The following is a 144179-nucleotide window of genomic DNA, read 5'->3' as shown; positions in this document are numbered from 1 at the left end:
CGTATGACTTGCTCAAATGCTTTTTAGAAAAGCGGAGCACGCAGCTTATAGACTGCAAAAAGAATTTACCAGGATTATTAGCATATGGGGTAGCTAAGTGTTGTTTTATCAATCCTGATACAGTTTTTGAACAAACAGAGTGGCGTAAATTTGGGGACAAATTGTTTGATGAAAATAAGGCTGCTAAAAAATTATTGAAGCCTTGGAGAGCAGTCACTAACGCCTTAGTTATACATCAGGCTGAGCAGAGAGTTGCTGCTACCGCTACAGAGCGACTGGGATTGCCGGGAAGTGCTGGAGCTGGGGATTGCCCACTGCTGCCTTCAGTGAGAACGATAACGCTGCCTCAGGGGGCTACGGGGCAATGGGAGCCTCCCCCTCCTCAGTCACCGCCACGAGCAGCGCTGCACTCGGAGTTCCACGGAATCGAACGGCAGCCGACCCTCACCGTGTGGCGAGTCGGCACAGAGAAGAGGGACGGACATCAGGACCCTGCAGCCTGTCTGACGTAACCATGGAAGCAGCGGTAGCTGTGCTGCTTCTCTCTGGCATTCTTTTTATAAGAGGTTTACCTTGCAATGCAAAAGGGATACTAACTGGAGTGTTAATAATTGTATGTGTTATTCTTAAATGTCCAGGTATTTTGTGTTGAAAGTATTTGTGTAAGGGTAAAGTTTTAAAACAAAGTGTTGCAAGTCACTTCAGGAGGAACACAATGAGAGGCAATACTTGTTTGTTTGCTTATCATTCTAAATTATATTCTTGTGGTATGATTGAGGTTGTGGTATGATTGAGAGTGAGATGTGCCAGAGGCCTCTGAGTGTACAGTTGTGCTCTGAGTGTACAGTTGTGCTCTGGGTGTGCAAGTGTGCTCTGGGTGTGCAAGTGTGCTGTGTACTGTGTTAGTGAGAGCCCATTTATTGCCATAGTACAGGCTGAAATCATAGGAAATTAGTACTGGTCGAGCAAAATCATGTTTCACAAGTATGGAGTCATTGTGTGAAGTAGCCACTTGGAGAAACTTAAGGGAACGTACTGTTTAAAACTTTTTGATCATAATGAGTCAATTCACAAATCCATTACTTTCCTGAAAGAGCACATGAGAAAGAGTCAATATGGTATCAATCCTTTCAATCAATGGTTCACTGATTTGTTTGAAACAATGCATAGATGGTTACTGGGATTAGTCAAAGGGGGATTAAAGATTCTGTTCGCTGTGGTGTCAATCATCATTGCATGTAGTACTGTGATAAATGTGGTTAAAGGGTTACTTGCAAAAATGCTATAAAATGTTATAGAGATTTTGAAGTGGTGCCGGAAACAGGTACCCAGTGGATCACTGCAAAGTGGACTGAAGCAGCTTTAGAATCTGCACACACCGAAGACGACCAGGAAGAGGTTCCTGATAATTATTCTGACAATGACGTGGGTTGTGACACCTCGACAACTGTCACGAACAGCCTTCGATCACCATCAAGTGATTAGGTTTAAGTGTGTTACTATTAAGTTGTGTTACTTACTATTAATTGTGTTACCATTAAGTGCTTACAGTAATTGTAGTGTTATTAGGGTTAAGTTGTATAGTTGTGTTATGTTATGTATCCTTTCAGAACATGCTTGTTTGGGGTCCCAATAGGGGAACCAAAGGAACTGAGTGAAATGTTAGCACCATATTCTGCCAGTATTACTCTGCTTAATGGATCTTTTTCTGACTGTAGGAACTGCACATGCTTTGACTAACATTAATAAGCTTGCTTGTTGGGCTGTTAAACAATCAAATGTAACAACACAAGTTCTTTCTGAAATGTCGCAAGATATGGAGAGCATAAGACATGCTGTATTACAAAATAGGGCTGCTATTGATTTCTTGTTATTAGCTCAAGGACATGGGTGTGAAGATGTAGAAGGAATGTGTTGCTTTAATCTCTCTGATCATAGGCAATCAATTCACAATCAATTGAAATGGTTAAGGGATCATACACAAAAAATTACGATACAGAATAATTGGTTTGATGATTGGCTTAAATCTGTCTTTGGAAATGTAGGGGGATGGGTTTTTTACTTAATCAAAGAGGGACTTCGCCTTTTGCTTATAATTGTATTGATTATAATTGCTGCACGAGTAGTCTTTAGCTGCTTATCTAGGAAACTACAACAACTCACAGAGAAGGTGTTTGTAGCCCAAAATAAAAACGGGGGAATTGTGGAGGAATGGTTAAGTGAAGTAGGTCATGTGAATGTTGAGCAACTAGGAGGTCGCGAGCTAACAAAGTATCGAACGCAGCTCATATGAGTCTGAGAAAGTACGTAAGTGAGTCTGAGAAAGTACGTAAGATTTGGGAGGTTTCAGGTACAAGAACATGGTATCTGTTGGTGGTCTGGGAAAGTACTAACTGTGTTATTTCGATTGATGGGAGTGAGAAACTAGCTGATAAAATAAAGAAATGCACTAACCAATCATGAGCTTAGCTTTTGCAATATGTATGAGCTAATTATATTGAATTAGATAAAAGATGACTGAGCTATCCAATAAATCGAAGTTCACTGATCACTCATATTGAGCGTCTGTGTCTTCCTTCCGTCGACAACAAATGTCCTCGCAACAGGGTACAGCCTTTCCAATCCATCTACTGCAAAAGATTGTGCAAACTTTCATCTCACTTTCCAGCTATTGAAACACCCTCTTATTTGCTTCTAACAGTGCAATCTTACCTAGCTAACATCCTTTTAAAAGACTGCTTCCTTCTTCTGCCATTAGCATCAATAACTACCACTCGATAATGAAAAGTCAGTTTTTGCCCCTGGTCGATACATGACACAAACATCCATTACGTTTTTGTTGATGTTCAAACAAGAACTGCTCATACTGCCCTAGGACTAGCAGAAGTGCTTTACAAACATCTGAAAAAGTACTTAATTGTTCTCTTTTAAATCATCCCTCAAAGACTTTTGTTTGTTTGTTTGTTTATATTGCTTGGGCATGGTTCTAAATATTGTCACACTGTCCACTGCTTTTTTGTTGTCTACTTTTGTTATCCTTGCTGTTTAGCGTTTAACACCTCTGTGAAAAATCCACCCTTTTTCTTCTGTGTCTACAGCCCGTAACACAAAAGATACCTGGTCCATGATAAGTGCTACTAAACACTACAATAACCAAAACGACTATGTTCCTTTTTCAAAACAGGTGAGCAGCATAACGATGTATTTCCTGGATGTTTTCTCTGTCCGAAGCCCTTCCTTGCTTCCATCACTGCAGATAAAGCTAGCTCCTCTATGATATATGACCACAGTATACCCAGCTCCTATAATATATATATACATATATATATATATGCACACATATGCCTGCCTGCCATACATTCTCATCTCCGCAAAGCCTAATCCCCTCCCCATGTCACTACACGTGTCCCCTGTAGTCTTATTCTAGAAGTGACATGACATATCCTTGGAAATACAAATACTAATGGTCTAGCCAGACAACGAACTATGAACTTCTGTTGTTCTCTCTGTGGAGGCATCAAAAAACAGCCATTCTCCTCTACTATCCATCAATCTCTATACAACTCAACTTGCACATGCCATTTCAAAAAGGCAGCACAATTGCCAAAAAAATGTGCAGCAACAACAGGAACAATACTACCAGAAAATTAATTTCTTATGTTATGCTTTAAAGATGGTTACAATGCAAAATTGTGGTTTTAACTCTACGATAGCCTAAAGAATATACACTTACATAAAAGCATATGCGTCAAAAATTGACAAATCATTTATAAAAAGTTGTTCTCAGTCAAACTTCAGGATTCTATCCATCATTTTTGCTAAGGAGAAATTAACATCTTTCTGTAAATTCAGTAATACTACAAACACTTAGGATTGAAAGAAACCACTTACTCATCTCCATCTGGGCAGATTCCTGTAGTCTCATCATATTTTGTACAATAAACATCTGGACTGTAGTTAAAAGTCCCATCACGCCTTCGTATAGGTCTACGACGACGCTGATTTAGGAAATGCCAATGAAAACAGGTAAATGGTCTGTGCTGGGTACACTTGTGCTGCAAAAATAGGGGGCACTGCTCTGTCCTAAATTCCTTTAGATACCTAAAAAAATTAAACTGTGTTACAAGTTTATCTTATTGGAGGCACATTTTTACAGTATTAACAGGGCACTTGACAATTGCGTGCATTTAGCCCATGAAAAAATTTACTGATGTACCTGCATACAGTTTTAGCTCCTATGCATGATTTACTGTTTAGTGGCTGAATACAAGTGACTTCATTCTTTCATGACAGATGCATTGTGAATAAAATACTGTGGAATGCCTGGCAAATTATACTATGTTATGTAACTGAATTAAAAACAAATAAACAAACTTTAAAACCACAGTAGTCAGAATTTTGCCCTAAATAACCACCAAGCAGAGATTATAAATCTGTCAAGGTACTTGAATGAGCATTCATATAGGTTGCTGCCACACAAAACAGTCCAACAATGGCTACTCTAGCTAAATACCACATCTAACTTAAATACTGGTGCTTAATCACAGTAACCCCATAACATGGACATGCTATATCAAAAGCTAGAGGATTAAAAGTAGTTTAAGAAAGTTATCAGAGTCTACGAGAAGACTTCGGCAAACTTAGAGACTGTTAGGTTTGTTTTGAGACAAACTGAAAGTTTTTTTGAAGGTTCCTTAGGTGTTAGTAAGACAGTCCTTCATTGGCATCTCAAGCATTGAAGGTATTTAGGAAGTCTGAGCCTTTCCATACAGTATCATTCCAGACTCAGCATGACTATAGCATTTGTCAAAGGATATAAGACATCACTTCTTCCTGTTTATGTATCTATTAGCCAATTTAACAAGCTCATTAGATCCCTAAAGTTCTAAGTACTTGCATTGGAAAGAGTACCTGGGGACTCTATAGAAGAACCTTGGATTTCCCAGAGGTCTCAAAAAGGGTGCAGCATGTGTAACGGGCTACAGGGGGGATTGAAGATTCTGGGCGAGGGAAGGATTACAGATAATCAAGAGCATCATTTAGTTTTTAACTACTCAATATGCATACAAGGAATTTGATGACATGCAGTTACAAAGCATGCCTTCAAGTTTAATTTCTAAACTATTCAGGACTGTGGGGAAAAAAATGGGGAATAGACTTTTTGGATGTTCAAATCCGTAGAAAGGACTGTAGCAGCATCTAGTAAGTGGCTATGTTCTTGTGGTCCTTCAGAGAGTGCTGGAAACAGGGCACAATAAAAGTGATGATATGGGGGATGGGATGAAAGGAATGCAAAAATTAAGCAATAAATTATTCTGCATTTGTGGGGAGCATGTGCTCGTATGCAAGAGGGGCTGTCAGTAGTGCTAGGAGGCTGCAGGAACTTTAACAGACTGCATCTGAGGAAAGCTGTCGTTTCCAGGGAGAACACCGAAGCTGTCTTTCAGCATGTGAAGGTCTGCAGGAATCATCAGAGAAGCGTTCCACGAGCTCGCGCTGAGACTGGCTAGGCAACGCTCAAGAGAAGCGGGAGGACAGCTTTCTTAGCTTCTTGAGAACAGTCCTGGAATGCTAAAGCGTGCTGGGAAGCTCAGGCTGCCGGAGGATGCCAGCTGCTCACAGGACGGACTGGACAGTGCCGACCGCGGGAGCAGACGCACAGCGCGAACAGCCGCTAGCGCTCCGCGGTCAGCCGTGCCTGGGCCGCCTGCGTTCGGCCTACACATAACCGGGCTTCCGCCCCGCGGCGTCCGGAGCCGAGAAGGAAGGACGGCAGAGGCCGGCCAGGCGACCTCCTCAGACCCGCCGCCAGACCAGGAGGCCGCGCGGGGCAGGCCTGGCACACGACCGGGGCCCGCCGCCTCGGGGCCTGAGGCCCTCCCCGCGGCACCCCCCGGGGCCCAGGAAGTGGGGCGTCTCTCGGGCGCGGTACCTACGTATAATGCGTCGGCTGCTCAGTCTGTGGAGACCCACCGGACCCTGCGCCCCGCGACACCGCTTTCGAAACCGACGGCATCGTCCCCCGCGGCCAACAGGGCGCAGGCGCGGCCCCGTCCTGCCGGCCCCGCCCCCCGGCGGGCGACAGCGCCCCCCCCCGCCCGCCTGCCTTACCGCAACCCGACCCCGGCGGCCACGCCCCGCCCCGCCCCTCGCGGCAAGGCCTAGCGCGAGCCCCAGCGCCGCCCGGCCCCGGTAATGCGTGCCCGCAAGAAGCCTCCGGCCGCCACCAGCCAGAGCCCGCAACTGCCTGGGGAAGGCGCGTTCGAGACCAAGCACGAGCAGCTTCTTCAGCGAGCTTCATCCGACAGCCTCAAACTCTCTGCTTTTAACAGCAGAATGCGGCAGGCAACGTTTAAGTTCTCCAACACCTGAAAAATAAGAAACTGAAAGGAGTTTTACGGGTGGAGCGGGGTCTTTGTCAGGACGCCTATCACATCACCTGAAAACATCGCACACACTAAACGGGAACCCTCTGTTTCCTTCAGCAAAGCAGTACTTTTCTAAGTTCACTGTTGCAACAGAATAGAGAAGAAGGCGGCTAGTCAAAATAGCAGGCGCTGCACTTTAAGTCAGCATCCGGAAGTCAGGATCGCTATTTTATTTGCTATGATGCTCCCCTGCATATATTTCACCTGCACCATTCCCTTGTGGTAGAAGTCGAATCCCAAGACAATTTAAACCTTAAGACAGTGCCAAAACATTGATGCCTTTTAGAAGGCATCAATCCACAGCAAAATCAACATCCACTTCGCTGTCCTTAGATCCTAATCGGCAGCATTAGAGAAGCATGTAAATAAGCCATTTTTCTCTCTAGCTCCAGCCTTACTATCTGCTGCTATGTTGTTTTGTTTGTTTGATTTTATTTACAGACATCAGTAGCACAGAAGACATTTGCATTTTTACAGTTGAAAGCTTATAAAATGACTCTAAAAAGAACTCATATTAGTAGCTTTATACTTCCTCTCCCAAGAAAGTCTCTAGAATGTGCAAGTTTTAAGTATCTGCAAATCTGAAGGAATAACTAGATACTACATTGTTCAAGGAAACAATGGGTTCTCCCCTTCCCCTCAAATGTAGGTTAATCACTTATGATTTCCTGCAAAAATCTCAATAACTACTTACATTACTTAGGCATGCCTAAGATGTTATAGCGCAGAAAGCAAGCACTGACTATGCATTAAACATTTTAAAAAGTAAATTCTGAATTATTTAGTAAATTGCAAAAAATCAATATAAGAATAATGTATTAATGAATCATACACTAACACAGTTGTCATCAATATAATTTGAATATACTTCATGACTAGTAGAGTCAACTGAAAGTCACCTTCGGCAATGATTTTATAGGCATACACCTTTGATATTTTAATATGTTGTGCATCTCAGAAAAAGAAATAATCCATGGAAAAGAAATGAGTTGTATACAGCATATCTACAAATACAAGTTGATGTGCAGTACATCCTGTTCATCCCTGCTGTGCAATGCAGGGAGAAAAAAACACATTCCTTCCACTATCCCTGTAAATTACTAAGCTAAGACAAACAAAGAAAGCGGCACGATAAATAAGAGAATCGTTTGCAAGATAAGGCTGGTGATAGGCTGGAAAAACAAGTTTTCCCATTAAAGTGTCAGAGCAGCCTTCAGCCAGGTGAACGCCAGTAAACTTTTGGCAGCTCCTTCACCGCAGCCGCGCCGCAGTCACCTCTCCTTGTGCGGCTGCAAGGGAGAACGGCTTTTTTGTGCCGCATCTAAAGAGTCCACGATCTGACCAGAGAACACAGCTTCCAACCGCTCGTCAATCTCCGTTTTTTCCCTGAACACGCACCAGAGCAGCAGCCCGCCGCACAGCAAACTGAGAGGCAGCACCTTCACCCACGGCCTCTGGTGGTCGCTCCCCATAGACCGGCTGACGCTCCACAGCCGCGGAGTGGCCTTGCTGGCGGAGAAGGGGATGGCCCCCCCGCCGTCCGCGTCCGCGTCCGCGCTCGCCGCGCCCTCGGGGCCCCGCCGCCTCGCGAGGCACCTCTGGGGGCCCAGCAGGCGCGCGGGACGCCGCGCCCTGCAAAGACACGCGAGTCAGGGGCGCGGAGCGGAGCGGGCGACCGCCGCCCCCTGCGCCGCGCCCGCTGCCTCACCGCCAGCCGCCCAGGACCCAGCTCATCCCGCCGCGCTCCTCCCCGCGCCGCCCGGAAGCGGAAGCGCGGGCGCGCCGCGGCGGACGTCCCCGGCGGAAGCAGGTCGGCCTGCGGGGTCTCGCCAAGCGGACGGCGGCAGGAGGCCGAACGGCAGAAGGGGGCTTGCCGGGCATCCACCGGCTTCTGCAGGAACGTTTCCACAGGCCGTGTTAGCGCAGTACTTTTTATTGTTACGTTCGGAGAACTGCCACGTGTTCGCTTAACGCGACTATCCCGCAACAACTTGGTGTTCTCAGAGCAGCTTTCCTTGAGATCCTGAACAGTGTACCCTTTATGCACCCGCTATCCATGATTACATCAGCCTCTAAGCTGAGGTGGATGGAGTTGCTTCCTATGCACCGCTGCAGCAGGAAACTTTTTTTTTTTTTTCTAGAGGCGGCACAGAAAACACTTCTTTTAGTGTACAGGTGAAGTAACGTGTTCTAAGTATTGTCCCTTAGTGCCTTTCATACAACACTTTAGAGCCCTGGTATGGTTCTATTTTGTAGTTACACCACTTGCTACCGTGCTTGATCAAAGAAAATAACAAAGCTGAACCTGGAGACACAGAATCTGTAAGCCTACACCCAATACCAGCCCGAGTATAGAAGTTTTTACAAATGTTGTCAGGAACTGGCCTCCTGATCTTAGTAACAGCAAGACTTCATTCCATTATGTTCCTTTTACTTTAGGGCAGAAATTCCGAAAGTCAAGAATGCTCGCAAAAGGCAAATCATCATAGTGTCATGATACACACATGCAACCAGCTTGACGTTTCACATGAAGTTGCTATTTATCACTCAAGTTTCTTCATGCACAGTGTCATGCTAAATTCCTGTATCTCCGTGCAGGTGTTCATCATTCTTTGACCTGTTAAGAACAGTTGTCTCTGCAGTTGCCCCTTCATGATTTACATGTTCAATACTGGTATTTTCAGCTGTAATATTCAGTATAAAACATCAGTTACTTCACAGAACACAGAAACATTTTTCTCACAAAATTCATTAAATAGTTTAGAATTAAGTAGAGTAAACTATGAATCCTGCTTTTGATTAACGTTCTACTCTGCAATAAGTAAGTAAGCTACCATGCAAGCAAGTGGAAATACTGTGCAAGTTACATAATTAAAGCACACAAATACGTTTTATAAAAATTCTAATGATTAAGTTACTCTAGAAAAGAAAGACAACAGTTTAAAAAAAGTTTCTCAAAACAAGAAGAACCATGGCAATCACTGACAACAGCAGTCAGCTCTTCAGAAAAAAAGAAAAGCTGAAATTTCAAGTCATCAAAAAACTTTTTTAGGACCAAAAGTCCTGTGCAGGTATCAAGATCTAGGTACTGTTTAAAAGCTGCGTTTAATTTTCTCCATATGTATGACAGATTATTTAATCCTTGCTGCAACCAAAACCAACAATTAGGTACATGCATTCTAAATAGAAATCAATGAAAAAGAATCATACAAAAACTCACCAGAATTTGCTTTGTATGCAATATTGTGCTGACTTAATAGATCATGAAGGTTTTTTATTTCTTTAGAAAGTTGCTCGTATTCCTAGGAAAGGAAATATTAAAAGGTTCTCTCACTCCCCAAACATATAAAATATAACATGGAAGTTTATCAAACAATCTCTCTGTGCAGAGCTATTACAGCTTTTGACCTAATGATCTTAATCTGCTTATTCTAAGAACAAGGTACAAAATTATTCTTTTATATATATATATATATATATATATATATATATACATACACACACACATACACACACGTTTTTTTCTCCCCTTGTCAAAAAAGGGGCCAGCTTTTCTGAATCTGAGAGTAAATCTAGGAATGCTTTCTGTAACTAACACAGATCTATCCCTCCTCAAATTAGCATTTTATCATATCACAAAATTACCTTTGTATGTTTGCTACAGCACCAGCCTTATTTAAGTTTATATTACAATGTCAGTCTGGAAATTTGTCACCTCAACTTTTGACCTACCAACTTCATCTTCTTACTTTCAGCAGTTTCTTTTAAATTACAGAGCCAGGGATGGCTTAGCACTTTTCAGACTCAAACCACTTATCTGGTTTGAAGTGTATTTTTTCCTTTTTTTACCTGACTCAAGAAAGAGCAAAGGATGAACTATTTAAGATTCTATGGCTAGCAGAACAGCTAAGTTTATGTCAATTAAGATTTGCTAACAATTAGTACTTCCTTTTTGGCACCAATTAAGTAAGTATTGAAAAAAAAATACTTGAATTTTCCAGCTCCTAACAGTACAACATCAAAATGGTTATCTTTATAAAGGTATATATAGCTTAGCCACAGTTTAGTTCGCTGCATTCAGGAACTCACAGAATCATACAATTACAGAATGGTTCAATTAGGAAGAGACCTCTGGAGGTCATTTGCTCATCAAGCAGGGCCACCTAGAGCAGGGTGGCCCAGAGCAGTTGTGGAGTCTCCCACCTTGGAGATAATGAAAAGCCATCTGGACATACCTTAGGCAATCTGTGCCAGTGCTCAGTCACCTGCACAGTACGTAAGTGTTTCCTGATGTTCAGATTGGAACTTCTCACGTTTAAGTTCTTGTCTTGCATCTCTTGTCCTGTCACTGTATGCCACTGAGAAGAGCCTGGCTCCCTCCTCTTTCCACTCTCCCTTCAGGTATTGAGAAAACTCACACCTGAGCCTTCCCTTTTCCCCCTCAGCCTTTCCTGTTAGAAGAGGTATGAGGTACGCCTGTCCCTTCAGCATCTCTGCGGCTCTGACACTCTCTCCAGCATTCCAACATCTCTCTTGTACTTGGGGGCCCATAACTGGACACCATACTCCAGGTGTGGACTCACCATTGCTGAGTAGTGGAAGTATCACCTCCTTCGACCTGCTGGCAGTACTTTTCCTGATTTAGTCCAGGATACCATTCGCTACCTTTCTGGCAAGGACACATTGCTGGCCTGTGTTCAATTACTAGGTGGTGTTTCATCTTTGCCACATTTTCAAATAAAACGACAACAACGGCTTCCCTGCATTATGATTAATTGCCCTTCATGCTCTTTTTCTCATGTTCAACATGTGCTCTTTTAGGCTGAGCACACTTTCTTCCTCTATATTCCCATTTTAATTCTATTGCAAAAAGGCTATTCTCATATATCAAAGTCATTCAGAAATAGAAACACCATATATCATTCTACCTTTGAATGCAGCAACAACAACCACATGCTGGCACAAGTCTGGGTAACAATCTGCACAGAAAAGCATCAGCATTTCCAAGGCTGACTGCACATTTATAATGTCTGTATCTCCAGACTAATATTCCCTGTGAAGAACACTTGTAAGGTGTTCATAAGTCATGTACCTTTACTAATTCCTACATACCCCTTCCATTTTCCTAATGGCCATTCAGTTGTACTGGTTTGTTTTTGACTGGAGGGCGAGAATAAAGATATCAGATTACTCTATTTGTAAGCAGACCATTACATAAAGAAACCAAAATAGACAGCCCCTTTAAAAGATTTCAGTTAAATCTTGAGTATATACACAATGCTGTCACACTGAATCATACAGTAAAAAGGTGGCAATTTCACATTGTAAATATTATGCTCTATACCTTATTACACTTCTCCACTGTTTCAAATCGCAGACTTATTTTCTTATTCTTTTTCTCAACTTCCTTTTCTTCAGTTGCTTTTAGAAGTCCTGCTTCCTCAAATATTTCTTTCAGTATTTTTTTGTATCCCTACAAAAGAAAGTTTCCATAAGACAATAAATAAGTCCACCTGACACACACCTCTGCTTGCAACTTGCAGTGGCTGTTCCAATTCCTAAAGCTTCACTGTACAAAATATTGAAATTATCAATTAACGTAGCAGTTACAGAGTACAGAAAGTACTATTAGTCAACTGCAAAATAAATGCAACCATTCCAAGAGGAGAAACTGCAGAAGCCAGGTTTAACTATTTGACAGTAACTATTCTTTAACAAATAGAGCTTGAAGATATTAACAAACCTGTTCAGTTATTAGTTGATCATACAGAAACTGCTCTGCTTCATCCCACTTCCTTTGCAGTACTTCAGTCAGAGTTGGATAAACTGAAAAATTGAAAGCAAACCATGTCCTTCATCAGTTAAGTGCTTCTCTAGTATCAGGCGTGGGGCTTTCAAGAGTTGGCGTTAAATTTAAATTCCACTTCACAGATTTAAAATTTCTGGAGAATGCCACTGACCAAGTTTTTCTCTCATTTTCAGCTATAAGGTTATATTTTATTCTTTGTTGAAAATAATTCTAACTGGGCTCTCCCTTTTTGTGATGTAAGTAAATGTGCTGATACTACATTGATTCCTATGACCAGTTCAAAAAAACAGCAGCTATCAGACTGGTTGAATATTACCAATAACTTCTTTTTTTGAAATATCTATGTATTATATTGATTGAGATTTAAAATGCACAGCATTACATATTGCATGTAATTCTCATTGTTATGAAATTACAAACTCAGAGATCCTAAAAATTTACACTCTGAAGTTGGTGTAATAAGCCTTTTGTTCCACACCCAAATGATTTTTTAAATCTTACCTAAAAGGGAGTGAGGATGGCACACAAGAGGAGTTTCAAATGTCAAGGAGTAAACACAAGTACTTGGCTCAGACACATAAGCCAATTTGTTGCTCTTTCCACAAACAAGATGAACCTAAATACCAGTAAAAACAAAGACGAGTAAAACACCTCCACATTGAACAGGTCCAGCACCAATGATCAATTTATTGTCTTCCAACGTTAACAGATGCATTTCTGTATATACCATTGTTGCAAAGCTTAGAGTGCTGTCACCCATAGAAATAAAAGCAGAGAGAGCATATCTTACAAATTAAGTTACTTTCTCAAACGTGACAATTCTTTCCTCTAATGGGGAAAAGATCCCCACCTATCACTGTTCTTTAGACTCCCAAGCACCATAGTTCCAGCAAGAATGAGGGTAAAAAAGGAAGATAAACAGGACACCCTTTAGAACTTCCTCTGACTTAAGCAAAATTCATTCTATAAAATTTAGTTATGACCACTCTGCTAGATAACAGCCTCTTTTTACTGTTCAAGACAACAATACTTATCTGGACATTAGAAATTTGTTGTAATCTTTAGAATTTGGCACCAGTATTTCACATCTGTTCAAAACTAAATACCAGTGAAAAATCTGAATACCAGTACCAAGGGTCATGCAAGAGTAGTAACTCCTTCTGTAGATTTATTTTTTTCCCTATGGAAATAAAGATGTTGGCAAGGCATCACCACATACAAAACATTTTAAGCTTGGCCAAGATATACTGTCCCTTATCTCTTCCCCTTAGTTTTTATTCCAGTTATATATTCCTCTGTCTAGTACTGTATTGCCAATCATCGTTGTAATACCTAAGTATCTTCTACAAGAAAATAAGCGTTGTGAACTGTATGGTATCTTTAGCTCTCCATGATAGTCATCAGGGAATATGAGGTTTAATTCATTGTATCTATAGATCTGTATAACACTGAAATGGAAGGTAGAAAAGAAAAAAAAAACATTAATGAATAAATTGAGAAAAGACACATGCAAATCACGTGTCACACTTTGAGCAAGTCTCAGACACCCTTCCTAACCCTTCTAGTTGACCAGTTACTTAGCACAGACAGTCTGAATGTGAAAAGGAACACTTTAACTACTTAACAAAATAGGATTTTTTTTTCCTTTAAATTGTACTCATACCACAATCTGTTACTAATGAGTAGGTTCCTCTACCACTTCCCTATCTTTCTTTCCTTAACTCTTCCTGCATGCCCTCTCAACTTTTTTTTAATACCTGGCTTTAATACATAGTTTCTTGGCATACTGTTGTTTCTGTTCCCTCCTTTTTTCTGGATGTTCTTAAGCACAATAGACTAGCAGCCTGAATCCAACAAATAACACTTCTTGTTTATTTTTCCTGACACAAATTATAAAGCACTGTATGTTTCTGACAGCGGTGATGATACCACAGTATTCCATGCTACCAAGGAAAAGAGTTAAAAGTCACCAGTGATAATACACAATGAAATTTAGTCAGAACTTTATCCTGATCTCAGATTCTATCCCCTACCCATTAATGTAGTTGCTACTGAAATCCATCCTTACATTTTGTACTGTATCTTAAACCATGAACTCTTTCACATAGGAATGCTTCAGTTTGTAGAGTATGTAGCATGCTGTCTGAACTAGCATAATTTAAGTATTTCATTATTATACCTTTGTCTGTCTGCTCTTGGTTTCACACGAGTCTCCTTCCCTCATCCACATTCCAACAAATGTGTTGTTGTCGATTTCCCATTCATGCCAGATTCTGGAGAAATAGAGCCTCATTTTACTTCATGTTAATAGGAAGAAAACTTTGAAAACTCACGAAGAAATATAGGAATAGCCTTACAGAATTTCAAATTAATTGTATGCACTTCATTTTTTCATTTTTTTGTTTGTTTCAGTATTTCACAGGTTGGAAAGGACCTACAAGAGATCATCTAGTCCACCCATCCTCCCATCACCAATACTACCCACTAAGCTACTAAATCTTATCTTTTATTTCAATTTCTTATAGCCAAGACTTTACAACCACTTAAGTTTGTTAGCCAGATTGCTATATAGACCGTATCATTATTTTGAGAGTGGTTTTGGATCTTTTTTCTTTTTTTTAAGATTATGTTTAAGGTCCCTTCCAACCCAAGCCATTCCATGATTCTATGAAAATAAAAGTAACAAGTTCTTCATTCAAACTCTACAAACATCAATATACAAAATATTTTGAAAGGCAGTAACTATAAAGCAGTGCTCTGGCTTACTGTAAAATCTTTTGGGTACTCTGTGGTCTTTGGATACCTTGGGATACTTTTGAGGATCTACATCAAGTCTTTTCCTACCTTTTATTAAATACGTTTAACACAACCACTAGGCATAAGTCTGTCTTTTTATTCTGTACAGTTATACATAACGTAAAAGTGAAAATAGTTAAAAGACATGAAAACCTTGTTAATATGAGTTATACATTAATGGATTTCTCATATGAACATATCATACTTTCAGTTGGCCCTGGTTATTAATAAGCTTCCAGTTAAAACAGGAGGTTGGTGTTAATCTACAAAAAAACCTGAGTATTTCAAGATGAAGTTATTTTATGCATAACACCTTGTGACCTTCAAAGTCCTAATACGACCCATAAAAGAATATTAAAGTTGCCTTCTCTTTGACAACACATAAAATGGTCTCCTAACAGCACAGATAAAACATACAGGTCTAAATGCCTCACCCTAAAATCCCGCTATAGGCATTCCATCGAAAAGTCTGTTCATGCTGAGTGACATTATGGAAAGGACAAAACTCATACTTATACCTTTAAAAAAAAAGAAGAAGAAAAAAAAAAGAAGAAGAAATATTTTAGATGGGAATTAAGAACTGGTTTGTTCCTAATAAAAATATATAGTCAAATATTCAAATTCATTACTCACGTGGATTCCACAAAACTGAAACACTTGCCAGCGAGCCTAAAGAGATGCACAGGGCCTAAAAACACCACAAAATGTTATCAAAGAAGAGTTTGTTTCAGGTAGATTCAAACAAGTTATTGTGATGACAAAACTGTAAGGAATAGAATAAATTTAGTTTTCTGCTGTACATAAGGAAATCCTTACGGACAACATATCTTCTACATGGATTAACTCCCCACTAGTACTACATTGGTCTGTTTCATAATCTTTAACATATTTCATCTTCAACACTCAATGAAATAGTTTAGCCTCCTTCTGCAGCAGAAACAAGAAACCTGTATACAAATATCTGGAGGCCGGATGCATAAAAGGGATCATCAATGCAGATATTGTCAAAGTCTAACATTGAAATCAATAAAACTCTTGCTTGACAGCTGTCTGTCCTGAGTCATACAAACTCCTCATATTTACGCCCATAAAACCCTTTTGCTCAGAACAGTGATAGCGTTGCATATCCAAATTTTGCTGAGATTCTCAAACCAGACACTTCTTTTTCACAGTTGGCCTTCACAGCCTGATCCAAATAATATTCAACAAGATGATTTTTTTCTGTCCAACAGGTCAGCAGCTACAACACTCCTCTATAACTGACCATTCCAATGTTGCTGTCAAAAAAAAAAATCAATACAAGTAACTTGTTATTCAAAAAAAAAAGGCCAAAAGTTCTGAACTATGTGCTACAGAACTTATTTCAGTGACAGTTATTTAAATTCATTTTGCATGGAGTTTTTTTGTTTGTTTGTTTGTTTGTTTTTGTGGAAAGGAGAAAAAAAATCGATTACAAAACAAAATAAGATAAAATAAAATGAAAACACCCTGGACTCTAACCCTCCACTGTCAGGACTAGATTACCTAAATTTTTCCAAAGATACAGAGAAGCATTCCTAGAAGCAAAGAACAGAACACTAGAATCTTACCCTGCAGAAGCCCTAACCACTGGAGCATTGGTAGATTTTCTTTTCCACGTTATTTTGCATTTATTCTACAGGTTATCACAGTCTTAGACAAAGGATTTGCCCCTCTACAAAATGCAGTCTGTATCCTAATGAGTAGGATGCTCCCCACATATCAAGAGAATCAGATTTTAATGTCTCTGAGGAACATATTAAATTTGCACCTCCATTTCCTGGGCAGACATTCTAAAAGCATAATCATAGGAGGTATTACATCAACTGTCTTGTAAAAGAAAGGACTAGGTCAGTTTTCCATACTAAAGAAGTAATTGTGCAAGGCAAGGTTCAACGCCCTAGATTGCAGTTCCATAGTCATTCCCAATTTTTGGCCACATTTAAGTTCCTGTGTCCAGGAAGGAAGGATTTTTTACGCATTGTTTCTTTAACTTTTTTTCCTGATCGTTTTGGCATGTTTCCATTTAGCTTTCTCACCGTTATTGAACCCCTTTCTAACTAATTCACTTTTCACATGCAGTATATTAAAAACACATGTATTTGGTTTTATAAAACATTTCACATGGAAATAAGGATAACCATGTTCAGTGTCACCATATGAAAATGCCTTTAGTGAATCTGAACCTGTAAGGTTTAGGTCTGTACCTAAGATTAGGAGGCAACAATTTATGACATAATCCATTTACTGCCCTTTCATATTGCTTAGTGTTTGTAATCGGTGGGCGTTTTATTTACTCTCCCCCAAGAGAGTCTAGAAATTTTTAAATTCTTGTTTATTTTGCTATAGCGTTGGATTTTTATTACAGCTTTGTGTTGGAAATTGAGCTTCTGTGAATTCTTCCAAGACTAGTCTTAGAATCATTTTAAAAACAATTGCTTTGAGTATTAAGTACCCAAATCAGATGCCAAGCTACCTTACATGTGTCCATCTCAAAGATGCTAGAGATTATGTCAAGAAGAAGGCATGAATAAGGATTAGAGGGATCTGTGGCTGCCTCAGACAATAAAAAATAAAACATATGGATAGCACTTTGACAAGAGCAGTCTGAACAACTCTGGGACATGGAACACCAAAGAACTCAAGCGAGGTTTTGACCCTTCAGAAGGACAATGAAGTTTATTTGGTCACGTTTATTTTCCATAACTCCCAACATGAGAAGTAAAACTAGTCTTTGCCTGCATATATTTGAAGCAAACTATTGTACGAATGATTGTCACAAAACGATGAAAATTGTACGGAAAAAGCAATGCTCGCATATACCTGATACTGCAGAAGGGGGCACCTTTGGCTGCAGCCGATTTGTCTGAGGCAAGAACGGGTTATTCAACCTTTCAAAAGAACGACAGTTACAAGCTTAAGACTGCGTTACGCTCCCGGCTGTTGCTTCACCCGCACCGCGCACGGCGGTCCCTCCTCGCGGCCCCCGGGCGGGTCGGCAGAGCGGCCCCGGCCCGCCTGGTGCTCCGCCGGGGCAGGGCGCGGGCTGCCGTACAGCGAGCGGCAGAAGGACCCGAGCCCACCAGGTCCAGGTGGGCCGCGGCGAGCGACGGGCACGCACCCGAATGTATTTGGCTCCTCCACGACCTTCATCTTGCCCGCCGCGGCGAGGAGACCTGCCGAGCAGAGAACGGTTAGCGGGCGGGGGAGGGGCGGAGGGGCCGACCGGCGGACCGCCCGCGCCCTCACCCAGCGCCGCGCCCACCACCGCCCGCAGCAGCCGAGCGGCCGCCATCGTCGCCTCCGCCGGAAAGGGAAGCGGCCGCTCCGCCCAGCCGCGGCAGCATGAGGCGCGGCAGGCGTCCGCCGCGGCCCGCCGGTGCAGCTGCCCCGCCGCGGGGCGCGCGGCGCGGCCCTCGCAGCCTCGACACCTTCGCTGCGGAAGCGGAGGCCGCGCTGAGAGGTGCGGGAGCGTGCCGCGGGCTCCGTGCCGAGCGGCGGCCTAGCAGAGGCGGGCCGCCGAGCGGGACGGCTGGCCGCCCCCGACTAACGCGCGGTGCCGTTTTCAGCTTGCCTGGAGGGAGAGCGAGGGGCTGAGGGGGAAACCCGGGAGGCGAAGTTCCCGTGCCCGCTTGCCATGTGGGAGCTCGGACATTGCGATCCCAAGAAATGCACCGGGAGGAAATTGGCCCGAAAAGGGCTGCTCCGAACCCTGCGCCTCAGCCAGAGATTCCCAGGCCTCGTTCTCAGCCCTCTAGCTACCGTATATGTTTCTCCAGCCGACAGGTAAGTCGCTGATGAGGCCTATGTTCAAATGATCTCACCGCCTGTTTGCGATGCAGATGAAAGCGCAGGCCGTGTGGAAGAACATTTGGCTCAAACGCTATTGTGATGCTCAGAGACTGCATGTTGGTACATTAGGGGAACGTTTTAATCACTGATTCATGGCCAGAACCGTGCAATGGGATACATTTGGTCTTCTGTTGCATTATATTAATAATTATTAGAAGAGAATGAGAAATACAGCCTTTTTACTAAGTCCAGTTACGATTTCTACACAGCTGGAGTTAGGTGAGAAAAACATGTGTGATCAAAGTACGTGGTTTGTAGGTTAGTATGTTCAGAATCACGTGGGCCTATAGCTACTACATTCAAGTTCTTAGACTTTGGCAACACAAGGCATTAACTATAACTTCTTTTGGAAGAACTTTGAGAATGGTCTTCAAATGTGTCTGCAGAATTTTTATAAAGATGTATTCAGAGATATTAATCTTTAGAAGCTAGTTGAGAACTTAAATCTGAACTTTGATGTTCTCCTAAGAATGCCAACATTACTTATAACTACACTTTTCTGTTATGTTTTAATCCTTCAATTTTGCATTTTTAGTTTGAAACCTTACTTGCTGTACGCAGCTTCTGAAGGAAAACATACTGTCCTGTTTATTACATCTGTATTTTAATCACTGTAAAATATATACTTTTTATTGACAAAGGGGGAGGTATGCAAATTGGTCACCAGCATTAAGTGGCAATTGGAATTCTAACTTTAATTTACTTTATCAATACAATTACAAATATTTTTTCAAATACAGCGATGTTTCTCTTTCCAGGCATGTCATTGCTCAGAATGGAATTGCAGTCATAGATTGCTCATGGGCTAAATTAGAAGAAACTCCCTTTAAGAGAATGAGAGGAAGTCATCTACGGCTGCTGCCTTACCTGGTGGCTGCAAATCCTGTAAATTATGGCCGGCCGTGCAAGCTATCTTGTGTGGAAGCTTTTGCTGCAGCTTTTTGCATTGCTGGTAGGCTACTTGGTGTTAAATGCAAAATACGTACCAGAAATTCTCATGTCCTTCATATAATGAGGAGATAATCTTCGACAGAATAAACTGTAATGCTGACCCGGTGATCATCAGTTTGATCTTGAATTTATAATGAGATAAATTCTCTAGTTTTCTTCCTAGTGCTTGTACTTGGTAGCCATTGAGGTATCTCTGGGGAGAAGTTTGTCATTTACTAAAGAGGATACGTGAACTGATGATCCAGGTTTTGTCAAGGTGATACGTAGTGTTAGAAAAATTCTTGTATAAAAAAAAAAAAAAAAACGCTAGAGAAAACAGCATGATTCCTTGGTCACCTCTGTCTTCATGAGAGGTTAAAAGCTGTTAACTGGGTGCATTCTGATTAAGAACAATAAAAGAAATTGCCCACTCTGCAGTTGTTTTGCAAACTCATCACAGAACTTTCCTGACAACTGAACAGTCTTCCTCTACTACACTGCAGACAGATCTTACCTTCTGAAAATATGGTACGTACAACTGCTCTTTTACTGAAGAACTACGGGGGCTATAGCCTGAAACGTTACCTGTACAAAATATTTTTATATAAGATTTACAAAACAGCTATTAACTTTTCTTTAATTAAATATTTCAAGTTAAACTGAAATTTAAAAAAATAATAATATTTTTAAAAATTGGAATCCCTGAATACTGAAAAAATGCTGGCAAACATCTCATTCCTGTAGCGATACGTAGGTAGGTGCTAAACTTAGAAACCAATAAGCTGAGTGAAATCTCACACTGAAGTACACTGATAATTTATTTTCTGTTAAAGGATTTCCAGACCTAGCCACCCTTCTTCTAAGGAAATTTAAATGGGGGAAGGCATTTCTTGACTTGAACAAAAATCTCTTGGAAAAATATGCAGCTTGTCATTGCCAGGAAGAAGTGCTTGGGGTTGAAAAGGATTTTTTAACCAGTGTCCAAGAAACAAGAGAAGAAATAGGTAAGGGAAAAAAAAAAAAAAAGCAGAACCCTTTTCCCTCCTCTTTTTCTTCAAGAGTCTTCTTGCAATTTTTTCCTTCAAACTCATCAAATACTGGCAAAGAAGAGCTTTGTTGACATACGTCATTGTCTTTATAATATGTATTCTCTTATAAGCAAGTTTATTTTTTTCCAACCCAAAAAGATAAAAGACTGTAGCAATTTAACACCTATAGTAGTATATTTAAATATTTAGCTGAACCATGAAACAGGTACCTCAATTAAATTAAGGATATTAGAGGACTAAGGAGTAAAAATATATGCATCTTCCTCCTTGTATCTACAAAAACTAAAAGCAGAGTATGAGTAAAGAGGACTAGTAATTCAGCAGGCCTGTAAGAGAAATACAGGCATGCAGTCTAACAGCAAGTTAGAAAAGGAAAAACCTTTAATTGATATATTTATATAGTCAATAACAGATATTTAAAAGCAAATCTGTATAGATAATGAAAGTACCTTATAAGTGGAGAGTAACTTACCGGTGTCTCGGTATTTTAGGTTGTATTCACAGACAAATGCTTGGTCTTATTCAAGGCAGCACAGAAAAGACTGTATCAAAGCCAATATGAGAGCCTATGAAGACAATTTCTGTTTCAGAGGTATTATGTCCAATAAAAATAGGACAGTGGACCTTACTGTAAGGGCATGGCAGACAGGCTCTAGTTTCTCTCAACTTCAGTCTCTTATGACAAACTAGGTTGAATAAAGTAGTCCTGTTTGCTGGAAGCCTAACTACAGTTACATTAAACTGAAGACAGATGTTAAGGGGCAACATCACGATGATGAATAAGGCAGACTTCCACAAAGTCCTGTGTATTTCTGGATGTAGTATCAAAGCTGCCATGCCTTGTAACAGTTCTCCCCAGCTGAGCAGACCAAAGTAAGTCTAGCATTACTTTTACTCAGCAGTAAGAGCTAGACCTCACCTTTCAGTAGCCATGAACTAACTAGATAACCTTTTTAGAATTAAACAATTACAAGAACATGCATGTTTTCTTACCAAAAGTCTTAAAAACCTATGTGCACAGTCTGACTGTCCCTCAAGAGCTACTACAACTCCTTGGGAAGGGGAACTCTTAGCAGTAAGAAGACTGGAATGTGGAACAGGTTTTGGCCAGGCTGCATGTCTGCCCCTCCCTGTCAATGTTTTGTTTTAGCACACACAAAAATAAATAAAAAGCCTGCTTTATCAATACATCTTTTCTTTTTTCAGATCCATTTGATGTTGACTCAGGAAAAGAATTTTCTAATCCCAATAGACCAATCAGTTCCCCAGGGTAATAAAGTTTAATTTAAGCATTAATTTTCTTATCAGAAATTGTTGTACTTTTATAATCCTGAAAAACATTTCCAGAATAGAAGAAAGTGATGAAGAATCTGAGGACGACATTGTGAGCACTCCAGATGACGTCAGTGAGAGCAGTAATGAGAACAGTCCCGAAGAAGATAGCACTGGAAAGTTTCTGCAACAGTAGCCAGTAAAACTATTTGAGAAGTTAATATATTAATACTAAGAATAAGAACACCCCAACAGTCCCAAAGAGGTGTAATATCTTACATAAATAAATTTTCTTGTTAACACTGTGACTTCTTTGCGGGAGTGTGGCCATGGGGGTCGACAAGCCCTATGGTTGGTGGTAACATCGGGCTTTTAACGATGAGGCCATCAGGAATGTAAAGAGTTTAGAGGGAACAAAGAAGGGTGATTCAGGAGATGCCTTGCCGTTCTGGTTTGCTTATTCTCCAGCCATTAAGGCATGGAACTTGCTGGCTGGGTGTTTGCCGAGCTGCATTGTTGACTCAACTAGTGGAAAAGGGCTGCTGTGGGGCAAATAATCTAAGAAGGGAGCCTGTCCTCAGTATGGGCAGGCAACATGGATAATGAAGCTATGTATAATAAAGTAGCAGCAGTTACTGATCATTAAAGAACCCTGGTGTCCTAACGCCACACTTTTTCATCTGTAAGTAGGTACTTAGCAAACACATTTGTTTAGGTGAGCCTCTAATCTCAGGTTACATGTAGGTTTATAAATCGAATAATGCACGTAAAGCTTTTAGGTTATTTAACTTTTAGGTAATTGTTTATGGAATGATTACATTAAGGTTGCAAAGCTTAGTTACGTAAGTAAAAACTCATAACGAATGGTTCTGGTGAGTGATTTAGAGGGATTACTTCTAGCTACTCACAGATTGTAGAAAACAGTTCTAATTTCTGAAGTGTATCTCAGCTGGAAAACACAACTAAGTTATTGCCCTGTTCTGAGCATCTACCACTTAAGAAACCTTACTTGTTTTTGCAGGCTTAAGCCTGCCATATACATTTCAACTACTTCATCTAGGATATTTAGGATAAACAAAACGCCTAAAAGGAAAAATGCTTCCTCAAATAGTTTTAAAACCTCAGTATGTCTTTTCAGTAACATTGTTAGTTTTTAATTTACTCAGCTATAAGCAGTCCCAAGCAACATACACTTGAACATTTCATATTCGCAAATTTGCCATAAAATTTCAGATAGCATTGTTGAACATGCCATCTGACTGCATTTGCATTACTTGAAATAGCTCTTAGTCACAAGTGTACATTGACCCTTAAAGATCTGAGTACGAGACTCAAATTAGCACTGGTATCTTTGTTCACTTCTCCATATGCTTGTTTATTTATATAGTGAAAGTGGAGCTGTTAGCAGATATATCCTGGTTTCTGTACATTTAAATAGAATACTCTGAGTATCCAGAACCCAAGTGGAACTTAATCTTAGGTTTAAGATTTTAAACCTAAACTCCATAAATGCTTCAGCAGAATTGAATATATTAAGGACAGTCCATATTACCTTTGCATATGCAACTTCTTCAAGCCACAGCAAGATTTTCACTTGTTACTACAGATGAAATTCTAGCTCTCCTGGACAATACAATTCAGAGTTACATCAGCAGTTTTAATAGTACAAATATTGTTCCCCTTTCAAAAAGAAGTTCAAGTCAATAAATCTAACTCAGAATCTTTTCCTTTAGCAGTTCCTCAACTCTCCCACCCCAGTTTCCCAAATGAGATGTTGCAACAAGGACTTCTAGACAGCAAAAAGGAAGCAATCACTTTTTTTTTTTTAAAGGACCAGGAATAATGCGAATGTGCTAACTACTCTCATTTGAGGGAGCGCTGTCATTTTACAGAGCTCTCACAATCAGATGCAGACAAATACAGCAGATCTAAAAGAAGGGCTGTATCACACTTAAGGTAACTCGAGTCTCTAGTAGTAACCAGTTTTTAATAAAAGAAGCACTGAAAAAGCTACAGCTCAGATGGAACAAAGCTCTTCATACTTCATTTTTTTTTTCCAGAATTATTCCGACTAAAAATACAATAAAAAAAAGAGTCAAGTTTAATAGAGGGCATATCAACTTAACATACATGAAAAATAACTTACATAATTTAACTGATTTTCTTTACAGAAGGAAACTAATTGCATAGAGCACATCCTTTTCCTAAAACCTATATACATTGACATATGGAAGAAGGCACAGAGGTATTTCTGATGATTAAGTATTTAAAATCCCCAGATGCTATTTGTCCCCTTACGTTCCCTGGACAGTTCCTATTATTGTTCATGTTAAAATATGCTCGTGATATTTTATATTAAAGCGGTCATACCAGTATGCCAATCCCATCATGTATAGTAAGCAATTGGTGTCTAGCAAGTCACACAATTCTATATGCTGTTTAAGGAACTGTTAGTGTGTGGAATAGCTGTGAATAATCATGATTTAGGGCCCAAAGAAAAGACCATACTTGTGTCAGGGGTAGGGAGGCAGAAAATAAATGAGGGCAACATCTGAGAAGTACAGCATCACAGACCTTAAAAACTGATTTGTGTTCACAGCCATTTAAATGGCAGTCTTAATTTTAATGAAGATAATGAAACAAAGCCCTTTATATAAACAGTTTATTTACTCTAAACAGCAACACAGACAGAACGCCATATAAACACAAAGGAAGTGATGCAGAATAAGGATGCTGGCTGACTTTGGATCTCAGAGGCTCTTAAGCAATAACAACCTAGTTTCTGAAAGATAGAAAAACAAATTCAGGGAGGGAAGGGGGTGGAGGGCATGATTTTTTTCTCATACAGCCAGCTAAAGGCTAAATATAGTTCTAACATTTTAAAGCATGCCTGCATCAGATAGCAAAGTAACTAAAGATACTAGTGAATTTATAGAAGTATAAAAGTTTATAATTTTACAGCAGTTGAAATACTGACATCAATATTAAAATAAAAGCAAGTTTTACATAACAATCAAAAATACAAAAGACTGAAGGAAGAGACCCTGTATGAAAAAACTGGGGGCAATTCAGCAAATTTAGAACTGTATACAAGTGGCGAATATGGAAAATGGCACACATACAACCCCCTCCCTTAAGTGGATATTAATTGTACATAGCAACATTAGATTTTGCAAAAGTTTTGTAAACAAGTTCTTGCCAAACCAATCCCTTCCTTTTTAAGATGCTGCATGACAGATGCTTATGATGGTGCAAACTTCTTGGCTTGTGCTCGAACCCTCTTTTCATATTCCACTCTGTTTTGGCTGAATAGAAGAAAGAGAAAGGGCAATTAAAGCTTGAGAAATCAGAGACTGTATTGCAAAGTTACTTTTCTTCCATTTCATTTCAATGTGAAATGAAGCCATTGCTGAAGACAAAAGCATTAAATAGGAATTCACTGAAGACCACAATATATACAATAAAGACTTTCCTGGAACATTACTCCAACAATTTCATTTGAAGGGAAGTCGGGTTCTGTTTAACTAGTTACTGCACAAACTTCATGCCATACCAATCATTTGGCAACAGATGAAATACAGATTGAACTATCTGTATGCATCAGGTTTGTGCATGCTTTCTCTCATGGTCAGCAATACCTTACCTGCATTCTTACTCATCAACATAGTTTCCACCTGTGGTCATTAACAAATTCCAGTTTTCCAAGAGGATAAACTGGTTGATGAGATCAATTTAATAACAGCTGATGGAATATGATTTTGAACTTTATCTCACCTATCTTGAGAGAAGGGAAGCGCTGCTCTTTAAGAAATTTAAGAAAGGGGAAAATGATAATGGCAGTTTCAGCCTTTATCTCTGCAGACTCCAACTCAGAGGGTTAAGTTTTTCCTAACCTTTGCGGGGGGGGGGAGAGGGAATCCACATTTTGAAAAAAAGCACCACAGATCACTACAGGTAGCATAATTGCTATAGATTGATTGAACAAGCAGTTACTACTTCAAGGCACTATGTACAATAAAGCCTCATTGTGTTCACAGAAAAAAAGGCAAACTTTGTTGTTTTCCATACTTAAGCCAACACAGGATAACAACTTAATAGATCATTCACTTGCATTTAACACCTAATACTGACAGCTATGCGTTAGCTGTCAAAATACTTTGTATTAGCTGTCCAAAGCATCAACCAAGAGCTAAACAAAAAATTGTTATCATTACTTTTTTGCCAAAGTTAGTTCAGAGCAACTAGATTTTTCAGGCAGCCTTTCAGCGAAAGCTTAACCTGCTTTCAGCTACAAAGGCTTGCCAATGTCTGAAAATACAGCATCTTCTTTTTATACACAAATTTACAAGCTTCATTCTACTTTTTTTTTCTTTACGTTATACTGCACTGTCAGATGAAAACACAGCCTAGATCTTAAGTCTCCCACTCAGAGTATCCAAACAAAACAATGCCTTCCATAGTAGACTGCATGCCTACTGGCGAGGAGGAGGTAGCTTAGCTCATTAAGAGTGTTGAAGTTACAGCACAACAGCACCAAAGCAATCCTGAGGAGAACAAGTCCTATTTTGTATACAGTTTATTCTTGAAGTTCAACAACTTGACTAAAAGACATACTTGAACACACTGCACCTTCCCCAGTATTTAACCATTCCAAATTACAGATGTGTAAACAATTTTGCTTTGTTAACAAATTTCTTTTAACAAAAAGAAATTGCTTTTAACAATTTCTCATTAAGTCGCAATGAGTCACACTATGGGCTGCAGAAATACAGCAACCTGCTGAAATGCTATGCATGTCCAATGACAAAAAAAGATAAACCAGAGAGTACACGTCTGAAATAAACTGCAAAGCATGCATAAGAATTTATTCTCAATAGATGTAATTTTTTTTTTCCCTAGAAGCACTTACAGAATTAAAAGTTTTAAAATTGGATTATTTTTATTTTATCACATCCAGCAGATCTTGCTTTTGGAGAGTGGCTTGTATAGAAACAGGTTGAGAAGCACAATGCTTGACTACTATCTGGAGAGCCTTAGTGCAACAACAAACAGCAGCTTATACATGACCTTTCCACCCGCCCCAATCTTTTTTTCCCCCCTACTTAAAGCAAAGTCAGCTTAAAGCTTATGCACACGGGAACTGGTCTTTATTTCCTATGAACTACCGCACACCTAAAACAGTACTGATTAGCACTAACTAGTCATCAAGGTAAAAATCAAGAGCCTGTCTCTGCAGTCTCTGTAATAAAGCAAAGCAAGACTAGCAGAGATTGCTTCACATATATACATGAAGGAAAGTATAAAGATGAGACATAGCCTATACATAGTTTTATGGAAGCGTACTTATTCCTGCACCAGATTTCCTCAGACTATTCTGTCTTTTCCTAGAGGGGAAAAAAAAGTGGTGGGGCTGCCTCATCATTACTTGCTCCCAAAGGAGCCTTCCATCCATCCTTCATCTGCATGCAGTCCCATCCAGTCTTCAGTAGATACTGAAGAATAACCTTGAGTGAAGTCTGTAATTAACTGCAGACACTATCCACCCCTATGCTTCCTTTTCACTAGGGTCCTGTAACAGAAGATTTTGACATGATATTTTATGAGACTTCACATATGCAAGCTGTTTTTCCAAACTTGGCACTCTCCTAAAGATTTGTTCTTCTGTCCAGAACGGTAATCATGCATTCCCATCTTGGTCATTATTTCAGTAGCTGTCAGTACCAAAAGCATTTGTTTAGAGTTTGTTGCTCTTTTAAAGATTATGAGTCAGTCATCCATTTTTAATGGTAGGAAAATTTTAAGATTAGTCTAAAAAGAGTAGGTTTTAGTTCACAAATTTTTATTCTAAGGCTACAAGCTTTCTGTACTTTTTGAAACTATTCTTTTTGAACATTCATTTTCACAAAATGCCACAAGTTCCTTACAGCAATCACAGTAGCTCTTCTTCATCCTTCAGGCACAAGTGCTTATAGGTACACATTGCTGGATAGGCATGAATTATTTCTGTACTGATCAATGGAACTTGTCAGCTAATCCACTCTCAACCTTCTCTCTATCACTGGTCTCACTACATCATCATGTTTCACCACTACTCGTCAGTTAGCCTTTAATGTAAAGGAATTAATGTTGGGCTAGAACCAAGATGAAAGCCATGGTCCAGCTGAATGTCTTCATGCTTTTGTGCTGTTGTCATACTATTAAAAGGCCTGTTAGCCTATTAACTGCGAAGCTACTGCTTTGCTTAAGCTTAGCATAAGCTAGGCATCTCCGCAGGATACACTCATGCAGGCAAGAAAAATCCCTCAATCATTCCTGTAAACATCTGCACGTTATACTATTAGCAATAGACAGCTATAGGTAACATGGCAGCTTTCAAGCTGACACACAAAGATACTTACCAGTAAATTGTGTAAGCCTCTGCTTGAGCTGGGTCTTGAATATTTGGTTCATTTAGAAGTTCTTGTATGCCTAACAAGATCTGTGGAAGAAGGTATAGATATAACGCAGGCACAGACATTATAAGAGATGTACCACATAGGAAAAAAACCACTCTTGGAAGAAACCAACTACAGACTTACTAGTTACTTTCTACAGTTACAAACTTACTAAGTTTCTACTAAGTTAGAAAGTAACTAACTACAGAAACAAACAGTGAACATTTTACATTCATGTAAGATAAGCAGGAAAAGCAAGTAAGAAGGTTAAGTATACACATATGTACAATTAATGACCTGTTTAATTGTGATTGCTGGCCTCCAGTCCTTGTCCTCCTCTAAGATGGAGAGACACACTGTGCCTGAAGGATACACGTTTGGGTGGAATAACGGTGGCTCAAATTTACCTGAAGAAAAAAAGAGTTACTTGCATGCAGAGCTAAGGTTATTATCAGACAGTTGGTTTAAACCATCAGTGTAAAGAACTGGCCAAAGAAACACACTTCTCTCTGACCCTGTTCCCCTTCTATACCCCCCAACCCACCCACCCGCCCACCACCCAAAAAGCCTGACATTTCTGGAGCTATTGATACAGTTTGCCTCTTGGCTCACTTGTACCTAAAGCAAGTACTCTATCATGACTGTGTTATCAGTCCAGAAACTTTAACTGTATCACTGTGACCAGTAATATCTTCATTTAGAAATGAAAATTGACAGTCTGTAGTAGCTTCACAAATTGCTTGTTAAACCTTTCCTATATTTATAGCTACACATATTGTTGTATAAAGAAAAGATAATGCTGTTCACTCACCTACTTCCCCCTCACTTTAGGATACTGTGTTCCATACAAAGAAGAACAAATTTCTAGCATATTTTTCCCCAGTTTCACTTTACGTATAACCAACATGCACTGAACAAGAAGAACCAAGTCTAAGTTGCAAGACCAACTGAGGAGGTGCAGTTTTCCTTCTGACAATCTCTAATCTGTCATTTCTTCAATCTATGCATAACTTAAATGCAACAGCTAACATTTTATGTACTGCTAAGCAAGTGTTCATTACATTATTTTAGTGCAATTTTCTAATCCAACTTATATCACAAATATGTTTTGCTTATCAGCTGCTCAATGAAGTTCAGTAGGAATGCATAAGCAGCATTAGTAATGAGTCCTACCAGTCATAAATACGTATTATTTTAAGTCATGACAATTCATTTAACACTTCCAGAGCATGCTAGTTGCAAACAAATTAAATATTTTCTAGTTGAAAGGTGTATTTCCTCTTTTGTCCACTTGTATTTAGGTGGCAACAAACCCAAGTAGCCAAAACGACTGATAGAGCGGAAACACTAACGAAGGACAGTCAAAAAGAGATGTTTAAGCATTTCCATTGATTTAAGAGGGTAGCCAAATCAAGAACCAAAAAACTGGACAAGGCAAGAAATGTTTTCATATTTCTGAAATGGGCAAGTTTGAGGTAAGTTTTAGAAGGTTCCTTATCCTAACAGGAAAAACATCTGAGTATCCACTGTACGTCAGCTTAAAAAAATAACAGATCTGTTTGCTCTATATTTAGACCAAATGGATGAAAAGGTTATAGTTCATGGAAGTATTTTTTCCCTGAGTTCTCAGCTTAGAAGACTAACTTTACAGCAAGAAAGTGCCTAAACACCCCCCCAAAGGATTTAGACTAACCATGCCTACTTATTACTTTCTAAAATGTTGATCTAGTGAACACTTCAAGTGGTGCTTTTGTCAAACTTTGAAACCCAAACAGTAGTTCCCCCCTCTCTTCTTGATGGTGTTATATCAAGCACTTGGCTCAGTTGGTCACAGTTTTCTAAATGCAAAGTAGAGAATAAGGGGGGAAAAATAACAAAAAATTGTCAGTAAGAAAAAAAAAAATCAAAAGAAATCACAACCATTCGTACAACTTCATGGACTAGCTTAATATGGTTCTACTTGGTATACAATTGTCATTTTTCTTACATTTTGGGGGTGAAGAAGGGTAGTCATCCTTGAAAAGCATCCGTAGTTTAAATAAGCCTCCTTCCCATGGTGTCTATAAAAGAAGTTAAGGTAGAGTTTTGATTACTGCAAAGAAAAGTCAAACAGTTTCTGAGACACTTTCTTCTACACTGGAGAAAAACAACTGTCCTATATGATAGTATGCTGCCTACACTGAAATGAGTTATCCCACTGACACAGCAAGTTGAAGTTAAAAAAAAATAAAAAAAAAAGCTTTTCCACTTCTTCACAGCCTCGAAGTGGTACTAAGACACCAATAGATTTGATAAAAAAAAAAAAACATGAATTCCATATACAAGTATAAAGCATATAAGAAACAGAATATTTAAAAGTTCTAAATTATATGCATGTAACAAGGGAGACATTATATGCCCACTTAAACCAAGTCTGAGAAGATAGGATACATATATACCCCTTAAGCAGCTGAATAAAAATGGCTTCTATTTTGCCATTTGCTCAACAAAATGTGGCCAAAAAAATAGAGCACTGTAGTATTGCTACAATTAATGTGAGATTTACTAGTCTAAATTAATCTGCTTGCATTTGGTAGCATGTAGCTTTGTAGATTACATTTTTCTGAAGTTCCAAGAAGTTATCAGAAATCAAGAGCTTTGAAAAAAGCAATTCCTGTGCTACACAGATGACTAGGTAAAACAGCACTACTCAGAAGGGTCATCTAAGAAACTAAAAACACCTAGGAAAAGACAAAAAGCACATCTCAAATATATCATTACTTGGAAAAAAAAAAAAAAAAAAAAAAAAGGAGAAAAGCCCTTTACTGACAAACTGATTTCTGGTAAGAAGTGTAGATACACAGAAAGTTCTTTATAGATGTAAAATTCAGACAATTTCTCCATAAACTGCCCTTGCTATCGGATTACTGAAAGGGAAGTACATGCTGGGTTGTTCTTAACAGGCAAACTGGAGTCGAGATGGTCTTGTATCTTATCAGTGTAAATGATTAAATCTCAGCCTCAGGTACAGACAGGTATGACTGAAGACCACCTTAGGAGGAAATACCTAATTCTTCCCTACCTGAATTAAATGTTTTTTCCTGGAGAAGAAAAAAGGAGAGCTCTGCACAGTAAGTAACAACAAAAATGTAAAGATTTGAGTTAGAATGCAAAAAAAAATTGTGTTAGAGAATACTAAGGAAGCTGTTTTTAGAAGTGAATGGGTTCGATTACATTTGATGTATTTAAAGAAATGGTTCTGAACAGTCAGTTGTCATCAACTGGTAATATCTAGTCTCTGTAACTTCTCAGAAGAGACTAACCTGTCAGTTTTTTAGAAGACTAGAAAGGATAAACTTTTATTTTGTTTGCTTTCAGTCTTACAACAGACAAGTTCAGTTGGAAGAGACCTACAAAGGTCAAATCCATCTGCATGACCATTTCAGGGCTAAACTAAAGTTAAAGCACATTGAGGGCACTGTCCAAATGCCTCCTGAATGCTGACAAGCATGAGGCAACAACCACCCCTCCAGGAAACCTGTTGCACAGTTTGACCACCCTCATGACAAAGAAATTTTTTTTAATGTCTGATGCTCCCCTGGCACAGCTCTGTGCCGTTCCCATGTGTCCTTGTCAGTTCCCAGGGAGAAGAGATCTGTACCTCCCCTCCGCAGGAAGCTGCAGAGAGCAACAAGGTTGTCTCTAAACCTCCTTTTCTCCAGACTAGACAACCAAGTGTTCTCAAACTCTCCTCGCAGCCCTTTTAACAGCTTTGTTGCCCTCCTCTGGATGCTTTCAAGTATCTCAGTATCATTTTTATACTGTGGACCCCAAAATTGTACGCAATATCCAAGGTGAAGCCATACCAACACTAAACATAGGAGAATCAGCTCTTCTGACCACCAGGCTATGCTGTGCTTAACGCACCCCAACATACAGTTTGCCCTCTTGGCTGCTGGGGCATGCTGCTGATTCATGTGGAGCCTGCTGTCATCAGCACCCCCAGATCCCTTTTCTGCATAGCTGCTCTTCACTCATCTCCCAGCTTGTACCCGTGTCCAGCATTACTCCATCTCAAGTGCAGAACCCAGCATTTACTTTTAACCTCTTCTTGCTGTTGACATACTCGAGAGCTTTTTTTTTTTTTGTGGTATGACACCACACTGGCTAGCACTGAGGTTTAGCTTTTCTTGTTTTCTCCCTGCAGATGTGAACTGCAGCTCTGTGTTCTCCCTGTGAAGCCAGACCTTGTTTCCAAGTCACATTTTCCTTTTTAGCCCAAGATCCCGGAAGAGTTCCCTGTTCAGCCAGGCTTGTCTTCTGACCCATTTACTCATCTTGTGGCACAGTGGGACTGCCCATTCCGGAGTCTATAAAATGTAGTTCTTGAAAAGCAACCAGCTCTCGTGGACCCCTGAATTCTAGAGCCAATTCCAAAGGGACACTGTTAAATTAGTTCCCTGACAAGCTTAAAGTTTCCTTTCTTAGAGTCCAGGGTGGCAACTCTTCAGACCTTTTTTCTTCTTGTACCAAAATTTTCAATTCAACTATTTCACAATCATCGTGAACAAGCGAGCCATCTACCACACATTTCCTACAAGGCCTTTCCTATTCTTAAACAACAGATCCGGGAAGGCTAGTTGGCTCCCTCACTACTTGTGACAGGAAGTCATCTTTAGCATACTTCAGGAATTTTCCAGACTTATTTGTCATGGTAATATGACATTCCCAGTTTACGTATTGGAAGTTGAAGTGTCCCATAAGGATGAGGGCAACCAATCCAGATGTTCCTCTAACTGCCTAAAAAATAGCTTATCTGTGCCATCATCCTTGGTAAACAGACACCCATGACAATATCTGCTTTGCTGTAAGTCCTCTTAATAATCACCCAGAGCCTCTCTATGGAATCATCTCTAAAGACAAAGGGCCTAATCTCTCCCCTATAACAAACGCAACACACCCACCTTGCCTGCCCTGCCTATCCGTCCATAACAACCAATAGCTCTCCATTCCAGCACACCAGTCATGGGACACATCCCATCAAGTCCCACTAATACCAACAATATACTCCAGAAAAAGACCTAAGCTTCCAGTTCATCCTGTTTGTTCCTCATATTGATGTGTTGGTATAAAAGCATTTCAGGTGTGCTCCTGAACCTGTAGTGCTCCCCAGAGCAGCACAGATACTCCCATCAGCCATGCCACCCTCAGACAGTGCTTTATCCCTTCACTTAATCTCAGTGGTATCTCCCTCAGGTGTATCCCCCTCCCCCACTGATCCTAGTTTAAAGCCCTCTCAATCAGTCTTGAGAAAAGGTAAGTGGCTTTTAACAAACAGTTCAACTAGAACACAAGAACAGACAGTCAACAAACAAGTTGACTGCGTTTCTGATAGAGCAACACACCTGACAACTGTAAGATAACAGATACTTAAAGGCCATACTAAAATAACAACAGTAGGCATGCAGTATCATCTAGATCTTCCTGCATTACTGGACCAGTTACAGATATAATTTTCAAGTCAGATTCTAGGTAGAAGTGATTTGCTGTCAGAAAAGAGAGTGAATGGAGATCTCCAACCTAGCACTAATACCACTACAATTTTTTGAAGGGATGCAAGACATGCACTCCTGATGGCTCTTGTACAGGAGACATTTCTTGCCCTTTTTCACTACTACATATACTTTCCTCGTAGCCCCACACACTGTCCGTGTGCCCAAATCTGTCATACAATTGGTTAGGGACCCTCAGACGCGCATCCAGCCAGCCAGCAACTGGCCACTGCCCAAAGCTCATCTTTAACACTGTAGGAAATTTATCTCAACCTTGCTCAAGTTTTTGTTTCTACCACTTGTTTCCTCATTATCTCTAATTCAGGGCCGTGTGAAACAGCACGAAGCCACCTGCAAATTCCTTTCCCACAATTTTTCATCTGGCTGATGAGAAAGCATAATGGTGGTTTCATCCATTCTATTGTCTGAGGGGAAACAGCTGCAGTACAGTGTGCCTCCAAACAGAAAGGCGATATATAGCAACTGTTTTTTTCCTGGTAGAGATGAGCAGTGTATACTGCTTCTTGCTGAAGAAATGACATTTTCACTTGAGTAAAAGACCCATTTTTTAAAATTAGATCCCTATCAGAAATTACATGAATCTAACTGATACATTCCTAAGGAAAGCATTTCCTAGGAGGCAAGAAGTTGGTTTTAAGGGTTTTGTTTACTTTTTTGCAGTTTACGAAGCTTCAAAACATTAGTATGTAAAATTCTCATGCCATAAGCTTTCATAAGTATTTAAAGGTGACATAAGGTACGTAACTATCCACTATGAGGAATGCTCTTGTTTTAGCAGAACGTAATGGAATGATGTTTTCCTTATATTGCTAAGTTTTATTTATTTATTTATTTATTTAGGTACTTCAAGAACTACCTTGAGGTGGGCATTTTTCGAGAGTCAAACAAAAAAGCAGATATCTGTTATGCAGACATCTATCAACTTACTGAGCTAAGTTATATCCTTAGCAGTAATATCATGTTCAGCATTAAACTAACTGAGGCAATAGTATGGAATCTGCATGTTTTGGTAAGGAAGAAAGGAGATCTTAAGGGAACATAAGCAAGCCAGCAGGAAGTAGCAGTAGACCAGGCAAAGCAATAGTCCTCATACATCCAATGCAAGACATCAAAGACGTAAAAGAATGAAAAGAAAGTAATTAAAAGCATTATCCCAGAAGATCAAAATGCATCCAGTGAATTCAAGAATAATGTCTCCTTGCTAAATAACTTGGAAAAAAAAAAAAAGAAAAAAAAATCCTGCTCAGACTAAGTTATACTGGTACTATACAAATCAAAAAAGCCTCAAGCATTAATAATCATCTCCACATAAAGGTTTGTGTTAGTCTCATCTGCTAGAACCAGACCAAACTGATTAAAATAACAAGGTCAAAGAAAAAAGTCCAGGACTATTTATTTTTTAGGAGAAACACAACTGAAATCAGATCAAAAGAAACTATTTTAGAAAATTCTATTCTTATTTCCCTAATATAAAATGGGAAGACTACATAGAACCGAAGACATTTAGTTTTCACGCTAGCAACTATTATTTTCCATGAAATTCAAAAAGTTGAAAACTGCTACTGTGCAGCACTTCTGTAGGATTGAAGAATCTCACTATTTATCAGGCGAAAAAGGTACTGGCTGTTAACCAGCAGAAGCAATCATTGCTTTAGGGTTCACACCATTGTTTATCTCAAGTGTGTTCCACTCAAATTCTTGAGAGGAACGTGTAAGAATCCTGTTTCTTAAGGTGAACAGTGCCAACAGCTGAACAGGCTCATGGTGTATTTTGTCCTACAGCATGATCCAAGCATTTACATTAAACTATGTTTAAGTTATATTCCTATAGTCCTCAGCATAATATACCAGCAGGCTTATGAGAGTTTTCAGCATAAGCGAAATATTAGGACAACAGTAAGTCTTACCCCTTTCTTTCCTGGAATAGCACACTCCCAGTTCATTAGATTCATTGTGCCATCTGGATTTTTTGTAGGTACTGCTACAAATCCCTGAAAAAAGGCAAAGGAAAAAAAAAAAAAAAAAAAAAAAGAATTTCAGAAGAAACTTACAATACTTTATGACACATTTGCTCTTTACACAAAGTTATTCCTTTGTGCACAACGTAGTTTTAAGGAGCTTATTTAAAAAATAAAGTAACAAGTCAGGGAAAGAAATCATCATAACATGAAAACAGCAGCAATAGTCAGAAAGTTAACAGAATTTATATATACTTACAAATGGATGATCTTTTCTCCAGGCTTTTCTCTCCTGTGCAAGTCTACTGAGAGCTATGCCAGACATATTTAGAGTCCCTCTAAAACAAAAATGATTGCTTTTAGTATAACCTTTTATTTACAATGTAAATAACATATTATGTTCTCTTTAAAAGCTCTGATCACTCAGGAATTCCTTTGGCCTTCAATTCTCAGTACTGTAGCAGAGACATTTTTGCACATTCTGCAGATATTAACATTGGGAATAATATTGACACCACCACCCCCATCCCCCCAACAACCTCTTAGTTACTGGACCTGACAGAGCTTAAAATACAAGGTAGGCATAATATTTGAACCATGTTTTCAAGATGACTTTGACAGTAGCTTGACAACAGTAACATTATTATTAATGGGAAAAGGGCTCACGTTTCCTACGTGTGACTAACAAACACGTAACTACCTCCTTACTATATCACAAAGTTATGGCTTTCTTCTGTAGACAAACGCCTGCACTGTTCCTAATTCTCACAAATAGGAGAATAAGAAATGTCAATTTTAGACCAAGCTCCTGCTAAAAGCCAGAGTTCTACACAAAGGCAACATAGGCACAGTATTTATTAACATCATCTCGGTTTTACTGTTGTGTCATACATGTTGTATGACTTGTAAAAAGCAGCAGCAATAGACAGCAATACAGAAATCAACTGGGGAAGAATCAGTGGCTCACTGATTCCTCAAGACAGGTCCTTAACTCCTGTATAAACTGAATAACCCTTGAGCATCTTCACCGCCTTCTTTACAGCTGAGCACACAGTGACCAAGACTGCTGAAGAAATACATATAGCACAGGTCACTACTACAGATGACACAAGAACAGTTCTATACATGATGATTGCAATAGAGTGACACTCTCAAATTCGGGGAGGATTCCACATGGTCAAAAAAAATCCAACGAAGGTTTCTAATCCTCCTTCCTATTGCACTTCTACCCGTTTTAGAGTTAATAATCAGTAGCTGGAGAGTTTTAGAACAGTTGGCCTGACTTCATACAACCACCAGAAGAGTAGTGCCCTTCCACTAAAGAAGCTCACAGAAATAGTGAAAGAAATATTACCACTCTGTTAGAGCAAATATAGAAACACTGATTAAGAATTATTAATACTACAGGATTGTTGCATATGTAGAGTTCTTGACCATACGAACAGTAGTTCAAAAAGGTCCTTGCTTTAAAATCTCACACTTAACTACTCATGCACATCTGTGATACCCTTTGAAGATTAGAATACAGTAGGCTTCCAGTGTAAGTACTTACACATCATCAGAAGTGGCATTGCAGCACAGACACCTCAACAACAAGACCTTAAGAAACACCTCCCTTCCACTTTTTTCTTTCCCAAAGTCAGTTTTGCTTAGATGACTATAAGCCATTATTTCAACTTCCAGCTAGCAATACAATTTCTGCTAGAATTTAATTAAAATTAAAGCTTTTTAAAAAAAGGACCATTAACAGTCCATGCAGTAAGCATGCACCAAGGAAAAAAAAAAAAAAGCTACATTCCATCTAATATTTCCAATACATGCATCTGAATCTTGGTCTTGTCAGAAGATTTGTGGAACCTAGTCAACACTAAAACTGTACATACCACTTGCCATTCAGAAGCAGAAATGGAGTCACTGGAGAGATCATCAAAACAACAACAACAAAAACACTTTTCCCTCAGCCAAATTCTAAAGGGAGTAATTTTATTGCATGAGCTCATACCCTTACAATGAATCTAAATGAACTAATAAGTACATGACATTTTCAGCTGTACTGTTAGCACCTTTTGATCCACTGTACTAACACTAACTTCACTATAATAATATGAAAAAATCATTTGTGCCTATACGCCATTCAAATATTTGACAGTTTAGCAACTCAGATACCTTTTTCTGCAGGGAAACATATTATAGGATGCTTTCAAATAAATAAATCGTTTTTTCTGTGACTAAAAGACAATTAGATACACACCTGAGAGGACATACTAACTTCTCAGAGGGCACAAGCCACGTATGTCCAAAAGAACAACAGCAAACTAATTTTTTTAGCAGAAGAAACTGAGTTTGAGCTCTGTATCATGCTTGTTTTTGCAACTGGTTCTGCACTATATCATGCCCTGGTAAATTTAAGGATTTCTTCTATTCTATAAAAGACCCTTCAAAATCTTGAGGCATTCAACTTAATTAAACACTGATCAGACAACACACCTTTTTTTTCAGCGTATATTCCTTTCACAGATAACTTAGCAATAGGACAAGAGGAAGTAGCCCAAGTTGCACCAGAAGAGGTTCAGTTTGGAAATTAGGAGACATTTCTTCTCAGAAAGACTAGCTGGGTATTGGAACAGGTTGCCCAGGGAGGTGGTCGAGTCACCGCCCTTGGGGGTGTTTAAGGAATGGTTTGATGTGGTACTTCGGGACATGGTTTAGTGGATGATATTGGTGGTAGGGGGATGGTTGGACCAGATGACCTTGGAGATCTTTTCCAACCTTAATGATTATATACGTAAATGCTTTGTTGTAATCAAAAAAGATCAAGTGTGCTATTTTAACTCTTCTGTACCTCAAGATGTAAAACCCCTTGAAGAGGGAGTTTTACACACCATTTCCTTCCCAAATGTAGTACCTTTGCATTCTCAATGTTTACCTTTCATTTCCTTTGTTGAAATGAAAATTTCTCTGCGTGCTCCCCCCCCCAAGTTGCACAAGAAATTAACTGTAATTATCGATTTCACAGCAGGATATATTTCACACAGGAATGGAGAGGGAAAGAGGGAGAAAAGAGGCATGTAAAAATAGTTCAGAGCTCTTATTTAGCAGCCTAGCTAAGTAGTTACAGGTAATATTAAGAGACATTTTGGCTCCAAGTCTAAATACTTCAACAGCAGGATTTATGAACTGTAACGTACAGCATATTTTAGAGAAGAAAATTTCAGACTCATTTGCATTACTATACACCAAGTGGAATCTGTGACTTTAAAGTTCTGGACTTAAACGTCCAAATCTGAACAATCTATTAATGATTCAAATGTGATTAACTACGGTATCTTAAGAGATGCTTGACAGAGATAAGCATTTATGTTTTCAGGTTAGATTCCAAGTACATATATTTATCCTACCTAGTATGGAGAAATGCCTACCTGGGGTCTCTCTTCTGCACTACTGTTGTTACATCATCTTAGAAAGGTCTAAAATAATTAGAATCATCATCTTTGGATAGAGAATGCTACAGACTTATTGTCTGCATTGTGCAAGTAAACATGATATGGTTTTAACCCTCTCTTTTCTTTTAAAAATAAATCCTGAATTGGGAGTCTAGGTTTTGTCATCTTGTCATTTCACTAAATTTCACAGCTTTTCTCCTGAATTACTTACCCTAAGACTGCAAAGAACTGCCAGCACAAAACAATGTGGAAGAGCAAACTATTAGTTATAGAGCTTGTCACCTTCTTTTTGACAAATATCAACGTATCTTACATGTAATAGGTCAGTGCCTGGCAAACCTCTTCAAAAAGTTCCACATGCGTCAGTTAACCCTGACAAGAGCAGAGAAGCATCTAAAGCCTCTCATAACAAACTTACCAAGTACAAGAGAAAACAGGGATATTTCAAAAATGGAGATCCCACTAGTTAAGAATCCCCTCTAAAGTGAACCAATCCAATAACGAATTGTCAATACGTACACTCTAGCAGTAATTAAGTAAAAACAAACAAAAAACTAGATATCTTATGCAAACTTCAGCTCTGCTTGCTGTAGCGTGACAGGATAAAGAGAGTTTGATCATCTTGTTATATATATTTTTTGGTCTCACAAATTATGGTGTAGCAGGAAGAAGTGCAGTACTAACTGCGTGTTAAATGATTAAACACTAAGATATTCTCACTGTTATCTTCCTCAATTACTTATGTACATTTCCCCCCTCTTCCCTTTGAAAGAATTGTTTGCCCAAATATCTGTAGAAACTTATCTTTTTAAAGGCTCTTAGTTTTCTTTAATTTGGAATATCACAACTGATTTGCTTTTTTCTTCACGTGAGAAATTTACCCGGAACAAGCAGAACCAAAGTCCCAGAATACTGAACAGCTACGTCACTGGAAAGAATATGAACGTCTAAACCAGAGGAAATTTATCAACTCTATCTTGCCACACAAACGTAAGAGGCTGCTCTTCATGTTTCATTTGGTTTTATTCACCTCCACACACACACACACACTCACCAGGATTAAGAAGTGGCAATGCTCCTCTTACTGCTATCAACTCATTAGAAAACTGCCAGAAACTTCCAAGTTTACTCAGAAGCTTACCTCTGCTGCTCTTACTACTACCTGCTTTAGAAAAAAGAAGCAAACAAAACCAAAACACTAAGCCATCTCTATCTTCAGGTGTGTATATGGGGTCGTATGTGCAAGAGAACTTACATCTAAACAGAAAAAGCAAGTCTTGTACATAACAGTGTTCCTGTGCCCCTGTAGCAACCCACAAGTATGGCTTTTGACAAGTCCCTAGATAATGAAGAATATGTTCTTATTCTATCAAAACAAACCAAAATTATTAAGATTGCTAGCCTCTCATTTTCACTTTACCGACTGCACGCAGACACTGGAAGAAATCCTATATTGGAACAGTTTGCCCCCAAATCGGACACCCTTAACTTTTCAGAAGGGCCAAGGAAACTAAGGGATGAAGCTTAATCAAAGCATACCATCAGCTCTAGACTGATACAGAAAGTCTCCTTCTGCCTGCCGCAGAGAAATAGATAAAAGAGGCGGTACTAGTCCGAACGGCTACTAAAAGCGCAAGAACAACAAAAGGAGCCGCGCGGCAGGACGGCTCGGTAACAGACCGGCCGGGGACTTCGCCCAGAGGAGCTGCGGCAGGGCCGAGCGGCGCCTGCCCCTGCCGAGGGCCGCTGCTATCGCGAGCCCTCCAAGGAGGCCAGGGCAGCGTCCGAGGCCTGCACAGGGCACCTCGGCGCCCGCCCGCGGGCTCCCGGGCAAGCGGCTGTCGCGGCGGGGACCGCCTCGCGCGGGCCCGGTGGTGCCTAGAGCCCCCTCGCTGGCCGCGTCCCGGAGCGACCGAGACCTCCCCGAGCGGGCCGCAGGGCAGCGGGGGACGCGGAGCTCGCAGCTATGCGCCGGCGGGCCCGGCCGCGCGGCCGCAACAGGAGCCGCCGGGCCCGCACGCCCCACGGCTGCCCGTCCCGCTGCGCCGAAGGCGGGGAGCGCCCGCCCAGGCCGCGCTCCCCCAGGGCCCGCGGCCGCCTCCGCGCCGCGCCAGGCCCCGCCGTCCCAGGCCCCTCGCCCGGCCAGGCCTCACCGTGATCGGCCGCGGCACCCGCGCGTGTCCCGGATCGAGGCGGCAGCGAGTGACCCGGATGTTCCCGACTCGGCTCCCCCCCTTTGTCTCTGGTCCGGAGTTTCCCTCCCTCTCTGCTCGGTGCGGAGCGCAGCGGCGAGGTTTGTCCCTCCGTCCGACCCGTCCGTGCCGCTGCGCCGGCGCGCTGTGACCCTGCCTGCGAGCCGTCCGCCGCGCTTTGCGCATCCTCGTGAAACAGGACCCGGAGGTTACCGGAACAACGCCTGAGCGGGGAGAGCAGCGGGGCTCTCCCAAGCCCTCTCTTCCTCGTGCCCCTCGGCTTCCACGAGCCCCCGTCGGGCAACCGAGCGGGTTTTTACCTCAGGCGCCGAGAGCCACCCGTGCCCTAAAACCGTCCGGTCTGGCGCAGGCAGCCGAGGCGGGTCTGGCAGGCTGCGCCTGCCCCGGGACACGCTCGAGCCCGGCACGACCCCGCCCACTGTACTCGGCCGGGGCTCTGATTGGAGGATTGGGGAGCGGCCCCGGTGACGGGCAGGCCAGGAAGCCTATGGGGAGAGCGGGGGCGGGGCGGAGCGGCCTGCCCGCTGGAGCCGGCGGGCGGGGCTGCCAGCAGGGCGGCAGGGCCCGGCGCCGGGCGGGGGGCCGCGGCGGAGCGGTGCTGCGGGCAGCGCGCCCTGGGGACGGCCCCGCGGCTGCCACGGCTCCCGGGTCCCTGTGGCGTCGGAAAGCGCAGACGCTGACCGTGACCGCTAGCGCAGCCTTGAGTCGCGTTTGTCCCAAATCTACTTCACCCGACTTTTAAGAGGCAGCACGCTTTGTGCCGCGTGGTTTTGCTTCCTTGCTCGTTTGTTTCTAAGAATTCGTTTTTGGTAGCTTATCAGGTAAGAATCACGTTCTGTCCTTGACTGTTTTTTTTGTTAAATTCTGATAAAGCTTAAGAAATTTCTGTCTTGAAACTTCCTCTTAGCCATGCCTTGCAGTGGTCTGCGTTTGGTAACGTGTTGAGCTGTGCACCTCCCATGCAGTACTTCAGGATCAAAATGGTTTCTGTTCTGGGAAACGCTAGAATTAATTAGTTCTTGGATTTGAATTGGTCCTAATGAAAATCTGTGCTGAGGTTAGGAACCTCCTTGCCCATCATCCCAGTTTGTGAATAGGCAGCTGCACGAGCGTTTTGTCTTAGACATCTTAAAACTTCTGTTGGAAGCCTGTTTCTTCATAGCCCCGGGTGACTGGGATTCAGTGGCAGCTGGCACCTGAAGTTGGCAGAATTAATATAAACTTGCTGGACACATTTATGTATACTTTGTTCTGCTTGGCTTTTAAAATTCTCACTTGAAATTTATTGGTTTTTGTTGTTGTTGTTTTTGACATTTTGTAGCATTTCAGACACGCACACCATGTAGAGATTTAACTTGTCTTTGAGAAAATGAAAGGCTACAGCAGAGAGTAAGGCAATAATCTACTATTCATATCCATAACGATGTCATCAGTTTAAACTGCAGTGAGAAAAATGCGGATCAGGTGTTAAGAAAATGCTGCTGACAAAGTTGCTATGGCACTAGACTGCCTAATGGAAAGATGAGTGTGGAGTCTTCATTGGTTGGAGTTTTAAAGGTAGGTTAAAATACATGCTTAAAATATATTTAATCCTGTGTTTAGCCAAGAGGATAAGCCAAGTAGTCTGTTACAGCCCTTCCAAGCTTTTTTTTTTTTTTTCTTATAAAGCTCGTGCTCTCATTTATTTCATGTTTGACTCTACAGAAGGAATGGAAAAAGTGTGTATTTCTGGTTTTCACCTTTCTAGGTTGGTCTCAAAAAAAACCCACATTGAGCTGTCCAAGTAGGGGGTTGTGCCTGCCACAGATCTTTGTTTTAAATCTCAAATGTTAGCTAGGCAATGTTTTTAAGAGATGTTATTGCCAGCAGACAAAAAGGAAGAACTGCTTCTAAAGCTTCTGTAGACATACTAAACAACAGCTATACATCACTCAATCCCCCAGTTCCAGGAGGAGTGTGAATTTGAGCATGGAATCCCACATCTATCAGGCGTAGAGAAAGAGTTAAAACTCTTTCAGCCCTTGGATTCTCCTCCACTGGCCACAAATATCCACAGTAAAACCAGGACAAACATGTACTCTTCCCTTTACCTTTCCAAGTATCCTGTCACTTGCAGTATGGATGCTTCGAAGCCAAAGATTTAAAATGCAGCTTTGGTAGTGTGGTCCTTGATGTAGCTGGCAGATTTCCTGTATTGTAGTAGGTTCACTTTTCAGAGCCTTTCAGTTGCTTGAATTTGCATCCTTCAAAACTCAGTACTGAAGATTGTCATTACTGATCTGAATGGAGATAGTGGAAGAAATCACATTTCATTGCAGACCCTGAGGATTCTAGTGACATTACCAAAAGCAATGATTTTTAGAGGAGACTGTTAACACACCACTCACAGGATTTATCTCTTAAAATTGTACAGGCTGCAGCCTCAGATAAAGTCACATAAATATGGACTATGTTTATTACTGCCAGGCAAGACTTAAGCACACTAAAAGATGAATTTGCATGGCCATTTTCATCTTCCTGAAATGAAACATCCCACTAAAAGGAAAGCTAGCGCCAAATAAACTCCAGTTATTATAGAGGATCCAACCTGGATGTTAATGACTGACTTGGACATGTAAGGCATAGGTGACGTGTAAGAGAAAGATCTACTTTACGTTTCCCGTATTAACTGGCATTTGGTACACACTTATCCCTTTTGTGCTCTCATTTTCACTAATTTGTGAAGACACTTGAAACTACAGATATGCACAGTAGGAATTTTGATTGAAAGTAGTGTTTTTAATTGTAAAGTGCAAATACTTTTATAACAAAGCCTGATAAAAATATATAATGATCATATTAAGTAGTTAATTCCTACCAGAGTTTGTACTTAGGATTTATTTTAATAAAAATCAAATACAATTAAAATGCAGGAAATCACTTTAGTAAAATGATACCATTTCACTAAAATTTCTCAACATAAAAGGAAAGATTAGAACATGCTTCACATTTAAAAACGATTAAAACTATTATGATGAAATTTGCCTCATTCTTAATTGTACAGCCTCTGTAAGACTTTAGAGCTGACAAAGTGACTTATATTTCTTACTTTATAGTGTATGTTGGCCTTATTACAAAGCGTCAATTTGATTACCTTTCCATACAAAAGTATTTATATTAAAAATTGGATTCTACAAGAAATCTGCAATGCTAGGTAGGCTGATTTGTGAGCTGTATGAAAGCAAATGTTTACAAACTGATCAGTTAGAACTTGACACTTTACACTTTTTTTTTTCTTTGTGGTGGTAGATACATATCCACAGCAGAGGGGCCAATTTCCTACTACAGTGATCAGTGACAGTCAGAGTAAACCCTAAGGAAAATACCTTAATTTCCCAGTGGATAAATATACAAATAAACATGGCTTTTTTGTGGTAAAGTCTTTGAGGTAGCAGAAAAAGATGCATCTCCTTTACAAAGGAAGAAGTATTACTGCTTTGAATCACTGCACAAATGTGAAACTGTATTTTATATCTGAAGTATTAAACCTGGCACATCAGTGATTTTATGCGGTCAACATTAATGGATTTAGAAAAGAAAGATTTAAGACATCAGACTTTAAAAGGGAAAAAAAACCAATTTTATTTCATGCAGTTTACAATATGCTAGTGTTATGAAAAGGAGGTTAAAAAAATACCCACACACATTTTAATTTTATCTTTGTTTTAAAAATGATGGCTAACTGTAAGAAACTTCAGATGTTTTGGGAAGCCCTAGCAGATTCTTTTTTATCCAGGGAAACTCCTTGGATTCATTTTTTTTGTCCATGTCTGTGCTAAGAGTTTTGGCTAATGCAAAAGCATTAAAACCAAATCAAAAAATCAAACTCTGCTGCAGTAAGAACACTTCAGAGATAATGAATTGGCACAAAATAAAGTGTTATTGCTAATCCACTATCCAGGAAATAACATGTTGGAAGTATGGCCACTTGGACAGCAACACAGCTGATGTACAGGTAATTGTGAGACCAGTAATTTCAAACAAACAAAACCAAAACAAGCAACCTGATGAATTAGGTAGGTGGGCCGCGACAGTCTATAGGAAACAGATTTACAGATTTTTCATAGCCAGGCTCAGATGAGGCTCACTACAAAAGTGAGTAGAAATAATTGCCATTTGATACTTGTTCGGTTTGGTGATCTTGGTGCAGTCCGAAGTAGACAGCTTGGCAACACTTCTTTTACAACATCTTGGCACTTGCTTCATCCTAGCAAGTATACATCGGCCAACTTAAGTTTTACTGAAACTGTGCATACTCTTTTGGAAAATCTTCAAAAGGAGCAAGAATCAGGTACATAGATGTATCAGCTCTTACATTTCATATGACCAGGCCTGGAAGTCTCAACTTCCAGGTGGATCAAAACTTAGACTCAGCTTTCTACAGCAAGGAGAATACTCTTATAGAACTTTCTCCTGCCACAGCCACCCCGAAAGGATCAAAATAACTTCAAGTAATTTTCTCTGATTATAATAGTTATTATGCCTTGGTAGACTTTGCAAAAGTAAAGGACTGCTAAGTCGCAATGAAATACTCAGCAAGAATTTCCTGTCATAGAATTTTCCTCAAAGCCTCTCTATTGCCAGTTCTATTCACAAAAGTTGTTAAATTTCAACATAGGCAATAATGAAGTGGTGGGCAAATGTGCTGTCTTCTCTGCTCTACTCCTTACCAAGTTGCGTATTGAAATGCCAAGCAAGACAGGAACACACTTATATCTGCAATTTCTAAAAATGATTGTAGCATCTGTTAGAAGAAGAAAAAAACACCTGTTTTTTAGAAGTTTATTTATTTATTCATTTTTCCTGGAACCCCAGATTAGCCCTGGAAAGTATTTTAGCCCTTAACATTTCTGCACTGAAAAGAGTTCCTTCACTTAGGCAAACTGAGCAATAAAAGATCTATTTAGCCCTTTAAAGCTTCAGTTTAGTAAGAAGCCTTTAAAGACAGCTACTGCTTGTTGTGAACCAAAAGAAAAGAGAAGTTGTAATACACTGAGTTCAGACAGGTGTCCACATTTTTAAATGGAATATTTTTGCTATTTTAAGAATCAATAATCCTACATGCAAACTCAGGTAATTTCCTGAGATCGTACTTAAAGCTAGAAATAACTACAGTATAAACTACAATGAAGCAAACAGACAGCATCCTCAGACTAAATATTTCAAAATGTCTGTGTTAGAAGATACTTCACTGTCCTGAGCTAGCAGGTACTGTTAAAGGCAAAGCAAAATCCCAGGTCTTTTTCAAGGGCCCCACCTTTCATGGCTGATTTAAGAAATTAATTTGAAAAACTTTAAAGAGATTTTTGATGTGGAAAGAGCGAATAAAATAGGAGAACGACACTTTCTGATTTTATCACATTTTAAGTGAACAAAATGCCACACTTCATCTTCAGACTCTTTTTTTCCACTTTACTTTGATCTCCGTGAAAAGCCCAGTATTTCTGTTCTCTCATTACTTTTCAAGGAATGCACTCCAGTATACCTGAATGATTGGACAGTACACATTATAACCCATTTTCTATATAATTGCATTCATTCACACATTTCTGCATTTTTGCATTGTAAGTTCATTTTTATAATACCAGTAAAATGGTAATTTGTTATTAATATGAGTGTGTTAATTTGTTGGTGATACTGCTCAAAAAGAGATCAACAACTTCCAACAACCTCAACAGATGTTCAGAGAATGCAGTGTTCTGTTCTGAGAATTCTGAAAATACCATCATCCCACTCAACACACTGGTTCCCTGCACCGGCCTACACTTGCATATTCTTTTGTATAATCTGCTAGAAATTTACATTTTTCTCCTGAAAAAAAAAACTCTCTCAGAGAAGGAGGAGATTGATTCAATTCTGGTATCTTCAGGAAATAATACCATTTCTAATCAATCATGACTGTTCATAAACATTGCTAGAAATGGAGCTGCACAGCTACTGTCTGAAGAAAATCTGAAGACAAGAAATTAGATGGAATCTTGAGCTCATTTTTTTTTTCAGGAATATCTTTTACTAAAGCTAGGGTGAAAGATGAAAGAAACTGGTATCATTACAAGACACCTGGCTAAACTTGAAAAAAAAAAAAACACAGAACATTTTTTCAAATGTTTTGAGTATATGATTCTGAGGACTGAAAGTTCAGTAGACAATCAATATAAGCTTCTAAATACAATCAAGCCTGTGACACACAATTAAGTTACTAACAGATAAACTGCAATTATCCAGACTCCTTAATAACTCCATAGTAAGTAGGAGAAAATTCCAGATAACCTTGTATCTTTAATTAAAAAAGCTATTTCTCATTTACTGTGGGAGCTGAGTCAGACTATGCTTTTGAACAGTTATGGACCAGGTGACATTCACATCTTAGCAGCTTCAGAATGACATGTTCATTGCAGATAAACTCGATTTGTCACCTTCTGAAATCCAAAAGCATTTCACATAGAAAACAGTTGTCTCCCATACAAAAAAAATAACTTCTGTCTAAATTTAAGTCCAAACAATCTGTTTCCTAACTTTAAGAAAGAAATGGCTACCGTAAGTTTGAACTTTTTAGTTTTTACACAAGTTTTGCATTTAAGAAATGACAGACATTTAAGAAATCCTCTAATAATCTACAGAAGTAACCTCATTTTCCATGGTCAACATGCCAAACTACTTCATTGAATATTCATATAGTGAAGGTGTAGAAAACTAAACCTTCCATAGAATTTTATTTTTTCCATGAGAGCTTACCTTGATTGACTGTTTATTTTGGTACCTCTCCCTTCCTGCATTATTTTCTTCTGCTATAATCTTTTTATGCTCAGGATCCTAAATTCATAGAATCATAGAAATGATTCTATAAATTCTAGCCTGGAGTACTGTTTTGATTTAAAGATAAGCTGTACAAATCCAGAGTTCATCTCATGCTTTTGCAGTATAACTTTTCAATTACAGATCCTTCAGTGTACATATCACTTTGACATCATCACAGGCAGGTTGCTTGAGGTAAATACTCCCCAAATGACAGCAAAGACACAAAAGACTCCAGTTTAAACTACATCAGTACATCACCTCATCCTGCAAGATGTTAACATATGAAGCAATGTTTGCAAAACTTGATGTAGGCTGGACTCTAATACAACAACCTTGTTACTATAGCTAACTTTATTTGACATTACAAGAGTCAAATAAAAAGAAACCATACTTTTTGAGGGATTGATTCCTAATGCCTTGAAAAAGGCATATAATTGCACTTCCAACTATCTCAAAGCCTCAGATGTTCACAAAAATTAAAGCAACAATGACAATAGCAAGAACGGAAAAGTAGGTAGTTAAGTGGTCTCAAACAATAGCATATATAAAATAATTTACAAGGTACCTATTAAAGTTCTCTCTTTTTTTGTTTTGTTTAAAACCTGTGTGAGGTATTGGAAACAAAGTGCAGAATGATTAACCACCCATTTCCCCCAAATTTGCTACAACATGGATACAATGTAAACTAGATAGCAGGTAATCTCACCATAAAAGCATGTTTTTAAACTGAAAAAAACTCCAGTGGAAAAAACATACTTAGAAAAAAAACACCCTTTTACATACTCTAAATTTGTTCTGGTTTTGCTCAGCTTGTTACTTATTCTTTGCTGCTGCCATTCTTGAAAATTTCAGTTCATAAGACAAAAATACTCATTTTGGGAGGAGTTAAATAAGAGAGACAACAGAAATACAGATTTGGAAGGATCATTACACAGATATTTTGGGCTTTAGAATCCAGTTAGGCCAATGCTGCGTTACTCTGTAAAGCACATCAAGAAAACAAGAAACCTACTTGGCTGCACTTCCATGAGCTAGAGAACTCAGGGAATATGGTGGAGTCATGCTGTTTAAAAACACAGTGACTACTGCAGCAGAGGAAATGTTTTAATATGTACTTAACACAGACAATAGCTATGCTTATATTCAGATACATAAGATAATCTGTTATTATTTAGGGGAAACTTGGGTGTTAAATTTAAGCTGATAAAATATGGGTGCCTAAAAAAGTATAAAAGTATAAACATTGCTCCCTACACAATTACATTTTTAGTAAATTCAATTCAGTTTTAACATTTTAAAAAAAGACAAACATTTTACGTGTTGTTGTGGAGGGGCCAGCAGCTTCCAGTGCAGACCACATCCAAGTGGCAAAATGCATTACAAACCCTTTCAAGCATTAGTCGCATGGACAAAACATTTAGCCCACTGTTTAACCAGCTTAGTATAAATGTTTTTTACAAATTGTTCCTGCCAAACCTTTATCAATGTATAATCTTTTTTTTTATTATTATTAATTTTTTTTGAAAAAAATAAATAAAGGTAGACCCTGGGTGTTTGACAATGGGGCTTTTGTGTAAAGGATTACATAGAGTATATGCATAAATTCTGATGTTACTGAGAATGAAAACAAATGTCTGTAGAATTCAAAACAATCTTACAGCTTTTTGAAACTCCCTTCCACTGCTTTCAGCTATTAAGTCAATGAAGCTGAGTTTTATACCGTCAATATCATTAAGTGTTTTAAAGATGTGTGAAAGATTTTGCTCAAAACATAGTGTATTAAAAAGCTCCAGTCTTGTGTATTAGCCTTCATCAAGGACATAAACTAATAAAGCTGCACCAGATGTATTCAAACGGTGTTCTTTAACTGCATAGTTGAAACAGTATAGAAAGATTGATTACAGGTATCTTGAATGTATGAAGTAATTAAGTATTTCGATTGCATGAGCTTGTGTTCACGCTCTAGGTTGATTCTAATCCCAGCCACAGAGATAGGGATCTAGGACTAACCAACCATATTTCTGTAAAACTTCCAGCTCTTGAAAAATCTCAACTGTAATCCATAGAGGTCAACACTTATAGGAATTTTTAAAAGTACAAACACACATTTGAATACAAATATCTCAAAAGAAAGAAAGTTCAGTTGTTCATTTTAAGTGAATTTTGATTCCCCTTCCAAACATCTGGCTAAGACTGGAGCGTAACTTTTGCAGGAGGAGACTGATTTGAGAGAAAGAACATCAAGAATTACTCAGATGAAGGCCATTTTCTCAGAGTTTAGTCTTCCCTTTGTGTATTAACATATGCCATAAACCCACAGTCAATATATACAACCTTCCTTTAAAGAAACCTTTTGTCTGTTGTGTAACTTTTTACATGCTAGTTTCAGTTGATCTCCTAGGCTGTTCTTACGAAATAGAATGTCACAGAGCCATAAGGAATGTGCAGTAGAAGACAGTCAACTAGGGCTGTCACTGATTTGAAAACAATGTAGGCCCAAATATTTGCATTTGTGGGCTGTAACGTGTGTGTGTGTAGCACCAATTGCATTGTCCTTTAAATGTTTACAATGATTAGTAGGAAAATCTCTGCAAACTGATCAACATTGGGTCATCCAGCACCAAGCATTAAGTGCTACATGTCTCAGAGGAAAATATAAGTGCATGGTCATTTCTCTTCAAATGGCCATTGTCAGTCAGCCCATAAGACAGTATAACCATGCACTACAACCAAAACTTAAAACACACTCCTCCCACACCATCTATTCCCATTAAGTAATCTTGCAATGCTTTCAGCCAGTTGACACCAGCTTATAGGCAAAAATGGTTGAAACCCAGATCAACAGAAAATTGTCTAAATCAGATTTTTTCTTTTGCAGCCAAGCCTCTTCAATGTGACAATTCACTGCATCTTGGAATAAAAGAGAAAAAATCTTCACCGTTCAATACTGTCTTCACATCCTGGAACCTCGTTCTTGCAAAATCTGAAAGAGACCAACAATTTTATAAATGAAAATTCTCTGAATGTCATTCTTAAAGAATGGAGGACAAAGAACAACATAACGACTATTTCAAAAAAAAAAAAAAAAAAAGAATTTTTAAAGAAGCTGGTTCAAGGACATTCTTGAAGCTTTTGCTTTAAGATTGAAAAAGAAGGATTAATACATACAATGTTTTACTATCAAACATCATGAAAACTAATGTACATCGCTGCTAGTAACTGAGCCTGATTAATATAACCAAAGCTTAAGGGCTGGAAGACATAAGTAGTAAGCCATTTTATTTCATCCTTGTTCTAAAGATACTTAAGTCCCATATAGTAAATGAACCAGATACATTTTAAAACTTGGGATTTAATCTTAAATTTTTCCTATTGCAGTAAATGTCCTTTACTCTCTCAAATTTCAGCTGCAATTGTATTCCTTGAAAACGTAATTAGCAACCTAAAATGCGCACAAATGTCATACTGGGTGAGATGATGCATACAGCTTTCAAAGACCAACAGTATGAGTTGACAAGAACTAAACTGACATTTGAAATAGATGTCCAGACTTGATCTTTAGCATGAACTAAATTCAGACAACAAGATTTCTTCATAGTAAAAAGTTTTAGTAAATTTTTTTTTACAGTGGAGTTCGGATATACAAAGCTCATCAGTTGGACTCACCGCCTATAGGACAGTAAGTCCTACTTTGACAACAGTTTTAAAATAATTTTACATTAATATTATTTGTTCATGGTAGATCTCACAAGATTGTTAAGTATCCCTTCCAGTCCACAGGAAAATTGCTTCTGCAGAGACAGGACATAGCACATTGCACTTTTCATGCACTACCCTATCCATCATTATCCTTTGAATCACCCAAGCCAGGCAGCTGAGAGGTGTCGCAGCCTTTGACTTCATGAGAAGGAATATATTTCTCGAAAATTTTGTCTAAGGAATTTGCTTCTCCCACTGTTACCAAGGAACTGAGATTCCCATTACAGTGAATAAGATGATTTGGTTTTCCCCTAAAGGCAGTTGACTTGTTTAATAGGTGTATATTAAATATAGGGAATGAAGTCTAATGAAACCAAATTATCTGCCCCTGAAGAACCTAGGAAACCTTGTATATAGCATCCTATAACACAAAGACTATGTATTCTATTTTGATTTTTTATTTTCCCCTTTTCAACCTTCTTCAGCACCTCCAGTGAAGAAAGGATCCATGTCTTAGGACTGACTGTGCAGGCCACTGTGTTTCTCACATTTCTACTCTAAACTGAATACTGCAATCAGCAGTAATGACATCAGCTCTGAAGCTGCTTTCGTGTACCCACAGGGAAGCCTGCAAGCAAACGGCAGAACCAGTGATGACCATGGCCAAAAAAAGACTAAGCAAAGCTTCAAATGTACTTAGCACAAGTACTTTATCAGCAAATAAAATTATCTCTAATTCATTTTCTTTTATTTCCTGGTTGTTTTCCAAGTACTGAGAAGAGCTCTTCAAAACCTGGCAGAAACCAAAGGCACAGTCCCTGGGAAATGGCATAGCTGTCTTCAATGTAGAATTTTTTTCTATGATGATTTCAATTTAATCTCATATTATGACAAACACCTCATGCTAGTAGCACTCAGTAGCACATTCTACCCCCAGAGGATTCACAGAATTTGACAGTACACACGATCTTTGTGCCTGTTGGGTAAAAACTGTCACACCAAAAATTAACAGAGCATGCCAATTTCATGTTTGGTTTTAAATGAAAAAGTCTAGGTATTTGGTTTCCTTTTAGTATTGTTAGAATGTTGATAATTTACCGTATCGGCCTCTTATCAGTCATTAAGCCTAATGTCATTCACAGAGGCTATAGTCAAGTAGGGTCTCACCTGCATTGCACAATGCCATGGGATTTTTTTAAGGACTGGAGTTCATAAAGACTCCATCGCCATTTGTATGCTCTTCTCAAGGACAGTTCAGAGACAGTTCAGGGTTAACTTAAAAAACAAACAAACAAAAAAATCCACTTTATCACTTGCTCCCTGGAATGCCTGCAGTACCTGGATCTCACTTTTTGGTCACAAAGTTCTGTTTCATTTCAAAGTCAGACTTACTATTATTTACAAGTTAGGAAATGAAGTGACACTGCAGGTACTTTGATAAATTTACAAAATACAGAAGGATTCTCTGATGGGCTATAATGCGTTTTCAGGTATATTTTAAATGCAAACACTGCATATTTCATGAGGAGGAATCTACTATGTGTACTAAGCAAAAAACTTTTCATATTAAGATGTCGGGAAGATACAGGTGCATTCTGCACAGAAAAGACAGGCCTTGAAAATTGCTCAGTAGCTAGTACATTCAAAAGATGTTAGACAAACTTACAGAATATAGTGCCAATGACACCTATTTCATGTAATGATCTGGATGCAGGCTTGAAGCCAAAATTTCTAACCTGCTCCTTACCAGAAGCTGGGGAAATACATCATGAGTTATTCTGATAAATGCTTCATGCTTAGTCTCTTTCCTCAAGTATTTGGAGTCGGTCACAGCAGAGAATAAGGTACTGGGGCAGAAGTCCACATTGTGGATAAACAGTCTGACCCATCAAAAGTAGCAAATAAGTGCCAAGAGAGGCAAAAACATGGCTGAAATAAGTACATGTGCAGTTAGAAAGTATTACTGGATCAACTAATTTTGTGAATGTTTCCCATCTGAAATGCAACATTTGAGTTTATTCTTTCCTAAAAGATAAAAAATGCTTTTAAGATTAAGAGAGTTAGAATTACTTTCTGTAACTTCAAGAGCACATACAAATAAGACAAGCTAAGCCAGATCTAGATGTTGAATTTGGCACACTGCTGCGCCAGTAAATCCAACATAAAATAGAAAATTCCATCAGCTCAGGCAATATTTTAACACATTTTACTTGGTACTTTTTCTGCAACCCCTAACTTTACTAAAGAGGAAATGATTTCTCATCAACAAGCTCTCAAGGGAAGTGTTCCATCAACCTCTGTTTAGAAATTGGGTGATAGAGGATCTTCTATAGTCATGAACAGTGACTTTGTCCAAAGAGGAAAAGAGAACACTGAATTTCAATTATCAGGAATTCTATCAAAATTTGAATTACTAATTACCGAAAGAATGACCAATTCTATTCTGCAATCCGAAACTCCTCCTTTTTTCATGAAAATAAAACTTTAATGAGACTTCCTGAAAATTTTAGTCACTTCCTGTGCAAAAATGCTGAGAGAAGATGTCTCAACACTAACAAAGGTAACTAAATGCCAGTGGCTAGGATTGTAGAACACATCTTGAGCAGAACCAGGCACTGAAGAAGATTTCATGTGAAAACACACTCTATTAGCTAAACAGAGACTTTCACGGATAACGTTCCTCTGAACTTATACTTTAGATCTGTTGTCTTCAGAATTTTCCTGCTTTCCGTGTTTCTATTGTTTTTTATCCAGATGCAGCAGATCCAAAGTTGACTTAAAAACTCTCAGCAATGTTGAATAAACTCTCTCATCCTAAGGGCCCAAGTGTGGTAGTTCCTTTTGCTCAGAATAATTTTGCTGCAGACAGAGTAACATCTTAAGAGACTTTCTGTCTCTCAGGCAGCTGAGAGAGCTTGCATTCAGTTCCATCAAAGAATCAATTTACTTTTTTCAATGAAGCTTCAGATTTGATCCATTCCTTGTAACCATTCCAGAAGACTTAGCAGAAGACCTTATTCTACCTCAGCAGTAGTTTCTGTTAGCATCGGGAAAGATAATAACCATAGGATAGTAGAATGGTTTGTATTGGAAGGGACCTTAAAGATTACCTAGTTTCAACCAGTTGTAATGTATCTTCTTCAGCTGTGTGGAAGCAACACTTCAGAGGTAAGTATAAGGCTGCTTTACAGCTAAAATATTCAGCTGTGTAGATGAGATGCTGGAGCTCAGTCTCATGCAATTATAAGCATCTTTGATACATACGGATTCCTGATGTGACCTGTAAAGTACCTTGATCTTCAATAAGATGTCAAACTGCAGTAGAAAGGACCTGACCCTTCTGTTGAGACAGTTGTTTCCTGCGGTAAAGACAACTGTAGCACTAAAATTACATCATGTGCCTGTATTTGCCAGGTCTTGATTAAAAAATTATTAACTTCAAAATTATCAGATCTGTTGACTACACTGCACTTCAGTTAAGTTTGTTAATTTATTACCACATAAGACATTTGCTGAAAATTTATACTCCAAGCTTGTATGAGACACCCCTACACATAAAAAGTAATTGACAGAAAAGGTGGTGCAAGGAAAATATAAATCAAAACCAATTTTGATCCTATAGTATTTCCCCCTAGAACCTATATGAAGCACTTTTCTTCTCAGCATAACTTTAAAGGTATAGATCATAGTACAGCTGGTAACAGCAACATTGATTACTCTGTCAAAGAAGCAACATACAGAACATGTATTCTGTTTTTGCTAACCATGCCACAACTATAACCACAAACAAATACACCACCAGGACTAGCCAAAGGACAGCACTAGTGGGGGCAGGAATTGGATGGGGCAGAAAAGCATCTGGGTAAAATCCTAGGGCAGCTAGTGCTCACCATGACATTTACACTTAATCTGAGTCATTCATATCGTAATCCGTTTCTTCATCTTCACTCTGAGTGGCATGCAGCATGCAGCAAGTATAGAGAAAGGAAAGGAAAAGAAAAGATTGCAGGTGAGTCAGTGCTGCAACAGAGTACAGTCCACTTACACTTGAAGCATCTGGGAGTGATATTTATTTTTATTTTATTTTATTTTTTTTACTTTTATCCAGTATCCCTGCTCTTTGTAAAAAAGTATGGCAGCAGACAATTTCAAGCAGGAACACTATAGATTTCATGAAAATTTCCTTTCGCAAACATCCTACAGTTAGCAGATAGAAGCCAATAGTGCCATGCAATGTAACAGGGACCTTAGGTATAGAGAAAGCTTAAACAAACCGGAGTTGGTATCTTTATTCCACTTACTGTTCCCCACACATGGGGAAGGATAGCACTTGAAAACTTAACTTTGAATGCAGATTTTATGAACAGGCTTTGGTCATTACTTCCAAGAGTGACAGGTAAATGAAGTGGTATGAAAAAGAAGAATGCTTGTGGGAACACAGGCTATCTTTTAATAATGCCGTGGCTTCCTGTAAAAGTCACTGCAACAATTTAAGTCAATGCTCCAAATGGGGTTACATTCCCTCTCTCAGGAATATTAAAAGGCTATGCAAAAGTCAGCTACTAAGTAAGAAGGGCAGGCGCTTAAATACACTTAAAGACTGGTACTTTACTATCTGTTAAATAGTTTTGTTTGTAGTTTTTGTTTTATTTTTTTGGTGAATTTTGACCTGCTTTTTTTTTTTTTTTTTTTTCCCCTTAAAAACACCAGTGACAGGAAAGTGCTAAAATTGCTTTGTGGAAAATATACACTACAAGACTGATCACCACTAATATTTCATAGCACAGCAGATTTTCTGCTATTTGTCACTGTATTCTTTCTATGCTTTACATCAGCAAAATAGTGTGTTATGCTTTGTATTGCCACGTTTGAGTTTCACCAATACATAGTTCAGTTAAGTGGTGTACAGGTTTGAGAGTCAGTAAAGACTGCATAGACCAATAACAATGAGAGATTCTGATTATACTGGAGTCCCACATTTCAAAGTTTTAATTGCAACCGTTTCCCTCTTCTAAGCTACCTAAGCAAACTGTTTTCCAAACAAGAAAACATAAGAAAAATGTCTCTAAGAAGGAATGAGGTGAAGTTGGATTAGATGGGGTATCAGAGAATGCTTTTTTCCTATTTTGAAAGTCCAGTACTATTAATTTAAAATTGAAGTGCACGTCAATAAAAATTACATACTGGTGCTTTTTTTCTTTCTGTATCTTAATCTGCTGCAAAAGTAATAGTTAGGAAGACTTTCTCATTGTTTCTAGAAGACAGTCCTAGGAGGTGAATGTATCATTCTGTATATATCACTGTATACCATAATTTCAATCATGCAAACTTCATGAAGACCAACTCAGACACTAATGAAGAGGTTGCAGATGGGATCTACAGTTCCCAAAGACCAGTCCAAATTTCTCACACTGCTGTCAGAAACCTCTCAAACTAAAAGGAATTCCTCCCCCCATGTCCCAGTGCAACAAATACCTGTAAAATATATAGCAGAAACACACTGTATCAAAACCAATTTTCAGACATTGCCATTTATTGCTAGCAAAAGCTCAACTCTTCCAGGAAACAAGGAATGAGTGCTTATATCACCAACCAAAAACTATCAGTAAGTCTCATTCATTGCCCTGGTCAAATTATGCTCTGCACTCCTCTCCAAAATGATGACCAAGAAGCCCTTGAATGGAGAGGTCTAGGATTTAGCTTCTCTCAGAGCTACTAATTGTACAGGAGTCCTGAATTAGTTTTTCTTTTCATGGTTTAAGTTTCATTTGATCCATATTTTCTATTAAACTAACGATGCAATGTAACTCTGGCAACTTCTGAAGTTCCCTGAAGATGTACTACTATTCCTTATGAATGTGTGTAGCAGGTTCAAGAATTTCACTTTTTTTTTTTCAGGCATGTATCTCAGCCATAAACTATTGCCACATCGCTCTTTGTCAACTTTTCAATTTTCCTTAACCATTCTGGTGAAAGCAGACCATGATTAGGGTTCAGGAAAGAATGTGACATGGCTTACACAGGTTCACTGTTTACCCTTGATGACATTAAGCCCTTACAACTCCTTGGAAATCTTATCTCAACAGCAACAAATTAGCAGAAATCAATCATTTCACTAAAGCATCCAAACAAAAGCCTGGAGTACTTTTAAAGTGTAATTTTAAAAAATGTCTTCATAGATGTAGCAGCTAAATGAAGTTACACAGTAGAGCAAGTAGTGAAGTTTTATTTATTTGGGGCCTCAGTGCCAAGACCCACTTCACATTTTAGCATTATTTCAAGATCTATTACTTTAAAGGTGATTCTTGAGAAAGCAATCACTGATGTTCTACCAACTGTTTCCCATTTAAACATACTAGATGAAAAGCTTTTAAGCCAACTACAAAAGCACCCAGTTTACCTACAGTAGTTTCCTCACACAAAGCAATAGAATATGCTTACATACATAACTAGTCTGCCTTATTACTGCTCAGTTGTTTTTACATCTTTCATTTGTACATACTCTGAAAGACAATTGATGAAAATGCTAAGATACTGTACCCATTACAGTCTTTTTATAAAATGGGTTACAGAAAGGAAGGAGAACTATATGGAAACTGAAAATAATAGGCTATATAATATATATAATATTATTAATATTAATTATTATAATATATAATATATAATATATAATAGGCTAAAAAAATCTTCATTTTACAACATATTGCACACTGTTTTTCAAAGACAGCATTCTAAAATCCGTGACAGTAAGATGTCTTCAGCTGAACTCAAGCAAGGAAAACATTTTTCAAATGAATCATTTAAAGAATAAGGAGTCATTAAAACGTGTAAGAAACAAAATGTAGATACTCAACTGTAAACAGCAAGTATCTGAAAACTCAAAAAACAGGATAGGTATCAGGAACAATACAGAATATTCCATTTAAAGAAGCCATCCAGTATAACAAATTTATGATGACTTTACCATTTACACTCTCTTATACAATGAACAGGGAACCATTATCAGTTTTGAAGGAGGGTGAAAAGGCAATTCAATAAAAGTCCAGAAGAGAGGTAGGCCTAGCATGACTTAGCAAAGTGTACCTGTTTTGACAATATTTCTTTACTCTGATGTCTAGTAACTTACCTTTGCTTTTTCGCTGGGTTCACTGGTTGTGCCATAGGGAGTGTTATGCAATTCCTTCGAGACAACACACAGAAATTCAGCCTGATCTTCATTGCCATAGTTATAGGAAGAACCAATACTGACCAGCTAAAAAAAAAGAAAAAAAGTCAGTTGCATTTCCATATAAAACAAATCCCATAAATTCTCATGAGAAATAACACTCCTCACTCTTCAGACTGATGGCTGTGCCTGACACATGACTCTCTACTTCAATGCAAATACATTTTGATGTTGACAAATACACTGACAATCTGATGATAAGATAAACATAGCTTTTCTTTTTTAAACATTTACAGAATTAATGGTTTACAGTTATGATTATACTGTCAAAGAAAAGGGTACAAAGGCAGGCCAGTGGAGATGCAGCCTGTTCCCCGTTCCTGCTATTTAGTGGAAACCTTCCCATCCTCCAAAGTTAATTTTAAAAACATTTGAGTGTGGTATCTTAACGTGGTATGACTTAGTATGTAAATGGCTGCATGCAGGAAGCACTTTAGCCTGGAGGGATACCTACCACTATATTTACAGAATAAAAATACTTCTACCAGAACATATTTTGAGTAGACAAAGTCAAAATTTGTCCTTAATCAGAAAACAGCAAGACACAGCATGTTGGGACACTAAGATTAACATCTGAAATCCATGTGTACTGCTATGAGGAAGTGTAATTTAGGAAGCACTACAAGCGGAAGCCATGTATAATGAAATGTGACCTATTTACAAGCTCCTGCAAGTCTTTATACTGAATGATAAATGACAATTTATTGATAAGGAAGGATATAATCAATGTCAGTATTACCTCATATGCAGCATGTCTATCAAATGGCATTAGTTTCATATATCTTGTCTTACCTTACACATGGTACACTTACCTAATGCTAGCTTTACATAGCCTGCCTTTCCCAGACAGAATCAATTCAGATGTAGCTGGTTCATTTTTTTAAAGATTTATTTCAAAAGCATGACAAGATAATGTATGGTGATGTAATTACTGACACAGTTCAAGGACCTAAAAAATCAAATTGTTGCACAGATACACTGTATCTAAATGTCATTACTGAAACTATATTACATCTACCTACCAAACCACCACAAACATGTAATAAGGCTGTCCTATTCCTCAGTCTCTATTATATCATTAAATTGCCCTGGTAATGGCTCCACAGAAAAGGCCTGGCTTATGTTTTAAAGCAGCAGCATTCGAAAAACTATGGCTGTTTGTCTAAAAAGAAGCATACTTCCATTAGTCTAGCAGACCACCAAAGAAAGTAAAAGACTTGTTAGAGTAGGAAAGATGAAACCAAGATGAAATTTTGGTCCATAATCTACTTGAGGGGTAAGACAATTTCCCCAACAAAAGTGGAAGGCAGATCAAGGTAAAAAGCAGCTTCCATAATGCACTGTCATGAGAAAATAAAATCTAATTGTACTTTTAAGGAGAGAGAAGAGAGATACTCAGATGTTCCAGCACTCTGGTAAGACAAGACAAGACAAGCAAGAACATCTACAGACTGAAAGAGCTAGTGTCTACAAAGAACATCAAGCAGTATGTCTGCAGAAGGAAACAACCTGATGCCAGGCTTGGGCAATATCAAAGTTTCTAGACCCGGATGGCATTACGGATGCCTAATCACAGCTGTTATGTCCCATTCTACAAAGCTCATCTTCTGCTCCTACTGAAGGAGGGAGAAGGAAGAGTAATTGAAAGGAAGGTTATTCACCTTCCCACTTTAAGCAGAACTGCCATAAAGTAGAACTGTCATGTGGAGTTGTTGCATACCCGACTGAGCAATACCATTTGATAGTATAATTGATAACAATTTTTAGAAGAATAAAAAAAAAAGCTGTTAAGTTGGCTCTAAGCCTGTTGAAGTGGTATGAAGTTTAGTCTATGCATTATATATCAAACTACATAATACAAACTCAGCAACTACTTCAATTACTGTGGTAAAATGTAGAAATATTTTAAACAGTATTTTTAACCCACTTATAGACCAGAACACATTCAAGAAGCTGGAAACATGTTTAAAAAAAACATACATAATTAACCTTCTCTGAAGAGAAATTTGAAGAATAAAATTCAAGCATATGATTTGATTCAGTATAGTCTTGCAAAATAGCAAGAACTTGATATTAGATAAACTATAACAGCTGTAGTAATTGTCCTACCAGAAAAAAATAATACTTTACTCATTGACACACAACAGTAATAAGTGATCTCTCTGAAAGATATGTCACAAGATCCAAACATTAGCCAAATGTTCAATCCTGATTCAACTTGGTCGATAGTTCCTCAGTTGATAGCTACTTAAATCCTCTACTAATGCTTTATAATTCAAATTAGTTGACCTTTTGCATGTAAGTCTTTTTAGGAGATGTGTCAGACTGACTATTTATTAGCTCACTGGACTAAACTATTGATGTTGCTGACTGCAATAAATATAGATGACTTTTTGACAACATTAAATAGTTGGTGCATTTCAAGACAAAGTTTCTTTTGCAACGTTAAACACAAGTTCTTCAAAACTTCAATGCACTGTACTCTTGTAAATAGTTCTACATATCCACAGCCTATGATGTATTATTTGTGGAGTTATCAATAGGATGCTACACACTTCATCTTAGCTTCAAGATGCATGAACAGCAACAAAGGAGATAGCAGAAAAAGAAACAGTAAAAAATGGTTGCAGATTAGAATTGTAGTGTCAGAAAGTACGCTTAGAAATAAAGCAGTATTGTAGCAAGTCATCTCAGTGTTCCCAGAGTAGGCAGCAACATTTTAAGAAGGATGCTGATAAACTGGAAGGAGTTCTTAAACCTCTGTGTCCCCCTCCACCTTCTTCCCCGCTCAAAACAACACAAACACAGCAAATCACTGCATCTATGTATTACAATGCATAGGAGGAGAATTTTCAGGTTGTTCAGCCTGCTGCTTCTCATGTTTTCTGAAAGGACAAACTTTTTTTTTTTTTGTCAACAGCAGATAAAGTTTTTTTATGACCAACAACTTAAGGAAGGAAAAAACTTTCTTAAACTATGAATTTCACAGATGTGTATGATTATTAGATGCATATAAATACACGTATATGTATATATATTTGTCCTCATTGTTTTTGTTCCTTCCATGTGTTGAGTCCCAACAATGCTGTAACTGAGCATAGGAAAATGTAAACATTACATATCACAGAAAATGTATTTGATTGTGATCCATTCATTGATTGCATGGACTAAAGTTCCTGATGCTACTAGGCTGTTAGCTGTAATTAACAAAGTCACAAATGGAGAGCAAGTAATTTTTCTTTTCCATAAATCAAGAGAAGCAGAATTATTTGTATTATACTGCCTAATGTGCCAATATGTGTCCGAGTTTTCCTGAGAAGACATAGAAATAACAAGAAGAAAGTCTCTGTGTCATAAAGCCTGAATTTTAAAATAAAAGATGACAATCAGAAAGGTCAAAGGAAAAAAAATGGCATAAATTGTTTAGCAAAATTCTGGCGAAAGGGAAGGGTGGAAGCTAATGACTTCTGGTACCAAGTGGACAGCCCCTGCCCCACCTAAGGGCATACATCTACAAAACAGGTTTATCACCCTAAAAGCTGAAGGGAAGCCAGATGTGCCTACAAGCAAAGAATCTGATCCACCTAACCCTAAACCATGCAAGGCCACTAGGAAGAAATGGTGAGTCATCGTAATGGGTGACTCCCTGCTACACAGAACAGAGGCATCCATCTGTCAGACAGACTTAACTACAGAGGTTTGCTGTCTGCCAGAGGCCCAGATCCAGGATATTGTGGAGGGAACACCACAGCTAATCCAGCCCTCTGACTACTGCCCCCTGCTTTTACTCCCCATGGGCATAAATGATACTGCCAAGTGAAAATCAAGACTGTATCAAAAGTGACTACAAAGCTCTGTGGGCAACAGTCAACATTAGGGGAGCCCAGGTAGTGTTGTCTTCAATACCGCCAGAGGTAAAAGGGTGTGAGGAGGAAGGCATCCCTAGCATAAGTCAATAATTGGCTATGGAATTGATGTTGAAAACAACATTTTGGGTTCTGTGACCGTGGGACCCTGTTTGTGTACCAGCATTTCCCTGGGAGAGATGGAACCCACTTTACTGAGCAAGGTAAAGATCCTTGCACCAAAAAACACAAAGTCAGGCAAAAATGGAAGCATACAGAGGTTGTAAGCAAGGATAGGAATACAGAGACATTATTTGAGCATCCTAGGATGAAATTTGGAAAGCTAAAGCCCTGTAGGAATTGAGCCTGGCCAGGGATGTCAAGGACATCGAGAAGGGCTTCTCTAAGCATACTGGCAACAAAAGGAAGAGTAGGGAAAAATATGAGCCTGCTGCTGAACGAGACAGAGTACCTGGTTACACAGGACAGCGAGGAGGCTGCTGTACTAAATGCCTTCTTTGCCTCAGTTTTCACTAGCAAGTCTGGCCTTCAGCAATCCCAGTCCCGATAGCAAACATGGAAAAGATGACGTGCCTTTCGTGGAAAAGGATTAGACCATGAAATGCAAACTGGACATACACAAGTCCATGGGGCCTGACGGAATTAACCCACGAGGGCTTGGGGTAGCTGACAGGTCTTGGACAGATGACCCAGCTGGAAACCATCTTTGCACAAAAAGGCCTGGGGGACACCAGCCAGGAACATGAGCCAGCTATGTGTCCTTCCTGCAAAGGCCACGTTAAGCGAAGTATTGCCAGCGTGTCAAGGGAAGTGATCTTTCCACTTTCCTCAGCAATAGTGAGGCCAAACCTGGAATACAGTGGTCACCCCAGTACAAGAAAGGCATGGCAATCCTGGAGAGAGCTCAATGAAGGGCCACAAAGATGCTGAAGGGACCGGAGCACCTCTCCTAGCAGGAAAGGCCAAGAGGGCTGGGACTGTTCAGCCTGGAGAAGGGAAGGCTCAAGGGGATCTTACCAATAAAAATGAGAGGCTGCAAAGAGGAAGGAGCCATGCTCTTTTAAGCAGCATCCAATATGAGGACAAGAGACAATGGACACAAACTGAAATGCAGGAAGTTCCATCGAAACATCAGGAAACACTTATTTGCTGTGGAGATGACTGAGCATTGGCAGGTTGCCCAGAGAGGTGTGGAGGTGTCTCCCTCCTTAGGATATTCAGAAGCCATCTGAACATGGTCCTGGGCAACCTGCTCTAGTTGGTCCTGCTTGAGCAAGTGAGTTGCACTAGATGACCTCCAGAGGTCCCTTCCCACCTCAACCATTCTGTGATAAGTAATGGTGGACAGAGACTACCTGATACCTACCCACAGTCAGGCTTGTTTTCAAAGAGAAAAGAGTTAAAGAAGAACTTATGATAAAACTGGCATAGCTGAAAGAATGGGTCAAATCATTCCCACATCAAGTTATTCAATAACAGCAGAAAATATAAGTCTCTCCTTGTCTTAAATTAATGACTGTACATCTAAAAGTATCCCTCTGAAATATAAAATGGTTGGTGCATCACTTTTAGGAACATTATTTTTGAAGTGAACAAATCTCACGCGTAGCTGAATTGAGACAGATCTCAAAACGTGGTATTTCAATAACTTGTCTATCCTGGTTTAACAATATTGATTCAGATCTATACAACAGATTTACAGGACAAAATCAGCAATAGTATCACCATCAAATATAAACACTACAACTTGCACAAGCAACATACTGCCTACCTCCCTTTCTCTTACTCATATTAACTAACTCTTCTTCATGACTACCAGTTTCCTTCTCTCTGTGGTTGTCTGATTCTCAAAGATCAGTAAAATACACCACAACTATTCTCAAGTTCTATTTTGAATATTCTTCTACTTTGAGTATTACTGCTTCTATTTCAGACTTGGTGAAGTGCTTGTATACTAGAAGGCTTGTCTTGGAAACTTTTTTAATACTAACAGCTGATAGAATGAAAGGAAGTCCTCCCCTCTATTTATTTATTTACAAATTCTGTTCTATGAATGGCCCATACTCCATTTTGAGTTCTACTACGTTCACTCAACTGCCTTCTCAAATTATTTGCAAAAGGCTAAAAAGATATATACACATCAGCCCTTAAGTCAGCACTGATGAATGACTCTAAGACAATAAGCGTATTTATTTCAGACCTCTTGATCAATTTTCAGACTTCAAATCCAGCAGCAAGAAAGGTTTCCTTCCAGATTTTTTTATTAATATTTTTTAATTATTTATTTTAAATCTGCTTAAATTTCTTTACTGCCTTCACCCATCTCCCATTTTATTACAGTGAATTTTACTTTGAGTTCTCAACAACAAACACATGAACAACATCATGCTGCCTGTACCCTATACATCCTTAGCTACACTCAATATTCCTACGCAATTCCAGGAAGTCTGCAAACCTAGTACATTATTCTACATTCCAAATGTTACCTATGCAACTCCAGGAAACAGATATTGCTTAGTACCTTGAACATAGTTTCTGGAATATACTTCAGCAGCAATCCAAGTTTAAAAACTAGAATTGCAAGAATAAGTGTCCATATCATAGGCAAGGTTCTGCTCTTAAGTCTGTCATATTATCTTCATGGTGTTATACTAATATTTCAGACTGAATAACCATACATATAGCAAGGAAAACAACAAAAACTCCAAGTATTTTATTGGAGAAAAATACTAAAGAATACCAGGTTCCTAAATCAATTCACATAACCCACTATGAAACAGAGCACAGCTATGTAGAGAACTTGGAACTGCCTCCGGTATTACTGTCTAGCAAAAAGATCTTGAACACTGGAAAGTAACACAGTGATTAAAAGAGCAGTGACTTGGGAACAAGGGGAGCAGAAAGGATGAGACAGCCTAATAGCAAAACAAAACAAAACAAAAAAAAACAACTCAAGATATTCCTTCCTCTTGATACAAGTTTTAAAACTAACTGCTGCTTTTGTTATCCCCTCAATCCTCCATATTTTTCATCTCTGAAAATTTAATTTTTACTGTTTGAATATATTTCATCCACCTAATAACCAATTATGTTTTGAGATACCAGAAATAAAGGACTCAAGACTCTAAAGTTAACTTGCTATTAGGTATGTGAAATATACTTGAATTGGAAGAATGCCCCTTTTGAAATCAGTGAACACGAAGTTGTATTTACAGGGCTTCTGATAGTTAAATTGTACAACTTTTACTTAACAACTATGGACCAAAGGCTGTTAACTTTGGAGGAAGATTTAAGGAAAAAAAAGTTACCTATTAAAATAAGAACTCTTCTTTAGAATAACTTTTAACTCAAGTCTAAATAAACAATTTTTGCTTTTTTTTTTTTAAAACAATATGAACATTCATAATGTGCAATGAAATACTGTGAATATAAATAAAAGCCAGTCACAAATACATACAAACTACTATGTGCTGTACACCTAGGAATAAAGTGGAATGATTTGAAAGCAGCAGAAAACGCAAGGAGGCCAAGCATATCAGTGTGAGGGCAAAAAGAACGGTGTGACACACCTCACTGCAGCATTTCTGGAAGCATCTCTCTTCCCCTTTCACTTCCCGTGACACTATCAGCAGATACTCTGACTGCTGGGCCCGGCCACAGCCATACTGGGAACCTATACTGACAAGCTGAAATAACCAATCAGAGCAAAACACAAAAAGAAACCTTTGTAAAGCTGAAGCAATACCATTATCCAAATCACACAAATAACAGATGAGCTCAAATGTGTAGGTAACAATTACTTGCCCCTAGAACAAGTTGCTACCAAGCTAGAAATTTAATTTTAACTTACTGAAAAGTTATGGAGGCAGTTGCAAAGCCGTTTGATATTTCAAGGGAAGTTAAAGGAGTCACTGATCATAAGTTAGAAAACTCTCCATATCATTGTGGTGTAACCAACTATTCTGAAAAACCTAAACAAAGTTTGGCATATTATGAAAGCGAGAGAATCATTTTCCTGTCATACATGCCAAGTGCAAACAGTAACGTGGATGTAAGACTGGAAGGTGTTATGCAAAGCAACATATCCAAGCCTGTACATTAAAGAACCTCGTCTTGTTCTGAAAATTGTTAAATAAAATATAGCTAAGGAAATATATGAAGTCATCTAGAGGAAAAAAGAAATTAAAAAAAAATAAGTATTCTAAACTAGTTTTAGAATAGCCAATTTACAGAAGACCCAAGAAAAGAACTGTAGTGTAAAAAACTGTCTCGTTCCCATGAAGGTTAGTACCATGAGCACTGTTCACAATTGCTAAATGTCTAAAAATTCAGAAGTTCATAACAATCTCAGCAATACTTCACAATTTATTACAAAAAATACTTTATCTTAATAATACATGGCACTTCCTAACCCGTTTAAAGCATGGCCCATCAGCGCACTTGAGAAAGGTGAGAGCTATACATTAAGTGCAAAGAACTAGACAACAACCTCCTATTCACAGTATACTGGAAATCAGCACTGACAAAAGACTCATGTACAGTAAATTTATTTATCCTGTAATTGTTACGTGAATAATTTTGAAGGCAGCTGCTAAATACTGTCCTTCTTATATAGTGAACCTACTGAGGATAGCATTATGGTGACAGACTCAGGTTACATTAATCATTAAAATTTACATGACTTACATGCTGTTGTTGTCTAAAGCCTTTGTATGTGGCAATGTTACATAGCCCAAAGTTTCTCATTATGCAGTAATGCCAAAATGTTATTCTTCTGATTGCCTGAAGAGGTAACAATGGAAGCTAAAAATAATCCACAGACTAACACATTAAAATCACGGAAGTGGGGCAGCACAACTATTAATGCTAGTTTTTTTTTGGAATGAAACTGATATATAATTGCGCTTTTCTAGCAGCACTCATTCACTTTCTTTAGAAAAATGCATCAATGCATAAGTTGATAACTCATAAGTGCACCAGTGGTTTAACACTTTCCTATTTGTCACATCCAATTGTATTTTGATAAAAAAGTAGAAATAAAAAAAACAAGTGCTAAAACACATTACATAGGGCACAGAGCACAGGGACTCTCAACCCACAGGAGTATTATTCCTCTGAAAAAGTTGATGATCTCTATACCATCAATGTTAATATATACATAACATGGTAGGTGCCATTACAAGGAGTGCTTCGGAAGGAAGTACACTGCCAAGCAACAAAGATTTATTTAGGAAAAAATACATTACAGAAATGCTACTGTGCATTCAAATCTTCATAATAAAACTGCTTGGATTATACAGAGCATTATAATTATGTTCTAAGTGAAAGATGTCTACTAAAAGCAGGTCTGCCATAAAACCAAAGGAGAGAAGGACCTGGTCTGAGGAATGGAGAAGCTGAATAATAAGGGACCATACAGCTATTGTGTCTATCTACTTCAAACTGTGTGTCCAAGAGAGAGCAGCATGTGGCAAAAGCGAAGTAGGAAGGAAGCTGGATGAAATGAAGGACATAACGTTCAAGAAAACCACTGGAGTTTTCCCAAAATATAAATTCTAAGAGAGATTATAATGGTTCTTTCTGCAGTTGCGCTGCCAAAGCAAAAATACTCCCAAATATAATTTTCACAAAGAACGCAGAATTTTAAGACAGCTAAAAGATATACTATCATTTATTTTGTTAAAAAGAAAAGAATATCTGTTTTGTAGTGAAAGCTAGTTTCTCATGACAAAGAATATCTAAAAAAACTTTGTCAACGCACTGGTCAAAAACCAGCCATGTGAGAGCTTTTTTAGTGAGAGCTTTTTCAAGTGACTTAATACTGAGTTTCTGGCACACCAAATGGATCTTTTAATACTTGAACTGGACAACTGAAGTATAAGAAGCTTTCTCTGTGTTGGTTTAGTTTATTTGATCATGGCGGCTTTCTCTATGATACAGGAGCCTTACACATTTTATTGAATACAAACAAAACATTCTTTTTTAGTTTTGTGTGCTGTATTCTTAAAATGTTCCTTTGTTGTATTATTAGGGGGAGAGTGCACGGGATAAAAAGTTTGTGCTTATATTCCGATCTCTCCTACAGCTCGCACCAGACACTGAAAAAGATGTTGGTTGAGCACTTGGATCTCATTCCAGAGTTAACAGAACCATTGCTTCTGTGCAGTTTAGATATTCTGGTAGGAGAGGAATGTAAAAGATGAAGAGGCCATGCACGTAGTTTCTTATTCCCAGAGATCATCAAAGAGAAAAGAAAAATCATTTTGTAATTTCACATTGTGTTTTCCAATTTACTTATGTACTTTCAAAGTTACTTCTATGCAGTGCAAAGATGGAAAACACATAGCTCATGCCCATCCAGCTTCCCATCTGCACTGGTTAAGTTTTCCCTATTATACATATCAGTCCTTTACCTGAAGAACCACTGCTTTGGCCTAACTAATAGTTATCTCTCAAGCTCATCTCTTTTACCAAATGTCTGCCCTACCATTTCTATAAACTTTCATTAGATTGTTTTGGTTTATTCACCCTGCTGCTGTGTAGACCTCAAAGAGTTACATTTCAAACATGATGTATGTTTTTACAGAAAGTCAGATCAGTTTAACCCCCAGACAGCTACAGCACTTTTGTTCTCTGACAAATATTAATACAAATCAGATTTCAATTTAATCACGTATATTTTTATTAATCCAATTTCTGATAACAATTGCACTTAAAAAGATGCACAGAATTGACTTCCTACTCCTCTTTCACAGAACTAAATTTTTACAAGACTTTGAAATTATATCCTATACGTTTTTGTTACCTGTTCAAATTTCCAGCCATCAGACATTGTGGAGACCATTTGAGTGAGTTCCTCTTCCTGGCACTGCAGCACCCTGTACACGTGTTTGACTGGCACCTTTAGGAAGAAATATTAGATGCTCAATACAGCATGGAATTCACTATCTTTGTAACTTTGACTTATTCTTTAGAAATAGTAAGCACCAACCCATTTTTTTGTAGAATTCTCATTTGCTCGGAGTCACCTTGCAGAAGACTCAGTGCTTCATGAATGTTTCAGGGACTGAAAGTGCTACTTAAAAGAGTTATAATAATCTTAAGACTTATCCATAAATAGATGAGCTTCCTACATTGTTCCATGTCGTAGCAAACCACATTAGTCAAAATCAAGGCTAATATTCCACCTTTAACAGATGTCTGACCATACTCAAAAACATCTTTATTTCTCTATCAAACTAACTTCTCCAGAGCAATGAATAACTAGGACCACATTAGGTGAAACCCTGCAGAAAATACTGCTAATTCCACAGCCCAGCTTCAAATTTGGCAACAGTAAGTTTGTAATGTCTCTATGAAGACTCAGCTGAAGGCCAGAGAAGCAGAGTTAAAGAACAATCGCAAACTTGAATACTCTTTACTTAACAGTTTCTCTGTGATATTCATTTAATGAAGAAACATTCATGAGCCGATGTGAGAAGAGGCAGGGTCTCCAAAACTATAGAGGACCACAAATAAAGTAACTTTAGTTCCCATCTTAATCTTCTGTAGCAAACAACATTTGTACGTATACTGTATAAACAGCAGTTACACATCTCATCATATATCTCATATTCAGAGCATTTAAATGTGTATGAGAAAAATAATGCTAGCCAAGGTGTTTTCTAAAATAGCTATTTCCAGAAATATTTTGACAAAGAAATTCCACTATAACTAGACATTTTTGAACAACTGTTGAACAACAGAATTTTAGTTTTTGAATGAGAGCTAGAACTGTTTGCTTGTGCCTTTTGTGAAGGGTACAGCTATCCAATATCTTACTGGGGAAATGAGCAGTCATGGGAGGAAAAAAAAAAAAAAAAGGAACCACCAATTACTTACTGTATCATAAATAATCAAAAACACACTAGAAAACAGCCTCACCTGTGAGATTTTGCTGTCTCTTTCTCTTATTTTGTCCTTTACCAGTTTTATTAGTGATGTGATATTGTAGAATTCAGCCTCTTCCAGTACACCTAGTATGAGAACATTTTTTGAAAAGAGCATGTAACCAAAGGTTCCAGGTCAAAACCACCACCCAGTTCCTAAGATCTCCAGTTCTGCTACAGAAAACAATTTATTTTTCCCTAGGATCAATTTGTTTACCAGCCTAACTGGTAAACTTTTCTGGCTTCCTTCAGGCAGATATAGCTCATGGTCTAGCTCATTCTGAAAAACTGTCCTAAAAACAATTTAAAAAAAAATGATGCCATTTCATACATAGAATGAGAGGCAGGAAATAAAAACAAACAAACAAGAATAGGATCACAAATACCATTCTACAGCAGTCTGATGGACCACCATAGCTCAAACCCTGTCTCTAGAACACTAAAGAAAAATCCAAATTCTCCCGCTGAAAAGCTCTCTTATTACCAGCGTGCAGAAAATTTTTCTTCTTGTCATTTGAGACCTCAGTCCCTGAACAACATCTTTAAGATTCTGACTGCTGTAGCATACTACAGACTGCAACAATTCACATGTTCAAGTCTTACCTGTTGTCTAAACAGGTTGAAATCTTAGTTCAAATTATTTCCTGCTAATTTACTTAGACTCCATTCTCTTCAATCAATTTGTTCACTATCTTATCAACACAGCTTTAGTACTAAAACAGTCATCCTCCATTAGAATAAAATTGATATGAATTGGGGCCAGGAAGCCAGTGGCAGAATTTACTCTTCAACAGCACATTCCACATATCTGAACATTTCAAAACTTCACTCATACTTGGCTTTACATCTTCAGAAGCTTATTTTGCAGCCAATATTCATCTGCTTGAAGAAGACTGAAAACAACTATTTCACACAGTTATACAGGGGGGAAAAAAAAAACAACACAAACAAACAAAAACCACCAAGATTGTATGATAAAAGGCATCTCCCCTCATGGCAAAATGTTCTATTTCTAACTGGGAGCAGGGGCTGTGAAACCAGGAATCATGCTTAGAACACTCCAGTAGCAGCAAATACTATAACCACACCAATCAGCTTTGTTTGAAACAGATTGAAATGCTACACTGATTAAGATTTACCATCTACAGGTTCATTACTTTTGGTGGCTTTCAAAGCAGTGAGAATAATGAGAAAGCGACAAGATATTTTGTAATATCCTACCTTCCTCAGCTAGGTCCTTGTTAATAACCAGTTTCCCATGTCTGAGATAGTTCAGCACTGGCCCAAAGTAGGTCGGGTCTCTGTCTATTAAATAGGCACCTGTTTCATCCTATATTAGGAACAAACAAAACAAACAAACAAACAAAAAGGACAGCCAAAAAGGCAAAATGATTTGAATGCCCGAACAGGAATTAATTGTAAGCTCATACTCAGCTTGGTATATGAATAACAAGCTGGTACTCATTTACAGCTACATCACTTAAAGCCGAATTTGTTTAAAACATTAAATGGAAATCAATAATGTAGATGTAAATATATCAGATTGGTCAATCAACTCAATCATGTACTAGACACCTTTCACTGATCAATTCCCACCCCTCTTTATCAAAAGATTATTAAAGCATCAGACCATTGTTACCATGAAAGGTCTAAGCAGTAAGTGAGAACACTGAAAACTAAGGCTAAAAATAATACAGGAACTACCATTTTGTTCGGAAACCTGAAGAACAAAGGCTAGTATTTGAATCTCACTGTAATATAGCTTCCACTCCCCCCCCCCCTTTTGTTTTCAATTAAAAGCAAGCAAACCTACCTCTTCTTTAACCTGAACATTTTGTTCTAAGATCTTTTGTTTCTGTCTTAGCTGAGATGTACAAACATTCACAGGGTACTGAGAACTGCCATGTACCAAGCAAGTGTTGTATGTGCACCTCCAAAAAAAAAAAAAGTATGCTGAAGATGCAGTTCCTACCTACCTCATGCAGACAAAAGAGGGATCAAGATCAACTTACAACTGATGCTTAGTTTACTGATCAGAAAACAGTTCAAGGAATTTTCCTGCTGATATTCTTGACAAAGACAAAGGAGTAAAACTGTTATTTCCTATACAATTTAGAGTCTACGTGTGCACACCTTCTATGCGTGAGTAATGCAATACTGACATAATCTTCTTCCTTAGAGCTCTGGACAGCAAAAAGCGATAACACAGTTGTCTAACAGATACATGTGTCCTTTCTACTAACAAACAGATCACTGACAATATTAGTACTTCAGAACCTAAAGTTTTGCTTCATTATATATATCCTATAAATATATACTGGAAACTTGAAGCAGCATGCCAAGTACTTTTTTTTAGTTTAGTAATTTTATTTAATATTTGATTAGATTACAGAAAATACTAAAAAGCATTAAATACCATAAATACCAACAATACTAGCTAAATTTGAATCATTCTCACATATATATATATATACACACGAAAAAAATCTGCTGATCGAATTCCTAGCATTTAGAAATTCTTGCTGATATGTAAAGGTTTTATGACTGTACTGTAATACCTGAAAACTCTCCCTCTTTAACATTTCTTAAGGTTCTTAAAATGTCTCACTGAAAATGATTGCATGTGTATTTTTAGGCACATGAATTTAGTTTCTAGAAAATGCATTTATCTAACCAGGGCTAGCAGAAAGCTAGACCACAGCCTGAACTACAATAAAAACGAACATCTTTCTATCATTTCACACTAAATGTTTTGCACACTAGAAAGCACTATGATTTTAGAACTAAGTGAGGGATGCTATATTTCACATAAAACTATACAGATGTTTAAGAAAATACTGCTATTATATTAAAATGTGCTGTCAATTAACCAACACACAGAGCAGACAGTGCTTGATGAAGTCCAATCACAGTTCCTTCTGTGACTGAAATTCGTGGTCTCAGACTATGCACCAAACCAGTTGACAGATGAAGTGCGTGAAACAGTATATTTTTAATGATCCACATTTATGTGCATGTACATTACTAAAGCACTTCATGACTGAACAGTCCATAGAAACAACCCTTAGAAATTAAATTAGCTGTCAACTGTATGAGTTACAAACTGAAGAGCATTATTTAATACAGGAACAGAAAACAGCAAATTTGGAAAGGAAGGTTGAAAACTGATAAAAAGAAACACTGCTTTAAAGAAAGAAAAAGAGTCTTTTGTCATCTTTTGCAACTTCCACCTAATGATGGGTCACCAGCAGCCTGCATTACCTGAATTTATCAGCGTAGCATGCACAGCAGAGCATCCCATTAGCACATGTACCAAACATGCTTTACATTTCCAGACAACATCCACTATAAGATATAATTACTTTTGTCTTCTAAGTTTTTTTAACCTTTTTCTCATCACCTACAAATTTTTTTTTGCATTCTCTCATTCTTCCTTTCACTTATAATTTTCTTTCCTCACCAGTATCAAGTTTTCTTCCTCACCAAATTACCACATAGAATGTATAAAAATGCTTAGTCTTCACACTGATGAATACAAATACTATCCCAACTATAACATAGCATATACAAATAAAGTGCCATTGCACTATTGCCACAGTTTATGAAGTCTGTAATGCATCTTTAAAAAATAACAAAAAGAAGAAAAAGGAACTTCAATGTCTTGTAATTTATGGTATAATAGTCTTTTTTTTTTTTTTTTTTTTTTTTTTTTTTTAAGTTGTAAACATCAACAGTTGAAGTTTAAGAACTCCAGCTAAATTCTGTGAGCAATCCAAATTCTGTCAATAAGATCCACTCTATTATATAAATTCCATGCAAAATTATGAATACACTAAACAACTGGCCACCCTGTTACTTAGATCACAGATATGGAGAACATGCATTCATTAACACAATTCCAAAGAAAAAAAAAATGAATTCCTTGGACTTTGATCTTACAACTCAGGTTGGTTCAAGTCAGGACACAAAACATAAATGATTCAGTAAAGAATACCGTAACAAAATACAAACGATGCAGATGTAAGTGAGGCATAGAATTGACATCCTGAGCATCTTCCTTTAGAAAATGCTTTCTCACTCCTCCATTAGATTGAGCTTCCTGATTATCCCTTCAACATGCACTGAGCACTTGATGTTAAAATCACAAAGAAAAGCTGCTTACACTAGATCTTTAAGGATAATTATGTAAACATAAATCCAATAAAAGCTGATTGTGTAATCATTGGCTCCACCTAGAACTCTGAATATATGGGTCATAAGAGTTCATTCCACACCTTCAGAATATTACTGGGTTTATTTTATTATGTAAGTCAGGGGTTCCTTCATTCACATGCACATGAAAATACATTGTACTCCTATGTAATGGGCGTATTAGACAACCTTCCTACAATAAACAGTTTTACTTTAATGTAAGATAAGAACAAGAACGTGTGCTTCAATTGTGATTTAGGCAGTTAAAATGCATAGCTACAGTTTGTGTAAATATAACTGGTCTTTGGGCTTGATAACTTGAATATTAATAAACTGTATAGTCGCAGCTATGCCACTTCTTTTGCTAACTAGTTAGTTATACTTCTACAACCTTTGAGCAAGTTTGACTCTTCACTGTCGTAAGCAGAGTGAACCCACCTCCCCAAATTTTTTAGATGAATACTGTGCTAAAGTGCTAGACATATCAATATTTTAATAAGGTATCAGTTTTCTTTCCTGTAGATATATTCTACATAAACACATGTTAATGTTTACCATAACAGCAGCTGCAATTCATGTTTCTTCTCTACTCAGTATAATCATATGATCCCACATTTTGACTGATTAAGAGTTTCATACAAATTTTGCCACTCTTTTTAAGAATATTCAAAACAAACAGTTGTGTTTGTGTATCCAACACAAGAGTGCTAATTAGCCACACAGGTGCTTGTATCTTTATACAATTCTATGATCGTATTACTATCTTCTCTGGAACAAAAGAGAAGGAATTCCTTGTTTGGAATTCCTAGAGATTTTCCACACCTGCTCTCCTTTATGATGATATAATTTAAAAAACAACATTGCTGAGGTACAGTGAAAGCTGCATTTGTTTACCACTCTCCCACTTCAGCGTTTAGTTCAACTGTGTAGCAGAATAAAGTTACAAATAGCATGGAATTTTAGAGAAAGCCTAATAACTAGCTGCTAAATTTTATATATATATATATATATATATATATATATATATATATATATATAAAACCATGTAATTGAAAATTATATTATTATATATACTTATATATATTTATAAAAATATATTATATTTATATATATTTATATTTATAAATACATATATTTATAATATTGATATATATATAATATATATATATCAAAGTAGTATCTGTTTCTGTGTGTAGCTAACTGCTGCATATTTGCATTTCATTTTTGTAAGCCTGGCTCTGAGTTTGACTGACACAACACCCTGGGTGAGATGAGCAAATCTTGGTTGTCCAGTGTTTAAAATTTTTGTTTAATTTGCCTGGTGGAATGCAGCGAAAAGGCTTGAAAAGGTATAAAGGCAGTGTAGCTCACAATTTTCCTTCTTCCCTAAGAACTAACCCTGAAGTATACCTACTATCCAGCATTCAAGGGGACATGAGACTCAAAATAAGTATGTATTTTCAAAGACTTTGAAAAATATAGCCCAAAACAATGAAGTGATCATGTATTCCATTCTCAGGCATTTCCAAATTTATAGAGTAGCAGACTAAGGTTCAAAGGAACCACTAAGAATACTTCACCTGATCTTCATATAAAAATTGCATAGGATTCAATTTATTTCCTCTTAAAGTGAAATAAAACCTTTTAAGCAGTAGTGGTGAAACCTAACAATTTTGTGCAAGACATTCCAATAACTACTTACTGCCCCTGTTAAAAATATGTACTTTCTAGTCTGGACGTGTACAGTTTCAAGTTTCATTAGACGGATCTCACAATACCTTTGCTAGACTGAAAAGGCTTCAACTATGAGACTGCTTATCTTCACATATGTACCTCTACACTGAAAAGTTACTCCTTAAGCTCTCTGCTAAAAAAGTTCTGCTCTTCATAACCTTCCCCTATATCATATTTCATCGTGACCGTTTTCCAAGACCTCCAGGTTTTGAAGTAACCACAAGTTATGGATACCCGTATCAGGTACAGGACTCCAGTATGAACACACACACACACTTGTGTAATGCCATTTAACATACTCCCCGAGAATTGCATTAATATGCTTGTTAAAATGTCAGAAATTTATGTCCAGTTAAGTAACTTCACTGAGGTCAAAACGAGTCTGATGACTTCTCCTTAAATACTTTTCCTGAACAGACACACTCAGAATCTTCACCATCAAGCTCTTGGCTCAACACCACGCTCCAACGTTAATATCTAAAAAAGTGAAATCATTTACATATACTAAGCAAGCGAAAGTTCTGGTAAAGACAGTAATATACGCAGAAACAGAATAATATTTGGCACTAAGGCAAGATTTAGAAATAGTTGTCTCCCCTACCCTCCTGTATTTCCAGATCTTGAGCTTGATACCCAGAACACATTCTTCTCAAACTGTGTGACCTAAAAACTTTGAACAACAGCTGACTGTCAATACTAATCAAAACTACACTAATATCACAGCACATCCACCTAACTAGCCAGAAACCTCATGGCAAAATAAAGTTTATCTTAATTATAGTAATTATTCCAAGATATAACTAAGATAATTTTTTTCCACTAATTATTTAGTGCTGACAGCTAAGGATGTGCTGCCAGAAAGATTTTGATTCTTTCTAAAACATCCAGTGTTTCCTTCCTTCCTTAACAGTCTCAGTACTATTACACTTAACTTAAGACAGGTTTTAAAAATCAATCATGAATACTGTTGCCAAAAACCTTATTAAGAAAGGTTGGCAGTCTTCTCTATTAGGGAAAAGACTAATGAATAATAAAATAGTTTATAAAAGAAAAAGTGGTATCCAGATAAACCAGGAAGGTGCTGAAATCAGGAAATACCTAGCTGTAAAACTTGTAAGTGTTAAGTAAGTTAAACAAGGATGAGAGAGTGAGCAAGACTCTGTTTGTCTATTTTTACATATTCATCTGTGAACCAAAATTTAAATACTCTTGAAAACAAATCCTATTATGAACATTGGGTATGACCCCTACCACTTCATTCACTTGTTGAAATGAATCTCAATAGTCTTAAATACAAAGTCATAACACACCATCAAACGTTAAAAGTCAGAGGATCAACGTATCAATATATTATTCCTTTTAACACTAACCTTGGCACATACTGTGGCAAACCTAGTCTACCCTCTGTTGCAACTAGAAGCCTATCTAGGGACAGGCTGCAAAGCCTTGTTCAACCTTAGCACCTGCCAGTCATTCGAAGGCAAACAGACTGCCTTTCTTGAAGACTTTTTAACACCAAGAATCAAGGAAATACTGTGATTTCTGTAGTTGTTTTTTTGTTTGTTTGTTTCTTAAAAAAGTTGGTGTTGAAGTTACAGTAAAGAAAAATCATTATGTAAGCAAATAACATGCATGAAGTATAACATTAACTATTTCAGTTTTCTATTTTAATTTCTAATAAACCCATCCAGTTAACATGAAACTTATGTATCAACATGGGTGAGGCTGATATGCTTCACTTGTTTAGTTTGGGCAGAAACAGTTCTATTACTGATTTTTGGTTTTGCTTATAGATCTGTTCTCAACTGAGAAAAGCTTTTCTTATGGTTACATTTTCTAATGCTTCTGATTTGGCAATCTTGCAAAACAAGAAGGAACATGAACTGAACTTTTTTTTTCTTCAAAGATGTATATTTAGTGTTGTATGAGTTAATTTGTGGTTCTCCTGCTTGGTCTTGCACCTAAATGTGCAATCTGCCCTCCCCCCCTTCTGTCAGCTGGGACAACATTAGAGCTTTCTACAAACTGGCTTAACTCACTTTAGTTTTAAATATATACATATATATATATATATATATATATATGTATGTATGTATGTATATGCCTCCTTCATTTTTGCTGTGTTACACGCTTCTTTGATGGAGCATGATCACAAGAATATGAAACATGCCTATGAAATACAAAATGCATTTTGAATTATAAGCACAATTCAGTAGTAACCTGTTGACAATACAAGATAAAACTTCCTGAAGAAAGTTATCAAATTGCATCTCAGACAAATTGCCCATACAGGAATCATGATATACCTGCTAAGGCTACATTTTATTTTTTTTTTTATATGGTTCTTTCTAACTGAGGGCTGTGTCTAACAGTTTTCATTATTGCATCTGCTGGCTCATCCCTCAGGATTCTCTCCGCTCCCCCTTACCCTCCTCATCTGGAGGTAGGGTCAACTATGTCTGGGATGGGTGTAATGGCCACTGGCCTACCTACAAGCTCACATTCACAGAATCACAGAATTTTAGGGGTTGGAAGAGACCTCGAGAGATTATCAGGTCCAACCCCCTGCCAAAGCAGGTTCCCTAGAGCAGGCTGCCCAGGTAGGTGTCCAAATAGGCCTGGAATATCTCCAGAGAAGGAGACTCAACAACCACCCTAGGAGCCTGTTCCAGTGCTCCATCACCCTCACTGTGAAGTTCTTTTGCATGTTGGTGCAGAACTTCCTGTGATCCATTTTTTGACCATTGCCCCTTGTCCTATCCCCACAAACCACTGAGAAGAGGTTGGCCAAATCCCTCTGTCTCCCACACATAAGATATTTGTAAACATTGATAAGATCCCCTCTCAGTCTTCTCTTCTCAAGGCTGACATTCACATTCTCTTACACTGACAATTTTCAAGTTTAAAACTAGGTGTTTAAAACCCTTGTGATTTTCAGTAAGAAAACACAATGGAATCAAAATCAGAGAATCATAGGTCAAAGACGAGTTCTCTCCAAACTTTAGGAGGGCATTATCCTTAACTATCAGCTGCATCTTGCAAGAACTACTGTTTTATAAGCACAAAATTGTATACTACGGCAGTTGTTGTGAATAAACTTTAGTATATGAATAACATTCCATTTTAGTATCAGTTTACAGCTCACTGAGACTCCAAAAAGTTAAACCATGAGAGAATTAACAGATCTGTTACTATCAGATTATATATTCATGGCAAAGGAAAAGAACCAGAGTCCAAGACAGTATCACCAATTATTCCCTTGAAATATCTGTGCTCATCAGTTAAAGACATTTGATATTTCACAACCATACCAGAGAGACAATCTACAGATATGCTGTTGTATCAAGACAGTATGCCCACAAACTGATGAGATGAGTGGGAAAGATTTTGTTTTTCTCTTGCAATAACATCTATGATATCTGTTATCCTATAAATCAGAGAAAAGCAAGGAACTGATTCGACTATGACTTGTTTTCTATAGAATATGAAGAATTCTAAAAGAAGATTCTGAATTGAATCCTTGGAAGACAGGCATTACACATTTAAGCAATGTTTTGTACTGAAAGAGTGCGCTATGATGGATAATCTAAGAGATAGGCCACTTCTGCAAAATCCAAGAGAGCAGATTAGTGCAGACACAGGTGCTGAAAGGATGAAGTGAAAGTCAATGACTCTAGTGCAGATATTCAAAACAATGGGGCACGTAACTCTGACAGATGTTGGAATGAAAAGACCATAGTAGACATTTAATCAGGAAAGGCTTTGCTGCCTTTTTTTTTTTTTTAATGCTTTAGGTACATCATATTGAAGACAATTGGGTTCATTAACCCAGAGAATGCAACTCTGAATAACAAATATTTCTCCAAATCCAGATTTTCCAAAACAATTTGTAGTTTTCCCTACTACTTGCCTCATGTTACTTATTTGCACAATAATCTATTAAAGATGTCTATAGCAGCCACAATTTTATTTTAAAAAGTAAGACTCAATCTTAAATATAAGATCCACTTATAACCACCTTGTGAAACTGTTTTAGTAACACCAAACTGGAAAGAGCACCTTAATGTCACATTCTTACCTTGCATTTTAGTTCAATTCCAATTCTGTTCTACCGTGGGTTCAATCAGGCTACTCACATGGACAGGATAATGCAATTTGTTTGCATCTCGTAAAAGCTGTTTTCATTAGAACTCTACACTGGAAGACAGTAATGTCTAAGCAGCTCAAATAATGCAGAGATGTGCTCCCTGTAAGCAGAGAATATCTTCCTATAGCTGTTACTGTAGCTAGCTTTATCAGGTACACTATTAACAACTATGAACTATTTAAGCCTAGAAACATCAAGAAATTCATTGGGTGTCTCCATATCCTACCAAACAGCTACATAACCTTAGCATAAATTTATGATATGCTGCTAAAACCAAAACATGTAAGCACAGTACAAAGAAAATGTTTAGATTAATACCTCATAAAGTTTTGTACGATATCAACACTTCACTAAGTATATACTTGTGAAAGAGGATTGATTTCATCAATTAATGAAAAAGGCACCCAAATGGCTTAAATAGGGCTAAACCATTTATTCTAAGAACGCACCTCTTGATTACATCAAGGGAGGGCAAATAACCAATTTTTCTTGCAGTAGATCAATTGAAACCAGTACCTTAATTATTAAGTATGCCTTATCTTTTATTTAAGAGACCTTAGAAAAAAAGCTTCCCCACTCCCTCACAAGAAAAAACAGTTAATGACCTACCAGCAATCCACCTACATTTTTACATCTGTTTTCACAGGTCAGTCTAAGCTAAACCTCTCAAAACAAAACAAAGATAGCAACAACAGATCTCCCAAATACCACACTTTAAGATATTTTTTCTCTAGCTCGGGAACCTTGTTCAGATTCTGCTCTACATTTTCTTAAATATCTTTTCTGTAAGTCACGTATGAAAAAATGAAGAGAACCACTACTAGCTGAACACTGGAAAAAAAAAAAAAGAATTATATAGAAATAACAAGTCTTTGCTTTTAATCTGTTAGTTATATATTTGAGGATTGTAACCTGTTCCCTTTTTCTCCCTAAACATCCAGTACTGGAAGTCGATTTTCATCCATCACATTACCAAATCTCTTTCAGAGCCAGAACTTCACATGAATCCTTTATATCCATTATACAAGCCATTCCATAAGTAAAGCCTTAATCAGTAGCTTCTCTTTCCCTACTGAGTCAGAATGAATGCACGAATACTCAGTATCACCCACCTTTTGCAGTCTGTACACTATATGCAATCTTTTATTTGGTGAAGTGCTGAAACACAGAACGTTATGGCCGAATTAAAAAGGTTATTTTTTCCCAATATACTGAATTTCAGCTTCATAAAGCACTCTTCTACAACAAACAGAACAATTCATGAAAAGAAATCGTTTGATCCGGCTCTTGAAATTGAACCAGAGGGTGATGACAGTGCAGAAACAGAGCGACATCCGTGCAGGCAGACGCGCCGCGAAAGTGCTAAAACCAAAGACAGTCAGCCAACGCCACCGGTTAAATAAACGCACGAACGATCCGGTGCTCTCTTTGTTCCGTTTGTAAGGCGGCTGCACAGAAGCGGCTGCGTGATTCAGGAACCCAAGAAGTTCACAAGAAACCAGCCTCCTCTCGCCCTGAAAGCTGAACTTCCACCGACCACGGGAACTCGCTCAGCGCGGCCCTTCGTTCGCACCCCCAGCGGCGGCCGCTCCCGCAGCCCGAGCCTCCCCCGTGCCCCCGGAGCGACGCCCGGCCTCGCGCTCCCCGTCTCAGCCCGGTCGCACCGCCGGCAGCGCTCCCCGCGGGCAGGCGACGCCGCACGCCGGGCCCCGGCAGCACCGGCGCGGCGCGGCCGCCGCAGCGCTCCCGGAGCCGCGGGCCGGCGGCGCGGGGCGGAGCCTGGCGGCGGGAGCGGCGGAGCCCGCGCTCACCTTGTCCGAGTCCAGGTCGGGGTCGGCCTGGCAGAGACGGAAGAGGAAGGACTTGGGGTCCCTGCAGAGCGTCTGCCGAGTGGTCAGGAAGCAGGTGCCTCCCACGTTCAGCCGGACCCACTTGCCCGGCACGGCGCCGGGGGGCGGCGCCGAGCTGCGCCGGCGGCAGGGCCCGCCCGGGCCTCCCAGGCCGCCGGCCGGGGTGCCCGGGAAATCGCAGTGGTTCTCCGCCGCCATCCTCGCCGCCGCCGCCGGAAGGGTCCGCCCCAGCTACGGGCCCGCGGGCGCACCGCCCACCGGAAGGGCCCCGCGCGAGGCGTTTCCCCTCCTCCTCGCCCGGCGCCTGCGCCGCGCGGGCAGCAGGCTCGGCCGCCCGAGCGGCTCCGGCGGCTCCCGGGCGGCGGGCAGACGGCGGCGCCCGCCCCCCACGCGGCGCTGCGGAAGGAGGAGGCGGAGGCCGGCCAGGACCCTACATGCCTTTATTACAGACTACCAAGCATAAGTGAAATCCATCATCCGGTCACTAGCTACACATCTACAGCACGGAGATCTGTCGGAAGGAGAATAAGCAGTTATTAAATTATGAGATATGATTAAATCATCGACCAATAGAAAATTTATATAATAAAGCCAGAAAAAAGGTGTAAAATATAGTTTACAATAATTATTCACATTCAAGGCTGTACATCAATACATACAACACCATGGCCCCGAACATGAATTCAATCCAAATAACTCATATATTAGAATTTAAATAACACAGACTGAACTAGAGGCCAACAAAAGCCAGCAAATAACCTTATAAGAATAAAAATACAAAAAGTGTGTATCATATCATTGCATTATTTGCTTCTGTTTTAATAAGTTCTTGGAGGAGAGGGGTTGCTGGGGGGAGGGGGGGGTGTTTGTGTTTTTTTTTCCTTTATCTGTACATCACAGTTACAGCTACAAACCAGGTAGAGAATAGTACACACAACTGACTGCCACCAACCTGAAGAACAGCTAGCATACAACTATCAAAACAGATTATGGTTCCTGATTCCTATTTTTTTTCTTTTTGTCAGATACAGTAATTGTAAACTCTGCCACAATTTAGAACATATGCCACATTCAATCAGAGTTAGTACAAGGTCTTAGGAAGCTTTGTAAATGGCAACCATTACATTCACTGCCACACCAACAGATAGACCAACTTACTGGGTGCTTAAGAACTTCTCGAATTGTTTGCTAAATAAAAGGTTGTATTACTTTTTAAAAGAGGGAAACAAATTCCTGAATTCGTGTCTTAACTGAAAAGATGCCAAACTGGAATGGAGAATTACTGTAAACCCATTTGACCAACCAACACACAATCTGTATCATGAAGCTTTGCAGGAGCACTTCCCCTTCACTAATAAAATACTTGTGTGAATTATTACAGGCATTCAGCAAAACTTCAGATATAAATACCACACCTATTCATGTATTTCCATAGCAGAAAAGTTATCACAATCCACACACTATCTTTAGGTAACTATGCCACACAAGTGATTTCTTCAACAGCTTGCTGAATTTTATTTATTTTTTTGTCCACGGGCCAACTTAAGCAATTATGTTGACTTTACTAAATCATTCCTACATGTAAATTCAATAATTAAAAAAAAAAAACTTTAAAGAACCCTGGGGATTTTCAACACAATGTAATGATTTCAAAGATATTAAATCAAGCATCTCATACTACGAAACTAGATTGGAATTATCACATCGTTGTTTCAACCTACATTTTTTTCCTGGAATTATAGATAGCAGATGCTTCACAATTAAATCATGCTAGACAGAGAAAAATAAGTGGAGCACAGTACTATCTGGTATCTTGATGCATTCAGCACCTAGTACTTAACAAATGAGATACTAATAGCTGGTATCAGTCTGCTCACAATGTTTCAACATAACATCTGAGGCAAGACTTTGTTAACATAAATCCTTCTAAAAAAACAGGCTATAAGGCCAATCCTAATAAAGCCATCTCTCCAGTTTATCAAAGTAATTTTCAACATTCTGTAATTGGGCAGGACACTGAATAGAATAGCATAATTCAAAATTCCTTTCTAGCAGTGGTACTTCAGACTTAAACACCATACAATGGAAAACAGAATAAACACCTTCCTGAATTTCAAATCCCAATCAAAAGAAATTACACTCCTCACCAGAATCTTTATAATTGACTGGTAGTCATTCAAAATGCAAGGGACAGAACCTAAACAAATTTGGTTTTTAGTAGGTTTGTAGCAAGGAGTCAAGAAGGGTCTTTGAATGACCAGCTCTGAAAGACCTTAGATAAAGAGCAGTGAAAGCAACTGGCTTATTTGCAGCTCTGAAGAATCTCCTTTGAAAATTTAATTCCATGAACTCCCACAAACCATAGGAGTAATCTTCAAGATAAAGATTTGAAGCTATCTTGCTATATACGTCTAGAACAGGAAACAGCCCTTCGTAATAAGCAGCACCTTCCAACATGCATTTAAGTGGACAAATTGGTAAAGTATACTTAAATCCACAACTGCTTTTTTTCCTTTCAAAACCACAGATTTTACTTAAAGTATAAGAGAGACAAATACCAATTCCAGAAATTTTCTGGTCCCCTCCCCCAAAAAGCAGCAGCTAAAGAATACTTGATTTGGAACACAGAAGTTCTGAGGGGTGGGTTTCCTCTAAGAGCCTCACAGTTTTCTAATGACAGCCTCGTCAAAAGAAAAATGGAATGCTGGAATGCAGGCATCAGTCTTACAGATTGACTTTTACAGCTTACTGTTACCAATATTTCTTTGGCTGAAAGGTTTTAGTAGGCAGGAATGAAAGATACTGATATAAGATTTTCAAGATGTGAAAAATAATTATTTTTTTTTGAATGGCAAGATGACTGCACATTTAATTGTTACAGAATATGTGTTTAAGCATTCCTAGATTTCCACCCAGTCAGGTAGAGTAAAGAAGCCAATGGAGATCATTAGCTCCTGCAGAAGCTGAGGAATTTGCTATTAGCAGAACAACTTCTGTGAGAGTTTTGTTTGTTTGTTTTTATAAACAAATAAAAGGCTAAGTTTTGTTATAAAAACCAGCAGCAGCACCATGAAGCTCCATCACTGCCAGACTCCATTTGTTTGAAGTTAGGAACACGTCTACATCTCTATACTAAAGACTAAATCCAAAAGCTTACAGTTGCCTCAAGTGGACAATTTGACAGCTACAGAGTGACTGGGTACCATTGCAAACTCACAATTACCATCTTACTTAAGATAGCTAATATAGAATTAATTACAGGCACAAGTGGAAGGCATAATACTATGCTATTCAAATCTCAGTGACAAGGAGTGTACCTTCTATATGGTGAAATTCCTTATGCAAAGGGAACAGTGCTCTGTTTTTGTCTTCTCAGTCAGCTACAGGACACCTTAGTTCCCTTAACACCATGCACTTTTAGCTACTGATTTAATTTTGTCATGCATGGATATGTAATGGGGTAATAGAAGACTGTAAGAATATAGTTCCTACAAAAGAAAAGGCAACTGCACTCTCTCCTATAAAACCTAAAAAATGCTGGAAGAACTGAACTCTCAAGTTCAACCACATAATACTATTTTTTTTGTTGCCTTCTTTTTTTTTTTTTTTTTAAAAGAGCAATGATAAATCTCCCTCACCCAGTACATCAACAATAATGAAAAACATCAATATTCATGTATTTTATGAGACAGTTTGATAAGCCACTGCTTTTAAAACACTGCTTTCAGAACAGTAGCTCATTAGTTTTTTCAACATTACAGTGGAACATTTCTTTCCTTGATAGGAGAAAAAGCACATCATAGAGACCCTCAACATACAAAAAGATGCTATGTGTAGAAGGTGAATAAATAGGTGTGATGTTTATACCACTTTTAAAACAAAGAAGAAATGCCTTTGTCCAGATCTAGGTCATGCCTCTCTGCAAGGTTCAGGAACACAGGTATGTTGAAAATAGGGAAGTTGTTTTTAGCACATAAAGTTAAGTCTTTGTAACATTGCAAGAAATGTTTGACCACAAAAAAAAAGCATTAATTTGAAAAGGATAAAAGACTGATATGAAAAAATATTTTTGTTTTATAGATATGCCTCAAGTACCATATATTTTCCCCATTGTATCAACATTTTGTTGAATTTTTAACCAGATTACAGTATGGATCTAATGTTTAAATGGCTTAGTTTATTTATTTATGTTTTGGAGTTGCTAAGAGTTCTGAAATATTTGGCCAAAGACCAAAAATAAGATTTGTACACCTCATTATACAAAGAAACAAACAAACAAAATAATCAGTTGTACAAAGCTTTCACACTTCCTTCTCTATCCAGGTAAATAGGTTGGCCCCGCTAAAATGCACAAAACATGCACACCCTGCAAAGAAAGCTTCTAGCTCTCATCCCCTGGAAAGGAGAAAAACTATTTACTACTTCAATAGTAACATTGTTGGTTTTTTTTCCTCCATACTAACTAATTTTTTTTTTTTAGTTAGTATTAGTTAAAAGCATGCTGTTAAGTTTATTGTCTCTTGATTAAGCACACATGATTCATATTAAAATTTAAACTGAATGTTTAAAACTTTATATGCTTCAGAAGCCAACATTTCAATTTAAGAAAATTTTCAGTGCCATGTTCAGCATTTTACTCTCACAACCTCTATCATTGGAGCCTGTCTGCCGGACACACACATCTGATTCATTCACATAATTATTTAAGTACCACATAAATCCTGCAACCAGAACTATATTAAGAATTACACAAGGGTGCAACTGACCTGGCTACAAATGCCATACACCAATAAGCTCAGGGACTGTGAGGAAAGGAAAAGAAAACAGGTGGTGCTTAGGAGAGGCATATAAAAGCTCCCTGATGAAATACAGATCAAATGATAATGTGAAAGTCACAGAAAACTCTAGCCCCATAAAATGTAACACTGGTACATGACTTGGGGCATGTGCGTGTGGATTGGTTTTAACTCATCTTAAATGTAGCTGGTAATACAAGGTCTATCCACTAGTCTGCTGCAGAAATTGAGCTGAAGGGCACAAAAGCAAGATCTTCACTGCAATGATACGCATGTGGAAGCCTCAACAGAAGCACAAAGAGCGAGCAAAGCGACCCTGAATTCCATTCGGTTTTAGCCTTTTTTTTTTTTTCCTTTTTCTTTTTTTTTTTAAAAAAAAAAAAAAAAAAAAAAAAAACAGAACATTTAGACATATGCTTCCCCTTGAGATGGTAATAGATGGGTTGGAAAGATTCCTCTGATAGGCTGCACGTCGAGTTCTAGCAGCATGAAGGAAAACTGGGAAATTTTGGATGAGCTTTACTATTTTGCAGCATTCTGGTGATATCTGTGCCGCCACACTTCATGTATCTTTTTGCACCATTTATGAGCATTTCCACTTGGGTCCATCAGGTAGTATGTCCTGTTTGGCTGTAAGTAAACAACGTTTTAACGAGTATTCCAAGCACAGTTAAACCAAACATCGGCAATTATTCAACAGCAAAAAAAATTCAGAATCAGCTTTCAAACTTTCCAAAATTTAATTACATTATTATTCTACTGAATATCTATTCTCAGTATTAAGCTAAGCAGTCAAATCAACAGACAATATACACTGTTGGCACACTCCTTGCAAAGTGCTGTATAGAAACAGGGCAGACTTCAGAAGTCCTTCTTAAGAACTTCTTTGAGAAAACAAAGTCCACTTATATTTTACTTATGCTTGAATTATAAAAAATAGTTGTATTTTTTGTATTTTTGCAGGAAGATGCATGTCAGTTTTGTTTTGAAGTTATATCTATTAACCTACACTAACAAGTAATCCTGCAATCAACACCTGTATTTATGAAATTGTATTTTCTCCAAACAAAATTTGTTTGGAGAATTTACAATATTGTCCAAAATTTACAATAATTGTCCAAGAACCTTAGCACAACTTGCAAAGAAATTAAATAAAGTAACTTACTGTGTGAACAAAAAATGTCTTAAAATTCTTGGCTTCTGGACGTAGCTCCAAAGACCACGGTATTTCTCCTTTTAGAACTTTGTTGACAGGATCTACGTAATACAGGTGGGGCCCTTCTGTGAGGAGCAATTGGCGTCGACGTGCAAACAATCCCTAACGGGAAAAGTAAAAACAGCAATGCAAAAAAAGCATAAAGAGAAGAGGTAAATCTGTACATCTATGATTTTAACAACAGAGGCAGAATTAAAACAGCTCAGTGAGAGGAAAATGTTTGAGTTTAGGGCAGTTTGTTTTCTTTTTGCTTCACTTAATTGACCTCACTCCTTTTTGGGGAGGTTGCAGTGCATCCATAATACGTGACAAAAGTACTATTTTAAGAACTCATCTTTGAGTTCTATCAAAACAAAACAACTAACTGTAAAGAGTAAAACAGAATATATTTGTCAAATATGCTGGCACACAAATCTATTGTCATGATTTTCTGTTGAAAATTAGGAACAAACAGGTAAGAACTTGTATGAAAGTCAACCTACATTCCTATATAGCTGACAAAGACTATTGAAGCTCCTCTGTACTATGTTAAAGTTATTAATTATAGCAGTTCTAATGCCACCTCTACCTCTCTTAGGATGTAGAACTAGTCAGACTGAGGAAACGTAACACTGCTGAGGACAATACGAGTTTGCATTCTATTTTCCAATATTAATGGCTCAATCCACATACAGATATGCATCAAGACCAAGTATTTAATCAACTGTATCAGATTGGTAGGAAGAGGTTGTACAAAAACTTGTTTACTACAGTCTTCTCAAGGCGAAGCATCAACAGAATATTTACTTTTAGCCTTTTCAAAAAAATAAGAACACAAAATTTAAAAAAACTATTCACAGGAAAACATCACATCTTAAAAAACAAACAAAACAATGTGACACTTACAAATAGCTTAGACAAGTAAGTTCTAAAACAGGTTCCTTATCTTCATTACGAATGTGTAAAAGCATGACAACTGAATCCTGTTACAGGAAATTAAGAAAACCCCTTACCTTTCTTTTGTCCACTGGGCCCATTTTTAGAATTAAGTTATTTTCTACAAACTGATGCCTTGAAAAACAAAACAATAGGGAAAAAAACACTATTACCTCAGATATAACGCTTCCACATAACAATGGCAGTAAGAACTGTTTACTATTACTAAGCAATTTTCCATTTCCTTCTAGTATCTTTTCCTCTGAAGAGTCCTGAATATCTCTACTAGGTGAATTTTGGCCTCTTCCTCATTTTACACCAAACAGGTACGTTTTTAGTAGTTATTTTTTTGTTGTTGTTGTTTTGTTTTGTTTTTGTTGTTTTTAAGCTGTCCTTTAAAAAAATCACAAACAAGCAACTCTTATCAAGAATGAAGAGAAATGCTAATGAATGCATAGCCTGGACATATTTTAGTTATAAATGGAATATTATCATTCAAAAAAAAAAACAAAAAAAAAACTTATGCCAGCTGTAAGAAAGAAAAAACATCTTCTAGTTCTGGAACTCTGTAGAGGGAAGAATTCTTTACACTGTACCATTTCTCTTCCTATACCCACACCATCTTTTAGCCCTTAACTTTAAAAACTTTTTTTTTTGCTGCTGTTGCTTCAAAAAAAAGAAATTAGGAAAAACCTAGTCAATATTAGTTTCTTTAAAGATATTAAGACTGACAATTATTAATTTGAATAAAAAATTATTTTTCTAGATTCCTCACTTCAATGCAAGTAACAAATGAGCTATTTTCACAGATCTTACCAAGGATTTCCACCAGCTTGTTTTGCCAGAAGTAACCTCTTTTCATCTTCAGAAAACTGTAAATCCAACTCAAAGGAATTGTTGTCAAGATCATGAATATACTGTTCAATATTGCCTCCTGATGTCTGTGGGGTACTCGTCTCTGGGGTAGACAGTGAATGGGAAGAGGCAGAACCAGAAACTTGCATGCAACCAAACTGACTGAGGAGATTGTCATACTAAAAGGAGGAAAAAAAAATAAAGTAAAAAAAAAGTAAGAGTTGCTTGTTTATTTAAAAAGCTTATTTTGCTCTGAATAACTAGTGTTACTTTTAACTTAAGCATGCTTTGGCTTTTGCGCAAAAAAAGGCAGACTACTCTCTACAAATTAACTGGCATATCTCAAAAGAATTATGCTTAGTCAAAAGCAAACTTTTTTTTTTTTAAGAAAAACACTCCATCAGAAAAAAAAATGTTGACTAGATCAAATTTTATCCAGAAATTGTTTATTAGATTCTTAATAGTTAAGTCTTCATTAAAATATAACCAACCAGTAGCTTCAATGAAAGTACTTGATATACAATAATTTTGTTTTAACGGAAGTCTAGGCAGCATCAGAGCTGAATATAGCTATAGCTAAACATACATTTCCATAACAGTCTTCATCATCCTCTGACATGGCAGGTAGGTATGCTGTAAGTTTTGGGGGTGTCTGAAGATGTAGGTTCTCCCACACAATAGATTCAAAGAAGGGGTGAGCCTTAAGAGGTCCATATCCTCCCATTTCTTCACAGCCTAATCTTTTGGTAGCATCTAGAACCTGAACAGGTTACAATGAAGTTAGCATGCATAAATTAATGACAAGAAAGGGGCAAGCACCATTCACATTTGCACAGCAATATGCAAAAACTTAATTGGTCAGCCTTACTCTTCTAGGCACATACAAGGAGACTGCTTATCATAAAATCACAGAATGGCTGAGGTCGAAAGGGACTCTGAAGATAATCTAGTCCAAACCCCTTGCCAAGCAGAATCACCTAGAGCACATTGCAGAGGATAGCATCCAGAAAGGTTTTGAATACCTCCAGAGAAGATGACTCCGCAACCTCTCTGGGCAACCTGTTCCTGTGCTCTGTCACCCTCACAGTAAAGCGTCCTGTCATCAGGAACTTCCTCTCACAGAAACTTCCCATGTTTTCAGTCTGTGCCCAGTGCCTCTCTGTTGCTGGGCACAACTGAAAAGTCTGGTTCCATCTTCTTGACACCCCTTCTACCCACCAACCCACCCTTGTAATACAAGGTGTTATTTGTCAGTGTGACTTGTTAGCACAATTTAGTATTTCATCAGCTCACATAGCTAGAGAAATAAGCACTTCTTTGGATCCACAGATTTTTTTTTTTGCTTTGTTTCTTTATAAAGATGGAAACAAAACCAAGCAAACCCACAGAGGCTGCATGATGGAGCACAGCTCATTTAAATATAGTCCCACATCATACTGTGAGTGATGCAAGACAGCTGTAAAAGCTATAGTTGGTGCCAAACACCAGCCTCAAGCACCCTAAAACAGCACAGATCTCAGGATGTTGACACATCCTGGATCTTACCACCATCCCTCAGGATGTTGACACATCCTGGACCTTACCACTCAGAGAATGCTGGCTTGGCCACAGAGCTATTAGGCCCTTTTATAATGGTTGCACTCACCACCATTCACAAACATAATGTACAGAATTTTCTCCCTAATAAACTAGACCATCCAACTTCAAGAAGCTTACACCATGCAAAATGTGTAAGCATTTTTACATAATTTACATATTCACTGCACATTCATGTGCAGAATAAAACTTTTGCTGATACTATTATTAGACATGCATTAACTGCCCTAAAATGAAGGATAAATTGATTTATATCAATTTATTTAAGGAATACATCTTTATTTAAGGAATACATCTTTCTATGATGTACAGAACATTCTTTATAACTAAATGATATATTATACAACTCAAAAATTAACTCGAGTACTATGCAAGCACAAGTGTTTGAATCTTAACTTGTATTACGCATAGTTTTTAGAAATATTTGCTTCCACTTGACAGAGACGTTCTTTGCCCATGCTTTATAATTCAGATAAATCAGTGCTGTTTAATAATGGATGTTGACTTTCGAGATACTCTTATGTACAATTAATAGTTCAGAGTTGTTCTTATTACAAGGTTCATGGTAGAATAGATAGAAACTTTAGGAAAAGAGAACTACATTAAAAAGCTGAATGTTTCCAATGTCATCAAATCATTCAACAGCAGTAAATATTTACCAATAGCTTTTCTACAAGGTCTTTTGCCTTGGGAAAAAATTTTTCTGGAAAGTCATATTCCAACTTTATTATCTTCTGGAATATCAGATACTCATTCCTGCAAAAGAGAAAAATATTAGCTAGTTATTAGTTCTCCATGGTTCTTTTACCTTAACAGTGCATAATCTGGACAAATATTAAATTTGAGAAACACAAGCTATAAGTCAAGTTCCCGTAAATCCTTCTATAGTGTACTTAAGGGGAAACAGTTGCTTATAAGCATCTGTGATCCTGTAAGCATGAAATACTTGAACAGTAACAGGGAAAGGTCGAATGCCTCAATATAGAGGTGAAAGAAACCTTCATGGAGACATAGTTACCTTACAGTATAAACTACATTTGAAGTCCTAGGATAAATCAAATAACCTCTCTCAGGACTTCTAGTTAGTCTTAGCATCTTCATGATTTCAACAAGGAAATGAACTAGATTATACAAATAAAAGCAGGCATAACAACACTAAAAGTGCACCATGAAAATCTGTACTTCAGAACTGATAGTAAAGTAAAACCCAATGCAAGTAAATGTATTTATAATCCACATTAAAGAACTAGTAGCATAAGTCTCTTACCCAGCTCTGAATGGAGGCAATCCAGCTACAAGCTGATATATTATACATCCCAGAGCCCAGAGGTCAGAGCTTCAAAAAAAAAAAAAAAAAGGAAAAAAACCTTAGCATGTTTTTCTATAAATTTGTAAAACAAAAATAAAATTTCTTAAATTCCTGCTAGTTAGAACACATCACAAATATGTCAGACAAGCCTGTTAGTGTGACTTCCACACTATTCACTTTATTCCTTGTCTGGAGAATAGGCCTGCAACACTACTTCTGAAAGCATACAGTAACCATCCCCCAACAACTGACTACAAGCACATGTGCAAGACAGCTGAATTTTCAGTTGACATAATGGGTAAATAAGACTAAAAAGATGTCTTATTAACCACTACCACAATTCCAAGACAAATCCAACTTAATGCAAAATATGCTCCTTCAGAATTAGAATCATTTCCTCTAAATATTTAATGGAAAAAATCATCACCATAGCACTTTTTCACCAAAAGCTTTCTTTCAGACACAAAGAAAAAATGCAGGCTATATGCTACAAAGGAGAGAAAAAGTTTTAATGTGTTGTCCTGAAAGAGTATGTTTAAACTTACTTTACCTCAGAGTACTTTATACATAGATTTGGCAAGGCTTAGAAATCCTCATAGAAGACTAAAATTCTAAAGGCGGCTCAGACCTGCTCAAATTAGGAATTTTATGCAGAGGTATTATGGAAATTCTAAAGGGGGATGATAGCCTGATGAAGTCTTTACATTATCCAAACCAGCCCAAACATTTTTACTAGAAGCAGAACTGGAAGGGCTGGTGGCATTTATATAAATTCAAAAAATAACAGCTGAAATTACCACAGGAGAGTTATTCACAAAATGGAGATTTTTTTCCCCTATGTTTTGTCAGTGATTACTTTGAGTGATTATTCTTCCATCACTGTAATAAAATAGATACACAACAATCCGTAGGTTACTATCAATAACCTATTTAAGAAATTTCATACGGGAATCTCATTTAAGTATGTTACTCATACCAGGCACAGAGATGATCTTTAAACTGTTGCAAACCCCAAGCAGAGCTTAGTAATAATACTGCAAGCTGATCCAAATACAACTCAAAGCAAGCTGCAACCTTTCCCCTAACTGACAGAATAACATTCTGTTGCTTTTATCTCAGGAGTAACCATAATAGAGCCATCTTACACAAAATAAGAATTCAGAATGATTTTATTTCTATAATAGAGAAAGATATTTATGGGGAAGAGGAATCCAACTGCTCACCACAAACTACCTTCTCCTAACAATGGTAAATTCTGTTTGTAGGAGGTAAGATAAACTGATGAAACTAGCACTCAGACAAGAAGCAATACTTGCTAAGAAAAACTCAAACTCTTAACCTTTATGTTCGAGTATCTTGCTTCTTAGAAATACTAAGATACATAATACTAAGATACATCCTCTCACTCCCTGCATTCCATTTGATAGCATCTGACAGAATCCGTATATTTCTAAAATACAATAGTCTTCACCTTTTACAGGCAGATTTCTCTGTCAGCAGCTCTGGAGAAACATACTGTGCTGTCCCTACAAATGAATTTGCCCGTGCTGTGAAGAAAATTGAAAGAGGTAAGTAAATACATACTTGTGAAGAAACCAACCCCCTCCCACACCATCCAAAAACACACAGGAATTTCATTTCTCTACCCATTCACAAAACCTGATCAGAGGAGACAAATTGCTTTAATCTCAGTGATATCTATTTGGTTTGAGAAGCTAGGCATTTAGCACAAATTCTACCAACGCACGCTTAGTAAATCTGAGTAAAAAAATTCATTTATCAAATTTAGTGAATGAAAATCAGTTCAGCCCAGTGCATTTTTCAGATATAGTTTGCAGTATCACATTCACAGGTTAACACTAAGCAGCTAGTGGCATAAAAGTTCAATGATCTACATTTAAGCAACTCTGATAGTCGGTGGGGGATTAAATACAACATGCACAGAATAATAGCTTACTGTTTCAGCTGAGACAAACTATCTGTTTGTATTCTTGTCTTACAGAAGAAAAGTAATTTCAAGTACTTAAACTTCTCATTGAGAACAGTCCACCTGGTATTTGGCAATCTAGCTGGCTTTACCACTATACCAAATACTATGTCTTCTGCCATAATCAAAGTAGAGAATCAAAACTGTTTCAATATATTTCTGTATTTTTTTTCTTACATAAGAGCTAATGATATCTAAAAGTCACAATTTGATAAATACAATATACTTGTATTTTCAAAGGCTCACTTATCTATATAACTATGGCAGTCGGACTTGATCTTTGTAGTTCCCTTCTAACTGTACTATTCTCTACTACATAATGTGACAAATTAAATATGGTATACCTTGTCTGCTGTCAGCAGATAATACTTTTGCTGTTCCAAAGTCTGTTATTTGAATGTGCATATCTTCATTTAGCAAGATGTTCTCTGGTTTAAGATCCCTAGAAAAGGCAGATTTTTGTATATAAACAGCACAAAAATTAGTATTGCAAAATGGTCTGGTGTTTTGCATGCACATTATCATAAATGATGCAGACATTCTGTAAACAATGTTGTGTTAAGTTTTCCTTGACTTGCAGCTGTCAACATGCAGACTGCTGCTAACACATTTTGGAAAGTGCATTCATTAACATTTTTCCTAAAAAGATGAAGTAATCAATAGTTGACCACAAAACTAGGTTACTGTATACCTCACTTTTTGAGCAAAATGAAGCGAATATCAATTCCCAAGCCATAATTTAGGTAGTGTCTGACAAGTTGATATGGCAGTAATATCTTTTAGGCCTGCTTATTCACAGCAGAAAACTTCAGTTAGTCAAACAATGGTGCATCCGGCCCCTATAGATTCTATTCTCAACTATTTCACAGAAAAGAATACTTAGACAGTATTTTTCTAATAACTGAAAAAAGTTAGATCAGTCAGCTTTTTGCCAACTATCATTTACCACAAACAACTGCTTCGGTATCTACAGACAGAATAGATTTCTTCCCCAAAACAAATCCTGTAGCTCAGACTTCTCACTCTTATTTGAATATTGCACCAGAACCAGCTTTTATTTGTTTAAAAACATTCATGACAAAACATGTTTACCCAGACAATATCAGTACATCAGAAACACTGCAAAGGTTCTATTAAAAACTTTGGTAAATTTCAACGTTTACCTAATTCTCATTCAACTTTGTGGAATTTGTTCACTCAGCCAAAACTGAATTTTACTTTTCTTATTGATGTGCTGCATGCAGATTCACACACCAGCAGAATTCTAGCTGGTTTTGGTACATAACACGATAGGGGAAAAAAAAAAAAAAGTTAGCAAAAATGCCAGTCTGATTTTAGCCTAATGATTGATCTCAAGACAGACAAGCTTTTGGGAATGTAAGTTCTAGATCATGAAGTTCTCTTACTTTTTCCAAATTGTCTAATAACAGATTGTCTCTCCTCATGAAGTTTGCACTATTTAGTTCCTTGTGTTATGTTAATAGTACTATTACTAATGAAACGCTATTGTGTTATTAGCTTCCCACAAAATCCATATTCAATTTACACTTCATGAAGAACATTCCTTGAGCATAATCAAAAGCATTTCGATCTCGACTTTCCATATTACCTGTGAATAATTCCTTTCCCATGCAAATACTCCAGGGCTGATACAATTTCAGCAGTATAAAACCTGGTACAGGTCTCATCAAATGAGCCAATTTTGCGTATATACTTTAGCAGCTCGCCATTTTTGGCATAGCTAAGCCCAAAATCTGAATGTAAGAAGTTAAGGTCTACCATTAAAACTTTTTTAAAACAAAATTCCCCAGACCTCATTCAAAAAACATAAATAATATTGAAAAGACATGAACAAAACGGTAGAAGTTGGTTAATGTGAAACTTTACATGGCAGCAACCCAAAACTATGTCTAATTAAATGTATTAAAAACCTAGCATACAGGTTCCAGTTTCTTAGCATTGCAAAGACTACATAGGGGATTCAATTTGTAATCTTTCACCTGAATAATTGTTTCCAACTGTATATGTAACTGCTTACATAAACATCCATTTACATTAATAATGAACATAAGTTTAAAATTGCGCCATCATCTGGAAAGGTACAAAAATATCAGTCCAATGTACAATGAGCAAATATTTATAATATAAAGACAGCCCGTTAAGTTCTGTTAGTGCATGCGTGCACACACACACAGCCTGTTAGCATTGTTAGCAGCCTCTTAAAAAAAAAAAAACAACAAAAAAACAACAACTACTTACTGACCCCAGAAATGAACTGATCTATCCTTTTACCCTTGGCACAGCCACTTCCAAACAGGATGTTTAGGAGGAAATTCACATTACTGAAAATTTCTTCACAGCAAAAGAAAAAAGCTGATTGCAAAGCAATCAGCTTTGAAGATGAAGCTGCACTTTGCTAGAGGAAACTGATGAAGCAGTGGCCCAAATAGAAGATTTTCCTTTCTTTTCCTCATTTAGATTATTCTGTAAAAATTGTTATATAGAAGTGCTTACCAAATCTAATTGTTTGAGTGAAAAATAAATGTAGCTGGCTACTCCTATTTTAAACACAGGAATCGTGGTGTTTTACTCTATATATCAGAAGTAAAACATTTCTCAAACACTTTCTTTTTTTTTTTTTTTTTTTTTTTTAAAGTGCAAGTCACCTTTCAGCATTTACCACATGGAGAATAGGAGATCCATTCTCCTGTCTCCCACGTCATTCCCTCTTTCTTTGAGGGGGCACATTCATTCCATTCACTTAATTTTAAATAAAAGCATTACTGAAAAAAAATTGCATCACAAACAACTAAGACATTTTAAATAACTTAGGTTTATTTCATCATTCCCGTCAAACAACGTTTCAAAGGAACCAAAACTGCGGATTGTTATTTTTAAGAAAATATAACAGAAAGTTTTAGAACTTAAAGGATACATAGCTTTTCATCATCTTGAAAGGTGAAGTAGAGTTTCACAAAAAAAGGGTGATCCAGGCGGGACATTACATCTCTCTCTCGTGTCACATATGGCACCTTGTTTTCTTTTATGATATGACGTTTTTCTAGAATTTTAACTTAATGAAGAGTGAAAACACAGGAAGATACAAAAAATGAAGTCCATTTAAGTAGTCAGTGGTTTGGTTGCCATTTTTTCTTGTTAAGATAAAATTATCACAAAAACACTAGTTTTATCCCATCTTTTTAACAGGTGTTTTGTAAAAGGCCCACATTCATGAAGTATTTTTAAAAAGCTGTGTTTAAGGAATTAATACTTACTGGCGTATTCTCTAGAACTTGCCAATTCTCGAGCCAAGACAACCTGTTGGCACAGAAGAGAGAATATAATATAACTATTTATTAAAGACATATGGTAACATTGTTTTTGATCTTTCAGTAGGTAGTTTATTTTGGACAAGCAGTATTCTAAGTATCACAAACACAATCAGCAAAAGATTTAAGCATGTGTTCATAGTACACTGGCTCCCTAGCCCCCAAACAAAACCAGTTATACTGAGTACTGCATACACACCTAATACCAAATGTCATACATTTAGAAAGAAAAGTTCCAAATAAGGCCCTTCTTCAGGTCAATTAATTTTTTTCATGGTGACAGGAGAACTGCACGTAAGTTGCTCTCTTTCATCATTAGAAAACAGAAATCTCAGTGTGGTGGTAAGAAACAACTAAAAAAAGTGCAACATCTACAAATACACTGAAGTTCACATTATTTAATCAATGGACATTTCTACTAGAAACAGCCAGTCTATTGCAAGCTGTGTCCTTACCAAAGGATTTTTTTAAACTCTTCTGTGTATACACAGACAATATTATTTAAAGCTGTGCAATAAGATGAGAATGTTCATAACTCTTCTAATTTTTGTTGCCAGGTTTCATCAAGTCTACTATTAAACTTACTGAAAGCAGTAACTTAAAGTTCATTATTTAATAAATACCCAGATACATAGTGCTGACTTTCTGCATTATAGAAATTGATGTGCTCACATGGACTGACAACTTCCTCACTGCAACCTCCTCTCAGGTAGTTATAGAGAGTGATGAGGTCTCCCCTCAGCCTCCTTTTCTCCAGCCTAAACAATCCCAGCTCACTCAGCTGCTCCTCATGACTCTTGTTCTCTAGTCCCTTCACCAGCTTCATTGCTCTTCTCTGCACTCGCTCAATCAAGTCAATTTGCTTCTTGTAGAGAGGGGCCCAAAACTGAACACAGTGTTCAAGGTGCAGTCTCACTGGAGTGCACAGAGGGACAATCACTTCCCTAGTCCTGCTGGCCACGCTAGTTCTGATGCAGGCAGGATGCCATTGGCCTTCTTGGATACCTGAGCACACTGCTGGCTCATGTTCAGCCAGCTGTCCCCCAGCACCCACAGGTCCCTTTCTACCAGAAAACCTCCCAGCCACTCTTTTCTCAGCCTGTAGCATTGCACAGGGTTGTTGTGACCCAAGAACAGGACCTGGCACTTAGCCTTGTAGAACGTCACACTATTGGACTCAGCCTATCTATCTAGCCTATCCATTTCCCACTGCAGAGCCTTTCTACCCTCAAGAAGATCAACAGTCCCACCTAACAGTCTCATCTGCAGACTTATCAACACAGGTGAAAACACATCTTGGCTAATAACCCAAACCTGTATTAACCTGTATAGCACCAAAGACTAACTATTTTAGTCCTGTACTGTATCTTTTTTTTTTTTTTTTTTACCATGTTTCAGATAAATTACCCACATATGTACATTCATACTGAGCAGCTGTGTACAGCAGATTGCTTATTTTCCTCCTAGCCTGAATCATCACGTTCCTTTAGGTCCCCTCCTTACTGAACACATCTGAGTAAATCATATATCCTCTTTCTCTCCTAAACAACAATTCCACAAAAACAGCAGAATCACAAGAAAAAAATGCCACAGTGATGTATATTAATACTACGTCTGTACTATCATGGGCATCATCCACAGTATGAGAAGATGTAACACCAGGGAACATAAACTCCATAAAGTGGAATTATACCAGATAGGTAGCTAAAACAAAAAATATTCACAGAACATGCAACCGTGTAAGTGACAAATTCAAGCAGCAAGGGAAAAATTGTAGTTAAACCCTTCAAATGGGAGTTTCTTTCAGCAAGGGAAGAAGAGCAGAGAGCTCTCAGAGGCTACGAAGTAGAACCATTTGCCAACATATTTGGCAGACATAATGGTGAAGCCATTAAACTCTTAAGCTTGAACAAATGCTTGAGTCTGCCAGAGATTAAGTCTATGTTTAACAACTGGTTTTGACTGGACACTTTCACCAGTCCTACCTGAGGTCCTGATGATTATGGTGACCAAAATTCTGCTTGTAAAACTCAAAACAATAATGCTACATATGGATTAACATTTCCATGGTATGCAGTCTCTCGTACTGCCCACCTAAATTCATTTGAGTGACTTAGACTTGACTCAGGACAAAAAAAAAAAAAAAAAAAAAAAAAAAAAAAAAAAAAAAACCCTACCACTGAACAGGTAGCAGAATGCTGGAACAGAAGTTTATTTGGAGTTTGGGCCTTATGTATTTCTCTGTTTACCGGGAACACAGTGCTAAGCTCCAGAGAAGAGAAGCAGAAATTAAAGTGTCTTACTGAAGCAGACTGTCACTAAGTATTCCAACAAGACGCAACAACTCTATTGGATTCTTTAAGGAAACCTGCAAATTCCAAACTATGCAATTAAGTGCAAATTACTCTTGACAACTACTATACAATAACTATGGCTCATGAAGTCCTTGAAGGCCATGATACTAAAGACTGAAAAAGAATACCAGAAAAATATCATTGTTTTTACATTCTTCCCTAAGCATCTGGCACTGGGTCCCATCACAAACAAGACATTGGGTAGAAGTTCTTACCATGACCAACTCCAAGCCCAGTTCGAATCCTTCATGGAATAAAATTTTAACATAACTCATTAAGCATCAAAAACTTACATTAGAAAGCACTGTCTCTTAAAAAGAAGAGTCATCAGGATACAGTGGAACTTCTGATGAGTTAAAAAGGTACTTACTTAAAGCTCAGCACCTGTATTCAGTGCAAGACTTAATATTAGTTGTTAACATTTAAACAACTACACCCTGCTCATTTACTCTAAGTTGTTTTCTCCAGATTTAAATCTTCCTAATATTTTCTGCGCAACAAATTTTGAAGTTTTTCCTATTTTTGCAGACTATAAGCAGCTTTTTTTTTTTAAATTAAAAAATAAGGTTACCGTTGAAAAAGATCCTTCACCCAGAATTTTCCCAAATTTGAAGTCATCAGGTCGTTTCTTTCGAGGCTGTGGAGGCTGCTGTCCTGTATGCTGCTGCAAGGAGTTTGAACTAGATCTTGATTCAGCTGCAGTGCTCTCCATGTTTGATCCCTGTCTGCTGCCACAGGTGGAAATGACAGATGGAGTGCTGGAATCTGCTTGGCTCCTCACCATTGATGGGGATGGACAGGAGCATAACACCACACTAGACTGGATTGGAACAGCATCATACTGAAAAGAGAAAAGAAACTGTTATCCCCATACCTTCAAATAATTATCCCACACATCTGGGCTTTCTTTCCACTCCTTCCTATTTGAAAGGACTATCATGAAGATGTCTTTAGGAAAGAATCTAAGTGTTTATTTTGGAGATGGCAGCTCTTAAACAGACGCTGTTTACATCATGCTGCATACGTACATATAGCTGTAAGTCAAAAGTCTGAAAGTTTTAATTCACAAATGGCAGTTTTTCAGACTCAAGAAGTCCTCTCCAACACTAAGGAGTCAAATATCAAGGTACATTCTCCTACAGATAACATTATCATTAAGGTTTATTTCACAGCTGTGCCTCAAACCATCTTAACAAGCGATAGTTTTCCTGAAACTTAAAAAAAGTTACATAGCTCTGCATTAACACTTATATTCACTATTAACATTAGAGATGAAAAATAAATAACAAAAACTTCAATAGACAAAAGGATATATTTCTACATACACAGATTACAATTACATGTTTTTAATTGGAACCTCACTTTTTCTAACAGTATTCTCTCTAACAGACATTGGAGGGAGAGGACACCAACAAGATACATACAAAGGGCAGGTCAGCTGAATGATTCTAGTATCAGCAATATTTATTTATTTTTTAAAGAATGCACTGGTCTGATCTTTTATGACAAAGGATTTTACAGTATTTAATCTCATAAAGACATCCCAATTCCAAAACAAAGAACCAGACACAGCAAATATAGGAACAGACACCCCAAACACCAATTCTTATAATACACAAAGGAAGTCTTCATTTGGTACCTTTTCATCAATTTTTCTCATGTAAAACCAAGCAAACTAGTCAAGCTGGTTTCCCTCCCTGTTCCTAATACACCTCCATTAGTCTGTCAAACTCTGCTTCAAATGTTTCACTTGAAACTGACCAGAAAACACAGACAAGGGGAGAGCTCTGCTGAACCTCCTCTGACAATAAAAACTGAAATGCAATGCAGACGGAATACTTGAGAATATTAACACTGTAGATGAGCATGGGTTTTTAATCTTAGCATTCTAACATACAGTCAGCAGAATGAAACAAAAACAGCTGAAGTGTCCTAGCCTCAAAACAGCTTATACAATCCTGACCTAGTCTGTGACATATCTCATCTTGATATTCAAATATACATTACTTCCAACAAAAATAGCATCTAATGAGTTACAGTTTGATTCAGAACAATTTCCTGCATTCCTATCAAAACTCACTTTAGAAGGGAATTGGAGTTATGTTCAATTACACATTTAGGCTTAACGCACCTAGCTCCAAAATTAACACTTATTATACTTGTTTGTGCTCTACATAGTATAGTAAGGCAGCAGAAACACAATTTATCCATTCAGTGGCATTACAAAGATATACAAACATATTTCTACACTTGTAAAGGTATACTTTGTAAATTCAGATTAAGGTAACAAAGTCAAAAATAATACAGGTAAAATTATCATTTTTTTCCACTTTCAATTAAATAGATATCAATTACTGTAAGTTTGAAAAGTATAATTAAAGTATTAAACAACTGTTGTATACATAATCCCTGGAAGAAGCATTCTCTTTCCAATCTGAATATAGCCTACTTGCACCAAGCACTCTACCGCTCCTTAGAGCTTTTTCTAAGGAGTGCAGCCAACTGATAGAGCAGGAGGTCAGAAACAGGTAGTAGCTTCCTTTATTAGACCTTGTCTGAACCTTGTGATATAACAGAGTCTGACAAGAAATATGCCTATAATGATAACTACTTGCAATATTTTGTACAGCTTTTTTTTTGTACAGCTTTTGTGAGGACAAAAGGATGTGAAGTTTGGGTGAAGATTTGGAGGCTGACGGGAGAAGAAATGTGTTTTTTGAAAGTTCACTAACTCCCTCCAAGAACAGCGTATGTCCCTGCTCAGAATTCGTTATACAGCATTCTCACCTTTGAAGAGAAGTATGTTGATGCTATTATTATGAAAAAACAGCGCGCACAGACGAAGTATACATGCAGTAGGGCGCTATTCCTTTTACACCATCTTTGCAGATATTTGAGTTGACACTTTCCCCAGATTGTCACAGAATCAATGATCACTAGTTATTTTCCCCTCACATTCTCATAGCCCAGCTGAATCACATTACCTTCAGACATCAACTCAAAGGACAGCTTGTATAAAGATACACAGTAGCTACAATTAAAACCAGATTGCACTGTTCTCCACAAAGACTACAGCAACAGCCAAGCACAAGAATAACTGACTGCTCAACTGCTGAGGTGATGCAAATATAGCAAGCGTCCCATTAATTGAAATGTAGTAAATAGACTGTAATATTAAAATTTAAATGATGAACTTACTCCAGTCAGGCTATCCAAGAGCAACAAAGGGTATACAGGTAAACAAAGAAATAGCACTGTGGAGTATCTGATTGGATTTTGCAGCTACCACGATTGCCTTGATGGAAAACAAAACAAAACAAAAAAAAAAAAAAAAAAAACACTAAAGCACCAGAGAGCATGGAAAGAAAGCAGAGGAAAAAAAAGGTATTGGATGCAGTTAATTTCATATACTGTGCAAGTAAATAAAATCACAATGAATATCACATATAGAAAAGTACTATCCTTAAAGGAAAAAGAAAGACAGGAATAAGGGATGTTGTAGGAAGAGAAGGTTATTTCCAGCCAAAGTATAGCACCAATTAGACAAAACTAGTTAGTCAAAACATCAGCTAGTCATCTTCTCAAAGAAAAGTCAAGATTAAGAAAAATGAACAGACAAAGATGCAGAAGATTTAAAATACCAGTTACCTAGAAAGTGACAGAACTATACGAATATGTATGCTGCACCTGAACATTTACAGAAAACATCACTCCTACACTCATCTTGCCACAGTCTGCATGTTTTTATATAGTATTTCATGTCCTGGATTGCTTACCTTCTTGGTTTTGTTTTTAAGAGATTCCAAAAAAGCATGTCTAGAGAGACTGTTTCTACATGTGTCTCCATGTATATCAGAAATAGAACAGAGGCCATCTCATCAAGTCTAACCTCATATAGCCTCATTTTTTATTTTATTTATTTTTATTTATTTTACAAAAATCAGGTTTAAGACTACTTCTGCTAAGTCCAACCATTTTAGCGAGTCAGTTACTGAATAATTGAAAAAACTTCTATGCTGCATCTACAGAAGCTTGAAGATGCTCTCTTTCCAGCAACTATCAACATTTCTCAACTAGCAAGTCAATGAAAGCACAGACCCTCACACAGTGACAACACACTTGTGTCCCTTACCTATTGCACAACATGGATTTCCACGGACCACGCTACCACACTGATAACCACTGTTCAAATCATTCTGTATCTGTTTTTAAGAATCGGTCTCTAACACTACCTTCTTCCCAAGCTCTTAAGGGTGCTGTTTCAAGTTTACCTCCATATGAAAATTCTTTGCTTCTTTGTACAACATATATTGAAAACCTAACAAGGAAGAACAGAAGTCCGCGGAATCTAACAGGAAATAGGATCCTGCCACTAATACTGGACAAGCATTAGAGAATAAATCAAAACCAATTACTTTCAGGAGAAAAGTCCAGAAACTGAACCCCTGAAGAAGCATCTAATCCTCTGACTAGACTGAGCTCCTGTAATCTGTGTCTATTAGTCTTTGCCCTTTGGTATCAGAGCACCCAGGACTCTAAAAACTAGGATGACCTGCAATTCAACAGAAGTCATACTGCATATAAAAATTACTGAGTACTTTATGTAATGAACATTAGGCTAAATCAAGATAAGAAGTTCAGAGACAATTAGGAATACAAATCAATAACAACATGTATGCCCTACATCAGGGAAATCTGTTTCATCAATGATCTAATTCAGAAAGTAACATAGCAGCACCCTAGGATGCCTACACATTAATCTTTTCATTTGCAATAGAGCTTGAGAGGCTTTTAAAACAGATACTGCATGATACAGCACAAGATATTCTCCCCATTTGTCACAGTACCTCTTCCAACCCTTGCTTTTACATCTCTGCCAAACAGTCCTTTGATACAGAAAGATCTTCCAAGTTCTATGAATCTAAGATTCAACATCCAAGTTAATACACTTGTCTTCGAGTAAAAATATGGAGCCCATCTATTTATCTGTGCGATTAAGGAGGGATAAAGGCCTTTACTTCACATTAAGAGAAAGTAATTGTTTTAAGTGGACAACTGTTTTGTAGTGCTAGAGATAATGTGACTTGCTGCTATTTATACTGTGATTCTGCTAAAGACAGTTTACATTAGATAGGCTTTACATTAACAGGCAGTTATATTTATTATATTTTCATGGCACACTGGTGTTTCAGAAGATTGAGAAAAGATAAAACAACTGCATGAAACATAGATCTTGTATATGAAAAATAGAGTAAGAAGGGGCAATCAAGAGATACTATACACAACTTTCCCATTGGTGTGCTGTCAAACTGCAGTGAACATAGTTCTTGTACATTGTATCCCAACGTCTATTTATTTTCGGGACTTGTCTAGAAATCGAGTTGGATTTTCTGCTAAACAGCCTACAGTACTCTCTGTTAATCCATTTTACATGTGAGTGCATGTGAGAAACGATATACTGAATAACTAATGAAACTCCATAACATATAGTTTATATATGCTTAAATGCTTGTAAATTTAAATAATTTTAGAATAGATGTATTTGTCAACACTTACTACCTTCAATACTTTCAGATTCTAAAAAACAAATAAACAAATGCCAAAGGCAATATATACAAGCCCTGGCTAAACTTGACATAACATAATGCTGCAACAACCTATGAGAATTTGATTTGTAAAATTTTCTTCATAGACATTTACTTGTATTACTGTGAAGCACAAGGAGGTTTTTTGTTTGTTTGTTTTAAAAAAGCTCTAATGAGCAGGTTTTTGCTTTGTGTCTTCAATGAATCTTGGAAAATGCAAGTCCTATATTCATAGCAGTCAAGAAGATTAATCATGAAGAATCAAATTCATTTTTTGGATATACATTCTGAAAAAGTTAATGGCAAATAACTGTTCATATAAAAAAAATCTCAGAACATCAGAACCAAAGCTCAGCTCTGATACTATCTTCTTAATGACTGATCTGGCCACCTACCATCGCATCTCTACTTTCTAGAGATCTAGAATGCACTTTATCTGTAAGTCAGTAACGAGGAAATCACATTCATGTAGTAACAGCAAAAAATATAATTTAGCTGATATTACACAAATATTTGTAAGCAAAAAGAACATCTCTATTTTGTTAGATTTGTTTGATTTTTTTCAGTTAGAGAATAAACCTATGTTATCTACGAGACTGACTTTGTTTCTACAGGAATTAACATATTATGTAAAGAGCACTGTTGGCCCAAACACTGCAGTTAACGCAAATACCTTTTTCTAAATTTGACAACACATACAGTGGTATTTCCTGCCACTAATTTACAGGATTCGAATTCCATATTCAGGTAAGGATAAAAGCTAATGAGAGGATTTGAAAGAATCTGCATACCATCCAGTTACCCTCTAACCTCCTCTACTTCTAAGCAAAGCACTCAAGTACCAAGCACCTTAACAGGCAGACACTATTTAAGGCCATCCGCTCCAACCCCCTCCCCCCCCCCCCCCCCCCCCAACCCGGAGCCTCAAAAGAGATCAGAAACAGGAAACCACAAAGATTTCTAAGAACCTGAAGTCAGCCTATGGCCCCAATAGCTACAAACGTAAACAAGACTTAAAGAATTCATTTCATGCAAACAGATCCATCCCAGCTCACAAGACAACAAAAGCCATCTGTAACAGCAATAGTCTCGATCACATTCTACATGATCAGTTACCTGATAAAGCACAACAGTGCTAGGTGTTGTGCAGCTAATAAACACAAAAGAACTTCCTATACTAGATTCCTTGCTAGCAGTGTGAGGATTTAGGAGGCAGAGACAATAGGCTTGAGTGAAGAGCAGAGGAGCAGCAAAAGAGGTGGCAGTATGTACACACTGTGTAGAAGGGTTGGCCGGCACAATCAAGAACTGTAATGAATTCCTTCAGAATTACCAGAGAACTGAACATCAAACTTAATACTTTCTTATCAGAAGTGCCAAGCAAGTTTATCCTTGCATGTGTGGTTTTTTGTTTGTTTGTTTGTTTTTTGCTATAAAGCATTACAGAATATTTGCTAAGTGAAACAACTTTTTTAAAGCAGAAGAGGAAGTCTCAACTTCAATGTTTACATCCAGTTCTTCTGCAGACCTTATTAACTTTCCATAAGCTTAAATGCAAGATGTCAAAAAGGGAAGTGTGGAAGGAGAAAATTAATCTCCCCTCCCCTTTTTCATTACATATACATAATCTAACTTAACCACCTGCAAAAAAAAAAAAAAAAAAAAAAAAAATATATATATATATATATATATATATATAGTAATCCCATTTGAAATACCAGAAACAGTAGTTCCTTGGTTTTGGACAAATTCTTCAGAAAGCTCCAATATGAGGAACTTAGAGAAGGATTTTAATCTTCCAAGCACTTTTCTGAATCACATTTTTCTCTTTCCATACTGAAAAGTAATTTCTCACTCGCATACTTTATCTGATGCCATAAACGTGCTAATTCTACAGCTTTCTTAGAAAAAAAAAGTAGAAAAAGATACAAGTTCATTGTTGAAAAACATGCGTTTCAAAAACATTTTATGTCTTCATAGATCAAGCCTATTTTATTACTTTGCCAGTTTATTACTTTTTTCAGTCTAAAACAAGTGACTGCACTCCTGGTTTCATGCCTTTTGTACAAAAATCCTGCAAATACTTCAGTTACCAGCATCTCTTTCCAAGTTCTACCTGCAACGCATCCTTTCAACTAATCAGCTTTAGAGAAGCATAATGAGCCCAATTCTGCAAGGGTGTCTCAGAATTTCTACTTGTATAGTTACAACAGCTATATGAAACAGACATTACTTCTAGCATTGTAAGTAATAGACCAAGTTACCCAAACAAAGATTTGCTTTAAAAATAAAAATCCCACACCTACCCACATACTGGATTCGCTATTTAGTTGAAAATTGTCATGGAAGCATTAGAATGAGTCCTGAAGAGGGTCATAAAGATGATCAAGGGGCTAGAGCATCTTTCCTATGAAGACAGACTGAGGGAGTTGGGGTTGTTCAGCATGGAGAAGGCTCCATGGAGACTTTATAGTGGTCTTCCATTACCTAAAGGGTTCCTACAGGAAAGCTGGGAAGGGACTCCCTGTCAGGGAGCGTAGTGATAGAACAAGGGGTAATGGCTTTAAACTAAAAGAATGTAGGTTTATATTAGAGAGAAAATTCTTTACTATGATGGTAGTGAAGCACTGAAACGAGTTGCCCGGAGAAGATGTGGATGCTCCATCCCTGGAGGTGTTCAAGGCCAGGTGGATGGGGCTTTGAGCAACCTTGTCTAGTGGGAGGCGTCCCTGCCCATGGTAGGGGGCTCAGAACTGGATGATCTTTAAGGCCCATGCCTTCCAACCCAAAACATTCTATGATTACATCCAGACAACCCTCCAAATTATCTCCTTTCCACTATACCACCACTTGTGTTAGAAACAGGAATGCATATAAAATTGCTCCTCTTAAGCATTTTTTTTTTTTTTTTGCCTTTGAGCACCATCTTTAGTTCTCAACATCTGTATCTCTTATTTTCTATTCCTGAAGATGGCTTTGCTAAGAAATTTGCAGAAAACTTAGGCCAATTAAAAGCCTATGCATGAGTGATAAAAGTAAGTCATAGCCTTACACTGAAACCCAAGAGAACAGAATACTAAGTAGATAGGCGTATAGGAAAAAGAAATTATCTTGTCTGAAAGTTTTACACCTATTAATAACTACAAGCATAATTCTTATCAGCCTACTGCAATTCCTCATGTAGATGCAGAACTTACTCTATAAAGTACCCAGTTCTTTGAAAAACAATTTATATTTGTTCCATGAGAAATTTGGGGGGGGACACACAACATTAACAGTTTTGCTCAGACATATCCATGACTATACTGCAAGTTTTTATCAGGACAGAAACATTAGCAGAATGGAACCTGCCTTGTAATAACTACTAGAGCAGTTAAACCTTCCACTTAAGACATTGCTGAAGTTAAAGATGTAAAGAACTGTTCTTCCAGACTCTTCATTTCAAGAGGAAGTGAACATGTTGATATAAGACTCAATATCCTTACAATGAAGGCATTAGCAGCAAATAACTAAGACCACACTGGCAACTTCAACTATAGCAGCACTAAAAATGTTTCCTGTTAAAAATGCAATTCTCTCCTTAGTACTGCTTCAGAAGAACATTTTAGGCAATTGACCCCACATATACGAATACAAAAGTTAACTGTTCAGGCAGAGGACTGTTAAAGTTATTTCTTTTAAAGCTGTGTTCCATTTTACTCCCAAGTCTTTTGCATTCCTAGTAAAATAATCACAGAATCCATTGATTTCAGTAATTCCATCACAGTAATATTAACTGCATCTTGCTGAGTTTCAGAAATAATGTATTTCCCAAATATGATATAATCTGATTTACAAAAAGGCTAGCTGAATCAAACCACCTGTCTGCTAACACCAGCCAGTACACTCACCTGAACAGGGAAATGTTAAATGGGATGGAAGAGAAGGAATTGAAACTAAGTTACTCTGAATAAATATTTTATTTTTAACAAAAAGTAATTGTCAACTTCGTTCTTCATTTGCTCTCTATCCATCTCTCTCATAGATCTGAATTGCATATAGAAGAACAGAAACAGAACTATTTGGAGAGGGAAAAAAAGAAAAACAGAAAGAAGTGATGAGCAAGGACAGAAGCACAAAAGTAAGCACGCTTCCTCTTCAAGTGGGTTCAGAAGGTAAACAGAAGTCTTCTCTGATGCCAGTAAGCAGCCATATGGAGCTCTATCAAGTGGCAGAAAAGCAAAACTAATTCATTTCATAATCAAACGTGCGTTTATTTCTTAATCCTTGATGCTATATTCCATGTCCTACCCTGTAGGTCTATTCTACATACTAACTCCCATTTACATTCAATAAATACAATTACCTTAAGACCCTAAAAAAAAAATTAAAAAAATCACGAAACATGAAGAGTAGAGCACATTATAAAACAAGGCTTCAGGAATCTATACAGATGTATCAGTCTGTATGCAGAAGACCCTTCTTAGTTACTTCCAAACACGGATATGTAAAGTATCGTTGTCAGTTAGTTATGCTACCACTACTGAATACTGGTAGCTATTCTTGTATAAAGAAGTAAAAGAAAATCCCAAAATTGTCATAAGGTAATTTCTACATTAACTACACTATGTAATTTACAACGCAAGTTAAGCTCTACCATTTCCCCTTCTGTGTATCAGCCACAATCCCATACTACATTAATCAGCATTCACAAAATGGAAGAGTTTTACCCTCTCAGACGAATGTAAACAACTGTTTGAAAGGGCATTCCACCGTTACCCTCGGAGCCTCTCCCACACGTTTCTTCCCACTACAAAAGAAGTCGGTTACGGGGTGTAGAGGCGGCTCCCCTAACGTAGCAGCACGGGCCCTGCTGGGGGAGGGCGACCCGGCAGAGACACGGCGGTGCCCCGCACCCGGAACGGGGAGCGGCGCTCCGCCAGAGGCCGCGGGGCAGCTCCTCCGCCTCGGCCCCGCTTCCTGCCGCTGCCGGGACGAGCCCGGGCACCTGTCGCCGCGCTCGCAAGCCCCTGCCAGCGCCGGGGGCAGGAGGAGGAGAGCGGACCCCCTCCGCGCGGCCCGCAGCACCCCCGGGAGGCGAGAGGCGGAAGGAGAATCGGCGGCGGCAGCGCCGGGGCCGGCCCCACGGACGGCAGCGCTCGCCCAGCCGCCCTCTGCGCCCGAGCAGGCGGCGGGCGAGGGGGCCGCCCGCGGAAGCCCCGGCAGCGTGCGGGCCCCGGGCGGCCCGCCCCCTCACGGCCGGACCGGGCTCGGCGCCCGGGCCTCGCGCCCGCGCCTTCCTCCAGCTCTCCCTGCGCGCCGCGGCCGCCGGCAGCCCCAAGCGGCCTCGGCGCCGGCGCCGCGCACTCACCAGGTGGCTGCTGGTGCTCGCCATGGGCCCCGCCCGGCCGGCCGGCGCGGCCCGCGCTCCCGTCGCCCTTTAAGAGCCGAGCGCACGGCCGCCCGCCCCGAGCCAATGGGGCTCTCGCATCCTCCGCCCGTGACGTCACCCACAACAATACTCCCCCCGCCGCGGGCAGGACTTCCGCGTAGCCCGCCGAGCCGTTGGTCGAGCCGCCTGCTACTCACTTGCGAGCCCGGACGGAGCGTCCCCCATCAGCCTCAGCGGCCGCTGCCGATGCAGGCATGCGCAGACGCTGGGCTTTCCCTCCGGCCCGCTTCCTGCCAGGAAGCTGCGTGGGGTGAGGGCGGCAGAAGCCTCCCCAGCTTCCGGCCGAAGGGCGCATGCGGGCTCTCCCCGCGGCGGGAAGGCGGTAGCAGGAGGGGGCGGTGCTGCTGGGCCGCGTCCTGCGCCGCGGGGCGGCCGCTGCCTCGTAGTGCGCGTCCACGAGCGCGCATCGTGCCGGCCGCTCTCCCGGCAGCGGCCCGTGCCTCGGGGCGCCAGCTTCCAGTGAGAATGTCGAATTCTCGTTGCTGTTATGAGACCAGACGTGTAACAGATACAGTTTCACTGCAGGCGTTCTTAAAAGTCTGACTTATCTGGAGGAAAAAAAAAAAAAAAAAAAAAGCACTGTGATCCTTGGGTATGAATTCACTGAATCTGAAGTGCACTTTTCATTACAAGGCTTTCACCGTCTCGGAAGTAAATAATTTTCATCACCCAACAAATACACATCAACATCTTTAACTGCTATATGGTATAACAAATAAGATCTTGTTCTTTTAGGTAGGTGTGTATGCATAAAGCATTTCAACAGGTTGCCTTGCCAACCTGTGTTCACGAGTATATCAAATGTCCTTTACTCACAGAAGCCAGCCAGATCCAGTGTGAAGAACTAGGATCACAAACAGAATGGTGGGCCTTTGTGAATGACACCTTCTAGTAAACTATTTTAATTTGTCAAAGGATTATTGAATTTTAAGAAATTACTCAAAAGGGTAATGCAAGGCAAGACTATATTTTTTGCAGAACCGCATCAGAATCTACAAAGTACAGATAATTAGCTTCAAATAGGGCTGGAGCAGTTGGGCAGGACAGCAGTCTTGCAGTGTCCTAGTGATGAACTACTTTAGAAAGGTTTTTACAATAGCCATTGTAAATCAACTTTCTTGCATAGTGATTTTTTGCTTCATGGACATGTAGGACAACAGATCACAATATTCCTTTTTAAATATACATTTTTGTGCATATATTATATATATATAAATACCTTCACTCCTCTCTTTTTCAGACTATCCAAATTCTTGGCCTTTCTTACAGGCTGTGTTTTCTTTTCAGGATTCTTTACAACCAGTTTACATCTTCCTGAAGATGTTTGTTTTGCAAAAATACTTTACAGTGAATTCCATCTAGCCCTGCAGAATTTGACAAACCTGTTAAGTGGTTTAAGTCAAATGCTCTATATGCTACTATCATCTTGTTAAAATGAATCATATTAATTATCTTCATAGTCAAACCATATTGTGCTAGTGAAACAAAAAGATGCAAAGGATCTATTTGAATTCACGTATTTGAAAACCAGCAGAGTGGCATCATGCTCAATAGCCACAGATACTGTTACAGTATCAATACCCTATCAGAGCTATTAATAAGCTTTTTGCTAGTTGGCAGAGTTTTTCCTAGTCTCCCTACCATATTCCAGTATTTCCCAGAAGAAATTTATTTTCATGATACCGTAGTATTTATTACTACTAACAATAACAGTACCATTCTTCTGCCTAGCCTTATTTGATAAGAGGATCTTATGCTTTTCCCTAATTAAGTTACAAATATTTTCCTACTCTTCAAGACTGTATGACCTCAACAGCATTCCTCAGGAATTATCTGTAATTTTCCAAGAACTGAACCAAGTGCAAGTACATTCTTCTGCAGCACAGGGTGCTCACCTTCACCTGTCACATGACATCTAAACTGATTCAAAACTTAGAAAAAGCCTACTCTAGCTTTAGCAGCCTAATCTGGTGAACTATGTCCCTACCCATGGCAGTTGTGTTGGATCACGATGATCTTTAAAGGCCCCTTCAAACCAAACTATTCTGTGATTCTACTTTACACCTTTGAAGTCTGTGAAACCGGTGATCTTCCAGCAGAGGGCAATGTCATGTTGGAGAATATGCTGTATTACAAGGCATTAGTACAAAGTGTCAGGGAGCAGCACAAGACAAGGCTGCCCTAACACAGGGTGGGGCAAATAGGGCGATCCCAGCACCAGCAGTCCCTCACCGCACAAGGTGCAGCATAATCCTGCCTGGTCTGAACAAAGTGGGCAGAGCCTGGTAACAGGGTTTGCTGATACTCCCAAACAAGTTGAGGTGGTGGACCAGGTCCAGGATCCAACACAGGAGCAGTGGAGATGAAGGTGGACCTACAGACAAAGCTCTAACAAAAGTCCAAGGTCCTTCTAGGAGGTAGGGCTAGACATGAGGCTACAACATGGTTTCAGGATCCAGCTGTGATTCCGAGACAGGACTGGAGATAAAACTACATTATCAGTCCACAGCTTTCATCCATTATATAATGTCTATATAAAGACTGTCATGGTTCCACTCGAGTGGGCAGCCGAGCTCCACCACAGCCGCTCTCTCACTCCCCCTCCTCAAAGAGGAATGGGGAGAAAATATGTGAAAAGGGCTCAAGGATTGAGATAAGGACGAGAAAATCACGCAATAATTATTGTAACGGGCAAAACAGACTCGGCATAAGGAGATAGTAAGATTTATTGCCTATTACTAACAAGTGAGAGAAGTGAGAAAACAAAGGAAAAAGCAAACCAAAAGCACCTTCCCCCCCATCCACCCTCTTCCACCTCCTCCCCCCGAGCGGCGCAGGGGAACGGGGGAATGGGGGTTATGGTCAGTCTACAGCACTTCTTCTCTGCCGCTCCTTCTCGGTCACTCTTGTCCCCTGTGCTGTGGGGTCCCACCCACGGGATGCAGTCCTTGATGAACTGATCTGGCGTGGGCTTCCCACAGGCAGCAGCTCTTTCAGAACTGCTCCAGATATGGGTCTGTACCACGGGGTCCATCCGTCAGGAGAAAACTGCTCCAACCTGGCTCCCCTACGGGCAGCAGCTCCTGCCGGGTCACCTGCTCCTGCGTGGGCTCCTCTCCACGGGCTACAGGTCCGGCCTGGAATCTGCTCCGGCAGGGGTCTTCCACAGGCAGCAGCCTCCGTCGGTGCAGGGCCACCTGCTCCACCGTGGTCTCCTCCACGGGCTGCAGCGTGGAACCCTGCTCCACCGTGGTACTCCATGGGCTGCAGGGGGACATCCTGCTTCACCATGGTCCTCACCACAGGCTGCAGGGGACTTCTGCTCCGGCGCCTGGAGCACCTCTCCCCCTCCCTCTACACTGACCTTGGCACCTGCAGGCTGTTTCTCACTCCTTTGACTCTCCCGGCTGCTGTTTGGCGCAGCGTTTTTTCCCTGTCTTAAATATGCTCTCACAGAGGCGCAAAACAACATCGCTTATTGGCTCAGCTCTGAAAACAATGGGGCCCTTCCCAAACATGGGGCAGCTTCTAGATCTTTCTCACAGAAACCACCCCTATAGCCCCCTGCTACCAAAACCTTGCCACGTAAACCCACTACAAATGTACTTATATCCCAGGCCCAGAGGCCATCCAGGAAATGACATGGAGACAGAATTGGAGACAAACATAGACCTAAATGAAAGCTAAATGGATCTTCCAGGTGATGAGCCAAGGATGCGGGGTAGGGGTCCCAGGTGACAAGGCCTATTGGTACTCTTAAGGCCGTGATGCTAAGACAGATGGCACACAGCAATTTTCTTTACAGAGAAATGTATTCCATCAGTGTTCTGAATCTTGTGGCTACAGAAAGCATTTTCATAACTGACTGCACAGGTGAAAATCACATGTATGGTATTAAACCCAAAGAGATATATTATTTTTTAATACACAATTTGCAAATGCTAACAACCTTGTTGCAGTAGTTGGAAAACTTTGAATATAACAAACATCAGAAGTTATGAGAGGCATAAAACCACAGAATCATCTAGGTGGGAAAAGATCTTCCATCATCAACCTGACCTGCCAAGTCCCATCACTAAACTATGTCCCTCAGTGTTCAGACAGTTCACACATCTCTTAAAATACCACCAGGGATGGGGACCGCACCACTTCCCTGTGCAGCCTGTTCCAATGCTTGATGAGGAAACTCTTCCTGGTATCTAACCTAAACCTCCCCTAGTACAACTCGAGGCCATTTCCTCATGATTTTAGGGCATGAATGTAAGAGAAAGTGATGTGAGGGTTCAACAGTCTCTACATAGCATATACAATCTTTTAAAAGAAGAAACTGGTATTAGGAGTCAAAATGTTGTAGTACCTATATGTTTGGCACTGTTGCACCTCCTACTGCAATAGCTGTGGAAAACTACTGTGCAAGCTACTAAAACCTGTGATCTCATTGCAAAGATGAGGTAACCAGTTCTACACAGAAACCAAGTGAGGCATGCTATTGATTTATGTGAAAGCATTTGTAATTTTTTTCTCTAGTACTCTGAATCTCATTCTGAAGATACTTATTGTCTGTTTTTGAATGTGAAAGCATGTTATGAAAAAGTCTTAAGTTGTCCACACCAATGCCCCAATTTCTGTTTTAAACGGATGCTTTATTTAGAGCTGTCTGGAGAGTACAACTCTGGCACTGCCTGTATTAGACATCGTATCAGTCAGCTTGGCTCAGAAAGCCATATAGTTTTGGGTCTGCAGTATCAAATTAATATAACTATACTGCTTCTAGACACACTGCATAATACTGGACTGTGGACACACAATGTCTAGCGTTGACATTGCTGCAGCAGTTTCTGTGCTTCACTGCAATATGCAGTGAAGATCAGAAGTGTGTAGATCAAAGCAATCTGTCCAACAGTCCTAAAACGATAAGGCTTAACACAGGGCTTTAAGATTTTGCCAATTAACTTGCTCTATTCATGAATGTCAAGGAAGAAGCAATCCAAGCATTGTAGTTTGTGTTGCAACTTAATCCCTGGTTTGCATGCTGTTAAAAACAAAAAAGCACCCCTCCCCCCTTGTGTGTTAACTCCCTTTTCTAGCATAAAAAGAACAACCCCTCCTCTTTACCAAATACTATCACCAGCACAAAAATATGTATGTCATCAAATACTACAGTTCTTGCTTTAAAACTGATAGTTTAGATCTCTGTTCTTGATTAGTGCTTCTCTCTTCAGAATTTCAGCAGTGCCTCTAGCAGGAACAGATCTGTAGATTAGATTAAATTACTGAAGATTAAAATGACTATTTTTAATTTTTGGTGATTTTATTGGCTAGAAGAATGTATGCATTAGTGAAAATGTGGATGGCTCTGTGAAAGAGCATACATTCTCCCCTCAAATGAGGGCTTATGCTGGTCTGGAGGGGCCTGTGGTGATAGAAAAAGACACTACATTCAGTCTCTATTTGCTTTTGGTTCTCTATCTCGTTAAGTTTTATGTTCTCCCTTCCATAGCCCGACCTGCTGCTCCTTATGCTCATATCTGATTACAACTATTCCCTTTATCCTTTTGCATGTATTACTAATTTAGAATATCTTTTTAAGTAAACAAGACTTCATGAAACTGCTTCATTTTCTGTGTAGACACATTTGTATGCAAGGGCTGTCTAGATATGAGAGATTTATGATACAATTGATTTGACAATTTTAGGAAACATCCCTCTGATTCTGAAGATTTGAAACTTGGGAATGCTGCATTAAGCCAGACTAAAAGCTTGGTCTAAAAAGGGGTCTAAAAGCTTGGGAATCACCAAAATCCTGCAGGCATGTGGTCTTGTTTTACATATTTTCTTCTGCATAGGAGATTATGGCAACTGATCAGGTTCTTTTCTTGCCATTAGATTGTGGTATAATATAAAAAGCACCCTTGAATATTGTCTTTACAAGATAAAAAGCACAAAGGACCAGAAAAGGGATATATTTTTCAGATATCAGAAAATCCCTGTGCTTACCACACTGAAAGCAAACCATTGCTGGCACCTTCTATGGCTGTCTCCCAAGCTGGCTGTGGACACTTCATTCTTTTGCTGCTTTTCTTGCAAATGAAGACTTCCCACAACAGTTCTCTGGCTTAGCACGTATTTTCTGGGGAAGAGTTAGTCAGTCTACTTTTTTACTTATAAATGAAAGCTTACTTTGCACTGATAAAACTAGTCACTGCTAATAGTCAACAGAAACATGTGACTCATTCCCAAAGAATGAATGTGAACAACTGTAGGTATACATGTGCCAGTTAGCATAGATGTACATGTACACTTCTCTGTATGCTTGCTACAACTGCTGAGACCTTTAAACTTAGGAGATGCGACTAAGACTCCAGGAATCTGCTTGGTGGGTAATCAACCATATATAAGGTTTTATGTCTCTAGGGCAGAAAGTAAAACTCCAGAAACTGAGCTCAGAAAGGCTGTACCTGCTAAGCAGACAGGCAAAAGACTAGCCAATTCTGGAGAAAAAATAAAATCCCTGAAGAGGCAGTGGGCCTGGCCTGTTTTATGATGAAACCTTGGTTGTATTATTCTTGCTTTTCACCTTTTTCCCTTAGATCATCCCAGCCAACTAACCTTGGAATACACTTAGGTTAAAATCAAAGCAGTACATGGGGCTTAGTTTCTGCAAAATAAAAAGTTACAGCTATTCAGGATAATGAAGATCAAGACCCACTGCCCAATTATTTTTAAATAGTGCAATTCTAAACTCTCGTGAAATCATGAATCATTTGAATCTATTTAGAATCCACATTAAGAAGCAAAATTAGCATCTTTAGCAAAAAAAAATATATATATATCATGGTTTTATGAAGAGTCATACATAGTTCTCAAATAACAAATGGATTTAAATCATGATACAGTACATTGCAAATATTGCTGCTTCTCAGTCCAGCAGGCATTAGTTTTCAGGCTACAGTAAATGTTGAGTTAATCTGAATTACAGTGAGGAAAGAACTACGTGCTGAGAGTAGAACAGCTGTCTCACAATGAAGTTTGGAAAGCATTATCTTGCATGCAATTACAACAGCTCTTCCTGGGGAAAAATAGCAGGTCTGCTACTGCATCCTTAGACTAGAGGATTGCTGGACTTCTGTGGCTGCCAGGAGGTTAATTTGGGGAAAGGCATGGTCATGTGTCTCCTGAGATGGCAGATTTTGCTGTGGTCAGTCCTGGCCGTGCCAGGGATAGTATTTGCTGGGTAGAGGAGTGGGTCACAATCTTTTCTTGAAGTAGAAAAATCAAATATTTAGTTAAGAATGATATATGATTGTAATTGTCTGCATAGACATCATTTAAGCCATTTGGAAAGACAGTGTTGTGAGATGAGAGGGCAGCAAAAGATCTTTGTGGGCAGCATTCCTCAAGGAAGGCCATTGTGATCATTTTGATGTTTGACCAGACCATCACCATCAGAGAGCTTCAGTAGTTCAGCAGCAATCAAACCTCCTGTGGTATCATTGTCACACAAGGTGCAATAGTCACTGTTGCTGAAGGACACATTTGCCATCTCCAAAGATTCCAGAAGCATAAGGAAGTCACCCTTTCCATGCTGTAAGTGAGAAGGACAACTCCTTCCCATGGTAGATCTGTCAAGGTTGGCTTTAATTATTTCAGAAATTTTCAGGCCAACTGTATCATCAGCATGGTTTTGTGCTAAGAATAGTGCCAGCTGGACTTCCATCTCTTCTGCTCTTACATATCTGCTGGGGACATACTGCTGGCTTGGACCAGACGCAAGCATTTCTTCTGCAGCAACAAGATTTGCGCTTTCCACAGGTTTCAAGGAAATCTGGGAAATGAATTCCTGGGTGTTTAGCTCAGAAACTCCATCTGTAGTTACTTTGTTTGAGTTGCTTGCCTCTTCTCTTCTGAGTTGATTCCAAGCTTCATTAGGTCCAACCCAGTCCTAGTGAAAGGATCAGTAAGTTCAGGACATTTTGCTCAGAGGTGGAATTTTCAGAATAACTGTTCTTTTTGTATGGCTTTGGCACAGCAATCCAGAGGTTTAGTGCAAATCTAATGGGCAAAATTTAAGTAATAGGGTAGAGAATCTAGCATTTAACTGCTCTGAAGAAACATGAAATTTTCAAGATTTCACCTCCAGAATATATACTGCAAGCTGCTTGTATTCCTTTGGTTTTGTGAAGGCAGCATGCACCTTTCGTGTTCAGCAAGTGTACAAGAAGATGGAAGATGAGAGAATGCAAGTGCACTAATGATGTTTCTTGGTTTTTGCTTCTTCCATGAAACGGATCTGTTTTGTTTTCACCTTTATTTTTTTTTCAATTACGCTATTCAAACATACTTAAGATATTGGGAATGCTAGAGGAACATGCTAGAGGATGGCAGCAATGTCGATTAACTACTAAGCTGCCACTTGAGAAAAAGACTGGTGATTCCTTGGCTTTTTCTACTTAACAGAAAAAATACTCAATTCTCTGTGGAAGGAAACCCTGATTTGTTAAACCAAAGTAACCCCTGAATACTGTACTTGGTTACCAGTGTTATCCGTCTGAAAAATATGAAAAGCATCACTTACTGGTAATACGTTGAAAGATCCTCTGGATATAGAAAAACACTACAGGTAATGGATGGATTAGGAGCAAGCTACTGGAGGGGTTTTATTTTTAAGGAGAGAGAAGATGGACAGTGGCTCTGGTGGTGCAGTTAGTATGTGGAGGCAGGAAATTAAGTGAGAAACCATGAAGTCCCAGGAAGACCAGACCTACATGGTAACATGTTACATGGTAACAATGCTCAGGACCTAGAATGATCAATCCTAGGAAAAAAAATCCTCCACTCATAAACTGAGGATCATAAGAAAGAAATTAAACATTTCTTACCTTAAAATTCCCATTATGCAAATTATAGAGTGGCTGAAAGAAAGCAGCTGGTGTGGGAATGTTAAAGCAGGAGAGGCTTTTTGCCCTAAAGTGAGAAAACAACACTTTAAAATCAAAAACCAGACAATTGTTCTGTATTCTGTCTCAATGATATAGCACACTGGTTAAATGAAAGCCCAACTCTTCTGATAGAAAGATTGCAGTAGAATCTCATTTCATGTGGTTCCTGACATCCTGTGGATATGCAATTATCTGCCTCTCAGACATTCTTTTAATATTCCTAACCCAAAGCGCAGCCTTCTCAAAGTTTTCTGAGGAATGCTATATTCAATGCATTCAACTCATTACTAGTCTACTACTCATTGTATGTACTGAGCTGTTTATGCATTTGTTTAGCATCTTGTTTGATCTAAACCACCTTTTCTAGAAGTATTTTAGAGCATGCAAGTTTCATTAAATTTAGACAGAGAAATTCTGCCATATATCACAGTCCATCCATTAGAGTTTATCCTTTACAAACATTTTATCATATGAATATCATATATTTTGTTTCCCTCTGAGCAGCATGTATATGGAGCATAATAATGTATGTCAAGGCTTTTGTGCTACCAGCACAAAATGGAGATGGATGGTCGAACCAAAGTTTTAGAGACACTTTTTTTTTTTTTTTTTCTGTATGACTTGGTCCCAGAACCAAGAAAACACAGAACCTGAGTAGTTTGCCTATATTGGTATTTCACATACTGACTACTGGCAGGTATGTCACAAATAGCTTAACATTGATATCAGTTTAACCATCTTTATGGATTGCTGTATGCTTCCACCTTTAGGTTACCTATATGTACATGTACATGAGACAACTCAAAATTTCCATGTTTTTTTTTGTCCTGGTTTTGGCTAGGATAGAGTTAATTTTCCTTCTAGTAGCTGGTATGGTACTGTGTTTTGGATTTAGAATAATAATAATAATGATAACATGCTGATGTTTTAATTGTTGCAGACCAGTGCTTACACCAAGCCAAGGATGTTTCAGCTTCTCGCTCTGTCCTGCCAGTGGGCAGGCTGGGGGTGCATGAGGAACTGGGAGGGGACAGAACCAGGACAGCTGACCCAAACTGACCAAAGGGATATTCCATACCATGTGGCATCATGCTGAACATTTATATGGGATGGGTGACTGCGGTGTGGGAAGAGGGACTGCTGCTCAGGGACAACCTGGGCATCAGTCGGTGGTGAGCAATTGCATTGTGCATCACTTGTCTAGTACAAATTATTATTAATAACACTATTATCATTATTATTATTTTCCTTTATTTTCTGTCCTAATAAACTGTCTTTATCTCAACACACAAGGTTTCACTTTTTTTCTGATTCTCTCTTCCATCCCCAGGGCAGGGACAGGGAGGGTGAGCAAATGGCTGTGTGGTGCTTGGCTGCTGGCCGGGTTAACCCACAACAGGTTTAAATTTCTTTAACTCCAAGAGACCCTCAGCCTCGACCTTTAGCTGAGCTTGGGTGCCAAGAAGGCACTTTGGTCTCCTTAATGACTGAATAGTGGGTCATTAATTATCATTAGCTAAGTATCACGTCATATCCTGAGAACATCAAAAGAGCTTTTGAGCATGTTAGAATCTGCTCAGCAGAAACAAGAAGCAAAATGGATATAAGGACACTTCGTTTACTCTCTTTAGGTTATAAAGATCAAGAGAAACTTAAAGAAGAACTATAACATACCTTGAAGAAAGCTTGCAGTTCCAAAATAAATAGAGCAGGGTGCCAAAACTCAGAGGAATGAACAAGAACTGCAAAGTTCTGGAATTAAAGAGCTTTTCAGACACTTCTGGTACACCTAGGAAAAGAATCATCCCCCCCACCAAAAAAAAAAAAAAAAAAAAAAAAAAAGAAAGAAAGAAAAAAAAAAAAGATAAAAAGCCTGAAAGTTAGGATAGATCCCCAAATAACTAAGCAATACAAAAATACAAGTGAAATAAGCAGTTAAAGACCTCAAGGAAAGTAATTTGGTTAAGAAAACTTGAAGGAAACTGATTCTGATTTTTAAAAGCTTCATTTTACCAAGCATCTTCCTTTTTTTTTTTTTTTTTTTCCTCCTTTCATTTTTAAAAATTAGTATGGACATGAAAAGACATGAATTAAGACGAAAACAATATTCTTTGTACCTGCTCTTTGAAACACTGTTGTCTGGCTCCACTCGCTCCACTGACTATGGTACGAATCCTCGTTTTCAGAAACTTTGCAGCGAACTCGTGCAATGTAAGAGACACCACTGTGAAACTCTGTGCCTTCAATTTCTATTTGTGGTAGTGAACTGGGTGGTGTCTTGTTCAATGCAAACTGCAAATCATTACAAAAAAAATCTATTAAAAAGGCTGGGCAGAGGGATGGTCTTTTAATAACTTTTTTTTTCCTTCTCCAAACCCTCTGTTCTTGGTCCAAGAATAGGGCCTACATGATGATGAATGACTTCTGAATGCAGGATTCAGAAGATGATGATGCATTGTTCTTCACTATTGATGTTTTACATAAAATCTTTCTGTCTTGATATGGAAAGACAGAAGGGTTAGCTTAAAACAGTCAGCTTCCAGAAGACCCTAAGCTGAGTGGCAAGGCCATTCATTGCACCAAGAGTAAGTCAGCATGAGTGTGTGGCTCATCCAGTTACCTCCCATGACACGCTGTACTCCTTGTACTGCAACTCATATTGAAGTATTTCAACGAGGTACCAAGGCACACTCCACCATATCTGACACTTGCTTGCAGTAATGTTGCTCTGGATGTTCAAAGGTGGATCAAGCTTTACTGCAAACAGAGAGGTAGGTTTTCCACAATATTTGGGACTGGAATACCACAGAAGAAGATGCATGTTTCTAGACTGATTAAAGTCTTGGAAGATAAAGCTGGTTCTAAAGAGAGATACTAAGACCAACAGTAGTCTGCATTAGCTTACAGGGTAGGTCAGAACAGCTACAGAACTGACAAAAATTAATGATAACTCAGATAGCCCCTGGGGATAGTCCTGCAATCAAAGAACCACTCCATATATCTCATTCTGCTCTTCCAATGTAACACTAGTATAGACAGGCTCTGAGATTTCAAATACTAGGGCATTTGTCTAAAGTACCCGGCCATGGGACCTAGGATTTTATCTACAACTTAGATTCCTCATGACTTCATTTCTTTCAAAAACAAAACTAAACAAAACATAGAAGCAATCCAATTGTACAAGAAAACAGGATGAAGACCAGAAGCATATCCAAAATGTGCTGCAGAACCATCCCTCTCTGAAGTCCAGAAAAAGTCAAAATAGAGAGACACTGGAACTGCATCCTTAATAATAAAGACCATGTAGTGTACTCTGCAGGAATGGACAATTTGGCTTGTTTCCATTATTTTCACTTCCTGTCTTTGAGACACTGTTTTTCAGAAGGTATGGTAGATCCATCCCAAAGATGCTAGGCAGAGCCTCATTCCACATCTGCTCTGGTTCATACTTACTGTGCTTGCGGGGATTGTATTCTGGAAAGGTAATGTATGTATGATTACTCCCAAAGAAGTTGCCTTGGAGAGAGACTCTATAACCATCTGTTTCCAAGATTTGGCTGGCTAAGTGGATTGTGCAATGATACTGTTTCTGCATACTGTCTCTGGCAGTCAGTTGGCAGCTGGCATTTTGTCCCTTTGACCAGAGGCTAAAAAAAATGAAAAAGGCTGAAAGTTTCTTTTAAGTCTTATGATTAACTGCTTTATGGTTTATGAAAGATGTGTGGCAGCTTTGCACAGCAACACCTTCAGGAAGAGTATGTCCCTCCTTAGTGCAAACAGAAGAGAAAGCAATGTTAAAAATGGCTGGACAGCAGGGTTCAAGGAGGAGGAAGGAAACAGCCTCATAACCTCACTACTGAGCGCACTAAGCCTCCCAGCAGCTGCACGTAGTACTCTGCACCTGCCCCCTGCTCCCTCTCAAAGTGAGAGGTTGTTCTGGGTCTGGCTGGAATGTTAACTTTCCCTGCAGCTGCTATGTATTGCTGCCAGGAAAGTGGCGGGGCATGGGGGGGAGGGGAGGGGGTAAACCACCTAATATAGCCGTTTATTAGTAAATTTTTCGTGTTGCTTGTGGCCCCACAATAAACTGGATACCATAGTTTATCAAGTTGGCATTTTTTCCATAGATTTAAAATAATGTATCATTAAGAGTTACGCTATTTTTTACTTAACTATATCAGAATATAATAAGGCATCTAATGCTGGAGTGGCTTTCCCTTGTGTAACAGTTTACTAGTTATTAGTAATCAAGACAACTTTATTACATCATGTAAACACATTAATCTTGAATTACCGTATCACAATGCTTATTATCCTGTCACCTAGCAAACTATTCATTGTTTTTCTTCTGTTAGAGATAAAATTATTCACATAATAAACCCATTACTAAAACTTTTAATTCACTAGACTTTCAAAATCCTTTAAGCATATATATGAACTAGATTAAACCAGTAGGAGTTTACTCTTTAGGCAGCAAGATGATTAGAAACTGATGAGGCTGCTTCATGTAGGATCAGCCTGGAAGTCCTCAAATGGCTGAGAACCAAGGCTGCAAAGGGATGGCTCTCTGCACTGAGAGGCCCTTGCCAGCAGATGACACCAGACTGATGGACCACCCTGAGCCTGCAGGAGACTGTGCAGCTGCATGTACGAAACCTCTGCTGTACCCCTGGTGACTGTGAGCCCATGAAAGACTGCTGCAAAGGGAGCAGCTACCAAGGCAGCCCAGGACTGTAGCAGTGAGATGGCTGAGATGGCTGTGCCCAAAGCAAGCAAAGCACCCAGCCAGGCCCCATCTTGGCTCCTCCATGCTGTACTTCCCACACCAGTGCTGGGACTACCACAGATAGCTCTTGGCTTGCAACTCTTACTTTGTGAAGTGCAGGTAGAAAGGTCCATCGCCCACAGGCTCCTCCATTGCCCACATGCAATTCACAGTAGTCACATAGTTATTCAGGCAGCTCAGACTGCCAGGGAACTCTGCAGAAGAAGGAGACCAGAGCTGCATTTGTTACCACCTGATAAGGCCTAAAACATATTACTTGCTAGTGCTTCCTTTACTGATGCCTTCCTCATGATATTTTTCCTCTGTACCGCACTTCTCTGCATGAGATGAGTGTAAGAACTTAGGGCAGGGACCTCAAGCAGTGGCTGTTCTTTCTGCTGCTCAGCTTGTCCAGTATGTTTTCAGTTGCTTAGGTCTGGCATTGTCAGACAGATGTACTAGTTCCTGGGACCTCAGAAAGTGCAATCACAAGATCTTGTATTCTATTCTTTCGTGTCTGTGTATGAAAACAAGAATGTGTATACACCCCTCCCACCGTGGACCTATTCCAGGTTTCCCTTACCTCTGCCTTGTCCTCCACCAAGGAGTAGCACAGCAGTAATGCACAGGTGAAGGCCCAGCTGCTGCACATCTTGTCCCATTCCAGACAGTATCTAAAATAGACCAGTCATTAGAAGCAGTTTTGTCAGTAGTTGTACCAGCAGGCTGAAGCCTGATACAAGCTGACCTTGTCTGTCAGACATGGCACCAACTCAGGTATGCTGTGTCATCTATAGAGACTGTTCTTCTCACAGCAGCAAATATTACTTTGCATAGGAATATAAAGCACTAGCCACCTGAAAGCAGATTTTTAATTCCTGCCAATTGATGTTTTTTAGTCTTTTTCTCTACTTCCCTTTTCTGTTGTTTGTTGTTGTTATTGGGTTTTGTTGTTTGTTTTTTTGCATGCACCTGGCACATGAGAATTTAAGAGCAGCACAGAGCCACAGTGGATCAGAATAAAGGCTCATGTGTCCTGTTTCTGACAGTAACTGAAAACAGGTGCTTAAAGAAAAATGTAATGATAGGGAAAGCATAGATATTCTTCTCTGAGAACCTTTTCAGCCTCCAGACACTTGCAGCTCAGATCTTCTGGAACAGACATAATTTCTGCATCTTCAAGACTTTAGTGGGTTTTCCTCTTATGAGCTCATCCATCAACAGTAGTTGCCTTCTGAAAGCCATCTACACAATAAACACTACTCTCTATGCTCTCTACATTTAATGATGGATTATTTATTTAGTTGTTTAAACTTGACAGAGTCAAGTAACTGTGTTGTGTTGTTGTTGTTGTTGTTGTTTTGTTTGTTTGTTTGTTTGTTTTCCTGGCAGTTTCCTGGCAGAAATCTGTTTTCTCTTTACAAGAGGAATATTTTCTTGAGCTGCTTATGTCATTAAACTTTTGAGGGACGCTTTCTTTAAGCCACTTGGAGTTGCCTTGAGCTACTGTGAAAGAATTTGAAGTCAGGTACAAAAGCTGGGATAGAAAAGGGTGTTCTATCCTAAAGACTATTTGTTTTAGACTTTTTCCCATTTCATAGCTGAATAAAACCAAGATCTATCATAGTTCTCTCTCTCTCTTACACACACACACAAGAAGCCACAATTCCAGGCAGATAACCAAGTTGCTCACCTACAGCATGAGAATCTTGGGATCATATTTTCTTCCCATAAGTATTTCCTTGCTGCCAAGGAAAATTTCAGAAGGCAGAAATGGAGAGAACAACTGGTATATTCCTGGTCAAAGAACTCATCTGGGATGTGGAATACTTAGAACCTGGTCAGTGCCCCAGTTTACTGAAGGAGACTGTATAGATATTTGAAATATTGCAGTGTGCAATATTGAATGCTGGCTCTCCCGGAGGTTACATGGGAGTCCCTGTCTTTCTTCTTAAACAGAAATTCCGTATAAAGTTTCTGACTTCATGATAAACCAGCAAACAGAAGTTTAATATGAAGAAACCTGACCTAGTCAGTAATACATGGTGTTTTATAAGATGCAAAAATCTTATAAATTTTTAAATTAAAAAAAGATGTTTTAACAGCTTGCAATATTTGCTGTTTCCTTAATGCTCCAAAAAAGCCCAGAACCTCTGCAGGTAGTGTGTTGCTCTAGGAAGCCCATGACTCAACGTGGAGCCCAGAAAATGTGGAGTGTGTAAAAAGAGTCCACTTTTGAATTTAGACAAAAAGAGTTATTTGAAAATTTCAAAAATATTGGAGGAATGTTGTTTGCACGGCTTGCCCAGCATGGATACTGAACTGAGCTCTTGGTTTGGGGTAACAGAAGTCTGTGAAAACGTTCTGACTTGAAAGAGCTTGGCTTGCTTTGGGCAATGCCAGGGCCTATGTTCTCTCTTTCAGAAGCAGTTGGGGAAAAGAGAAAGATAAATATCAGGATGGGAAAAGCACTAAGAACAACATTTGCACAAGGCCAAATGGGTATAGCCAGGCTACCGAATGAATATAGTTTCTAAACAGCAAGAGACCTGAAGTAGACTTAAATGGGAGTGAATGACTAAGAGCCTATGCTTAGCAAGGAGTGTGATATTTCAATTAGCGGTATTGTTTTATTGAAGTTATTAAATGATATGATGTCTACAGCAGCAGAAGCTAGACTCCATGACCAGAAGTATCCTTCCAGTCTCAGATTTCAGACAACTAAACTGCAGCATCCCTGTATCAACCTCTTTCCTATAATTATGCTTCCTTACAGTGTTGCTATCCTGAATTAAATAGTAAAATAACTACAACGTACCAGAAACTGATCAAAAGAAAAGGAATCTTTCTGGCTTCCATTTCACCACCTCCTCATTTATGGTTTTTTTTTTTGGTAAATATCCTGTTTTGCTGCAGACCTTCTTCAGAGTGGGGGTTGTAGAGAGGAAGTGTCACTGTTAGCTGAGTTTAGCTGGGGGAGGCTGGGAGGCATGAAGTCTCTCCTGTTTATCATTCTAATCAGGGTTGCTTATGATCCCTGTGATAAGTACAGTAAGACTGACTAAATATGAAATAGAGAGAGCTGCATAAGTACATGCACAAGTAGGATTATACATATGCTTACAAGAACTTGCCCAAGCACACAGATGAACAAACATATGCCAAAATAACTAAAACAGCTAATTACCTATTTCCAGGTAAACATAGCTAATCTATTAACACTCCTTCCACTCCTCTTCTCTCCTCCCCCACCCACCCACCCAACCAAACCCCAACTCTTTATTCAGTTCTGCAATATATGAAATGTGCCAGACATTTACTGGCTGTCTATCTCACCTGGAAAAACAAAACAAAACAAAACAAAACAAACAAACAAACAAACAAACAAAAAACTATTTGTATGTTAGAAGTTATGAATATTTGTTATAACTGGGTAATGGAAAACCGAATTCTGAAAAGGTTTTCAGAAAATGATTTTGGGGAAGTAGCAGATAACCAGTGAACAAGAGCCTGCAGTACATTAATGCAATTACAAGAGCTTTCACACAGACCATGGATGCTTATCAATTAAAAGAAATGTTACTGCAGCTACATGCAGCATTCATAATGCTATTATTAGTTCTTCTATTGGGCTCCACAGTTTGAACAAAATATTGCTGAAAAAAGATTAAAAACTAATTCTGAAAAGGCTTATGAGAATGATTTAATAACTTTCCTCAGAATGAACAACTAAATATTAACTAAATCTCTTACCCAAAGGAAAAGTTAAGAAGCAATTTTATACCATCCAGAAGTAGCTACCTGGGAAGAGTATTTCAGGTAGGAGAAAAGCATCTTTTTTAAATCTACTAGAGAAAGATGAAAGAATCCAGAAGTTAGACACTGAAGATGGATAGTCAGACAGAAATGAAGTCAGACAGTAGAATTCATGCAAAGAGACGCTTCATTTATTGCTGAAACCTCTTGCCTAAACATAAGATCCAGTGCTGGTAGTCTGTAAATCTTGGTTAGGTATCTAAAAAAATAAAAAATAAAAAAAATATATATATATAAAATAATAATCCTTTGTTCAGATGGAAGCCCTGAGACTGATGCAGGACTTGTTAGTTACAATTTTCTGTGCTAAAGTGATCATGATAGCATTCTCTTAACATCTGCAATCTTCAGCCTTGCAAGAGAAAACCTAGTGTACATTCTAAAAAACTTGTTCACAAACTGGCAGAATTACTTCTCAGCAACAGCCAGGCACTTCTCACTTAGGAAGAAAGAAAATACCTATACATTTTGTAGTGCTCAGGGGAACTGCTGGTTTCAAACACAGAGACATTAGTGAAGCTATCTGTGTTGTGTCTGCTCGTACTTGTGATGAGTTTGGTCTTGCAAGAAAATTACTGTAAGTTTTACTAGAATCCTACAGATACTTAGGTGCCTTTTCTTATCTTTTGTACTCACTGTGCTTCCCACATTTCAAATTGCTCAGCTGTGGAAAAGGAATTGCCACATTACCCTAAGGCAGGTTGAGCTAACGATAGCCCAGACTGATCACAGATAAATTGTCTTGGCAAGTCCCAGAAGAAAACGACTGCTTCAGTGACATTCTCTTTCTCTTCTGTAAGTCAATATGAAAGTTTCGATAAGCCGCGTGGCAAGGTGAACAGAAACAATTCAATCCTCAGCTTCTCTTGGTGCTGGACAGAAGACAGACACAGAACGGGGCAAAAACAAGACAAGTGCAAAAGCACTTTTCAGTTTTGGTGAGAATGGAGGGAAGGGATTCTCAGTGGCCTAGCAGTCATTCATCATTCCTCCCAGTGGACATCATCTCTGACCACTATCTGTGCTTTCCTCAGCAGCAGGGGAATAAGAAGCTGATAATCAAGCCACGAACCAAGCAGAAACAGATTATATGCCAGCACCATTACAGAATCACAGAATGGCCAAGGCTGGAAGGGACTTTTGAAGATCATTTAGTCCAACCCCCCTAGCCGAGCAGGATCACCTAGAGCACATTGCACAGGATGACATCCAGGCGGATTTTGAATAACTCCAGAGAAGGAGACTCCAAAACCTCTCTGGGCAACCTGTTCCAGTGCTCTGTCACCCTCGCAGTAAAGAAATGCACCCTCATACTCATCCAGAACCACCTGTGCTTTAGTTTGTGCCCACTGCCTCTCGTCCTGTCGCTGAGCACAACTGAAAAGACTGGCTCCATCCTCTTGACACCCTCCCCCGCATTGATTAGGCCTCCCCTCAGTCTTCTCTTTTCCAGGCTAAGCATGCCCAGTTCTCTCAGCCTGTCCTCATATGACAGGTGCTCCAGTCCTCTAATCATTTTCATAGCCCTCCTCTGAACTCGTTCCAGTAGTTCTATGTCCCTCTTGTACTGGGGAGCCCACAGATGGACACAATACTCCAGATGTGGCCCCACCAGGGCTGAGCAGAGGGGGACGATCACCTCCCTTGACCTGCTGGCAACACTCTTCCGAATGTAGCCCAGGATACCATTGGCGTTCTTGGCCACAAGGGCACATTGCTGACTCATGGGCAGCCTGCTAGCCACCAGGACTCTCTCAGGTCCCTCTCTGCAGAGCTGCACTCCAGCAGGTCAGCCCCCAGCCTGTACTGGTGCTTGGGGTTATTCCTCCCTAGGTGTAGGACCCCTTGCTTGCCCTCATTGAACTTCATGAGGTTCTTCTCAGCCCAACCCTCCAGCCTGTCAAGGTCACTCTAAATGGCAGCACAGCTCTCTGGGGTATCAGCCACTCCTCCCAGCTTTGTGTCATCAGCAAACTGGCTGAGGGTGCACTCTATTCCATTGTCCGGGACACTGGTGAATAAATTGAACACTGGACCCAGTACTGACTCCTGGGGGACACTGCTAGCTACGCGCCTCCACCTAGACTCTGCACCACTGAGCACAACCCTCTAAGCTCTGCCATCCAGCCAGTGATCAATCCACCTCACTGTTCACTCATCTAGGCCACACTTCCAGAGCTTGTCTATGAAGATGTTATGGGAGACAGTGTCAAAAGCCTTGCTGAAGTCAAGGTAGACCACACCCACCACTCTCCCCTCATCTACCCAGCTAGTCATCTCATCACTGAAAGATATCAAATTGTTAGGCAACATCTTGTTGGCATGGGCGGTCTGCCATATATCCTAGTACCAAGGCCAGCATTACAGCAGCTGGGGGACTGGAATGCACATCAATTTCCTAGACAGGTTGCTTGATGCCTTTTTTTTTTTGTGTGTGTGTGTGTTTTCCAACTCCCGGTTCCTGCAATACAGCCCTACTTGTGGGTGAAGGCAGAAAAGCCGAGTGAAAACTTGGAGTGGTGGAGGTGTGGGGGTGCCAGAGGAAAGCAGAAGAACCACCTTCAATCTGCATAGAAGAAAAAGACCGAATAAATGTCTGAGGGAAAGTCCTGAAAGGACACACCAGGTGTGCTGCCACAATTCCAGGTTGGTTCAGCATCAGCATATGACTGGTGACCTCCAGTTCCTAGATGGTCTCAGCTGGTTTCAACAGTATTTCCAACCTTTCCATGTTTCCAGGACAGAGTTCTGCCTACTATCCAGTCAAGAAAATGAGGCTTTGTAGCCACGCCTTTATCATCCCTTCCTGTAGTTCTATCAGCTTCTTCCATTTCCCAAAAGTCATTTAAACCAGAATTTTTACAATGAACATAGATTTCCCAAATCAACAGATGAACAGATGGTTGACAGTTATTGCTATGTTTTTCTGTTGTATTACCAGAAATCTGTATTGAAAGTTTTGTCTCACCCCCCACATCTGAGGTCCAGTACAACACACAATAAAAAGATGGCCTTTGCTTTTAGGAATGTATAGGGTAAAATAAATGAATTGATAGATACTATAGAGAGGGAAAGTAACACAAGACTGTGGTCCCTACAGTCTCAGCATATGGTCAGCCTAGACATTATCTGGTTTATAGGAACTCAGCAAAGCAGAGCTTTAAGGAGAGACTTGAAGAATGAGGCTGAAGTAGCTCAAGAGAGAACTGTAAGCAGCACCTTCAGAGTATAAGCTATAGCGTGGTAGAAATTAAAGTGGGATTTGTTTGATGATCTAGTTGGAGCTGGAAGCTAGTATCATAGAGTTGACTTCTTGGTATGGAAGTGACAGATGACGAGCAAAAGGGGAGGTGGTCAGTGACTTGAAGGTGGGGACAAGAAGCTTATATTTGGCATGACAGAGAGGAAGACGGAAGAATTGTGTAGAGAAACGTAATAGGGTCAAAGGGACAGGTACAAAAAAAGATCCTTGTGTCACTCACCTTTGAATGAATACAGGTAAGACAAGATCAGTTCTACAAAGGCCAAATAAAATATGAAACTGAAGTGTCATGAAAGAACATAAGCAAGGGTTTCATGTGGAACTGTGTGCATAAGAATCTTAAACATGCTTGAATTTCATTTGATACATGTAGTGATATCATATGCTAGCTCTGCAGACAAAAGAATCATGCTCCTCTAGTTGAAAGAGGCACAACAGACATGCAGGACTCCTAGGTCTTAGCCCACCTCTGCCATCATTATATGGAGTATACTGTTATGTCAGTGCATTTTTTTTCTGTTGCAACTCATATGATCTGCTGTGTTCACCTAAAGCTTAGAGGAAGTTAGAGGCTTGAGGCTCTGATTTTGCAGCTGCTCTGTGCTATTCCAGAAATGTGCTCTGCTCTCCCTCCCACACTAAGATATGAGTGGTATGCAGTGGGAGCAGGCACAGCAGATCTGGCCCATTTAATACTCTACTTCTGTCCCTTACATGTTAGCAATTAGCCACAACTGACCTACTCTCCCTTGGCCAGAACCCCTTCCTTTGCTTCAGTCTTTGTGAGAGGCAGCAGCAACAGGCACTAAAGAAAGGCAGGACACTAAATTATAGGAAACTAAACACTGACAGGCAATAGTGTGCCTGTACCAACATGCACGTTTCTCCACTCATGAAGGCTAGTCCCAAGTGCACATTCTCTAGAACAATCCATTCTACTATTAAGAAATATAATTGATCATCTTTAGCACTCCTTTAGTCACCCTTTCCTACAAGCAAATACTTTGAGATACAAGTACTTTTCTTTTCCTTTCCTTTCCTGTCCTGTCCTTTCTTTAAGAAAAAATAATGATACATTATCTACCTGCTGAATACCTAGGTCTCTGAGCACATCTGACAGAAACATGTCAAGTGCATGTGGTGCACTCACATGATCAGCCTGTAAGCATGTGAACTGCTAGAGAATAAGAAAGTAATAGGATTTCCTCATCCATAGTTCATACATAGTCCCAAACACTGAGGGATATTTTGTCAGGTTTTATTTACATTCATCTTTTTCACACAGAGAAGAGTGTGAAAGATAATTTGCTCAAAATACCTCTTTCTAACACACTCCAAACCAGAATCAATGTGATAGGGTGTGGTATTGTGCTCAGCAATCTAGCAGAAAAAAAGCGCAAAGACCCTTCTGGTGGTTTGATTGTTCTAGGATCCTAGTAGCAGAAATAATATACAATCCCTCATTTAGGCTAACAAATTATTTTTCATATCTTGCTTTTTGCTCAGTAGATGTACCCTACCATTATTTATTGGCATGCATAGCACAGAAATATGTTAAACCATCTTACCAGCTCAAAGGAAACTTCACTTTTCACACTGTTTCTGTCCCTTGATAGTTTAGGCTGTGTGGTTTGATGATCAGGCAGTAGCAGCAGTGGCATAATAAAGCAGAGCTTACTGTGCCCGATTTTAAAGATAATCTCAAGAACCAATGAAAAACTGCTCAGATTATCAGATTGAGTTAAAGTAGCTGCATCTGCAATTACTCATTAGGGATGGAGAAACTGAGGAATTTCTGCTAAGGGGTTAACATTTAGAAGGCCAAATAATTTGCTGAATATGAAAGTACCTTCTTAGAACACTTAATTAAAAAAAAAAAAATCATCAAAAGAGCTGTAAGTGACCTAAAGCCATTTCCTAGTCCTGTCTGAATGTGAAGTGAGACTGCTTCCATCCAAGGCCTCTGCCCAACTGTGCCAACAGTGATGCCCAACTTTGCAAACAGTTGAATACCTGAGGCACCGCTGAGCTACCTTCTTCTTCCTCCACAGCCTTTTCCTGCACTGTTCTTAAAGGGGAAACTTGGGAAACATCAGAGGCAAACAAGCACTGCAGTGCTTCCCTGTCCATATCCTACAATGCATAGGGAACAGATCTTTCCATATTCAGGTGAAATGCTGCAGTGATAGTGTTAGAGCTAAGAATTCACCAAGTCAGTCATGTAAGTGGGTCTGGTTCCAGAGAAAGGAAAGAGAGATGCAAGCAAAGGACTGACTGAATAACAGTCTCTCAGCATTAGCTTCATGGGCCAAGAGAGAGGGACAGGGGCAATGTAGAAACAGAGATAGATGTTTCTATTGCAGGTAGAGCAATGTCGATTCTCCAAGTACCTGCTTTCAGGCCTTCTTCACATAGTAAGACTCCTGCCAACTCACATGAGGCCCTAAGAGTACCCATATGAACATATTTTAGACTATTTATTGTTACATCAATCACAAATGGGAGCAGAAACAGAAAAGCCTTAAAATGCAAGCAGTTTTCAGAGCAAGTAACACCTGCTACACCAGAATTGTCCAGAACAAGTAACACCTGCTGCACCAGAACTGTCTAGACACCTGTAGATTGCCTACTACAACAGAAAACATTTAATCTCTTAGAGACAAATTGTATCCTTGCATCTTCCCCCTACTGCTGTATATCACCATAAGGATGCTACAGCCATCTGATACCCACAGCTTTGACCCATTGCCTCTACAGCAGACAGAAAAATCAGTACAAACATTCAGCAGAAGTTTGGTTCAAACAGCAAGGCATAAACTTACCTTCCTAGTTTCCCTTCACATCACTGTTCCGAAAGACAGAGTAGTATTTCTGACAATACCACAGCTACTTGTAGGTTGCTTTTTACCCCTACCTCAAGTGATACTCAGCCCAAAGACCATTAACTGAATTCCTGTTTTCTAAAAGCTGCTCAGACCCTTCTTTCATGTTTTCAAGCACTCATTTACTGGCTCTCCCATGACTAACTTCAGTGTTTGCCACCAGTGAGCATTGTTTCTCCCCAGTTAATGTTTTACATTGTGTTTAACCTGCAGTTTTTCCCCTCCCACCCCAAATGCTCCATTTGGATAGGATTGTCACTGTTTGTCTGCTGCTGGCCCAGTGTCAAGTGCATGCATATTTTGCTATCTCCTCTGATTCTGGATCACGATAAAGGCAGAAGTAGTAAACAGGATAAGCATCATATTCCAGTGGAAGCTAATGGGGCATGCAGTAGTTGGTCTGTCTGTGCTGCATTTCTTGGCCTGTACAGTAATGCACATTTTTGAGCCTGAGATAGTCTCAGTTAGACTCATAAACAGGGACACTTTCATGTCCCTGACCACTGTGAATACCACACTGAGCACAGCAGACCAGAGTAATACAAATACTTTGTCTACATGGGTGGTGCTGCTGTCACCTTTTACAATCTCATCACACTGCTTAATGCATGGCTGCACTCACCTCTGCAAGGTATGCTAAACTTAGATCACCTGATTACCTTAGCATGGCAGTAGTTGCTAAGCAGATTCCCCTGGAATGGACAGCTTAAGCAGCCTATTGTAATCTCTGTTCTTTTAGGGAGGCCTGCTTGGCTAAATGTTGAAACATCAAATGCCTTTACCACACTATTATCATAACTCTTTCCTGTGCTTTACACTGCTGTTCAGGAATCTGCCACTGTGGGTTACTGAGGTCACGGAAGGGTGGAGTGAAACATTTTACAGACAGCTTGTTTGAGAGCAGGGAAAGCCTCACAAAGAACAACAAAACATAGGTTTTTCAACATGACCAATGGCCCTAACATTCCACAGGGTACATGTTTTTTCCAAGTTAGGTATTGTTAGGTCAGGGACACTTGCAAAGTTTGCTACTAGGAGCCACGGCAAAAAGAAAACAAACACACACACACACAAACAAACAAACAAACAAAAAAAAACACCACCATTGCCACTTCAAAAATGTCCACATCCACAGTGTCAACAAATGTTTGGCCGAAAGCTTAATCGTTACAGCCTGCCTCCAAGGGAATAGTCTCCCTTATTTTCACATCCTTGTGCCACATATCATGGAAGTTTCTCTCTGCTCATGAAGTCTGCCTCCTAGGATGACCAGAGGCAACTTCCAGTCTAACATAGCTGCGAAACAGTGACTTCTATCATATGTGCAGCTACGGACTATGTAGCAATGACAGAAACAGATACTTTGGCAATTCTGGGGCCGATGATTCTATCTAAGGCATGGGGTGTGCAGAACTGAGGTGTAAAAGGGCCCAGAAAGACATGCAAGTTTCCCCTCCACTAAACATCCTGGGCCAGTTAGCACCACGTTGTTTCTGAAATGCCACTACCTGTTGTTGATGCAGCTGCAGAATACTTGTAACAGACCAGCAGCGATGCTTCTGCTCAGTATATATTTGGATAGACGGTGCATGCAGACTTTACAGGACACTGCGGGGCAGACAGCTCAACAAGGAAGTGGAGTTAGCTCGCTCCTCTGCTGCCTCGTAGCGGGCATGCAGGGTACTTGCACCGCAGCAGGGAGAATGCGTAAGCATGCAAAGATAATGCTTTCTGTGGCAGAAGACAGCAAAAAAATATAAAAACGGAAAAAAAGGAGGGAAGAAACCAAACCCACTGGTATCTTGGGTCTGTGCCCAGGAAGCCCAGAGCTAAAAGGTACATTGAGGAAGTAAAAACAACATGGGCAAAGCTAATGTACAACTAATGTACAAAACTAATGTACAAAACTAATGTATAACAGTAAAGCTAATGTAATTTTAACCCTGTAAGTTCAAAAGGCAGCGTGGGTGGCACCATGGTTGTCGTAAAATATCAAATGGAGGATGCATAGAAAAAATCTCTTAGCACTCAATTGTGAAAGAAACAGCTTCCTTTCATTACAGTGCTCCCTCTTGTTAAAACAGTGTGTTGGGCTTATGTGGCAAGGTTTTGATCACCGGAGGCCAGTAAGGGTGGCTTCTGTGAGGAGTCCAAAAGGTGCCCTAAGTTAAAGAAGAAGCAGTTCCAGCTGGCTCCAAAAGGGACCCACTGCTGGATAAAGGTAAACCAGTGACCAATTGTGGTTGCACCTCTAGGAGAGTGTAGTTAAGAAAGGAAAAAACAAACAAAACAAAACAACAACAGCAACAACAACAAAAACAGTGAAGTGGCTGTGTCACAGCAGCTGGGAGAGAGGAGCGAGAAACAATCCCACAGACACCGACAACAGCAAACAGGAGGGGAGGAGGTGCTCCAAGTTCCAGAGCAGAAGTTTCACTGTGTCAAGGCCCATGTTGGAGCAGGCTGTCCCCCTTCAGATTTTCCACACTGCAACCCACGGAGAGAAGCCCATGCAGGATCAGGAGGTCTGGCAGGAGCTGACTCCTGTGGAGGACCCATCTTGGAGCAGTTTGTCCTGGCGGATGGACCCCATGGTATGGACCCATACTGGAGTAGCTCTTGAAGAGCTGCTGCCTGTGGGAAACTCACATAAAATCAGTTCAGGAAAGACAGCATCCCGTGGGAGGGAGCCCCTGTTGGAGCAGGGGAATATAATGACCATGAAGGAGCGGCAGATGACACAGTGTTATGGACTGATCGCAACCGCCATTCTCTTGTGCCACTCAGGGGGAGGAGGCAGAAGAGGATGGACTGGGGGTGGTAGTAGGGGTAGTTTTTGTTTGCTTTTCATTTTTCACTGCTCTAATCTGTTAGTAATAGGAACTAAATTACACAGAATTACACATAATGTCAGGGATTGGAAGGGACCTTGATAGGTCATCTAGTCCAATCCCCAAATTGTATTAAATCTTCCTACACTGAGTCTGTTTTCCCTGTGATGGTAGTTGGTGTGCAGTCTCCCATTCCTTATCTCGACCCCTGAGTCATTTTTCATAGTATTTTCTTTCCCTCCTCCTTTGAGGAGGGGGAGCGAGAGAGTGTTGTGGTGAAGTTCAGTTGCCCACCACACGAAACCACCACAGAGAGCTCTGGGGTTGCCAGAAGTCTTCAGTAAAAGCTTGTGGAGAGAGAATAGAGTTTATTGGTATCACAACAAGAACAGATTATTACTGTACTGGAAACATACATTGTTAATCACACAGGTTCTCTCAGAGTAAGATCTTCTGCAGCCAAGCAGTACTTGGGTTAGTAGCACTATACCTGCATAACATGTAGGTGTTCACATTCAATATCAGTATTGAATTAACTTTTTAAGACGGTTATCCTAAACAGACATACAGAGACATAAAAGGGAAATAATCAGTTGCAGTGCAACTAGCAGTTTTATGGTTGGCTTTATGATCCAGCAGAAATTGACTAAGCTTTGTGCTACCTACCTGTTAACTTCAGCAGACCAGGTCCAAGGCAGAAGATGGAGTTGCAGGCATATCCAGGTGGGACAACATTCCTGAAATTATTTCATAGCTCTAACAGCTGTTATAGTTAGTTAATTACAGTTAATTGTTAAGTGTTATAGTTAGTGTGCTTGGAAAATGCTGGGAGAGATGCTGATTCAGCAGGAAGCCTTTGTAGAAAGAATTAATCTGGAATTATGTTTTGAAGACTCTTCATTTATAGACTCTACCTGCAAAGCCTCCAAAACCAGAGTTATGATTGGTCTCTTGGACTCATCATTCTCTGATGATGAGAATTGGTTTTGATTATACCTCATGAACAGGGATGGGTATAATCCATAATTAATATGAACTATTACAGCTGGGTTTAAAGGGGATTGTGTTAGGAAAAGTAACAATACCTGTGTTGTTAAGAAAGGGTAAAGGAGTGTCAATATAACAAACATGCTTGTCATAGATTATGCTTCTAAGATTCACGTACATCTAAATTCAAGTCGTGCCAGGGAAAATTACTTTAAAGTTTTGTACTATTTATAAGCTTATAAGAAATTAATTATGTTACTTTTGATACAGCATTAACAAGATAAGTGGCAACAGAAATAGGCATTACATTTCTATGGACCTAATAGTTTTCAGTTGTATGCAGTAGAGCTTACACAAAGTAAACTTTGTTGTTTTTTTTTTGTTTGGTTGTTTTTTTTCTTCTGAATTTTGCTGACATTTTGCTTCCGGTACTGTATAGAAAAGGCCCTACAATCTGCAAAGGAACATCAGGTCCTTAGTTACTGTGTCCCATTGACAGGGTTGTCAGAGCGATGAGAGACCCATTGCTTGACATAGCTCCGTGGAAAGTCCTCTCCTTCCTGCTCAAGAGGAATGGACTCACTGTTGGTCTGACTGTTTTGCTCAAATTCACAGTCAACTGGACTCCCACAGTCCGAGTCTGCAAAGCCACTGTCAATAGTGTCCAAATCTAGGCAGATTGTAGGATAACTGTCACCAGGCCTTGCACTGTGAGGGAAAAAGTCATAGCAGACTTCACTGTAGGAAACACTTTCACCATCAGGAGAAGGTAGAGAAGCTGGATTTTCCAAATCCCACTGATTAGGATGCAAGCAAAGGGCTTCTAGGATGCTTCCCATCCCTGCTTCCAAAGCCCTTTCAACTTTCTGGTGGGTTGGGACACTTGTCCTCAGGTGGTCTGTGGACACAGAGCCTGAGGCAAGTATTTTGTCCTGTGTACTCAAGTCAGACAGATGGAAGTCACTGGATAGTTTTCTGTCTTCATCATCAATGTTAACCTTGGGGTAACCATTTTCTCCAGCACTGTCTTCATCACTGGTATGCTCATGTCCCCTATACATACGGTTACAGTTGCATTGACATTTACAAGGTGTAAATTCATCAGCTACAGTCACAGTGTCAATAGACAAATGTCCATATGACCGGTCCTGAATCCCACTGCTACTGTTCACACTAGACAGCAGGGACTGGCTATCCTGACCCGGGGTACTCAGGCAGGACATATAAGGCTTAGAAGGCAGATCTTTTTTTAGCTCACTCATCTCCTCTTGTGAGGTACTGTTGGAAGGACACATGCTGTAAACTTCTAGGACTTCCGGAAGGACTATTCCCCATTCAAAGAAATCAAGGGTCATTTTCGTATGGGATGTACCAACCCACTTCTGCATAAAAACAGATACAGAGAGAGGGAGAGAGGTTAGTAGCATCAGGTGTGAGTTTCCACAGAAATTACCAAAGACCTTGTGCTTTTAGAGGCAAAGTCAAACTCTAAAATCACTGACTCCTCCAAAATGGCAGGGCATGAGATGCTGCTATTACCAGCCACAGGCAGCTGCAGGAGAACTGATTCAAATAATCGAAAATATTTGAAAACAATTAGTTCTGAGAAATTGGCATGGCTTTACAGTTTTCTCCATGCTGCAAAGAATGCCACTGCCTACAGCTGCATTCCTGGCTCATCAGCCAGATGTACCTCCCCCAAGCCATCAGTTCTCCCCAGATCTCTTCTCAAGGAAACTGCCTCTCTCTGAAAGCAAAGTCAGCTTCTTCCTCTACATGCTGTATCTGCAGTTAACACACACACAACCCTACTCTGTCACTTCGCAGTACCCTGGGAAGAGGGTCAGGGCAAATCTTCACCAGATCTTTTTTGTGTGACTATGCCCCAGGCTAGTCTTTTCTCTCACAGTGACACAAAGGAAGCAGGGGTAGGCAGGGGCTATGAACCTCAAAGAGCTGTAGCCACTGCCTGGTGCAGATCACACTTATTTGAATGACAGGGGAATGACACACATTGAATCTTGCCCTTCTGTATCACCATTAGCATTACATTCTGCCTTGTTCCATGTGTTATGTTTAGATCATGAGCCTCTTGCATTCAGTTTCATCTGAGAGTAAAGGCACTTCTAGGTTTCTTTGAGCTAAAAGCAGAGTATGATTCTGTTCTTTTCAAAGAAGTCGCTGAATCATTCAGACCACAGTAAATTTGTGTGTGCCACTAGTGAATGCTAGTAAGTCCTGTTAGCAAGGCTGTGTAGTTCAGAGGCTGGGCACAGCACTGAAAGTCAAGACCTATCTGATGCTTTTCTGATGGCTGAACTGAGCGACGGCTCTTGTAAGTGCCACTTTCTGCTGTGTATAAAACAGGTAACAACACTGAGCCTCACAAATGCCGTGAAGGCTTCTGACATGGAGTGCTGCATGAGAGATAGATTATGCCACAGTAATCAATGTGCAGGAAGCACCAAGTCTATTTTAATTTATTTTTAACATAAGCTGCAAAGAGCTTCTTATTAAAGCTGTACGTGCAAACGTGTACATGCAAATGGCCATTTAAAGAAACAGCAGGAAACCCCCCTCTCAGAACTGAGCAAGAAGAATATTTACTGTGCTCTCTTGACAATTATTTTCACATTCCCACCCAATGTGAATGTGAGAACTCATGTACACACAAGAGTGAACAGTGTTCCTCTGCTTTTCCTTCTCTTTTTCTGTCTTAACTTTTCTCTACCATTTTCACTGTTACCTGTGCAATCCAGGACTGTTCTGTGCAAAGCTTTCCTATTGTCATTTGCTGATTATTATTCACAGAAGTTTCCTAAACACTTGCTTTAATGCAGGCAGGATGCAATTGAATAAGCCTTAGATCAATTGTTGTTGTTGTTTTTTTTTTTTTTTTTTTTTTTTGCCAACTGATAATGATGACTGTTCACATATTATTGAGGTTGCCACATCCTCTTGACACCCTCTGCATCTTATGCTGTGGCTGTGTGGGCGACTGCTGCTCTATTCTGCAAATTTATTAAATTTCTCAGAAACAACTTAGCTTTAGCAATATTGTAACTGATGTTCATTCCCTCCTAGCAGCACTGAATGACCTAATTAGAAAGTAGCAGCAGCAGCATTCCTGCTGAGCATGGTGAAGCAACAGGATTCTCTGACAGGAGCATGGCTATTGGTGTCAAAGGGTGGCCTCAATTCCACTGAGCACTATCCCTTGACTATTAGGAATTCCTGCACTGGATCCACCTGGTACTTGCTCCCTTCTCTGATAACAACCAGTGCCAGTGGCCTCAGAGATAGCTGCAAGTACTGGTTGGAAACAGATATGAGAAGCTGGGCTGAAAAAGGAAGGAAGGAAAAAGAAACACAATCACTGCAGGCTTCAGCTTGAATGATGCCCATGCAAAACTTGCCATTTAAGCCAATTGCAAACATCAGCAATTCAACTGTGGGAAAGTACATGAAGATCATTAGGGCCCAGCCAGTGTCCCTCTAACAGTGTCCAAGAAAAAGCAGGAACAAAAAGCAGACACTGAAATGTCTCTGATCAGTGCTGCTGATCAGCAGGAACTTGTTCATAAAGAGGCAATGGTGTCTGCGCTTACGTGCCAGCATCTTTACTGTTTGATAATGGCATTGTGGGTTGCTCTTCAGTTTAATACAAACAATGTTTATGTATACTCAATGTTCTTTTACTTTTGTGTCTCGAAAACTCCAGCAAACCCTGAGGTCCTTGCAAGCCACTTTGTCAGATGAACAAGTTTGGCTGGTGTTAAATGAGAAGAGAATTTGTGAGGGCTAGGCAAAGTTGCCCAGTTCACAAAGATTATTCCTTAATAGGGAGGCAGCTGGGCATACAGTATTGTCACACAGGAGTTATTTGCCTCCCAGAGCTCTACTCACCTTTCCAGGATGATATACATATCTGTTGTCTGCATGAGTGACTCTCCAGAGAGAGCTACAAAGCTTAATGTTGAGCCTGTGTTACTGCAGAGACTGGACTGGGAGATCTGACCCTAGGTGAAATCTACTCCATACCCTTCATGGCAGTATGGGATCAGAGTTTTGGAAGAATCCCAGTTACTCTCCT

The 144179-nt window shown here is 39.1% G+C and overlaps 7 protein-coding genes and 1 long non-coding RNA gene across 12 annotated transcripts in view; 2 read left to right on the top strand and 6 right to left on the bottom strand.

Moving 5' to 3' along the window:
- The window catches only part of UNKL (unk like zinc finger), a 51610-nt gene extending 45566 nt beyond the window's left edge, over positions 1-6044 (bottom strand). For both annotated transcript variants that reach the window (XM_084296017.1, XM_084296018.1), the window contains exons 1-2: positions 5937-6044; positions 3892-4101 (exon numbers count right to left, since the gene is read on the bottom strand). In XM_084296017.1, the coding sequence (XP_084152143.1) occupies positions 3892-4101; positions 5937-6016 (290 nt within the window). In that variant the 5' untranslated portion in view covers positions 6017-6044. The remainder of the gene's footprint in view (positions 1-3891; positions 4102-5936) is intronic.
- A 2798-nt stretch (positions 6045-8842) lies between these two features.
- On the bottom strand, positions 8843-18352 carry GNPTG (N-acetylglucosamine-1-phosphate transferase subunit gamma). The gene is made up of 11 exons (XM_084296219.1): positions 18301-18352; positions 18173-18227; positions 17875-17942; positions 15667-15721; positions 15468-15551; positions 14417-14510; positions 12739-12853; positions 12172-12254; positions 11773-11901; positions 9649-9730; positions 8843-9112 (listed from the first exon to the last, which is right to left on the bottom strand). The coding sequence occupies exons 1-11, from the start codon at positions 18344-18346 to the stop codon at positions 9003-9005; spliced, it is 921 nt and encodes a 306-aa protein (XP_084152345.1). The 5' UTR covers positions 18347-18352; the 3' UTR covers positions 8843-9002.
- Positions 18353-18380: 28 nt separating this feature from the next.
- TSR3 (TSR3 ribosome maturation factor) lies at positions 18381-22462 on the top strand. Its single transcript, XM_084296220.1, has 6 exons — positions 18381-18514; positions 18621-18837; positions 19662-19855; positions 20667-20837; positions 22089-22152; positions 22230-22462. Exons 1-6 carry the CDS (start codon positions 18397-18399, stop codon positions 22348-22350), a joined length of 885 nt encoding a protein of 294 aa, XP_084152346.1. The 5' UTR covers positions 18381-18396; the 3' UTR covers positions 22351-22462.
- A 2337-nt stretch (positions 22463-24799) lies between these two features.
- On the bottom strand, positions 24800-42121 carry UBE2I (ubiquitin conjugating enzyme E2 I). Of its 2 annotated transcripts, none has more exons than XM_084296019.1 (7): positions 42054-42121; positions 36358-36436; positions 36048-36131; positions 30576-30648; positions 28886-28995; positions 28553-28632; positions 24800-25459 (listed from the first exon to the last, which is right to left on the bottom strand). In XM_084296019.1, exons 2-7 carry the CDS (start codon positions 36421-36423, stop codon positions 25396-25398), a joined length of 477 nt encoding a protein of 158 aa, XP_084152145.1. In that variant the 5' UTR covers positions 36424-36436; positions 42054-42121; the 3' UTR covers positions 24800-25395. The 2 variants fall into 2 exon arrangements, with proteins under 2 accessions (XP_084152145.1, XP_084152146.1); XM_084296020.1 differs by lacking the exon at positions 42054-42121 and adding an exon at positions 41695-41904.
- A 162-nt stretch (positions 42122-42283) lies between these two features.
- LOC311215102 lies at positions 42284-53030 on the top strand. The gene is made up of 3 exons (XR_014618886.1): positions 42284-42575; positions 43076-43311; positions 51470-53030. It is a non-coding gene; the product is annotated as an uncharacterized lncRNA (long non-coding RNA).
- On the bottom strand, positions 45067-112658 carry PDPK1 (3-phosphoinositide dependent protein kinase 1). Of its 3 annotated transcripts, XM_084296123.1 has the most exons (19): positions 112524-112658; positions 102160-102429; positions 99181-99223; positions 98841-98978; positions 97515-97659; positions 96250-96347; positions 95390-95465; positions 93877-93945; positions 93269-93365; positions 91600-91773; positions 90975-91192; positions 90236-90293; positions 89193-89345; positions 72531-72639; positions 71305-71396; positions 70187-70282; positions 66951-67067; positions 59417-59542; positions 45067-51574 (listed from the first exon to the last, which is right to left on the bottom strand). In XM_084296123.1, the coding sequence occupies exons 1-19, from the start codon at positions 112545-112547 to the stop codon at positions 51545-51547; spliced, it is 2133 nt and encodes a 710-aa protein (XP_084152249.1). In that variant the 5' UTR covers positions 112548-112658; the 3' UTR covers positions 45067-51544. The 3 variants fall into 3 exon arrangements, with proteins under 3 accessions (XP_084152249.1, XP_084152248.1, XP_084152247.1); XM_084296121.1 differs by lacking the exons at positions 45067-51574; positions 59417-59542; positions 66951-67067; ... (1 more) ...; positions 71305-71396; positions 72531-72639 and adding an exon at positions 83785-88657; XM_084296122.1 differs by lacking the exons at positions 66951-67067; positions 89193-89345; positions 90236-90293; ... (9 more) ...; positions 102160-102429; positions 112524-112658 and adding an exon at positions 83193-83448.
- A 7342-nt stretch (positions 112659-120000) lies between these two features.
- On the bottom strand, positions 120001-135047 carry LOC311214835 (interleukin-9 receptor-like; the record flags this gene model as incomplete). Its single annotated transcript, XM_084295639.1, has 9 exons — positions 120001-120546; positions 121484-121568; positions 123218-123332; positions 123661-123835; positions 124164-124300; positions 124997-125190; positions 126415-126523; positions 126892-126982; positions 134955-135047. The coding sequence occupies 9 exons, from the start codon at positions 135045-135047 to the stop codon at positions 120001-120003; spliced, it is 1545 nt and encodes a 514-aa protein (XP_084151765.1).
- A 5518-nt stretch (positions 135048-140565) lies between these two features.
- The window catches only part of IL21R (interleukin 21 receptor), a gene marked incomplete at its 3' end in the record, with an annotated part of 11982 nt that continues 8368 nt past the window's right edge, over positions 140566-144179 (bottom strand). The window contains exon 8 of the mRNA XM_084295758.1: positions 140566-141468. Within this exon, the coding sequence (XP_084151884.1) occupies positions 140566-141468 (903 nt within the window). The remainder of the gene's footprint in view (positions 141469-144179) is intronic.

Source organism: Netta rufina, assembly GCF_964035555.1.
Source record: "Netta rufina genome assembly, chromosome: 15".
NCBI classification, from domain to species: Eukaryota; Metazoa; Chordata; class Aves; order Anseriformes; family Anatidae; genus Netta; species Netta rufina.
The sequence above is the reverse complement of the archived record's forward strand: the minus strand, read 5'-3'. Positions and strand labels throughout refer to the sequence as shown.

Excerpts from the sequence above, each read along its gene's own strand:
- TSR3 (XM_084296220.1), top strand. The coding sequence starts at position 18,397 with ATGAGGCGCGGCAGGCGTCCGCCGCGGCCCGCCGGTGCAGCTGCCCCG. Across the intron at positions 18,515-18,620 it reads AGCGGAGGCCGCGCTGAGAG|CTTGCCTGGAGGGAGAGCGA; the intron begins GTGCGGGAGCGT and ends TGCCGTTTTCAG. Across the intron at positions 22,153-22,229 it reads AGACCAATCAGTTCCCCAGG|AATAGAAGAAAGTGATGAAG; the intron begins GTAATAAAGTTT and ends AAACATTTCCAG.
- UBE2I (XM_084296019.1), bottom strand. The coding sequence starts at position 36,423 with ATGTCTGGCATAGCTCTCAGTAGACTTGCACAGGAGAGAAAAGCCTGG. Across the intron at positions 28,996-30,575 it reads CCCTTCTTCACCCCCAAAAT|GTAAATTTGAGCCACCGTTA; the intron begins GTAAGAAAAATG and ends TTTTTTCTTCAG. Across the intron at positions 25,460-28,552 it reads GAGGCTTACACAATTTACTG|CCAAAACAGAGTGGAATATG; the intron begins GTAAGTATCTTT and ends TCTTCTATTCAG.
- GNPTG (XM_084296219.1), bottom strand. The coding sequence starts at position 18,346 with ATGGCGGCCGCTCGGCTGCTGCGGGCGGTGGTGGGCGCGGCGCTGG. Across the intron at positions 15,552-15,666 it reads TTCAGTTTTGTGGAATCCAC|GTATAAGTATGAGTTTTGTC; the intron begins GTGAGTAATGAA and ends TTTTTTTTAAAG. Across the intron at positions 14,511-15,467 it reads GCCTATAGCGGGATTTTAGG|AATCTGGCATGAATGGGAAA; the intron begins GTGAGGCATTTA and ends CTATTTCTCCAG.
- PDPK1 (XM_084296123.1), bottom strand. The coding sequence starts at position 112,547 with ATGGCGAGCACCAGCAGCCACCTG. Across the intron at positions 93,366-93,876 it reads TTGCCTCCATTCAGAGCTGG|GAATGAGTATCTGATATTCC; the intron begins GTAAGAGACTTA and ends TCTCTTTTGCAG. Across the intron at positions 51,575-59,416 it reads AACCCAGCGAAAAAGCAAAG|ATTTTGCAAGAACGAGGTTC; the intron begins GTAAGTTACTAG and ends GGTCTCTTTCAG.